This window comes from Arachis ipaensis, chromosome B2, assembly GCF_059453495.1.
Source record: "Arachis ipaensis isolate K30076 ecotype BB chromosome B2, ASM5945349v1, whole genome shotgun sequence".
Lineage (NCBI taxonomy): Eukaryota > Viridiplantae > Streptophyta > Magnoliopsida > Fabales > Fabaceae > Arachis > Arachis ipaensis.
Window position 1 is genome coordinate 102,036,567 of NC_142437.1, and position 144,179 is coordinate 102,180,745.

The following is a 144,179-nucleotide window of genomic DNA, read 5'->3' on the forward strand; positions in this document are numbered from 1 at the left end:
TATTTGCTAGTTGTTTTACTTGCTGTACATGTATATTACTTGTGTTTTACTTGCTTGTATTATTTGTGATTGTCTGGTATTGAGGAGGTTAGGTAGGCGGCGGTGATGGGATCGCGTGGAGGGTAGGTTGGTGATGGCTGTTGTATACAGCGGTGTGATTTGATATTAGTTAGAAATCTCGTAGGTTTAGATAACCCTATTTATGGTTTATGATTTAAGTTATTTATTTTTGTTAAGCTTGAAAATCAGCATTGATGTGAAGTTCTAGGATTGCCTTTGGCGTCCCAGAACCTTACATCTTACATATTGGGCACTATTACCATATTGAGAACCTCTGGTTCTCATACCATATGCCGTTGTTATTTTTCAGATGTAGGTCGTAATTCACCTTGGTAAAATTGCGGACATGGTGACAGAGCGGAGTATGGTTTCTTCCTGATTTATTTCTGTTTTATTCTGTTGTAGTGTTTTCTCTCACCTTTTCTGTTTTAGACTTTGTGGACTTAGATGCTTGATTTGAGAAATATGTTGTATAAGCTGTTTTAAACTTCAAAAACTCTTTGTATTTCAAAAACTCTTGTGTATCTTGGAGCTATCTACAAGGTTTATATGTATTATGTCTTGTCCTGTTCGTGCTTACGCATTTAGCTATCGTGTGTGAACGTTTCGCATTTTGCATTTCCATTTTACGCAATTTTGAGCTTTATTCCTTCATCGGGCTTCTAGTTATATATATTTTTGGACATATATTATATATTATAAGCTTTATAATCTGTCGTGGCACTTTGTTATTCTTTGCCTTACGGCTAGAGTTAAGGCTTAGGATAACGGGGTGTTACAGGGTAAGCTTTTAATTTTTTATTTTTTTATTCAGTTTTGTTTTTTAATTTCTTTCAAAATCCTAATTTTAGGTTAATATGTTAGTTTAGATTAGATTAATTTTGTTAGATCATGTTAAGTTTAGGGTTTAGGATATTAATATATTAATTTGTTACATTTGGTTGATTAGGGTTTAATTAGGGTTAAATAGGGTTTATTATTGAAATAATTTAGAGTGATTAACATAATGTTTAGTTAGGGTTTATTTAGGGTTTAGAGTAATTTAGATTAGTTAGAGTACTTAGGCTGCGTTTGTTTTTGTGGACATGACAGAATATTGACACTGAGATAGAGACAATAGAACAGAGACACTAAAAATTATCCTTTATGTATTGTGTTTGGATATAATATACAAGGCACTAATATAATGTCCTGTATTATGTTTTAATAGACATGGATAAGAATAAAATATTATGCGAAATGACTAAAATAGCCATGTGATTCTAAATTTTTTGCATCAAGTATAAACTAATTTAATAGAAAATGAGAGTTCGTGGGAGTATAGGGGATTACAAGAAGAATTGGTATATTAACCAATAAGGTAAAAATGGTACTGCAGTAACAAAATTAAGAATAAACAAAGTAACGTAAGTAGAAGAGTGAATTAAGCTTCCATTGAGTAAACTTGCAGCATGCCATAGAAAAGAGAATGAACAATAAGAAGGAAGAAATTATCAAGCCAACGAAAAAATTCTACAAGAAGAAGAGAGTACCTAGAAAAAGAGAGGAAGAAGAAGAATGCAGAGATAGAGAATTGAAAGGGTAGGAAAAAGAGAGTACCTTTCTGAGAACGACGATGCATAGAAGAAGCTCAAATTAGGGAAGATAAGAAGGGGGTAATAGTGGAATAATAAACAATGTCTATGGACAAAAAAAGAAAAAATTTCATAAAAAAAACTGTGTCCATCTTCTCAAATTCCATGTCCATCATTGTCCTTCATAAAAGAGTGGACACAAAAATAAAAAAAATTGTTCTGGAGACAATGTATCCAGTGTCTATGTCTCTGCTTCCAAATATTTTTTAAACATTCACTGTTCATATTTATGTGTCCTATCTCCAAAAACAAACGCAACCTTATTGTTTAGTTTAATTTGTGCATTAGGTAAATATAGTAGTTTAATATAGGTTAATTAAACTAGTATAGAGTAATTAGAGTTTATTTTTTTTTATCAAGGTCAGATATAGGATATTAATATCAGAATTTTGTTAGTTTTGGTTAAATTTTGATTGGGTTTAAGGTTTAAATTAGTTTAGAGTAATTAGTTTTGGTTAAAAAATTATAATTAAATTTGTTTATTAATTTTTAATTTTTACTAACTTCATTTTTATTTTAGGATTTCTTTAGCTTCATCGTGGGTTGTTCATGCTGCTTATATGCGTGGGTTGTTCGTGCAGTACTGGTATTGGTTCTTTATTTTCTAGGCATGTTAAATTATTTAAGTTTTATATCTGACTTATTTTTTTAGGATAGAGTTTTAGGACAAAAGTAAGAGAAGGTTGTCTAGTGGTGCCTTCTCCAAACCCTTATTTACTGAAAAATTATGGAATAATAAGTGGATGCACACTAGAACGACTAAAATTTCATGTTTGCTTGAATGTTTTTTTAATATATGGTTGCAATTGTTTAAACTTTGAAAACTGAAAATTAGAATTGGTAGGAATGATAATAGGGGAGAATTCTCGTCAAGTGGACCAAAATACATGATCTTTGTTTAGGAAAAAAATGCGCTGGGTGCGATAAGTGAACAATGGTTAGATCAGAAAGAAGTAGAGACCGCACATTTGCATGTATTGGTTAACTATGATCAGATTTCACCATATATGATATAAATTTACTAACTTATTAAAATAAATTGTTATATATTTCAAATATTAGAGTAACTCATTTAGAGAATTAATCAATGTGTGATGCTATTTTAACTTAGGTTATTTTAAGAAATGAATCCCGATTCTTCACTCGATAAGTTTTCACATTGGTTCAAGGAATACGTTCGATCGAATCTGTATGAAACAACGAATGCCAAATTTGTTGTACTTGGTTGGGGCCAAATGAATAAAGGAATGAGCTATCCAATTTATAATGTTAACAATTGTCAATTTCATTCTTTTCAATGGTCAGTGGGTAAAAAATAGATAACATTGGGATTTGGATTTTCAGAGACACAAGTAGCGGTCATTCGGATTAATTCAGTGTATTGCACAGCATAATTTAACTACAATATTTTGTTTAAATGTGAGTGGTTTGATCCAAGTCCGCGACACAGAATACAAAAGCATAAAGATTCTAATATTACTGAAGTGAATATGTCTAAGAAATATAGACATTATGACCTTTTCATTTTATCCCAAAATGCACGATAAGTATATTACTTGCTTTACCCAGAAAAGTGTAAGTCTAGTTGGATGGTTGTAGCCAAGACTAAACTAAGAAGTCGCATCGAGTTTGATGGGATGGAGGACTAACAACCTTATCAAGTTGATGAGGCAACTCCTTTTAAGTTAGCATTGACACTAGCAATCCTATCACCTTTAGGCCACCTCTTATGGATAATGAAATCATTGACCTTAGGGTTGATGATGACATTCATCCACCAGAAGAAGAAGGAAGGGTTGATGGGGACGAAGAAGAGAAATTTAATGATCAGGAAATAACATCTGAAGAGAATGATGAACAAGGAGTTGATGGGAACAAAGAAAAAGAGAAATCCAGATGAGGGTAAAGTTCTGTTGAATTATGTTATGTATATTGTATTTGGATTATGATGATTTCAATTTTTAACTATTTTATTTTATTTGTTTTAGGTAGACATGTCCAGCAAAACTAGTGTTGGGAGTCGTAGTAGGACCAGTAGTGATGTCATCAGGAAGAAGACGACGATGACGATTATGAAGACTCGTAGCGTTTAGTGTTTTCTTTTAATGAAATTACTTTATTAGACTTTTAGCGCATGATCTTTTCAGATTATGCTGTAGTTTTTTTTATTTTAATGTCATATTTAGTTTTTATTCATTTTTATTTAATTTTAATCAGGTTATAATTATGATAATCATAGCTAAAAGTATTAAATAAAATTATTTTTTTATTTTAAAATAAAAATATTACCATAAGATTTTGCATCGGATAATTCTTACAGTTTTTTATTTTTTAAAATTAAATTTTATTAAATAATATTACCATTAGAATTATTGAAAAAAATTTTTGATGGTAATAAAAGTGCGAAAAAAATAAAAAAAGCACTAACGATACCGTCGATTTTTTTTCGACAGTAATAACACACTAAAATGGCCATTTTGCAATGTGTATTGTCAAAATTTTTCTATGGTAATTAATGTCTAAATTTATGAATCCGCCAATAATAATTTACCGGGGATATTTCTATCATTAAATTTATCTGACAATAAATTCGCCGATAATAATATTATTGTCGAATTTTTCTAAAGAATCTGACAATAATTTCGATGATTTTAAACGGTTTTTTAGTGAAATTGAGTCATTTAAGAAGATGATTACGACAACAATAATGATGAAAATAAAGATGAACATACTGATTTTTAAAGAGTAAAGACCCAATCCGACCCTTATCTATTTTTACTGAAGGACAAGGCACCCCTTGTCTAAAAAAAAAAAAAACGGAGACTTCGACCCTCAACCTTTTCATTTGAGGACAATACGATCATTCTATTAAAAAATTTGTTAAATAATAACAAAAATTAGTTTTGTGGGGTGTTTTATTTATAATTTGTGGAGGTTTTAAACTCCCACAAATTACTAATAAGTTTATTTTTGAAAAATTCTTTTACTCGTGGTAGTTAAGTAGAAAAAGACTATTACTAAAAATGATGTTGTAGAAAAAAATGTAATTGCAGTACTAAAAACTTTTAAAGGAAAAAAAATAACACCGAACAAGAAATGAAATAAGATAATATTAAGGTTAATGATATTTGTATTGGTGATGATGATAGTAGAGGAGATAACGATGGTGATAAAGTATGGTTACACAATAGAGAATAGTAAAAGTAGAAGTGATAACGATAAAGATAAAGATGAGAAAAAAAATGATGGAATAGTAGTGATCATAGTTAGTTATATTGTTAAAAAGAATTTTATAAAAAATTTTAAACTCCACAAATTATAAATAAAATTCCCACAAAATAATTTTTATTATTATTTAACAGATTTTTTTAACAGAAAAATTATATTATCTTGAAATAAAAAAATAAAGACTAAAATCTCTTTTTTTTTAAATAAAAAATATCTTGTCTTTTATAAAGATGGACAATTACCGAATTGAACTTAAAATAAGCCTAATCAAACCTTTCTTTGCAAATAGTTCTTTCTCATTGGGCAAAGTAGAAACGCCTTTGAAGGTTGATAATTTATTAATTCCTGTTGTGATAAGAACGAACAACGTGGATGTCCATTCCCATGCAAAACTTACTTTTTTAAAGAAGGAATGACATTAAATGCATGTTGAAATTAAGCTCCCAATATATGTATAAATAGAGGCCTTTGCCTCCGAGAGAAACACAAGCAAATAATAAAATCACTTCTCTCTTTATGTTACAATCAAATACTCTTCTCTTTATATTTCTACTACAGTTCTTTCTCTTCTTTTATTTTATAAGTATTTTAAATTCTATTTTCTATTACTCTTTACATATAATATTATTATATATATATATAAATTATTATTGAGCTAATTATTTTAATACTAGAGTCTTCTATTTATACATCTCTATTATATATATCTTTTATTTCACAACACGTTATCAGCACGAGACTCTGATCAAATTTTGAGGAAGACTCAGGTAACAAATTTTCATTATGTCGAAGCTCTCTCATCTTGAATTCAATGCTCTTGATATATCTGGAAACAATTATTTATCATGGATACTAGATGTTGAAATCCATCTTGATTCAATGGATCTTGGAGATACCATTAAGGCTGAAAATAATGCATCCCAGAAGGATAAAGCTAAAGCCATGATTTTTCTCCGTCATCATCTTGACGAAGGATTGAAAAATGAATATCTTACATTAAAAGATCCTGCAGATCTTTGGAAAGACCTTGAAGAAAGGTATAATCATCAGAAAACGGTGATACTTCCTCAAGCCCGATATGAATGGACGCATTTGCGTTTACAAGATTTTAAATCTATAAATGAATATAATTCTGCAATGTTTCGAATCACCTCATGAATGAAATTGTGTGGGGAAAAAATAACTGATCATGATATGTTGGAGAAAACTTTCTCAACCTTCCATGCCTCGAATGTGCTCCTGCAGCAGCAGTATCGAGAGAAAGGGTTTAAGAAATATTCTGAGTTAATTTCTTGCCTTCTTGTTGCCGAACGCAACAATGAGTTGTTATTGAAAAATCATGAGTGCTTATTATCTTCTCGCAACCTGGCGTTTGCGAGATTACTGGCTCAAATTATTCGATTAAAAGCACAATTTCCAGAAAATCCAATTAAAGCAATTCGTCTTGATAATGCTGGTGAATTTACTTCCCAAGCTTTTGATGCTTATTGTATGGCTAATGGAATAAGTGTTGAACATCCAGTAGCTTATGTTCACACACAAAATGGGTTAGCAGAATCACTTATTAAGCGCCTCCAATTAATTGCTAGACCCTTGCTTATGAGAACAAATCTCCCAACCTCGGTTTGGGGGCATGCTATTTTACATACCGCAGCACTTATTCGTTTGAGGCCAATGAGTTATCATCAATTCTCTCCTATACAATTAGCTTTTGGCCAGCAGCCAAATGTTTCCCATTTAAGAATATTTGGGTGTGCGATATATGTTCCCATTACACCACCTAATCGCACCAAAATGGGACCCAAAAGAAAATTGGGGATATATGTTGGATATGATTCTCCCTCTATAGTGAGGTATCTTGAGATACAAACTGGTGATGTGTTTAAAGCCCGGTTTGCGGATTGTCATTTTGATGAATCAAAATTTCCAACATTAGGGGGAGAGAATAAGCTTCCTGAAAAGGAACTTAATTGGAATGCATCATCGTTGATGCATTTAGATCCTCGATCAGGGCAATGTGAACTAGAAGTTCAAAAGATTATACATTTGCAAAGAATAGCAAATGAATTGCCTGATGCATTTTCCGATACAAAGAGGATAACCAAATCTTACATACCAGCGGAAAATGCCTCAATTCGAATTGACGTCCCAGTAGGACAAGTAGCCACTGAAGCAAATTCACACCAGAAGCGTGACAGGGCGGAAAATGCCCCAATTCGAATTGATGTCCCAGTAGGGCAAATAGCCACGGAATCAAATACACGCCAGAAGCGTAGCAGGCCTGTCGGTTCCAAAGATAAAAATCCTCGAAAGAGAAAAGAGGTAAATACGATTCCTGTTGAAAAAGACATAGTAAAGACACCGGCAGTTGTCCAAAATTCTGATATAACGCTAGAAGACGTTCAGGTACCTGAAAATTGTGAAAATGACGAGATCTCGATAAATTATGTCTTTACAGGAGAGAAATGGGACCGAAATAAGACAATTGTCAATGAAATATTTGCATATAATGTGGCATTAGATATCATGCATGAAAGTAAGGATCTTGAGCCAAGATCAGTTGAAGAATGTCGACAAAGAAATGATTGGCCAAAATGGGAAGCAGCCATGAAGGCTGAATTAGACTCACTTGCAAAACGTGAAGTCTTTGGACCTGTAGTCCGTACACCAGAAGATGTAAAACCTGTTGGATACAAATGGGTATTTGTGAGAAAACGAAATGAGAAAAATGAAGTTGTGCGCTACAAAGCCCAACTTGTGGCACAAGGTTTTTCACAAAGGCCCGGTATAGATTATGAAGAAACGTATTCTCCCGTAGTAGATGCGATAACATTGCGTTATTTGGTCAGTTTATCTGCATATCATAAACTCCATATGCATTTAATGGATGTGGTAACAGCCTATTTATACGGCTCATTAGATCGTGATATCTATATGAAAGTCCCTGAAGGACTAAAGATATCCAAACCATCCAATGAATATTCGCAAGGGTTATACTCAGTCAAATTGTAAAGATCTTTATATGGTCTAAAGCAATCTAGACGAATGTGGTATAATCGTCTTACTGAGTATCTGGCCAAAAACGGATTCAAGAATGATGATATCTGTCCGTGTGTTTTTATAAAGAAATCTGCATCTGGATTCGTTATAATTGCTGTGTACGTTGATGATTTAAATATCATTGGGACTCCTGAAGAGATTCCAACAATTATAAAAATTCTAAAAGAAGAGTTTGAGATGAAAGATCTTGGAAGAACTAAATTTTGTCTCGGCCTGCAGATTGAGCATATAAAAAGTGGGATCTTTATTCATCAAACAACTTACATAGAAAAGATCTTGAAAAGATTTTATATGGATAAGTCACATCCATTAAGTACCCCAATGATCGTAAGATCTTTGGATGTGAAAAAAGATCAATTCCGTCCTAAAGAAGAAAATGAAGATATCCTTGGTCCTGAAGTACCATATCTTAGTGCCATTGGAGCGCTAATGTATCTTGCTAATAATACGCGACCCGATATATCATTTGCTGTGAATTTACTAGCAAGATATAGTTCCTCTCCAACCAGAAGACATTGGAGTGGAATCAAACAAATCTTTCGATATCTTCATGGGACGGTTGATATGGGATTGTTTTATCCCTATGGATCCAAGTCACAACTAGTTGGCTATGCAGATGCCGGATACCTGTCTGATCCACATAAAGGGAGGTCTCAAACAGGATACCTATTCACATATGGTGGTACAGCTATATCATGGAGGTCCACGAAACAGACGATAGCAGCAACCTCCTCTAATCATGCTGAAATACTGGCGATTCATGAAGCTAGTCGCGAGTGTTTTTGGCTGAGGAGTCTGATTCAATATATTCTGTCATCATGTGGACTAATTGATCATAAGATTGCTCCAACTGTCGTGTTTGAAGATAATACAGCATGCATTGCTCAACTTAAGGGTGGATACATCAAAGGTGATAGAACAAAGCATATTTCTCCCAAATTCTTCTTCACTCATGACCTTCAAAATCAAGGGACAATTGATGTCCAACAGATCCGTTCAAGTGACAATCTGGCAGATTTATTCACGAAGTCACTCCCAAAATCCTCCTTTGAAAGATTGGTACATGAGATTGGGATGCGCCGATTTCGAGACATCAACTGATGTCGACAAGAGGGGGAGACTGTACTCTTTTTCCCTTGGTCAGATTTTTTTTTCATTGGGTTTTTCTTGACAAGGTTTTTAATGAGGCAGTCCCCATCACAAAGGATATTGTACTCTTTTTCCTTCACTAAGGTTTTTCCCACAGGGTTTTCCTTTAGTAAGGTTTTAATGAGGCAATAATCCTAAATGGGCATCCAAGGGGGAGTGTTGTGATAAGAACGAACAACGTGGATGCCCATTCCCATGCAAAACTCACTTTTTCAAAGAAGGAATGACATTAAATGCATGTTGAAATTAAGCTCCCAATATGTGTATAAATAGAGGCCTTTGCCTCCGAGAGAAACACAAGCAAATAATAAAATCACTTCTCTCTTTATGTTACAATCAAATACTCTTCTCTTTATATTTCTACTACAATTCTTTCTCTTCTTTTATTTTATAAGTATTTTAAATTCTATTTTCTATTACTCTTTACATATAATATTATTATATATATATAAATTATTATTGAGCTAATTATTTTAATACTAGAGTCTTCTATTTATACATCTCTATTATATATATCTTTTATTTCACAACAATTCCTATGTTTTTTTTTTTTCATGTTCCTTTATTTAATTTATGCACTCTTTCTAAATTAAATGTTTATCGTAATATTTTTGGTTTATTGATGATTTTTTATAGTCTTTTTTATCCTCTTTTACAGTATATGAAAATACTTTTTCTTAAAAAAAATTTGGTCCTAAAAATTTATGGTAATTATCTATGTGAATCTAATTTTCGTATATTATCAGTAAAAAGAATTGTACATAAACAACTAATGGTATATTATTAATAAAAGTAATTAATTTTTAAATTTAATATTTAAAAAATTATCTAAATATATAAATCTAATTAAATAACATTATTAAATTAATATATCAAAATTAAATTATATTATTTTAATGTACTTTTGTTCTGTTTATGTCAATTTAATATTATTCCAAAGTTTAATTTATTTATTATTAAATTAATTATTAATATAAAATATATATTAAAATATAAAATATATATTAAAAATAAATTAACTAACATATAATAGATATATAATAATTAATTTGATGACTTATTTTGTAGGTACACATAATAGTTTTGGCTTACCTTTTAAGTTTTAACTTTGGACACATAATAACAAAGGATATCTTAATAATTAATAGAGAGTTACTGGATAATTTTTTTACATATGATTATTTTAATATTAAACATGAGAATATTTGACTTTTCAATAATTTATATTATTACGATAATAATATAAAATATCATTGATATTTTGTAAAAAATATTTTTTAATTATAAAATAAGAAAATATTATTGATATTTTGACAAATAAAAATATTATTTATATATCAAAATCAATCACTAATATATTTTTATACAAATATATATTATTTAATTATTTTTAATTTATATTTATATTTTAACACATATTTCATAACACCTGGCATAATTATTTGATAAAATATCATTGATATTTTATAAAAATCTACAATAGCATATAACACATCATTTGAGTTACTTTTAGAAACTCACTACTAATAACTCAATATAACAAAATTTTCTAGAGTTGCTTTCATGACTCATGAGACGAAAAAATATTACGACAACATAAATACTTTAAATCTTTTTAGTTTTTACTCTTTGTAAAATGTAAAATATATACCTTAAATATTAAATTGCTACTCAGAGTACCAGTAGTACTACTACCTCCTCCTAAAAAAAGTAACAATTGCATTAAAAAAAATTATGGCGTTCGGAAGAAAAAAAATGAAAGACAACTACAACTAAAACAATAACAAGGAGAAATAGAGGTGTATAAATAAACAAAAGAGGTGTGTGATGTGTGGATCCGAGAGGAAGGTGAAGACCGAGGAGAGAGAGAAGAGAGAAGAGAGAGAAAGAGTGTGGTGTGCTTTTGTGTGTGTTGTTGGTCATAATATTCCAACACACGGAGTAACGCCGTTTCCCTTTGGCCGTAAGAAAAAGATTCCAGACACAGACACAAACACACAGACAGCGCGTCGTTGAAGAAGCAACCATAACAACCTCCCAAACCGCTTTTTCCCCCTCTGTAACCGCCGTTCCTTCCTTCTTATTCATACTCTTACGATTGCACACTTTCTGGTCTTTTCAGCTCCAAAAAGTCGTTTCGTTTGCGTGTGGCTCGTGGGAACGGGATCTAACACATTAAAAACTCGTGCTCAACCATTTTATCATTTTGTTCTATATTCTTTTCTTTCCCTCCGTGGAAGGAAGAGAAGGATTCATACTGGTCACAATCTGAAGGAATAAAGAGGCAAAAACAAAAATTCTTCTACCGTTGTGTTTAGCTTTTGGGGAGCTTCTGAGCCTTCTTGTTGACTTGGTGTTGTTGAATTGAAATGATGTTGAATCGCGGGTCAAATGTTTCGGCCGAAGGTGAAGAATCGAATTTTTCTCAAACCTCTCTCTCTCTCTTTCTTTTTTTTTTTTTGTAATTTTTTTTGTAATTTGTTTTGGGGGGAGCAGGGGGTGGAGATGAGCTGTATTCGCAGCTATGGAAGGCATGTGCGGGACCACTGGTGGACGTTCCTCGTGTTGGAGAGAGGGTCTTCTACTTCCCTCAGGGGCACATGGAACAAGTGAGTCACTCGTTATTATTATTATTACTTCTACTTTCAATTATCATTATTATTGTTCTTCTTCTTCTTCTTCTTCTTCTTCTTCTTGTTTTTGTTCCCCCTTGCTTCCTTTCTTACCCTTTACTTTGCAAAATTCCCCCCTTTTTTTTGTAATTATTGTTAGTATTTATTTTTTGTGTGTTCTAGATCCCTTTTGCTTTTCTTAGCTGGAAATTAATACTGTCGGAAAATTAAATTTTTAGGTATGCCTTAGTTTGTTATGGCTTGTTATAATTATTGTTCCTGTTGTTTATTATTATTATTATTTTTTTTTATTTTTCATTTTTTTTAAATTTGTTTCTTGGATTTTGGTTGTGTAGCTAGAGACGAGAACGGAAAACTGTTACCTGGAAATGGAAAATAATCTTTCTTTTGTGCTTGATAATTATTAATATTATTATTATTATTATTTTGTGTTTAATCGTTTCTGTTGTTCTTGGTGTAGTTAGAGGCATCAACGAATCAGGAATTGAATCAGAGGATTCCGTTGTTCAAACTTCCCTCGAAGATCCTTTGTCGCGTCGTGAACATTCATTTACTGGTAATTTTGTCTCTAACACTCACTTTTTTTCTCCTTAATTTGTTGGACTTCATTCGAGTTTAGATATATACATGAAAGATTGAATCTAATGTAAAGGAAATAAACACTTTGGATTTTGACATGTTTTCATCAGGCTGAACAAGAAACTGATGAGGTTTATGCACAGATTACTTTGGTGCCGGAATCTAATGTAAGGATGTTGCTACTACTTTTGGAATTTCAACACTTTTCATGGTCAACCTTAGATTCTTTTTGTGCTTGTTTAGATTCTAACAGAACAAATTTTCAGCAAGCTGATGAGCCTACGAGCCCCGATCCGTCCCCTGCTGAACCAACAAGGCCCACAGTTCACTCGTTCTCCAAAGTTTTAACTGCTTCAGATACCAGCACCCATGGCGGCTTTTCTGTTCTCAGGAAACATGCCACAGAGTGCCTTCCTGCTTTGGTAAGACTACTACTTTCAACTATTGAACTTCTGTTTCAACTTATTTTGCCCGGAAATCACTTTTTTTAAGTTTTTTTTGCTGCTAACAAAGTTTTAGTTTAGTTTTTTTGGTAGGAGCAAAAATAGTAGCTTTTCAGAAAAATCAATTTTCAGTTTTTTCAATCGAATAATAGATGTTAGCTGTAGAACCACTTTTTACAGAAGTTGAAACAAACACATCTACAGTATTAGTGATTTTTGGAATAAATTTTCAGGAATTATATATTTATTTGTTTATTTATAATTAGGACATGTCCCAACCAACACCGACTCAGGAATTGGTTGCGAAGGATCTTCATGGTTATGAATGGCGCTTCAAGCATATATTTCGAGGTAAATGATGTGAGAGGTTTTCATTTTAGTCTTTGTGATTCAACCATGTAATTGCCTAGTGATTTTCCCTTGAACTGTTTTTCGGTTTGATCAGGTCAACCACGCAGACACTTGCTCACAACAGGGTGGAGTACTTTTGTGACTTCCAAAAGATTGGTTGCTGGAGACACCTTTGTATTCTTGAGGTTACAATACTTAAGTTTTTTGTGTATGGTTCAGCAACCTTCTACTGTATCTGTTATTATATAGAGGCCTTAATGAAAATAAGTTGTCTTGGACAGAGGGCAGAATGGGGAATTGCGCGTAGGAGTGCGCCGTCTTGCTCGTCAGCAGAGTAACATGCCATCATCTGTAATTTCCAGTCAGAGCATGCACCTCGGTGTGCTTGCTACTGCCTCTCATGCTGTTGCTACTCAGACACTTTTCGTAGTTTATTATAAGCCACGGTAAAAAATTTTACCATTTCAAGAACTATATAGTTTATAAATATTTAGTAGATGATTGTTGACATGGAATTTTCGGTTTCTTTAGCACGAGCCAGTTCATCATCAGCCTCAACAAGTATTTGGATGCTGTCAACAACAAATTTAGTGTTGGGATGAGGTTTAAGATGAGGTTCGAAGGGGATGATTCTACAGACACTGATAAAAGGTAGCAAAACTGATTTCTGTATCTTGTGTAAGTTTAAACTTTTCTTAGCATAGCTATTCTAATACATGGTTGATCAGATTTTCGGGTACCATTGTTGGATTGGAAGATATATCTCCTCATTGGGAAAATTCTAAATGGCGATCACTCAAGGTATTCTCATTTTTCGGTTGCAGTTGTTCATTTTATTTATGGTGGTTGTGTTTTTTTTTTTGTTCTCATTTTGTCAATCCACAGGTTCAATGGGATGAACCTGCAGCTGTTCCAAGACCTGATAGGGTTTCCCCATGGGAGATGGAACCCTACGTGGCTCCTGCTCTTACATCCTCAGTTCAACCTGCTGTTGTAAAGGCCAAAAGGCCTCGACCACCAAGTGAACATCCCGATCTCGGTGAGGAATTATTTCTAATGAGTGAAATATGAAAATTTATGCAAAATCATGTTGCTGGCGTTGGCAAAATCACCCATTGAAGAACAAAATTTCAAACCATAAACATAAAATATTTGGGTGAATTTTGTCTAGCAAATCAAGCCTTATGGGATATACTAGGAAAATTTTGTTCTTCCATGTATAATTTTGTTAGTGACATGACCTTTTGTGTGGGTATCTTGTGTACTTCACTCTTCTAAGAACTCTGTTTTTATTATTGAGTTGTATTTTGACCCTTTATATTTTGCTTTCAAACCAGACACCCAATCGGCTGCCTCAGTTTTCTGGGATTCAGGTCTTACACAGGCTGATATGACACAGCATAGTGTGATGGCCGAAAGTAAAAGGAGTGATACTACCAGCGTGTGGCATCATAAGCAGATCGATATGAATAGTAAAAGCAACAGCAATCTGATGTCAAGGAATCAGACAGAAGGAAGTTGGCTATCTTCCCCCCATTCTTCTTGTCCTTCGCAATTATTTCAGGACACAATGGATGACAGCAAGAGCGTCTCAGCTTGGCCTGCTCCAAATCCACACTCGTCTAGATTGAACAATGATCATGTGCATGATCAGGTTGACAAGGAAAACAAAGCTGAGACTGCTACGAGTTGTCGACTTTTTGGCATTGACCTTATTGATCATTCCCGGAACTCGTCTGCTGTAGAGAAGGCGGCTGCACAGGCGGTAAACGTTCACAGTTTCACCTCTGAAGGCTGTGTGAGCACAGTTTCCAAAACTGAGGCAGGTCAAAAGTCTGATGCCTCGAAGACTGGTAAGGAGAAGAAACAAGAGCAGCAGCAAGTATCGCCAAAAGAGAGTCAGAGCAAGCAGATATGTAGCAGAAGTCGCACCAAGGTATCGAACTTGAACATTGATTTGTTTGTTCGTTTTGTGTAATAAATTAAGATTTGAGTAAGCTTATTTTGTTTTTGGGTATATCGAACTCGAACTTTTTCTGAAGTAAGCTTTTCTTTGGTTTCCAAAACCTGTGGAAGGTTCAAATGCAGGGTGTCGCAGTAGGTCGTGCCGTGGATCTGACTATGTTGGATGGCTATGAGCATCTTATTGTTGAATTGGAGGAGTTGTTCGACATAAAAGGGCAGCTTCAAGACAGGAATAAGTGGGAAATTGTCTTCACTGATGATGAGGGAGATATGATGCTGGTGGGAGACGATCCATGGCCGTGAGTATTTTCTTAAATAACTAAAGTAGGGAGTGATGCAAGCACGAGAGAATAAGTTATAGGGACAATATTACCGGGAAAAAAATTTAAGGATTTGGAAGTGGGAGAAGAAAAATGCTAAAGTGCATATAGTATCAATAGTGTAACTATTTCTGAAAATTAGCACTTAACCATTTTGATTGTCACCATTATTTTCTTGCAGTGAATTCTGCCACATGGTTAGGAGAATTTTTATCTGTTCCAGTCAAGATGTGAAGAAGATGAGCACAGGAAGCAAACTACCAATCTCTTCAATTGAAGAAGGCACTGTAATAAGTTCAGAAACTGCTGAAACATGAGAAAGGAAAACAAAAAAAACTGACTTTCCTTTTCCTGTCTTCTTTTCCAATATGTGGATCCTTTGTTGCAATTATTGGTTCTTTGTGGGGGCTGGGTGGCAAAGAAGTTGGCCTATTTTGGGCTAGGCCAAAGTTTCATGTTATTATTTAGATATGAAACACTAGGTAATTGTAACTCCACTTTGTAGAGACTGCAGGTTATTTAATTGTGCTAGAGAAGAGACCCCAGAAAAAAGTAGATTTATTACCATAATAAAATTAGTGGGGGAGATGGAAAAAATTTATTAGGTGTGGTAGCATATGTGAATATGAAGTTTAAGTGGGAAAACAAATGTTGGGGAGGGTTGATGTTTAATAAAAACAATTGCCTTCTTTTGTTAAAAGGGGCTAATATTATTTGTGCTGAATTCTGCATTATAATGCATAGTGTGGTAGATTCCCTATTCTGAACTTCTAAATTCTGATCTTGGTGAGTCAAATGGTGTCATCACTGAACTTGAATTATTGCATTGAATTGCTGGAAGTTTTTTATTGCCATTGTTCATGTTCAGAGGGTACTGTGGTCCAATGGTGGCTTTTTATGGTGCCATCACTGCACCACTGAGGCACTGATTTTGCCCCCTGACAAATTGGGTTGTTTCTGGCAGGTGGTGGCACCACACAGGCCCATGATTTATTTTGAGGTCCTATGTCCAGAATATTTGCAGTTAATTTTCAATTGTAAAAAGTAGTGGTAGTAAATCCATATGGTAGAATGCTTTTGGTTACATTACTAATCAAATTGTACCCTATTATTTAATCCCAATGTTTTGTGAATTGAATTGCTTCTCAGTGCCTTGTGCATTGGACTCATTTGAAAAGTAAATCAAGAACTGTGTTATGCGTGCTTATGTTAAATCTTAAATGAGATATTATGTTTATTTAAAGTCTATTTATCTCTAGATGAGAATGTCATTGTATTTCATATTTAATATGAATAATATTTTTTCATTTAAATGCGAGTCTTTGGTGGATAGAAGTATTAAATGAAATTCTTATGTATTACAGAGTTGGTTAAACTCTAAATATATAATAACTATGCTCAATAATTGTTATCAACTCTGGTGTCTAAAGAGTTAAGACAGAGACTCACCTTCAGTTGTGTTTGATGTGACAATGTAAATAGGAGTAAAAGTTTCATCAATTAAATGTGGTACTTGTTTCTATTGATGGATGGTATCAAATGTTCTTTAAAAAGTTGCATACAACTATGCATAGTTAATTTTATATAATTTGATTAATGGATTTTTTTCCCCTCCCATGATATCTTTTGGAACCAAAACCCAAGAATTGTTTGGCCTGTGTCAGAAAAATGAAAGTTCATAATTAGGTTAGGCAGTGCCAAGGGTCAACTTGAATTGAATGCCAAGTATACTGTACCAACTTTAATCTCCAAATAGAACATCACACATGGTATAGCAGACTAGGTTGTTGGGTGAAATATGTATCCAAATTCAACATTTGAAAAGGTTTGATGTGGTCCAATTATTTTTTCTCTTCATAGAAAACTTAAGCCATATGACAGACATGCCATTATAGTAGTTGAATAGGTAGCTCATATGATTTAAATTTAGTCTTTAATGGACTAAATTTTATGATGTAGATGACTCAATTTAGAGTTATTTAGAGACCAAATTGAGTTACATATTTTAAGAACAATTGTTAACTGGTCATTAGGCTGCCACAATGATATTTTATTGTATATATAAGTATTTGAGTAAACACTAAAATTAGTCTCTAAAAAAATTTTAAATTAGACACTTTGGTTCTAGATAAATTTTTATTATTTTAAAAATTCTCTAAACAAATTGCTCTTTATGTAAGAAGGACTACTTTGTCTTATAATGATATTTGTTGAAGATTGAATTACTTTATAATAAAATTTGTTTGAAACTTATTTTTCTAATACACATATTAAATATATCAAAATGTCTTACAAAAATAATCTTCAAAAACTTTTAAAGTAATAAAACTTGGTTAGGAACCAAAATTTTTTATCTAAAACTCTATGCGGGAACCTTTTTTGTGTGGTTCATATGTGAAAGACCAATTTAAGTGTATAGTGTGAGTATTTTGTTTAAGATGACGAAATAAACAATTTGATAGTTATAAAACCGATGGATTTTTTTTAAATAAATAAAATAAATATTTTAATTATAAATATACGTTAATTTGAGAGTATTTACTGATTTTTATTAAGTGATTTATTTCGTTTACAGTGTAAACAAAATAAGTATAGCCATATAGTGTAAACAAGATAAGAAAGGAACACGTGACAATGTATCATATTTACAAACATGTTAGTAAACAAGATATGGTCATACTTATCTCGTTTACATAGTAAAGGAGATAAGGTTGGAGAGCGCCTATAAATGAAATTTGTTCATAGCGCCGCTAACCCTACTCTGCCCCCACATTTCTCTCTTTCTCGCACCGTTTTCTTGATATTTAATTATTTATTAGTTCTCCAGACGTTATGGCACGGAACACTGACATCAACCGCCTGAACGCTAGTTGGCACATTGCGGGAGCTATCGACTTTGAGGTTAGTGCTATCTTTATTGTTTAAATTAATAAGTGTATGCGATTTTGTTTATGAAACTTTTATAGAGTTAATGTTTTAACACGAGTAAACTGGATGATATTGAGGTAACATAAAGTAGATTATTTGGCAAGTTAGTAATATTTGTTAGGTGTATAATTCACTCATCGTGAAAGTTAAATAACTAATTACTTTGATTTGATTAGTCAATTAAATATTTTTGTTAGTTAATTAATTTACTCATAGTGAAAGTTAAATATCCTGTTTATTATGTTGTGATGTTTATCTGAGTTGCATTTTAGATTTGTTAGAATGGATTTGAACATGTTAGAGAAGTTAGTTTGAAATTGAATCTTTATAAAAGTTTTTTAAACAGAGGCCTCGCTTGTTATTACCTAGGTGGGTTAGTCACACACTTGCACCCCCAACGCCATCGTCCCTTACCTGAGGGAGGCTAGGTTTGGCAACACGGTGCAGCTCAAGGACTTTGTGTTTGACAACTCCCTGATCACTGCATTCATGGAGCGCTGGCGTCCGGAGACTCGCACTTTTCACCTGCCATGGGATGAGTGCACCATCACCCTGCAAGAAGTTGCGTACCACCTCGGGTTACGCATAGTCGGGGAGCCAATGGGTGGGTGCCTGCGTGACTTCCAAACTTGGTACCAGCGTCTGACATGGGAGTACGTGGAGGAGCTCCTGGGTGCCAGACCCCACACGGTCCGCAGCAGGGTTCCTAGAGGAAGGAGTCATTTAGTATCAAGATGACATGACTTCGGGATATAGTTCCACACATGTCTCTGAATACCACGGATCCAGCCACCCTTCGATAGTACACTAGGTGTTACATCATGCTGCTGATCGGTGGTTACCTGATGACTGACAAGTCCAACAATCAGGTGCATATCAGATGGTTGCCACTGTTGGCTGACTTCGGAAGGTGTAGCGGTCTGTCGTGGGGGTCCACTGTGCTTGCATAGACGTACCACTCCTTATGCCATGCAGCACATCGTAATACCACAGACATAGCCGGATGCACACCGTTGCTAGTCTCGCGGATATACCACAGGATTCCACTGTGGTGTCTGCCTGAGAGGCAGATTTTGAACTTTTCCCTAGCAGCGAGGTTATTGTTATCGTTTGATATTCTTGTCAATTTCTATTTATTCAATTCAAGTTTTACCTACATAGATCGACACAATTTGATTACTGTGTATGTTAACAGGTTGATCGGGATGACCCATCAGACTAGGGACCACCATGCACAGAGAGTCCTGCATTGGGGTATGGCGTTAGATTGACTGCATTTGGATGAGGTACATTATATTTTACTTACTTGAATATGAAACGTTTGAGTACGATTAAATTGCTTCTGATAAGTCTATTACACTTGGTTATGCAGTTTCGGTGGACGCCGTACGTCGACCCCAGACTACATGACATTACTCCGAACTGGGTGAGGTCCTACAGGGAGTGGGGGACTTGGTTGTCTGTCGTCCCCCTTGTATGCTTCAATTTGTGGAGTTTTACCAAGCCGATCGGGTGAAACATCAATTCGGAAGTGAGCAGCCAGTTCCTGACGACCCGGTTAATGTCAATAGATTTCTGACTACTACTGGACGGGAAGAGGATGTGTGGTGGCCTACTCGCCTTCATGAATGGTACGACTCATTCAGGTCCCGGTTTGAGGAAGGCAACATGAACTCCATTCAACCTACTGCCGACGACAAGCCGATACAGGAGTACTGGGTCTGGTACTAGCAGGCTTGTCGGGTTAGACATCTGTCTAGGGAGGATATGCTTGATGATCCCAAACTTTCGACCTTCCCTGACGATGTCTAGCTCATACCTAGTTAGCCTAAGGATGTCCTCCACCTTCCACAAGATGTCATAGATCATCGTAGTTATGCTAGGGAGATGCGACCAGACACTTAGAGACCTGCCCAGAGGGAGAGGGGTGCGAGGGACCTCGGAGGAGCTGTAGTGCTTCAACGAGAGTGCGTCACATTGGTTACTCCCACACCTCAGTATCCACCATCGCCACCACACTTCCAGACACAGGCGACTAATCAGGCACACCTGTACCTTTCACAGCCTCCTCCGCCACCGTCACATGTAGTGGCCCTTCCACCACCACAGGCTCCTCAAGACCCAAGAGGTCACAGACCACCTTGCCAGACACAGCCTCCCCCTTGTGGCACTGGGCATCACCTTCATTACCCTAGGGACCAGCATCCATGACTGGTAGTACGTGTTGTTAGATTAGTTAGTAGTTTATCTTGTACCATTCCATAGTACAGTGTTTTGTACCAAAATTTTACAATATAGTGATGATGTACTCCTTTATTTTCTGTCTTTGTTTTATGTACCTTGTTTAACAAATTTATTTAGTTACTATCCATGCTTTGATTAGGGTTATGTATGCAAATTATTGTTATACAATATAAAACATGGACAGTTCGATTGCTAAATAAAACAAAATAACAACGATATATAACGTAACCATAAATGAATAACACGCTTCTAATACATATGAAATGCAGCACAAGTTACGCAACTGCTAAGTATCCTCTGTGGGTTGATTCAGACAACCCCTCCGAGTACGACTAGTTTGCTAGCATAGACGACACCATTTCTCTTGGCACTCCACCTTGTCCATATCGCTATGAAACCTCGTAGAAACTCGTCTGCCGATTGCCTTTCTACGCATGGCCAGATTAGGGCGCAAATGTGCCCCGACCACTGGCCAAAGATTATCGACAGGAATTGGGGTAAACACTACCTCGTAAACCTTGAACACAGACTCCTGCAGGTAGACTAGATGAACATATGGCCCTACTCGACGATAGAAGCAGCACAAGTAGGAAGTGCATGACGACAGAGGAAATGAAGTGACTTGAGCAAACCCACAGTCACATGTCTCCGAGCTCAACCGCACACGGAATGAACTCTGGCTGCAACCCTCAAACGACTCTAATTTCTCTACCCAAAAAAATTGAAGCCCTCCTGTCGCAATGTGTAACCCCGCATCTTCTGGATACCCACTCTATTCTTTTCAACCGTAGCCTGTAGCCACTGTGAATATCGATTACCCGCTGTCATTTGAGCCTATGCCTCCCTACCCTTCTAAACGAACAACTACTGCAATTTCTCGTACGTGCATCTAACGATAGCTGGAATGGGTAGGTATCTTGTACCCTTCAGAACTGTGTTGATACACTCGGATAGGTTAGTTATCATGTGCCCAAACCCACATTCACCATCACAATGTTGCAGCCATATTTCCTTATTAAATCTACCGGCCCAGTCAGGCATCTCATGGGATGACGTCCTTAGAGCATCCATACCACTCGTATCCAGCATTAATGAGATATTGCTTGCCATTGGTTGACTTGAACCGAGACATGAAGTTCGCAGTCATGTGCCTGACACAATACGTATGGAGTGCCCTAGGAGGCTTCCAGAGGCTGTCATCAGCTCTATGTGCAACCTTGATTGCTTGGGATCTATCAGATATAATCAGTAACCCTTCTTGCGGTGTCACATGGCATCTCATATTGGTAAGGAAGAAGGACCATGACTCCGTACTCTTAGGCTCAACAATGACGAAGGCCACAAGGAGGATGTTACTGTTACTATCCTGTGCAACTGCAATGAGCAACACTCCACCATATTTGCCATAAAAGTGCATGCTATCTATGGATACGAATGACTTACAATTCTTGAAAGCTTCAATGCAGGGAGGGTATGACCCGAACACTTTGTCGAACTAACAGCAGTCGCGCACCATCAAGTGGCCATCATAGTACGACATTACAATGATGTCACATACCGTGCCAGGGAGACAATTCTATAATGCTTGGAGCAACTGCGGTACCTTATTGTATGACTCCTCCCAATCACCATATATCTGCGCAATTATCTTTTGTATTGCCATCCAAACCTTCCTGTAGGATGACTTAAAGTGATAGCTCTGTCTCACTGTACTCTGAAGAACAGGGATAGTAACTGATGGACTGGACTGTTTGAGTGACAAGATGATTCTGCATATGAGGTTGTTGTCCAACTGTCGATGATCCTGTGACATGGTGGGGGCCAGACACGTGTGTGGTCTGCCGAATTTATGCACTTCCCTAACCATTTCAAAAATAGTCGAATTAAAATATAACCAAAATAACAACAACAAAGAAGACAAGGAACTAAAATACTATAACTCACCAATATCCTATATTCTGTCAGAGAGCGACACTGAGACTCCAAGGACAACCATCCGTAAATTATCGGCAACATATGTGGTACTTTAACAGATCCTACTTGACAACTTCGACACTTCTCTGAATGCTGTAATTCTTCACGCCTTGCAGCACTGCCTCTTTGCTCTTGAATCTGTAACCAACCCAAAACTCCACACCATCGGTGGTGTTGTAATCATCGGCCCCCATACTCGAATACGGAGTTTCTTCGTGTATCACATCCAAATCTAATGTATGGTAGTGGCTGGGTACAGATAATAACTCTTGAATTGGATGCGGAGTAGACAAAAGGTATTGAACTGATCCACCAACAGGAGTTTCTGGTATGAACTCATTATTGTCGTCATCATCGTCATCCACTTTCTTGGCTATCGGCAACGTACTCTTCGTCGGATTCCTCATCCTCAACGTCTATGTCCTGCACGGGACTAGCACAGTGCAACAGTCGTGGTGCCAAAGGAGGGTCATTCGATACAAAGTTCGAGCCGCCAGAACCACCACCACTAACATCACGAACCTCCGCAAAAAGTTTCATCACTTGTTCAACCATAATTCTCCCGTCACGTCAAACATTAGGCGTACATGCTCATCGCCATCGAGCTAGAACAGACGAGACCGAAATACACTATTTTTCTATCGATGCTAGCATCCTATACCCAACTCTACCAACCTCTTTTCTCTCCCCCATTGCTGACGTGCGTCAATATCATACTCTTTAACTCGGACAACAAATTTGCTCTTCGAGTTCAGAACAGTGTAGGACTCTCACACTCAAATATATTCTCACTATCATTATTTTTCATCAGACAGTTGGAAGACACCATCACAACGAAGAAACCATTACCACTAGACAATTTTTTTAGAAGTTTTTTGAAGAAAACGAAAGAAAAGGAAGAATTGAGAGATTTGTGTGGAATACCATCGATTTCCTGATCTTTTTATAATAGGTTGATTTTGTCATATTATATCTCGTTTATTGTGTAAACATTTTACATTACCACGTATCTTGTTTACAGTGTAAACGAGATAAATATGACCATATTTCATTTACACTATGTCCATGCTTATCTCGTTTATAATGTAAAGTAGTCCCCGCGAAGCTTTCGGGAAGAGGGGTAGTCTTGTGCATAAGCATAGCATTTCTGGTCGAACCCGCTCAACCCAACTAAGACGAACCGAACCTGACAAACACATCCTTTTCCTTTTGGGAGGGTACTCCGAGTAGTGGTTACCTCGTAGGACCTCGACCCACCTACTTGGGTCTTGTATGGATATGCAGGAAGGGGAGCTCCTAGGTGTGTGTAGGGGCTGTGTTTGTTCGCGAGAATGGATTCCTCGTCAAGTCAGTTTGGGGGGTGTGGACACACTTGCGTGAATTCGAGTAACGGCTACAAGGGAGAAATCAAAAGGAAACTGTACCCAACTAGGGATGGACGTAAAGTCGTAAGCTACCGAGGGTACGGATAATCGTCCACGTCTTGTTGTGAAAAAAAAGCCGCCCCGCCACAGCGGGCGGGTTGGTTCCTCTGTCGTCGCCGGGGAGCTCTTGGTGAGGAGACCTTAAGCGAAGTTGCTATAACAAATGGGAGGATCAACCCGTTCAGTAGAATTATAAAGAAAGACTGTTGGCAGCAGGCAGAGACATTTCTTTGGCCCCCTTAAAAAAAAAAGGAAATGCGGGCATGGTTAAGCTCGGTAGAGGGTTCGAGATGAGAATAGGTCCTGTCTTTAAGATTCAAATAAGAAAAGGGTTCCAAACCTTTATGCATGCACCTTTGTATAAGTGCTGCATACAAGTTCTGGCCAGGATAAATTGGAAAAAAACCCATTTGAACCGCTCACATCACAGTAGTAGTAGCATAAAGCTGTAAGTCGGGAGGCAGCCATAAATAAAGGCTATTCACATCTCTCTAGATATCTAGAGAGAGAGATCCACTGTGTGAGCAACCCGCATAATAATAACAGGACGTTACGTGTGCTCTACAGGCCGCACTCCATCTTTCTTCCCAACGAGCCCTTTTTGTGATTTGGAAGACGGGCGTTGCGTTCGGTTCGAAGGGCATGGTTTTCAGTATGTCTCCAGATAAGGCCCCCACTAGTCCGGCTAGCTAGTGAGCGATTCTTTCGGGCGAGAAGTGGGCCGGGCCCCTATTCAATACAAAATGCGGGCCCGCAACGCAAGCTGCATTGTTTGCCACCACCCGAGAAGCAAAATGTTCGAGAGTCCAAGCTTAATATACATACATAGATAGTGGTCTAATGACAAAGGCCGGCGATGGAAGCTCGGGGCGGAGCCATATGATGCGGAAGTCTCACGTAAGGTTCCCTGAGAATGGAGTGGCTACCTACTGGAGCTTCGACCAACCACCATCGCTAAATTCCGCTTTGGGGCCACCCCTTACTCTATCATTATTATAGGGGTATGAGGCTCGAGATAAAGAAAGATCAAGGCAGCATATCCGTTTTTCCTTTATACTTTACTTGGATATGTTTTTATGCTATTAGCTATTCTGTTAATTCTTTTCCAAATAGGGACCGCCGATTTATAAATATCATTAACGACAGAATTTAGTGAGCGGCGTCAAATCTTTCTATGGATTGCTTCTTTCGTCGCTTTCGCCATCAAAGTACCTATGGTACCAGTTCATATTTGGTTACCCGAAGCTCATGTAGAGGCGCCTATGGGAGGATCCGTCATCTTGGCAGGAATTCCTTCAAAATTTGGAACCCACAGATTTTTAAGATTTTCAATACCCATGTTTCCCGAAGCAACACTTTGTTCCATTCCTTTCATTTATACTCCAAGCTTGATTGCGAGCAATGAATCTTATAAAAATTTCCTCGGGTCTCTATATATAAATTTATAAAAATGAAAAGCCCGGGTAGAAGCACAAGCAAAAGGAGAGAGGAAAAGTAGAAAAAGGAAGGGGGGGGGAAGGAGACTCGCCTCAATACTTCCCACTGGACGAGAGGTGCACCTAACCCACCTACCCACTCATCAATCACGGTGTTCAGCTGACTTGTACTGATAGACCCTTATAGTATTGGAATTAGGCGCCCATCTTTTTACTGTTGTTAACTAATCTCTTCAATGTTCGATTCTACTCTATGTTTGAACATTTCTGTGAATGCTATTCTGATCTAAGTGGTCCTATTCTGTGTCCCATGCTAGGAAGCATTATTCCTATTCTCATTTCAAATTCAAGAATACGACCGACACGATTGATTGGTTTGTGTGCCTCTCTTATTACTTTTTTGTATTTCCTTGTTCCTCGGATACAATTCGATCCTTCTATAGCCAAATTTCAATTTGTGGAAAGCCTTTGATGGCTTCCTTATGAAAACATCAATTTTTATTTGGGTATAGACGATCTCTCTTTTTTCTTTGTGATATTGACCACATTTCTGATCCCTATTTGTATTTTAGTGGGTTGGTCTGGTATGAGAAATTATGGTAAAGAGTATATTACAGTATCTCTAATTCGTGAATTTCTAATGATCGTCGTGTTCCGTATACTAGATCCTCTACTATTCTATGTTCTTTCCGAAAGCGTGCTAATCCTTATGTTGTGCGGAGTTGAGCTTACAATGTAAATAAGATAAGTCATTTAATAGAAATCAGTAAATACTCTCAAATTAACGTATATTCGTAATTAAAATATTTATTTTATTTATTAAAAATAATCCTAAAACTGATAGATGAAATTAGATATTTTTGAATTTTTTTTGGTATCTAGATGTTTTTGAAGATGCTATGAAAGAAACTGTCTTGACCAAAACATAATTATAATAGTAGAAAAATGGAAAAGAATTGTAGGCCGAAGCCCGAGTCTGAGCCATATAACAAAGGCCCATGGCCTAACAGTCTAATGCCGAAAACTCCAAGTTTGGAATACCAAAAAAAAAAAAAAAAAATCCAAGTTTCTATTCGGTACTTCTTCGTTGTTCACTTGTTCCTCTTTCCACTTTCCACCACTCTCCCGAATCCTTGAGACGCTTCCCGAATCATTCACGCGCTTGCCACACGAATAAGTACCCCCAACCCCTTCGCGTTCCCAAAACCCTCTTCTTCATTCTGTTCGTGAATTTTAAAACCCTATTCGAAGTTTTCCCTCTTTTCTTGTCTTCTACTCTTTCTTCAATCGAGCAACAATGGCAAAAGAAGGACCTAACTGGGATGGATTACTCAAATGGAGCATTGCTAACTCCGATGGAACTCGCCCCACTCGCAATTTAAGGTACTTTCAATCTCTTCTTTTCTCTCTAAGTATGTTCTTCTTGTTGAGTTAGCTCGTTATAGTAAGTTTTTCCCCCTTTGATGCAAAAAGGGAAGTCGATGTTTCAATATTATTAATTTATTTTTGCATTTTTTAATAGTATTGTTAATTTTTGCTTAATGGAGTAAAGTGGGGTTTTATGCTTTTAATCAATATGAAGTTATGAATGGAGAGCCTGAAGACTGAAGTTAAGAATCAATCAATCTATTCTGATTCTTTCATTGAATAATTTAGAAGCTTAGGTTGCCTTTCTTTAGGGTTTTTATTTTCTGTTTTTATTTTCAGTGTTTTCTGTTTTTAGAATTTTGCCAACACAAAAGAGTAAACAGGAGATGAAAACAGAAACAGAAAATGCTGAAAATGAAAACAGAAGATAAAAATGCATCACACCTTTATCTTTTCCCTGGCTTTTTTTTTTTCCTGCAAGGTCACGTTCTTTTATCAATGAAGAGATTGATATTGATATTCAGCTGATTAGGGTGCGAGTTTCTTGATGTTATGAATATGTTTCTGTTGTTGAGAGGTATCAAGGTTTCATGTTTTGTAGCTATGGTTTATACTTTATAACATGCATTGTTGCATAGTTGTATTGAAAATTCTAGTATAAATGAAAGGGATACATTTATCTTTTAGAAGTTGAATATGGATGGGGATGGGCCCAAATATTATGGTTTGCTATGTTGGTTTTGTAATTTTGAAATCAGAGGAATATTAGCATACGGTTGTAGACAAAGTTGTATACTCCTTTGTGAAAATTTAGTTAGTTTTGTATATTTTAAGAGGAAATTGTTGTTCTCTCCCACCCCTACAAAAAAAAAAAAAAAAAAAAGAAGCAACTTCTGCGATGGTTTAAAAGGGGTATATGGGTAATTTCACTCGAGATGATGATTGATCATTGAGATCTTAAATTAGGAATTATGACTTGGTGAGTTTATTTAGTATGGATTATGGAACTATTATGAAATATAGAACTTAAGATTTTGGATTATTACTATGATTCTTCATACATGGTTTATTTTTTCCCCTTCTTCAAAATAAAAATAAAATATATACAATAGGCATGCTATATATATCATAGGATTTCCCTCTACCGTTGTTCAAATGCCAGCCATCCCATGTCCTGGGATCCCAACCTCCCAGTTTAGGTGATGTCCGGGATGTGACAAGATCTGGGATTGGCTAGTATTACCAGGGTCTGATTTTGTTAATTTCTGTACTGTGTAGTGAAGAGGATCGGAGATGGTTTATGGAAGCGATGCAAGCACAGACCATTGATGTTGTAAAACGTATGAAAGAGATTACCCTTGTAATGCAGACTCCAGAGCAAGTCTTGGAATCTCAGGGTGTTACCCCTGCAGACATTGAAGGTATCTGACATGTGAAAGCTACATAAAAAATAAAATAAAATTTACATTTAATATTTTAGTGAGTCATTTTCTTTCTTTTTAAATCTTGTACTGACTTGGGGTTTATCTCTATTTTAACTTTTTTTTTTTGACAGATTTGTTAGATGAGTTGCAAGAGCATGTTGAGTCGATTGATATGGCCAATGGTGAGTCTTTAGGATGCTTATAAACTTGGTCTGTTGTGTTGAATAGGATAATGACACTGCTTAAGTGATTATTAATGTGTGAAGTACTTGACATGTGTCAGCTTACGCTTGATGTTCATATATCATCTTCTATGCATTATTCACTGTATGATGCTGTGTCTCTCTTAAAATTTGGGCAATGAAGGGTCAATGGTAATTGGTAATCCATTATTTGAGTTGTACCGGCTTTGCAAAAATAAATGTTATTCATGGTGTCATGACTCATGTTGTTTTCAGTTGATGTGGTTTTTGCTATGCTTCTGTAGAAAAATATTGTTTGTCCTCTTATTTTTCTATGTGATGGCACTGCCGAAGTACCATTCTTCTGTTGTTAACCTTAACATCATTCCTTTTCTATGATTTTTGGTGCCTGTCTTATCTGCGGCTGAATAATATGGCTCTATGCTTCTGATTGAAAGAAATGTATGTCTCACTTATTTTCCTGGTTTGTACATATTTCCCAGATCTCCATTCAATTGGTGGGTTGGTTCCGCTTCTTGGTTACCTCAAGAACTCCCATCCCAATATTCGTGCAAAGGCTGCTGATGTTGTAACCACAATAGTCCAGAATAATCCTCGTAGTCAGCAACTTGTTATGGAAGCAAATGGCTTTGAACCTCTTATTTCCAATTTCACTTCAGATCCTGATGTGAATGTTAGGACTCAGGCACTTGGAGCAATCTCTTGTATGTAGTATTTTTTCTTTTTAATTTTTTTTCCCCAGTTTTAGCATATTCCTTGTAATCTTCATGACGTGTTTTTGTGGACTACTTGACAGCACTGATTCGGCACAACAAATCTGGCATAGCTGCCTTTCGTCTTGCAAATGGTTATGCAGCCTTAAAAGATGCTCTAACTTCTGAAAATGTGAGGTTTCAAAGGTAATTAAGGTTTTTCCTGATGAGTTTGTTTGTATAGAAATTTGTAATTTACCATATGATATCCATATTATTGGTCTGTAATTACAAAATGGAATAAATCTACACTGAAGTGTGTGAAAGATTTTTGTTTCAACACTTCAGTACTTTAAATTCATACACTTCAATTTTTGGGAGATTTTCATTTTGAGACTCGAGTAAAAAGATTTAATGCATACATTTTAGTCCTTGAAAGATCAAATGCATGCAATTCGTCCTGAAAAGAGGTCTTTTTGTATGAGTATAAAGTGTATGTAATTTAATGTTAATGCTAGTTAAAATAGTTTTAGGGGTTAAGGTGTATCTATTTAATCTTTAAACAAAAACTCTTGGAACTACAGTGTTGATGTGCTCTTCTTTTACTTATTGACTATGCTTTTTTGATGCTCATTACTTGTGATGGAATCTAATACCTAATCTTGGTCAATTTTCAATTTTATAGGAAGGCTCTCAACTTGATCCATTACCTTTTGAATGAGAATACTTCAGATTGCAGCATTGCAAATGAGCTAGGATTTCCACGGATACTGATGCACCTTGCCTCTAGTGAAGATTCAGATGTCCGAGAAGCGGCCCTCCGCGGACTTCTTGAGCTTACTCGTGACAAAAAAGAAGTTAAAAATGAAGCTTCCACAGAAGACGATGAGAAAATGAAGCAACTTCTTCAAGAACGAATAAATGGAATCAGTTTAATGTCAGCTGAAGACCTTGGGGCGGCCAGGGAGGAGAGGCAGCTTGTGGACTCCCTCTGGAGCACTTGCTTCAACGAGCCGTCATCTCTTCGAGAAAAGGGTCTTCTAGTTTTGCCTGGAGAAGATAATGCAGCTGCCCCTCCTGATGTCGCCAGCAAATTTTTCGAGCCACCCCTTCGATCTTCGTCCGCAAACCCCAATTCCAAGAGAGAATCCAAAAGTGAAAAGAAGGAGGCTCCTTTGCTTATAGGGCCAGGGCCGCCTCCTCGGAACAGCGACAATCAAGGTAGTTAGAGTAATAGAAAATGCAAGTTTTTCAGAGGGATACTTGTAAATGAAGCTTTTGTCAACTCATTTTTCATTGTCTTCTACACATTCATAGGCTTAAGATTAAGTAGTGACTTCCCTTTTCTCACCCAGATTCTCCTTTCATGGGGTGTTCTAAGTTGATAAGTTATTATTCTCCCTCAATTTGATTTGTGAGTTGTTGCGCCATCTTGCTGTATGAGTATGACACATTCTGAAATTTTACTCGTCTTTCTCTTGTCGCGGTTTCACCTGATCCGAGGAAAAATACAAGAACCAATGGAATGAAAACTAAACTTTGTTATATACAAATATTTTTACATATTCTGTAAATCCAAAGTATTACATATTGGACCCATATTTTCTTTTTCAGATATTGATTTAGAAATAATTTCAATATATGAACTTGCCTGGATACTATACAAAAAGTTTCTTCTTTACATACTTAGCAAGGTTTATTTGTTTAAATTTTTTGGAGTTATTTTTGTTAATGTAAATTTTTAGATATTATTTTAATAGTTTAATTTATTTTTTTTTTGTTTTTATTTGTATAATATAATAGATAATGTAATAGATTTTATAAAATGAAATTTGCTTTTCAAATAGTACAGGTAATATTAGAATTTAGATTCTTAATATATGAATTAACATTATTTATAATATAATTTTTATATAATTGAAAACGTTAAGGTAAGAGATTAAGAAATTGATATTAGGTCGACTATAGAGGTGTTAGATTTTTTTACTGAAATGTCTCTATTTTAAAAATTATTTATGAAATTGCTACTGTGGCAACCGGTTTTTATTGTCAGCTATTGATTAGAATTTGAACAGGTTTAAGAAATCGAGTGAAGCGTGGCTATTATTAGGCTATGCTATTTCTTGTTATATATCATGCATTTTAAACATATTATATAATTATATATTATATTTTTTAATTAATATATATAGGTATTTTAAAATATTTACTTGCCAATGAGTAATAGCTCAAATGGCATAGTCTCTCCATACTCAATTAAGAGGTTGTGGGTTTGAGTCTCCTATTTTTGATAAAAAAAAAATTTAAAATATTTACTTAAATATTATTATTTTATTTGATTTTTATTTTTTTATATCCTTTCTTTTTTAAATAAATTAATTAATTTAATTTATAAAATTATTAAAAAATATTAAATAACTATTTTTATTTTATATTTTTAATATTTACTTTAATAATTTTATACAATTAAAAAAATAAATTTTAAAAAATGAATATAAAATAAAAATAAAATAAAATAATATAAAAAGTAATATTTAATTAAATATTATAGAATATATATTAATTAAAAAATATAATATATAATTATGTAATATATTTAATAAAATTTATAAGACCATTTTCAGTGAAAAATATATCTCAATTTTTATTTATGGTCTATTTATTATAAAAAATAATTACACATAAATTTTTATATGATAAATAATAAATAAGAATTTAAAATATCTCTTTTTTTTTTCATTAGAAAGAATTAAGTTTAGTTCTTATTAAGTTATTATAGTCAAACTTAATTAATTAATTAAAATAATTAAAATTAATATAATTATTAATTTTTTATAATATTATTATTAAAATTTGTAAATTAAAAATAATTTTTTATTATAAAAAAATTAATATTTAAAAAAAACTTAATAATTTTATAAACAACAATAATACACAATATATAATTCGAGCTTAAACTAATTTGTAATATTACTTAATATAAAAAATATAAAACTCTATAATTACAACATGCATCGTAAAATTACCATTAAGTAACTATTTATTAATTATTTTTTCACATGCAATTTCATAAAAAGGTCGTCGTTTTTCACTCATTGTAGATGTGTCAGTATTAAGTATTTATATATCAATTTTTTTCCTTTCTTTAGCTATTCTTTTTATTTCTCTTTCTTTTACATTTATCTCCATTTTTTTAACAGACCTTTAAATTTATAATTTTTGTTCCTTCATTGTTGTTTGAATTTGTAACTCCTTTTCTTTAATTGGCATAATCTTTTCTCTATGTACCCTCTTCTCTTTTCTTTTTTCTGTCCATTAATTCCTTTTTTCTAACCTTTTTAATATCTTTCATGAGAGAGAATTTTTTAACGATGAATGTTTTTTTTTCGCTAAGGTCTTCTGACATTTGTACTTTTTCTTTATCCTTTTTTTTTGTTCTTCTTTAGACTAGAATGTATTAGAGTCTGAGTGGATGGATTAGAAGAGCTACCAACACTAAATGAATCATGTGTTGATGCACCGAATTGAGTTAAAAATAGTAAGAATATTGGAGTAATATTTTCGATAAAAGTTAAATATGGATGAAAATGGATAATGTGGTCTTTATGAATTTTGATTATTTGGTTGAAAAATAGAAAATTGATTATTATAAAGAATTTGAAAATTGAAATTAGAAATATTTTGAGTTCGGACTTTAAAATATATTTGGTAGCGTCAAGTTTTGATTTTGAATTTGAGAGTCTAAAGTAAAGGTTAAGATTGTTGAGTATTTGAATTTTGAAAAAAAAATTGTAAGTAATTGAAATGAGTTGAATTAGTTTAAATTATTTTTTTGAATAAAAAATACTATTAAAATTTTAGTTTTATAAATTTAAAAAAATTAGAATAAATTATGAGAATATGAGTATATATAAATAATATATATAGAGTAATAAAATATAATTTATTAATAATAACAATAATATATTAACGATCGTATATTTTTATTAATATATATGTAACATATATGTAATGGTCATTGTTACGAATTTGACCTTCAGATTTCTCACTTGCGATAGCCTTCGAACCCGGATTTTCGGGTTCGAACCGCTTCTTTCTTCTAGAAGGCCCAAAATTGGCTTACTAGATTGTCTAACTAACATTCAAATTCGAATATCCCCTTTATATTGACTAAATAAGATAAGATAAGATAAATTACCTTCACCTATACAAAGGGGAGCCCCAGGCCCCCTCAGGTACGTCACTCACTCATTTCACACATCTTATACCTCTCAAATCTATTTTGACTTGGGCGTCAGAATGTCTTTGCAGGTACCACCCCCGTCGCTCCAAGAAGACGATCCAACAGCCGTTTCAACTCGTAAGCCTCTGATCCATCTCACAACACGAACCAGAGGCCTCCAGTACATTGGCGTCGTCTGTAAGGACTGCTAACTCGTGGCGGCATGACGGAGAACCTCGAGGAGCAACCCTCAAACTCACTCACTTGATTTCTTGCTTGTAACTGAGAGAAAAAGGAATAATGTTTCTTCAACTTGTAATCACCTTCTTAGTGATAACACTCTTTATATACCTTCGCCCTACTCCAACGGCAAAATTCCAAACCTTCCGAGCCCACAAAGTCCCGTCTCCCTTTAGTGGGACACCTCCACCTCTTGGACCCTCTCATCTACCACTTCCTCATCCATCTCTCCAAGTGCCATGGCCCCATCTTGTCCTCTACTTTGGCTCCATGCCCACCATGGTCACCTACGACAACTCTGTCGCCATGGTCCCCTTCGAATCTTACTGAAAGTTCATAAGGAAGCTCATCATGAACGACCTCCTCAACGCCACCTCTATGGCCAAGCTCAAACCCTTCAGGAGCCAAGAGATCAAGAAAGTTCTCAAGGTTTTTGCATAGATGCGGGAGACTGCCAAATCGTGGCAGCATGATGGAGAACCTCGAGGAGAAATCCTCCAGCCACCACCACAACTCAAACCTACGAAGCCCAACTCTTGAACTCCAAGATAACACTCCTCCCACCCAGCACCCACGGGAGGATAATAAGCGCAGTGTATCGCCAACCAACCCCGACCTAGTAACAACCAAGAGAGGACAACCGTCCTCCCACTGAAGCCCAGTCACCCGACGGCCTAGGAAAGAAGGCGGTCCAGATAATCCAAGAGCTGTACCTCAAGGTGCAAAACCTCGAAGGTCGAGTTACACCCAAAGAACAGTACCACCCGGAGCACACAAACCAAGCGACTTCTAGGATTTGATCTTACCGTGATACCAGGAACACCTAATGGCCTTCAAGGCTAGGATGAATCTAAAAGGAGCTACCGATACGGCTCGGTGCAGGGCCTTCCTGGTAACCTTAGCCGACCCCGCAATAAAATGGTTCAATGCCCTCCCGAACGGCTCCATAGCTAGCTTCCATAATATCTCCAGAAAGTTCATGGCCCAGTTCACCACCAAAATCACCAAAGCTAAACCCCCCATTAGCTTGTTCAAAATCACCAGAGACAAGACGAATCGACGAGGAAATACCTCGATAGGTTCAATGATGAGTGCCTAACGGTCGACAGACTCACGGATTCCGTCGCCAGTCTTTCTCTGACCAACGGCCTCATATACGAGGACTTCCGAAAATATCTCACCACCAAGGTAAGCCAAGTCGTGGCCTATGCACAAAAATTCAAAAAGTAGCAAGGGAATACAAAAACGACGAAGAGGTGAGTCAAGTCGTGGCCGCTAATAAATGGCAACACGGTACCTCGTAATAACCCGCCACCAAGAGAGACCCAGAAAGAATACCACAAACCCTTAAACACCAACCGACCACTCAGGATGGAAAAGTTCTCAAACTACACCCCCTTACTCGCTTCCATTATGGAGATCTACCACCAAATAGCGAAACGAGGCATCCTGCCAAAAGGATGACAACTGAAGGAATGGACAAGCGACAACAAGAGCCTGTACTGCGACTACCACCAAGGATACGGGTACAAAACCGAAGACTCCTTTGACCTAAAAGACGCCCTTGAACAAGCCATCCGAGACGGCAAACTCTCCGAGTTCGCCAAAATCATCCGAGAACCCAAAAGAATGGAAAAAGAAAGATCACCAGAACACGAAGGGCGCAACCTCAGGACATCACGACAACCATCCCAGGAAAAGCATGGAGGCCGACCCCTCCATAATCGTGAATGTCATCATTGGGAAGGACGCACCGGAAAAGTCAAAATAAGCACTGAAGAAAGATCTCAAAATCCTAGCCGTAAGAAACCAAGTACCAACCCCTCGGGTGCCAGAGGCGATCACAATCTCCCCTGACGATTGCCAACATGGCACCTCAGTGGAAAATGCCTCATTCGTCATCTCGGTGAAAGTCGGAACCGACATCGTGAAAAGAATACTAGTCGACACTGGAGTAGATTCCAACATCCTATTCAGAGGAGCCTTCGACAAGTTGGGACTCCGAAACCAAAATCTGCAAATCCACCGCAACGGAGCAACCGGACTCGGGGATAACTTTCTCAAACTGGACGGTTCCATAGTATTATCACTAACCATCGGAACCGGAAGCCAGAGAAAAACTATCCTTTCCGAGTTCATGGTCCTCAGAGACTCCACTACCTACAATATCATCCTCGAAAAGAAAACAATCAACGACCTATCCGCCGTTATCTTTACCAAATTCCTCATCATGAAGTTCCAAGCCGATAACGGCACCATCGAAACGATAGACGGGGACCGAAAAGCCGCAGTAGAGTGCGACAACACCAGCTTGGCCCTCCGCAAAAGATCTCGAGATGCAACGGGCATCTTCCTTGCCGACCTCGATGCACGCCAAGACCCGCGCAGAACCGTGGGAGGAAATGATGAAGAAGCAGAGCAGGCCCTTGCAGACGAAGTCAGGAGCATAGCACTCCTACATGAGCTAGCCCTAAAACAGAGAATAAGCCTAAGGTACAATCGCAGCACGATACGACGAGACTTCGGACCAGGAGACCTCGTCTTATGATGAAACGACATCGGTCCCTCCACTCCCGGAGAAGTGAAACTCACGCCCAACTGGGAGGGTCCCTACCGAATCAAGACAGTAATCGAAAAAGGAGCCTACAGGCTCAAAAGACTTGATGGGACCGAGCTCTTGAGATCCTTGAATGCCACCAACTTACGGCGCTACTATACGTAGAAACATCCTTCCGAAGCAACAAGATCGAGGTCATTTAAGACTATCTCTTTACCCTTTATTTTTTGCTTTTTTCGTTTTTATTTATTGCTTAAGTTGTCTAATCAAAACGGATATCCAAATAAGTAAACGACCACCCAGGAATCGATCAACCCGAAGCCAACAAAACGGATATCCAGATAACAGAACGAATATCTGAATAGCAGAACGGATATTCAAATAACAGAACGGATATCCAAAGAACAGAACAGAAATCCGAATAACAAAATGGATATCCAAATAACAAAACAGATATCCGAATAAGTAAACGGCTACCCCAGGATCGATCACCCCAAGGCCACACAAAACGGATATCCAAAAAACGGTGGCTCGGGGATCGATCACCCCGAGGTCAACAAAACATATATCAAAATAAGTAAATGGCTACCCGAGAATCGATCACCCTGAGGCCAACAAAACGAATATATAAAAAACAAAGTGGATATCTAAATAAGTTAAACGAATACCCCTAGAAATCGATCACTTCCGAGGCTAGTAGAATGGGTATCCAAATAAGCTAGATATGCAAAGTATTAAAATCAGCCTACCAAGAGGCCTAAAATAAGTTCATAATAACAGTCCAAAAATGCCACATAAAACAAGCATGAGCTGATGATCTTCCAACTCGCGGAAAGCCGAACTCACCAACATTCCGCCAATCGGCACAAGATGACATCACTTCCTTTTCAGGCCCTTCACGGCATCCCGATAATAGAAAACCAAACTCATCAACAAAAGTGGCGTTAAGGTCTAAGCTAATGACTTTCCAACTCACGGAAAGCAGAATCCACCAACATTCCGCCAATTAGCCAGGATGACGTCACGTCCTTTCCAGGCCCCTTACAGTCTCTAAAACTACAAAGAACCGAACTCCCCAACAACTCAACATTGGGACCAAGCAAACATGCTCTCATGCTCTGGGGACAACTGTTACGGATCCGACCTTCGGATCCCCCACCCGGGATAGCCTATGAACCCGGATTTCTGGGTTCGGACCGCTTCCTTCTTTTAGATGGCCCAAAATTGGCCTACTAGATCGTCTAACCAACATTCAAATTTGAATATCTCCCTTATCTTGGCCAAACAAGATAAGATAAGATAAACTACCTCCACCTATATAAAGGGGAGCCCCAGGCCCCCTCAGGTACCTCATTCACTTTATACCTCTCAGATCCATTCTGACTTGAGCGTCGGAGTGTCTTTGCAGGTACCACCCCCCATTGCTCCAGTCAAATAATCCGGCATCCGCTTCGACCTTTTCAATCCATCTCTCAACCCATACCGAAGCCCTCCAGTACAATCATATATTATTAATTTATTAACATATATGTAATATGTATTTTTATTTTTTTATTAACTTATCATATTACAAAATTTTATTTGATGTTCAAAGTTTCTCTTTATAGGGATTCCCTTCCTCGATCCAAGAGAAAGGACTCTCTTGGTCTTCCACTCTAACACACAAAATTTTACCAAAATTTTTATGTCAGAATATAGTAATCTCTTTAACGGATACATTGGAATTGCTCTAATATACAGATACATTGGACTTGCTCTAATATATCACAAGAAATAGTTAAACCTAGTGATAGTTAAACTGCTCCTCATCTTTCAAGCCAACTATTAAGACTTAAGAGTGATGGAAGGTTAAAAGAAAATGGTAAAAGTGTAGAGAAGGGTTGGACTAAGAGAAATTCAGAGTTTTACAAAAGAAAAAATAATTATTTGTGTTTATTAATTTTATGAACACTGATAAAAATATTCCTTAAAGAGAAAACTAATATTATACGCTTAAAATATGAATTTTATGTGACAAAAATATACAAATTTTAAATTTTTGTTGATTTTTTAATAAAATTTTTGAATTACCTTCGATCTTTATCCTTAACCTCAACTCCACTCCTATCCATTCTTTCTTAGATCTCAAATTTTCACAATCTTCCATTGACATTATATTAATTACCTTCTCTCTTCTTTTTTACTTTATCGCTGTCACTACTACTACCACCATGATAGCATCAACGTCAACTACTTCAACCCTTCTACCTAGCTATCAGCCCCACCTTTCTCTTTGTTCACTGTCACAACTATAATTACATTATCCTTTAAGAATAACAATCAATCAAATAACAAAAATATTTAGATTTTTATTTTTTTAAATCAAGAAAAGGTGGCGTCATTGACGACGTTGGCATTAATAGAGGAGAGACCGATGCCAATTGGGCTGCAAAGGACAAGGATAAAAATTAAGTCACAAAAATTGGAGGTGACGGGCCATCGCCACTGCCACCTCTCTCCCCCTCCTCCTTTGGCGCGTTTTTTCTCCCTCTCTGCTCTCCCTCCCAAACATACATTCCATGGTTGTTTCTCTTTTACACACACTTCATGATTTTTTTTTTTTTGCACACACATACACATATTCTATGGTTATTTCTCTTTTACATATACACACAACTTTCATGGTTTTAGTTTGTTTTTCTTTGTCTCGTTTTAATTTGTTTTTTCGTCTTTCTCATCTCTATTGTTATATGTTGTTAATGAAGGTATGTAGACGGTGACAATGGTGAAGTGACATAATGGATAATGAAGTACAATGCTAGAGTTGATATAGATTGCATGGTGTGGTGGAAAGAAAATAGAGTTTCGGTGGAGGAGTAAGATGATATTTGAGTGTTGAGTAGAATTGGAAAAGGAACATTTTATATGTTAGCTTGCAGGAACTCGAGTTGAGGAAGCCAAAATCGTTAGAAGAGAAGAGAACGATGTGTCTAGTAAGATTGGAAAATGTGACGGACCAAGATAAGAGTATTAGGATAAAGGACAGAATAATAGATAAGAGAAAAGATGATTAAAGTGGCGATAACGAAGAGATGTAAAAATTTAAAATATTGTGAATTTTATTAAAAAATCAACAAAATTTTTATGAGTATAACATTAATTTTTTTATAGATACTTTCGTCAGTGTTTACAAAATTCATGGATATAAATGATTGTTTTTTTTTTAAATTAATTTTAGAAGTCTGATATAAATGATAAAATAATGATAGCTGAAAAAAGTAGTGATCATTGAATTAAACTCAGCCTTAAAAATAAATAGAATACTATTTTTTTCTATAAATGACATATACTTTTAAAGTTTTCATGTATTAATTTTAAGAAATATATGGATAATACTATACATTTACATTCAAATAAGCATTTATTCGGCATATTAGATACTAATTTAAATTTAAAGAGCAAGAACATAAAATAGATGGAACATAGAAGTGAGGATTACAATTAAATTTAATGATAGTATTAGTAGACTAAGGCTCATTTTGAAGAGATATTATTTTTGAAAAGTATAAAATTCTTATTTTATCTTTGGTAAATTAAAAATATATATATTTGTCTTAATTTTGAAAATTAAGAATATTTTTGAGAAAATATATAAAAATGTTGTTAATTTATATTTTTTAAAATTAAAATATTTAATATAGCTTTATATATACTTATTGAAAAAATATTTTTGTTTTTATTTATCAAATGTATTTGTTATAATTTTTGAAAGATCATTTTTAAAAGACTAAAGTGATTTAGTAAAGTTTTTATTTTTTAAAAATAATTTATAAAAATTAGCTTTTAAAAGATAATTTTTTAAAATTTGTAATATCTATATTTAGTAAATTAAATTAAAAATAATTTTTAATAAACATAAGTAATAATAAATATATTTGATAAATAATTTTTAAAATTTAAAAATATTATAATAGACATTAATATAAAAATTAGATTTAGACGTTAATTAATACATGAAATTATATTAGATATTTTAATTTTAATAAACATAAATTATCTTTAAAAAATTTCGCTTTTAAAAATTTTAAAAGCAATTCTATTTTTTAAAAGATATAAACACACATATATAATTTTTTTGATTTATTAAACACAATTAAAAAATTTGTACCTTTTTTAAAATACAATCACCTCTTTTTCAGAAAGAGCTTAATTCACAAGAGTTATATTACCGAAGACTAAAGTTTGATTTGGTAAAGTTTTTCGAAAAGATACACATATTTTTTAAAAGTACAAATTTCTCATTTTATATTTGGTAAATAAAAATAATTATATACATTTTTTATAGTATTTTTAAATTTTAAAAACTATTTTATCAAATATAATTGTTATTATTTGTGTTTATTAAAAATTATTTTTAATTTAATTTATTAAATATAAATACTATATTTAAAAAAAAAATATTTTTTAAAAACTCTTTTATAACAGCACTGCACAGGTCCCAGGTGTAAGCGTGTCACCATACGTTTCTTCGTCTAGTCTCTAGTGTGCTGTTTGACAGTGACAAATGTGGCATCATCCATCACTTCAACACACTCACCCTAATTATCTATTAATCATAATATTTTTCTCAAACATGAATCAGAATCACCCTTGTTATAGTTTTTCTTTTTTTCTTTTTCAATATATACATTTTTGCAGCTTCTCCAGGGACGAACCATGGTGGTTCATTCTTCTCCCCTCTCTTTTCAAGTACTGTTTCTTGTTCTCACGATTTTGCTGCAGATAGAATCTCATCAGATTGAAGATGTTGCTGCAAAAGTTGAACACCTTCCTGGTTTTGATGGCCCACTCCCCTTTCACCTTGAAACTGGGTACGATCAGCATATATGTTCACGGTTCACCACTTTTGTGTATTTTTGATATCCACCATTGACTCTTATTCTTTTGTTTATTATTTTTTATGAAAAATAACTAGAAATTCTAATTCATTCTTTTAAGAATTTAACTTTATACATTCAATTAACTAACGTTATGAAAAAATAATTTTTTTTTATATTGATTATGTAAATGATCGTATAAAAAAAATGTGATTAGATAATTATGTAAATGAGTTGACATTATTAATATATTAAAATTAAATTCTTCTTTTAATTAAAATATTTTATTTTTATGTGTTAAAAATATATATTTTGAAATTTTTACTCATTTAAATATTGATAGAATTTTTTTTAAATCAAGGAACTCAACACAATATGATAGAGAAAAAAGAACATCAAAATATAAATAAAAAAAATTAATGATTAAATTAGTTCTTAAAAAATAAGTTTTTTTAAATTTGTGTTTGAATTATTTTATCAACCAAATTGGTTCTTTAAATATTACAAAATAATCACATTTGTCATTCCATCACTCTATTAATAATTTCTATCAATGATTGGTGATGTAAAATGTTAACTAATAGCATACATGACATCTAGTATGTCCAATTAGACGCCGATAAAATATGTTTATGAAAATTTATCTATAATTACTACATTATATTAGAATTAGGATTTATGTAATTGAAAAAATAGACTAAATCGATAAATTTTTATAAACATATTTTGTTAGTGTCTAATTAGACATGTCAAGTATTATGTATGTTGTTTCACATTATCAACAATTAGCAAAAATTGTTAACAAAGTGAGAGAAAAACAAAATGTGGTGAATTTATAATCTTTGGATGAATAATTTGATTGATAAAATTTTTCATAAATGAATTTTAAAAAAATCCCATTTTTCAATAACTAATTTAATTATTAACACTAATTTAATACAAATTCAACTTTCAATACGAGGTTTATGTCTTTTACTACAGGTACGTGGGATTGGGGGACACAGATGATGACTTGCAAGTATTTTACTATTTTATTAAGTCAGAAAATGATCCTAAAAATGATCCTCTTATGCTATGGCTGACTGGTGGTCCTGGTTGTTCTTCATTTTCTGGCCTTGCCTACCAAATTGGTAATACCACTCTTCATTCTAATATCTTTTCTTAAACTTTACACATTTATGCATGTCTTCTTTAATCTCTATTTAGCCGAAATTTATCTGTAACGGTTTTATACTCAACACAAAATGTGCTAATTCAAACAAGATATTCACTGTCCATATACTTAAAGCTAAGCAAAAATCTAGTGTGGATGATGCTGCATTTGAGATATGTGTCACTTGATCAAATTCAATCATATAAATATATAATAATAGTCCATTTACCGATGTTTGGTTAGTGCAAATAGTTTAGGTACTAATTTCTCATAAACAAAGTTTTGGGTTTTAGATCTTGTGAATGGAAAAATAGTTTTGTGATTTCATTGTTTTACCCTGTTTGCTACAGGTCCGATAAAATTTAAAATTGAGGAATACAATGGGAGCTTACCTAATTTGGTCTTGAGGCCACAGTCATGGACAAAGGTACTGCAATTTATCCTCAAGAGTTATTGCATTTGTTTCTTGAACTATATCCAAATTTTGCAATGGTAATTTCTGTTCATTATTTAAGCATGTTGTTGTAAAATCTATGTATTAATTAATGTTGGTAGTAGATATAATATTTAGACAACTCCTAAAAGTTGTCTCTTTTATTTGGTAACTAATTCAAATAGTTTATAACTTTAGTTTGAAAGGTTTAACCAACCAAAGAAGATTTATAACATTTTCGAGAGAATTCGTCTATAGACTTCACAGTTCACACCCCAGTTGCTCACAAACAAAGTTGTCCAACAAATAGTACAACCCCAAATAGTTGTTCACATCCTTTTTTATGTGATTTTTTCTTTTACAAAAGAAAATGTTATTGGAAAGTGTTATTTTGCTAATCATTTCAATGTTTTTTCAGGTCTCTAGCATTATTTTTGCTGATTTGCCAATTGGAACAGGCTTCTCTTATGCCAAGAATGTCACCGCACATCGCAGTCATTCGAAATTAATTAACCATACCCATCAATTTATTAGGAAGGTAAAGTCTCTTTGCTTGTGTTCATGTCTCTGCTAGCCACTAGAAATTTTATAAAAAGGAGCCAAATTAAATACAAAATAAATTAAAATATAATAAAATAAAAAATCAATAAAATATAATTTATAATATATAAGTCAATATTAATAATTATATTATATAAAAATTAACATTTAACTACAAACTTTAGAATTTTTATATTTTTAAATTTGTTCTGTGATATTTCATATAACTAAAATTATAAATTTATCATCTGAAATAAATTTTGAAGCATTCTCTTCTTCAACATATACAATCATATAATCTGCTAAAAATTCATCTTTTATCTTATTTTAAAGTCTTGTTTTAATAATTTTTATTGTTTAAAAAATCTATTTAATTGTTTCTATTGTCATAGAAAGAATCAAAATAAAAAATTTTTTTATAGTTGTTACTTTTTTACATTAATATAAATCTATATTTTTTAATAACTTTTTAATTATTTATATATTTATACGTTTTTATTTTTTTAACCTATTTGTTAATTGCTACTAATATATTATAATATACATTATAATTTATACCTATTAAGTTACTAATATGTAAATTTTCTTAGTGTAATATACTAAAATATATTTAATCTATAATAATAATAATAATAATAATAATAATAATAATAATAATAATAATAATAATAATAATAATAATAATAATAATAATAAACTAATAGTATTATTTTTTTTAAAAAAAATGGGGGACTATGACCACTTTAGGCCCCGTAAATCCGCCGTTGCTGCTACCATATTTCTTGCTAATTAACATCTTAATGTTTCTTTTTTTCTTTTTGAGTAAAGTATTATTTTTATGGGATAAGTTTTATTTGTATTTCTAATGTTTAAATTGTTCTATTTGTATAAGTAATTCAATATTATCCTGCTATCAATTATACTAATAGATCAGATTGTATTTTTCAATTATTCTCACTTGGATGTATTCATTCTCAATTAAGTCTCACTTGGATGTGTTCAATTTTAATATTGTACCCAAAATTTGTGTCCATATTTAATTATATCCCTAAAACAGTGAATTATATAAATATTGCAAGGATTAGTTTCAATTTTAATGAATTATTATCTGGAGTGGATAATTAGTTCTGACCTAAATATTTTTGTATTCTAATTTTAACAAGAGATTTTTAAAGCTCCAACTAAAGTTCATAATGTGTAATTGACGGCAGGATAGCATTAAATCACTTTTACAAACGTTAGCGATACAAATAGGATGATTTAAACATTAAGAACACAAATATGACTTATCCTAAACGTTGAAAATAAAAACGATACTTTACTCATTCTTTTTTTGATTGTTCATAATGTAGTGTACTTTGAGCTTTATTTGGGAGAATCTTTATTATTAAGTTGTCATTACTTATGATGCTGCCCTTCTTAAATCTTAATGGTTGTAGTGGCTTCTGGAACACCCGGAATTTCTTTCAAATAAATTTTACATGGGAGCTGATTCATACTCCGGTATTGCTGCACCGGGTGTTGTTCAAGAAATTTTAAATGGTATAAATTTTTTATTGGCTCAAGTAATTACTATAAGAAATGGCTAATATCTTAATAATTTATTATAATCATCATGCTGAAAATGTTTCTTAATCATTTTAATTATCACTAATATTACTAATTATCGGTTGTTTTTCTTTTCCAAGTCATGATTGGTGTGTTTTTCTTTTGGACATTATAAACTGGTTTGCACTTCACACCCCTCAAGTTTTGCAAAACATGAGTCCTTTTACCTTATCTTTCATATAGGATAGCTTCATTGGTTCTATATAATTATTACCAAAATAATATAATAATTCATAATAATCTTCTCTTAGAAGGTTTTATGAAATATCTTTTAGATAAGCTTAATTTTTTTTACCATTCATACACATATAAAGCTTTATTAACTCACATGATTTTGATTAAACAACTGTTATTCAATTTCCTTGATTAACAGGAAATGATCAAGGTCTTCAACCCTGGATAAATCTCCAGGTTTGTCATCAGTTTGTTTGACCATTTTTTTATTAATGTTTTTTGTTATTGATAAATTAATATAAAAAGATTGCCTAACATATAATCAAAATCTTTCGCCTTTTTACCTTAGTCTTTTAACATGGATCGAACATCCTCCAATTTTAAGCATTACAAACTCACCCGCACCATATTCACACATACGGTACGAGCCTGGTATACTTGTTGCAAGGCATATATAATGACCACTAGACTAATTCCTTGTGTCCGGTTAAGTGAGTTCTTAATGATAATCCTGATGCAAGTGGTTCAATTGAGTCCAAAAAAGGAAAAAAAAATCCATTTTGAATGCGGTGTGTTTGACAATAGTTCTATTGGATTTGGTTAGTGTCCTTGAAACACAGACACATAAACAAATACACAAAGATACATAAATATAAAGATACACAAATTTTATAATGTGTTTGGTAATAATGTACAAGACACGCATGTATAAATCAAATGTTAATTTTATCCTCTGCATCTTATGTATTGATAATTTCAAAAATAATTAGGGATGAAAAAGTCAAATTTTGTGTCATATGCATAGTGTCTCCTGTCTCAACTTTAAGGAGGAACACTAAATATATGTATTTTGTGTGTATATATGTATTACCGTATCTATCTAAATCCTTGTCTCACCAAACAAACGCTGGACGTATACTGGCATGTCTAACAATTAGTGTCCATGTCTCAACAAATAAACACAACCTTATATAAACTATGAAGACTAATTAATTGGCTTAATTTTTCACAGGGTTATCTATTAGGAAACCCGATTACCACTGGAAAAGAGTCAAATGATCAGATGCAATATGCTCATGGAATGGCACTTATTTCCGATGAACTCTATTTGGTAATATAGTTTAATTATTAAGTATTCAATTTCATTATTTATTCAATGTTGATATACTTATTTTTGTAATGTCCATTTAACAAAAATGTTCCAAGGAAACTCCAATGATCTCTAATTTTCTGTAATCTATGGACAGTCTTTGCAGAGAAATTGTAAAGGGGAGTATATTGATATAGATGCCAAAAATGAATTGTGTTTAAGAGACATGCAATACTATCAAGAGGCAAGTATTAATAATTATCCAAACTTTTATTATTTTATTCACTTTTTCCCTTTTTTGTTTTAAAATAATTGTCGTTTTTACTTTCTATGTCAAAATACATTGATTTTCCAATGATATAAAAAAATGAAAACGAAAAATTAATTTAAAAGTTAAAACAAAGGAATACAACACGATTTTTGTTAAAATTGATAAACATTTTTTTTCTTATGTTCAGTGCCTTTCGGGGATTGATCCATCGTACATTTTGGATAGCGATTGCAAGGTTGATTTTCCTATGGATGATCAAGGGACACATGGGAGACTTTTGATTCAGAAGTTGGAGGGTCCTCTTAGTTCATATCTAACTGTGCCAACAGTGACCTGCCAAGTACTTTTGTCAATCATGTATATAGCTAATTATTTTGAAAAATTTTTAAGTATATCGGTGTTTTATATTAAATTTTAACCATCGATTTTAGTTATATATATTATATATATTTTTTATAGTTAAGATGAATGGTTAAAAATTATGACATCGGTATACTTGAAAATTTTTTTTTATACTGGTGTAGATTTAAAAAATCCAAGGCATGGGTTTTTTTATATTGTTTAACTTTTTTAGCAAAAAAATAACAAACTGGTTGGTCCGATTTATAATTTTAAAAATTAAAATTTTTTTAACATTAAAATCGGATCCAATTTTTGTTTTCAAAAATAAAAAATTAAAATTGAACTACAAATCGGACTGTTGGATTCGATTAATATCAATTTTAAAAAAATTTTATATGAAAAAAAATTTAAATTTTCAATAACAATATACTACACATATTTATTTATTTATTTTTTTTTTGGTTTACCCAAACGGTATCCCCCAACCTGACTTGGTTGGTCGAGTGGTCAGCTCACTCGTCCGCTTAAGCAAGTGTCGGGAGTTCGAACCCCGCCTTGTGCATGCAGCAACCTATTGGCCAGCGGCAGACCCTTAAATGGAGCTCAGATCCGCGACGGATTAGTCCTTAACATATTTATTTTTTTGATTGTCTATGATATCCATCAACCTAACAGGCCAAATCCATATAAAAAAATTCATCCACACACGTTTTGAGTCCATTTTGATTTCAATCTGATTTTTCTGTGTTTTCTTTCGTAGGCTTATTGTTCTTTCCTTACCACCCAATGGGCCAACTCCCAGAGTGTTCGCAAGGCATTGCATGTGAGAGAGGTATGTCATGTGTAGTGTTTGATCCAATAATAAATCTGCAATAACTTCCTTTGATATTATTGGATCAAACACTACTAAGGTAACTTCATTTCACAATTAACTAGTATAAAACCGTAGTGTACATAATTTATTTTATTGTATTTTTTATAGTCTATTTTTAAAAAGATTAATATATATCATTGATTGTTGAAAAAAACTGTTAACGAAGTAATAGAAAGACAAAAATAATAAATTCATAATTTCTAAAAAATTAATTTAATTGATAAAATTTTTTAAAAATAAATTTGAAAAATAATTTAAAGTTCAATATTTTTCACATCGAATTAGTAGATTTTAATAATAATAAATTAAGAATGACATATTAATATAGAGACGAAGTAGCTTAGATATTGCAAAGATGAAATTAGACATTTTTAAATACTTTTCGATAAACTACGTTATTTGTTTTAGTAGAATTATTTAAATTGTCATGAGAAATGATAATTTTAAGTCCATGTTTGTTGATGACTCTTGAGCCTGCCACATAATGTTGGCAATAAATAAAAATCGGTTACTTAAAAAGTAAGTCTACATGATTCAAAAATTGTATTTGATTTTTATTAATTGTCATATTATAAGAGAACATCAAATTGAGATAAATAAGATAAATTGAGATATTATAAATTTTTTATCTAATTCCTTATATAATTACTGAAAGTATTTGTATAAAATCTTTATCGAAGACATCTGTTATTACTTTGAAAAGTTAATTATTAAACTGTCAATTTTTTTTTTCAAATGTCAGTTTAATTTTACAATGATTCATTGACCTTTTCTATCAACTTTGGAGTGAAAGTAGATTTTTTTTTTTTTTTTTAACTTTTATAATCGTACGAAATCAGACTCATGCAAAATCGCAAGTAAGATTGTTAATAATTGAACTTATTTGATAAAATTAACTATTTTATATAGTAAAGATAATTTTATAGATTACATAGTAGGCAAGCCATAGAAATGTATATTGCTAGCATAATACTTTTCTTTTTATTCATCTTCAACAGTAATCATTTCTTCCCGTGTAATATCTTCATTCTTTAACATGCTTCTTGTAATGGTTTTTAAAGAATGTTAGGGACTAACAATTTTTGTAATTTATAGTCATCAAGTAGTCATTAATAATGTTTTTAATGGTGTGAGATTACTCACTTTTCTTTTGCTGATTATATGCTGGCCAAAATTTAATAAAGTTGTTAGTCTTCTAGACTTTTCCATAGTTTTTACATTGCTTTATTATCACAATCTTCCATCCAAAATCTGAAACAGAAATATTAAATACTTAAACTGAAACTCAAATTATAGGGAAAAAAAAACTAATGATTATTATAATCATCATTTTTCACGGCAAATGATATGACAAAACAATAGATTATATAAACCTCAATCATTCACCTATCTACCATTCATATGTCGAGACACCAAATATAATATCAAAAATAATAATAATTATCTCTTTAAATATTATTTTCCTTAATTATTAAATTAAGAATTAACCTGTTCTTCAAATGTGAGCATTATGCTATATAATATATATAAAGAACTACTCTTACCCTTATCAGTTATCAAGGTAAATGTTAGCATCAAATACCATTTATACCGCAGAAAAAAAAAATATAATTTCAAACTCATCAATTCTGGTTAACATTAGCAAAGGAAATGTCTTAATTAGACAAAAAAAGTATTGTAGACTTACTCCTCTATATTCTTCTAAAGCAAAAGTGTTATACTCCTTAGAAAGAGAAGTCATTTGTTTAAGTCCAATTCCAAAGTCATGAAATGGATGTGCAGGTTTCAGTGTTGTTGTTATTGAATAATTCAAAATATAAATTCAAAGTTTCGGTTCTCCAAAAATTACACAAAAACAGAAACTCATTGCAAAATTATAAATTATAATTCAAGAACTCAAGGAGATTCATTGTGTGTGGGGTGCAAGAGGGCACATTAATTTATGTGGTTTGCATAGAATGAATTTTACATAACATGTCTTCTCATAACGAGTAGAATAACTATTTTCAACTTTATAAAAACCAGACTCAATACGACTGGATATTAATTTGTGGAATGAGCACACTCAAAGAGTCCATAATTCACTGAGCTCTACATACCTCTATAGACTATAGTAATCCATAAATAATATTTTCACTTAAAGTGAAAGCAACAACGGTACCAAGTATTATCTCACTAAGATTATTATATAAATAAAAATAAATCTAGAGAAAAGCAAGCTTATTATCTTCATGCTACTCTTCTTCATTATGGGTGAATTCATTAATTTCTTGTTTTGTAATAATAAAAGTTACGGTTCTCAAGGGACGTACCTCTTTTCCCCAAAGCTAATACTATCTTCATGCTACTCTTTTTCATCACCATGCATATCATCCTTACCACTTCTAAACTTTGCACGTAAATATTTTCTTTGTCTAATCACCGATGAAAAATCACACATCATTAATTAGCACAACTCGTGAATAAAATGCATTTTAAAAACTTGCAAAAACAATAGAGTGCGCTAAGCAATAATTTTAACTTCTAATGTTAAATGAATATATATATTTGTACTTTATCATGTGTTCAATTTGACGTCTCATTGTAAGGACAAATGGAGAACTCCTGCAATAGAGTAAGATAGGCTAGAAGAAAGGGGCATCAAATATGGAAAAGAAAATCATCACAAATACTATGCAAAAAACCTTGGTGAAAGAATGCCTGCAGCCATATTCACATATCAAATCATCAATATCATCTATCAAAACAGATTCACCCAAACTATCTACATAGAAATAGTTATAGTTTAGCTAGACAATCTGCAAATTATATTATTTGTTGAACAAGTATAACACAATATTTCAATGAAACCAAGTGCTTTCAAGAAAACTAAACTAAAAGATCAACTGATTCCACCAAAGTCATATAGTGATTCTCATATATGATGCCATTCTAGCAGTGACACATATTCTCGATTCAAAAACATGTTTTCAATAGATTTCCCTTATTTACTGCTCTATAATAATGGATAATTGCATAATTAAACTACATATCACAAATTAGTAGTCACAATAATAAAATGGAGTCATGATTTGAGTAACTTATTTTTGGTAAAATAGAGTTTTGAAGCTCAAACAATATCATAGTGGAAAAATAATGGGAGAAAGTAAACAATAAACTTAAGAAATTTCAGCAACATATTATCTAGTTTAAGTCATGACTAATTTTGTGGTGTACACAAAGCCTTTTCATCAAATATAATACACTAAAATTTATAAAAGATACAAACAAAAAAGAAAGGACCAACCTCTCTTACTTCATTCATCAAAGCAATAAAAACTAAACAAAAGTAGATTGTTTGAGTATGTAAATTTGTCATGAGAATAACAATAGCTATATGGCCAACGGCAACATAAAAGTTGTTAACCCTACTCTTTTAATTTGGTCAAAGTGATTAAAATATCTAACATAGGAAATAAGAATGAATTGATAATGTGACATAAGTGATGGTGGATTTAATATGTCAAGAATAAGAATATGCTTTAAAAAAGATTATTTGAATTTTTAATTGCAACAGCAAACAAAATATACATTTAATCAAATAATTAGATGCTTTCTAAAAAATATAACAAAATATAATAAAATATTATAGAATTTGATGGAAAGAACAATTTAAAAAAAATAACAAAATATTATAAAATGAGCAATTTTCAAAAGCTTTTTCTACTTAAAATGTGAGTACATGAAATACATTTATTTTAGTCCTTTTGAAACAATCTCCATCATGTAGTGTAATGAAAATGAAAAGAACAACTTCATCTTCAATTATTACACATAATTATTGTAACTAACTAAAAATTATGTAATAACAACATAGATTATCTACCTTACTCCAAATGAGTACACTTTTTAAGTATTTGCAACTAAAAATTACAGCTAATTATGAATATAAAGTTTGGTCAATATATAGTATATGAAGAAGAAATCACTTAATAAACTTAATAATAATGTTTAGTTACTTTGCCATCAGCTTCAATTTTATAATATCTATTAAAAAATGAAAGCAAAACTATTGTGAAATAATTTCCTTTCAAAAATTCATTGTAATTTTATTCAGATAAACATTTTAAAAATTAGCAAGAGAAAACAACGTACCGCCTATGAAAATCCATTTTATATCCTACACCTGATCATTTTAAATGTCTCTTTTATTTGCCAAATTCATTATTTTCACATATTATTTATCTTGCAATGATCTAACAAATTCGTATGAAAGAGTACAAATATCATACTATAATATTTAAAATAGATTTCTTTTATTTTACTTTTTTAGTAACTCATAATTTAAAGTAGATTATTTATGAAGTACTATTTATAAAAGAAAAAAAAAATGAAAATTGACCTGTTCATCATTGATCTTGAACTCCCTAGCCTTCAGAAACTTGAGAAGAACCATATTCCTGCCTTCATCTCCTTTGCTTAGCAGAAGAGGTATCCCACAAAGAGACACATCTTTCTCTACTCCAACACTTTTCTTCTCTGATTCTATTTTTTTTCCTCTTGTTCCTTCACTGGTTCCACACCCTCCTTATCAGCACCTTCTTTTTTAACTTCTTCTTCGTTATTATTACCTTCAGTTGCTTCATTGATCTTCTTTGGCTCTTCTATTTTTTAATCAAACAGGTTGTGTCCCAAGATAGCTTCTTAAAGCTTAGCCTTTAGATAGATAGCATGTGAAGACTTCAAAAATTTCAATCACTTTACTGATAGTTCTTCCTGAAAGCATGTATAATGTGATTAAAGAGTTGAAAACAGTAAAAATAAAAAAAGTAAGCACCAACTTCTCTGAGAATCAATGAAACAATGAAAGGGCCATCAAAGATTGCTTATCTCAAATTAGAAAAATGAAAATTTTTTAAATTTTTTCACAGTGTTAAAGCTAAATAATAATTTTCAAAAGAACCCAAAGGATAAAAGAGATTGATGTGGTTGAGGAAGCTAACCCATTCTACACAACGTAGGAGGGTCCTTCTGCAAATCTTTGAGCTCCTTCAAGATGCGCTCCGACGCCGTATTTGAACATTACATATATTAAAGTAATAGATCAAGAATCATTCAAGCTCTAAAATTGAATCTGAGATCCATTCTAAGTTCATTAACTGTGCTAAAGAAACACTTTCTCAGTTTCATTGAATTTGCATAAACACAACGATTTGTGTAAATATTCTAACTCTTAAAACATAAATTACCTCAGCAACACCGACAATGACAGCCATCCATGATGAGTAACTGTGCGAATGGATGGAGCTTCAGTTTTCGCGAACAGATAAGAAGTCTCTACTGACGGTTCCACTGTTCGCATCGTGAGCAAAGTTTTTGTGTTTGCTCCGGTAATAGTACAGAGCTTCGGTACTGGCAGTTGGAGAGACGGATGGAGAGAGATCTGATGAGGGAGGAGTGTTTTTGAATTTTTAAATACAGTGGTCGGTAACAAATGTTCAGATTTGGGTTTTGTCATTCAATTTATATGTACACAACACAGTTTAAATTTGACATCTAAACAACCGTTATTTACTTTGATGCCCTTATCCTTTCACTACGCCACATGTCGATTATAAAGCCTTCTTCAAACAGGTTGTGTCCAGGGATAGCTTCTTAAAGCTTAGCCTTTAGATAGATAGCATGTGGAGACTCCAAATATTCCAATCACTTTACTGATAGTTCTTTCTGAGAGCATGTATAATGTGATTAAAGAGATGAAAACTGTAAAAATGAAAAAGTAAGCACCAACTTCTCCGAGAATCACTGAAACAATGAAAGGGCCATCAAAAATTACTTATCTCAGATTAGAAAAATGAAATTTTTTAAATTTTCCAACAGTGTTAAAGCTAAATAATAATTTTTAAGATAACCGAAATGATAAAAAAGATGGATGTGGTTGAGGTAGCTAACCCATTCAATACAACGTAGGAGGGTCCTTCTGCAAATCTTTGAGCTCCTTCAAGATGCGCTCCGACGCCATATTTGAACATTACATGCATTAAAGTAATAGATCAAGAATCATTCAAGCTCTAAAACTGAATCTGAGGTCCATCCTGAGTTTATTAACTGTGCTAAAGAAATACTTTCTCAGTTTCATTGATTTTGCATAAACACAACGATTTGTGTAACTATTCTAACTCTTAAAAAATAAATTACCTCTACAATACCGCCAACGACAGCCATCCATGATGAGTAACTGTGCGAACGAATGGAACTTTGGTTTTCGCAAACAGATGAAAAGCCTCTACCGATGGTTCCTCTGTCTGCATCGCAAGCAAAGTTTCTGTGTTTGCTCCATTGATTGTGCAGAGCTTCGGTATTGGCAGATGGAGTGACGGATCGAGAGAGATCAGATGAGGGAGGAGTGTTTTTGAATTTTGAAATACAGTGGTCGCTAACAAATGTTTAGATTAGGGTTTTGTCATTAAATTTATATGTACACAACACAGTTTAAATTTGACATCTAAACAAATATTATTTACTTTGATGCCCTTATCCTTTCATTGCACCACATGTCGATTATAAGTCTTCTTCAAATAGGTTGTGTCCCAAGATAGCTTCTTCAAGCTTAGCCTTTAGATAGATAGCATGTGGGGACTCTAAAAATTCCAATCACTTTACTGATAGTTCTTCCTGAAATCATGTATAATGTGATTAAAGAGATGAAAATAGTAAAAATGAAAAAGTAAGCACCAACTTCTCTCAGAATCAATGAAACATTGAAAGGGCCATCAAAGATTGCTTATCTCAAATTGGAAAAATGAAATTTTTTTGAATTTTTCCACGGTGATAAAGCTAAATAATAATTTTCAAAATAACCCAAAGGATAAAAAAGATGGATGTGGTTGAGGAAGCTAACCCATTCTACACAATGTAGGAGGGTCCTTCTGAAAATATTTGAGCTCTTTCAAGATGCGCTCCGACGTCGTATCTGAACATTACATACATTAAAGTAATAGATCAAGAATCATTCAAGCTCTAAAACTGAATCTGAGATCAATTCTGAGTTCATTAACTGTACTAAAGAAACACTTTCTCAGTTTCATTGATTTTGCATAAACACAACGATTTTTGTAACTATTCTAATTCTTCAAAAATAAATTACCTCTGCAACACTGCCAACGACAAGCATCCATGATGAGTAACTGTGCGAACGGATGGAGCTTCGGTTTTCGTGAACAGATGAAAAGTCTCTACTAACGGTTCCTATGTTTGCATCGCGAGCAAAGTTTTTTTGTTTGCTCCGGTGATAGTGCAGAGCTTCGGTACTGGCAGATGGAGAGACGAGTGGAGAGAGATCTGATGAGGGAGGAGTGTTTTTGAATTTTAAAATACAATGGCCGCTAACAAATGTTCAAATTAGGGTTTTGTCATTTAATTTATATGTACACAACACAGTTTAAATTTGACACCTAAACAACTATTATTTACTTTGATGCCCTTATCCTTTCATTGTGCCACATGTCGATTATAAAGGCCTCTTCAAACAGGTTGTGTCCAGAGATAGCTTCTTCAAGCTTAGCCTTTAGATAGATAGCATGTGGAGACTCCAAAAATTCCAATCACTTTATTGATGGGGTTGAGGAAGCTAACCCATTCTACACAACGTAGGAGGGTCCTTCTGCAAATCTTTGAACTCCTTCAAGATGCGTTCCGATGCCGTATCCAAATATTACATACATTAAAGTAATAGATCAAGAATCATTCAAGCTCTAAAACTTAATCTGAGATCCATCTGAGTTCATTAACTGTGCTAAAGAAACACTTTCTCGGTTTCATTGATTTTGCATAAACACAGTTTGTGTAACTATTATAACTCTTAAAAAATAAATTACCTCTGCAACATCGCCAACGACAGCCGTCCATGATGAGTAACTGTGCGAACGGATGGAGCTTCAGTTTTCGCGAACAGATAAAAAGTCTCTACCGACGGTTCCTATGTTTGCATTGCGAGCAAAGTTTCTGTGTTTTCTCCGGTGATAGTGCAGAGCTTCGATACTGGCAGATGGATAGACAGAAGGAGAGAGATCTGATGATGGAGGAATATTTTTTAATTTTAAAATACAGTGGCCGCTAACAAAAGTTCAGATTTGGGTTTTGTCATTCAATTTATATCTACACAACACAGTTTAAATTTGACATCTAAACAAGTGTTGTTTACTTTGATGCCCTTAACCTGTCACTGCGCCACATGTCGATTATAAAGGCTTCTTCAAACAGGTTGTGTCCCAAGATAGCTTCTTCAAGCTTATCCTTTAGATAGATAGCATGTGTGGACTCCAAAAATTCCAATCACTTTACTGATAGTTCTTCCTGAAAGCATGTATAATATGATTAAAGAGATGAAAACAATAAAAATGAAAAAGTAAGCACCAACTTCTCTGAGAATCAATGAAACAATGATAGGGCCATCAAAGATTGCTTATCTCAAATTAGAAGAATGAAAACTTTTTAAATTTTTCCACAGTGTTAAAGCTTAATAATAATATTCAAAATAACCCAAAGGATAAAAAAGAAGGATGTGGTTGAGGAAGCTAACCCATTCTACACAATGTTGGAGAGTCCTTTTACAAATCTTTGAGCTTCATCAAAATGCGCTCTGACGCTGTATCTGAACAATACATATATTAAAGTAATAGATCAAGAGTCATTCAAGCTCCAAAACTTAATTTGAGATCCATTCTGAGTTCATTAACTGTGCTAAAGAAACACTTTCTCAGTTTCATTGATTTTGCATAAACACAACGATTTGTGTAACTATTCTAACTCTTAATAAATAAATTACCTCTGCAACACCGCCAACGACAGCCATCCATGATGAGTAACTATGCGAACGGATAGAGCTACGTTTTTTGCAAACAGATGAAAAGTCTCTACGGAGCTTTCCTCAGTTTGGATCGCGAGCAAAGTTTCTGTATTTTCTCCGGTGATAGTGCAGAGCTTTGGTACTGGCAGATAAGGAGACGGATGGAGAGAGATCTGATGAGGGAGGAGTGTTTTTGAATTTTGAAATACAGTGGCCGCTAACAAATGTTCATATTAGGGTTTTGTCATTCAATTTATATGTACACAACACAGTTTAAATTTGACATCTAAATAAGTGTTATTATCTTTGATGCCCTTATCCTTTCACTGCGCCAGATGTCGATTATAAAGGCTTCTTCAAACAGGTTGTGTCCCAAGATAGCTTCTTCAAGCTTATCCTTTAGATAGATAGCATGTGGGGACTCCAAAAATTTCAATCACTTTACTGATAGTCCTTCCTGAAAGCATGTATAATGTGATTAAAGAGATGAAAATAGTAAAAATGAAAAAGTAAGCACAAACTTCTCTGAGAATCAATGAAACAATGATAGGGCCATCAAAGATTGCTTATCTCAAATTAGAAGAATGAAAATTTTTTAAATTTTCCCACAGTGTTAAAGCTAAATAATAATTTTCAAAATAACCCAAATGATAAAAAAGATGGATGTGATTGAGGAAGCTAACCCATTCTACACAACGGCGGAGGGTCCTTCTGCAAATCTTTGAGCTCCTTCAAGATGCGCTCCGACGCCGTATCTGAACATTACATACATTAAAGTAATAGATCAAGAGTCATTCAAGCTCTAAAACTGAATCTGAGATCCATTCTGAGTTCATTAATTGTGCTAAAGAAACACTTTCTCAGTTTCATTGATTTTGTATAAACACAACGATTTGTGTAACTATTCTAACTCTTAAAAAATAAAGTACCTCTGAAACACCGCCAACGACAACCATCCATGATGAGTAACTGTGCGAATTTGCAAACAAATAAAAAGTCTCTACTGACGGTTCCTCAGTTTGCATCGTGAGCAAAGTTTCTGTATTTGCTTCGGGGATAGTGCAGAGCTTCGGTACTAGGAGATGGAGAGAGATCTGATGAGGGAGGAGTGTTTTTGAATTTTGAAATACAGTGGCCGCTAAATATTGTATAGATTAGGGTTTTTACAGTCAATTTATATGTACACAAAATAGTTCAAATTTGACATCTAAACAACTGTTATTTACTTTGATGCCCTTATCCTTTCACTGCGCCACATGTCGATTACAAAGGCTTCTTCAAACAGGTTGTGTTTCAAGATAGCTTCTTCAAGCTTAGCCTTTAGATAGATAGCATGTGGGGAATCCAAAAATTCCAATTACTTTACTTACAGTTCTTCCTGAAAGCATGTATAATGTGATTAAAGAGATGAAAACAGTAAAACACCAACTTCTCTGAGAATCAATGAAACAATGATAGGGTCATCAAAGATTGCTTATCTCAAATTAGAAAAATGAAAATTTTTTAAATTTTCACACAGTGTTAAAGCTAAATAATAATTTTTAAAATAACCCAAAGGATAAAAAAGATGGATGTGATTGAGGAAGCTAACCCATTCTACACAACGTAGGAGGGTCCTTCTGCAAATCTCTGAGCTCCTTCAAGATGCGCTCCGACACCGTATCTGAACATTACACACATTAAAGTAATGGATCAAGAGTCATTCAAGATATAAAACTGAATCTGAGATCCATTCTGAGTTCAATAACTGTGATAAAGAAACACTTTCTCAGTTTCATTGATTTTGCATAAACACAATAATTTGTGTAACCATTCTAACTCTTAAAAAATAAATTACCTCTGCAACACCGCCAATGACAGCCATTCATGATGAGTAACTGTGCGAACGGATGGAGCTTTGGTTTTCGCGAACAGATGAAAAATGGCTATCGACAGTTCCTCCGTTTGCATCGCGAGCAAAGTTTCTGTGTTTGCTCCGGTGATAGTGCAGAGCTTCGGTACTGGCATATGGAGAGATAAATGGAGAAAGATCTGATGAGGGAGGAGTGTTTTTGAATTTTGAAATACAGTGGCCGCTAAATATTGTATAGATTAGGGTTTTTTCAGTCAATTTATATGTACACAACACATTTCAAATTTGACAACTAAACAACTGTTATTTACTTTGATGCCCTTATCCTTTCACTGCGCCACATGTCGATTATAAAGGCTTCTTCAAACAGGTTGTGTTTCAAGATAGCTTCTTCAAGATTAGCCTTTAGATAGATAGCATGTGGGGACTCCAAAAATTCCAATCACTTTACTGATAGTTCTTCCTGAAAGCATGTATAACGTGATTAATGAGATGAAAACAATAAAAATGAAAAAGTAAGCACCAGCTTCTCTGAGAGTCAGTGAAACAATGAAATGGCCATAAAATATTGCTTATCTCATATTAGAAAAATGAAAATTTTTTAAATTTTTCCACAGTGTTAAAGCTAAATAATAATTTTCAAAATAACCCAAAGGATAAAAAAGATGGATGTGATTGAGGAAGCTAACCCATTCTACACAACGTAGGAGGGACCTTCTGCAAATCTTTGAGCTCCTTCAAGATGGGCTCCGACGCCATATCTGAATATTACATACATTAAAGTAATAGATCAAGAATCATTCAAGCTCTAAAACTAAATCTGAGATCCATTCTGAGTTCATTAACTTTGCTAAAGAAACACTTTCTCAGTTTCATTGATTTTGCATAAACACAACGATTTGTGTAACTATTCTAACTCTTAAAAAATAAATTACCTCTGCAACACTGCCAACGACAGCCATCCATAACGAGTAGCTGTGCGAAGGGATGGAGCTTCGATTTTTGCGAATAGATGAAAAGTCTCTACCGACGGTTCCTCTGTTTGCATCGCGAGCAAAGTTTCTGTGTTTGCTCTGGTGATAATGCAGAGCTTTGGTACTGGCAGATGGAGAGACTGATGGAGAGATATCTGACGAGGGAGGAGTGTTTTTGAATTTTGAAATACAGTGGCCGCAAACAAATGTTCAGATTAGGGTTTTGTCATTCAATTTATATGTACACAACACAGTTTAAATTTGACATCTAAACAAATGTTATTTACTTTGATGTCCTTATCCTTTCACTGCGCCACATGTCGATTATAAAGGCTTTTTCAAACAGGTTGTGTCCTAAGATAGCTTCTTCAAACTTAGCCTTTAGATAGATAGCATGTGGGGACTCCAAAAATTCTAATCACTTTACTGATAGTTCTTCCTAAAAGCATGTATAATGTGATTAAAGAGATGAAAACAATAAAAATGAAAAAGTAAGCACCAACTTCTCTAAGAATCAATGAAACAATGATAGGGCCATCAAAGATTGCTTATCTCAGATTAGAAAAATGAAAATTTTTAAAATTTTTCCACAGTGTTAAAGCCAATTAATAATTTTCAAAATAACCCAAAAGATAAAAAAGATGGATGTGGTTGAGGAAGCTAACCCATTCTACACAACGTAGGAGGGTCCTTCTGCAAATCTTTGAGCTCCTTCAAGATGCGCTCTGACGCCGTATCTGAACATTACATACGTTAAAATAATAGATCAAGAATCATTTAAGCTCTAAAACTGAATCTGAGATCCATTCTGAGTTCATTAACTATGCTAAAGAAACACTTTCTCAGTTTCATTGATTTTGCATAAACACAACAATTTGTGTAACTATTCTAACTCTTAAAAAATAAATTACCTCTGCAACACCGCCAACGACAGCCATCCATGATGAGTAACTGTGCGAACTGAGGGAGCTTCGGTTTTCACGAACAGATGAAGAATCTCTATCGACGGTTCTTCTGTTTGCATCGCGAACAAAGTTTCTGTGTTTGCTCCGGTGATAGTGCAGAGATTTGGTACTAGTAGATGGAGAGACAGATGGAGAGAGATCCATTGAGGGAGAAGTGTTTTTGAATTTTGAAATACAGTGGCCGCTAACAAATGTTCAGATTAGGGTTTTATCATTCAATTTATATGTACACAACACAGTTTAAATTTGACATCTAAACAACTGTTATTTACTTTGATGCCCTTATCCTTTCACTGCGCCACATGTCGATTATAAAGGCTTCTTCAAACAGGTTGTGTTTCAAGATAGGTTCTTCAAGCTTAGCCTTTAGATAGATAGCATGTGGGGACTCCAAAAATTTTAATCATTTTACTGATAGTTCTTCCTAAAAGCATGTATAATGTGATTAAAGAGATGAAAACAGTAAAAATGAAAAAGTAAGCACCAACTTTTCTGAAAATCAATGAAACAATGAAAGGGCCATCAAAGATTGCTTATCTCAAATTTGGAAAATGAAAATTTTTTAGATTTTCCCACAGTGTTAAAGCTAAATAATAATTTTCAAAATAATCCGAAGGATAAAAATGATGGATGTGATTGAGGAAGCTAACCCATTCTACACAACATAGGAGGGTCCTTCTGCAAATCTTTGAGCTCCTTCAAGATGCTCTCCGACGCCGTATCTGAACATTACATACATTAAAGTAATAGATCAAGAGTCATTCAAGATATAAAACTGAATCTGAGATCCATTCTGAGTTCATTAACTGTGATAAAGAAACACTTTCTCAGTTTAATTGATTTTGCATAAACACAACGATTTGTGTAACCATTCTAACTCTTAAAAAATAAATTACCTCTGCAACACCGCCAATGACAGCCATTCATGATGAGTAACTGTGCGAACGGATGGAGCTTCGATTTTCGCGAACAGATGAAAAATGGCTATCGACAGTTCCTCCGTTTGCATCGCGAGCAAAGTTTCTGTGTTTGCTCCGGTGATAGTGCAGAGCTTCGGTACTAGCAGATGGAGAGAGATTTGATGAGGTAGGAGTGTTTTTGAATTTTGAAATACAGTGGTCGTTAAATATTGTATAGATTAGGGTTTTTTTCAGAAAATTTATATGTACACAACACAGTTCAAATTTGACATCTAAACAACTGTTATTTACTTTGATGCCCTTATCCTTTCACTGCGCCACATGTCGATTATAAAGGCTTCTTCAAACAGGTTGTGTCTCAAGATAGCTTCTTCAAGCTTAGCCTTTAGATAGATAGCATGTGGGAACTCCAAAAATTCCAATCACTTTACTGATAGTTCTTCCGGAAAGCATGTATAACGTGATTAATGAGATGAAAACAATAAAAATGAAAAAGTAAGCACCAACTTCTCTGAGAATCAGTGAAACAATGAAATGGCAATCAAAGATTGCTTATCTCAGATTAGAAAAATGAAAATTTTTAAAATTTTCCCACAGTGTATGTTAAAGCTAAATAATAATTTTTAAAATAACCCAAAGGATAAAAAAGATGGATGTGGTTGAGGAAGCTAATCCATTCTACAGAACGTAGGAGGGTCCTTCTGCAAATCTTTGAGCTCCTTCAAGATGGGCTCCGACGCCGTATCTGAATATTACATACATTAAAGTAATAGATCAAGAATCATTCAAGCTCTAAAACTGAATCTGAGATCCATTCTGAGTCCATTAACTTTGCTAAAGAAACACTTTCTGAGTTTCATTGATTTTGCATAAACACAACGATTTGTGTAACTATTCTAACTCTTAAAAAATAAATTACCTCTGCAACACTGCCAACGACAGCCATCCATGATGAGTAGCTATATGCGAACGGATGGAGCTTTGGTTTGTGCGAACAGGTGAAAAGTCTCTACCGACGGTTCCTCTGTTTGCATCGCGAGCAAAGTTTCTGTGTTTACTCTAGTGATACTGCAGAGCTTCGGTACTAGCAGATGGAGAGGCGGATGGAGAGATATCTGACGAGGGAGGAGTGTTTTTGAATTTTGAAATACAGTGGCCGCTAACAAATGTTCAGATTAGGGTTTTGTCATTCAATTTATATGTACACAACACAGTTTAAATTTGACATCTAAACAAATGTTATTTACTTTGATGTCCTTATCCTTTCACTGCCCCACATGTCGATTATAAAGGCTTTTTCAAATAGGTTGTGTCCTAGGATAGCTTCTTCAAACTTTGCCTTTAGATAGATAGCATGTGGGGACTCCAAAAATTCTAATCACTTTATTGATAGTTCTTCCTGAAAGCATGTATAATGTGATTAAAGAGATGAAAACAATAAAAATGAAAAAGTAAGCACCAACTTCTCTGAGAATCAGAAAAACAATGAAAGGGCCATCAAAGATTGCTTATCTCAGATTAGAAAAATAAAATTTTTTTTAAATTTTTCCACAGTGTTAAAGCTAAATAATAATTTTCACAATAACTGAAAAGATAAAAATGATGGATGTGGTTGAGGAAGCTAACCCATTCTACACAACATAGGAGGGTCCTTCTGCAAATCCTTAAGCTCCTTCAAGATGTGCTCTGACGCCGTATCTGAACATTACATACGTTAAAAATAATAGATCAAGAATCATTTAAGCTCTAAAACTGAATCTGAGATCCATTATGAGTTTATTAACTATGCTAAAGAAACACTTTCTCAGTTTCATTGATTTTGCATAAACACAACAATTTGTGTAACTATTCTAACTCTTAAAAAATAAATTACCTCTGCAACACCGCCAACGACAACCATCCATGATGAGTAACTGTGCGAACTGATGGAGCTTCGATTTTCGCGAACAAATGAAGAATCTCTATCGACGGTTCTTTTGTTTGCATCGCGAGCAAAGTTTCTGTGTTTGCTCCGGTGATAGTGCATAGATTTGGTACTGGCAGATGGAGAGACTGATGGAGAGAGATCCAATGAGGGAGGAGTATTTTTGAATTTTGAAATACAGTGGCCACTAACAAATGTTCAGATTAGGATTTTGTCATTCAATTTATATGTACACAACACAGTTTAAATTTGACATCTAAACAACTGTTATTTACTTTTATGCCCTTATCCTTTCACTGCGCCACATGTCGATTATAAAGGCTTCTTCAAACAGGTTGTGTCCCAAGATAGGTTCTTCAAGCTTAGCCTTTAGATAGATAGCATGTGGGGACTCCAAAAATTTTAATCATTTTACTGATAGTTCTTCCTGAAAGCATGTATAATGTGATTAAAGAGATGAAAACAGTAAAAATGAAAATGTAAGCACCAACTTCTCTGAGAATCAATGAAACAATGAAAGGGCCATCAAAGATTGCTTATCTCAAATTTGGAAAATGAAAAATTTTTTAAATTTTCCCACAGTGTTAAAGCTAAATAATAATTTTCAAAATAACCCAAAGGATAAAAAGGATGGATGTTGTTGAGGAAGCTAACCTAATCTACACAACGTAGGAGGGTCCTTCTGCAAATCTTTGAGCTCCTTCAAGATGAGCTCTGACGCCATATTTGAACATTACATACATTAAAGTAATAGATCAAGAATCATTCAAGCTCTAAAACTGAATCTGAGATCCATTCTGAGTCCATTAACTGTGCTAAAGAAACACTTTCTCAGTTTTATTGATTTTGCATAAATACAACGATTTGTATAACTATTCTAACTCTTAAAAAATAAATTACCTCTGCAACACTGCCAACGACAGCTATCCATGATGAGTAACCGTGCGAACGGATGGAGCTTCGGTTTTCGCGAACAAATGAAAAGTTTCTACCAACGGTTCCTCTGTTTGCATCGCGAGCAAAGTTTTTGTGTTTGCTCCGGTGATAGTACAGAGCTTTGGTACTGGATGATGGAGAGACAGATGGAGAGAGATTTGATGAGGGAGGAGTGTTTTTGAATTTTGAAATACAGTGGACGCTAACAATTGTTCATATTAGGGTTTTGTCATTCAATTTATATGTACACAACACAGTTCAAATTTGACATCTAAACAACTGTTATTTACTTTGATGCCCTTATCCTTTCACTACGCCACATGTCAATTATAAAGGCTGGACACTTGTCGAACAATGAATCATGTACTGCTCTTCTATTATATATAGTGAGATAGTTCAATCCAGCTGCTGAGTATATCTGTTAGTATTTTTTGACAATCAACACATTTTTTTAAAAGAAATGTTAGGAGGTCAATATTTTTTGTCAATATTATTGGTCAATATTTTAGATCAATATTTTGTTTTTATACTATTTGAATTTTGGATTTAGAATTTACTATATATATACTTTTGTTGGCTAAATAATGTTGGCCAAAACTAATACATTTTGTTAATTATTTAGCATTGTTCTTTTCTTTAACATTATTCAATCTAGCTTTCTTTACATTAGTATTTCTTAACAACAAACACGTATTTTCTTGGTTTTTATAATTAAAAATTAACCTAAATATATAATTAATTCATAATAACCTAGATCACCAAAGAAGCCTAAGCACTAAGCATTTAATGGATATATCATGCACATGAATTTACCAAAGCTAAATGAATGCTTCACAGGAAATAGGAAAATGGAAACGGTGTTACACTACTGATTTTGACTTCGACATCACTAGCAGCTTCGAATTTCATGTAAATCTCAGTGCAAAAGGCTACCGTTCCTTGATATTCAGGTAAGGTTTCTAGACGCTTCGAGTTTGAAATAACAATTTGAGTATCTTTCTTTTGGCTTTAATTTCTTGGGATATTGGCAACCAAGCTGATTTCATGGGGAAATAATTATTGTTTTGACAGCGGCGATCACGACTTAGTTGTTCCTTTCTTATCGACTCAAGCATGGATAAGAGCTCTAAACTACTCCATTTTCGATGATTGGAGGCCATGGCTTGTAAATGGCCAAGTTGCAGGGTATGCATGAACCTTTTAGCCTTTATATTATATAAGAGAAGAAAGTAACAAATAAACTTTTGAATATTTATATTTCAAATAAATTAATCCTGAAAATAAAAAAAATACCAATAAAGTCTTTTATAATAGCAAATGTAGACAAGTTAATTTAAATTAAGACTTTCTATTTTAGTTATAGAGGTTAATTTAAAAGTAATGTGTCCACATCTACTATTATAGAGGATTTTATCGGTATTTTTTTTTTTCAAAGACTAATATATTTAAAGTATAAATCTTTAGAAACTTATTTGTTACTTTACTCTTTATAATATGATATATATTGAAGCTAGTTTTATAGTGCCTATGTTTGTGGTTACTATGGTAGTAACCATTCTATGTAAATTATGAGTTAATAATCATTTTAATTAAAGCCTATGACTATAACGATGTGAAGTTTACTGTGAGGGTATAATGAGTTATTTTACCTATGATGATCAGTGATATATGCAATATAGGTTTATAAAAAGTACTAGATGCACATAAAAAAATTAGTTACCAAAGTCGTTATATATTTATGTATAAATATATGTATTATTTAACTTATTTTTAATGTATATTTTATATTTAAATAAATATTTTAAATTAATAACTGATTTTATGGCTAACTTTTGGTGTACATGTAGCATGACTGATATATATATTTACTAGTATTTTTACCCGTAATAATATTACGGGATATATATTTTTTAAAATTACGGTTCACTTTATTCTAACAGTATAGATTATGTATGGCACAAAAAATTTATAAAATCAAACTACTTTTATAAAAAAAAGTCGTAGATTGACAAAAGTCTCTGGCTAAGAAGATCAAGGTATCTATAGATAAAAAATTAAATAATAAGATTTTTAGTTATTATTTTTATATGAAAAAGTCTAATTTTTTATTAATAATTAATCTTAACATTCGTTATCTAAAATTTGAAACAATTTAACGTGTATACTTTTACATTTAATTAGGTGTTAAGTCTGTTGCACAAATAGAAATAATTAATTTTTATACTTGTTATTTAAAAATAATATTTTTTTCTTTATATATATAAAAAAATAATTAGATATTAGCATAAAAAATTAAACTGATAGTTATAAAATTAACTCAAAACTTTTTTTTTGAAATAATTGAATCTTGATTCTAACTTTTAATTATAACATTAGTATTCTCTCTAAATTATATATAATAAATATTTGAAAGAAAAGAAATGAAAATATAGATTAAAAAGATAAGCGGTGAAATTTTAAAACTAAATAAAAAACTAAAAAATATGTATATAATAATAATAATATTTTTTATTTGAATTATATTATTTTGTTAATTTTATTTTTTGTAGAATAGAAAGGTAGAAAAAATAGAGAATGAGAGAAAAGAGAGAGAACGATAAAGATGAAGAATGAGAGTGAGAGTTTGTTAATTTTGGAAGAAAAAATTTTATTTTAATTGTAATAAAAAAATATCAGATGACATATTTTGATTTGTCAAATTACTAATATAAAATATAAATTATATATAGAGTAAAAATGGTAGAAAGAAATAGAAAAATAGAGAGAGATAGATGAGAGAATTTAGAAAGAGAGTTTATTAATTTTGAAAAAAAATATTTTCGCTCAATTTTAATAAGAGATTGTCATGTGACACATTTGATTATTAAATTAGATAGTAATATATGATACATAATATAGGTATATTTCAATTTCAGTTTTAATATTTTAATTTTAATTTTAATGCAATTAAAGAATGTCAGGTTGTACATTTTGATTGTCAAATTAGTAATTAGTCATTGATATTAATAATGATATATAAAATAGATAAAATGGTTGAAGGAATGAGAGAGATAGAGAAAAGAAGATGGAGGAGTGGAGAACTCTTTAATTTTGGAGGGAAAGATTTGATTTCAATTGTAATGAGGGAGTGACATGTGGCACATTTTGGTTGTAAAATTAGTATGGAGGAGGGAAGAATTCTTTAATTTTGGAGGGAAAGATTTAATTTCAATTACAATGAGGTAGTGACATGTGACATATTTTAGTTGTAAAATTAATAAGGAAGAGAGGAAAATTCTTTAATTTTGGAGGAAAAGATTTGATTTCAATTATAATAAAAAAGTGACATATGGCACATTTTAGTTGTAAAATAAAAAATATATAATAGAATAGATTCTTCCAACAGTATATTAGTACCTTGTATCTTATTTTTGCGTATTTGCTTTGTATAATCGTCGAAAGGAATTGTTTACATAACATTATTATTTCTTAAAACACTCCAAGACATTGAGCATGTATAAATAATTTGTCTCTTGAGCAGGTTTACAAGGACTTACTCAAATCAAATGACGTTTGCAACTGTGAAGGTAAAGAAAAAAACATTAATTCTTTAATTTAGATAAAAAAAAAGTCCTTTTTTTTTCTTGTGGTGTCTCTCTATTTTGGAAATTTTTCCATTTCTTTTTTTCTTCATATGTAATAATAGGGTGGAGGGCATACAGCTGCTGAGTACAAACCAGATGAATGTTTAGCCATGTTCTCTAGGTGGCTCTCTAATGCCCCTTTATGACTTTAATAACTAAAATGTTACAAAACTAGTTACACATGAGATGATGCTCATTCATCTATGATTACTTGTAAAAAATCAAATAATATAATGTGTAACTATTCTGTGTACTAAGTGTTCAACTATATTCTATACTAATAGAGAAATTTTATCCCTATTGTGGAGAATTATTGTCTCCCGAATCCTGAGGAACAAAATAATTGCTACCTTATTAGAAGAATTTCAACAGATGGGATTATAGGATTGCTAATATGAAACTGAGCTGCAGAATTATGCAGCAAAGAAGATTGAAAGAAACAGAGAAAACTAAGATGATTTTGTATTGGTAAGAGTTGTAATTCACACTAGTATTTGAGTATATCTCAATCTATCTAGTATCTATTACTAAAAAGTCAAAACATAAGGGTATTATAGTTATCTAGAGATCACAGACTAACAAATTACTTGTTCCTTAAGTCACCAGTCTGTTAAATCAGTGACAACCATATTAACTTATTTGACCCTCATTATGAAAGCAACTCAGATTCTTGGGTTGCAAGAAACAAGAATGAAAGAAAAACCGCAAGAAGTTTATCAAGGAAAACTAGAGAATCTATCTGTCTATATCTATTCTTATTATATAAAAGTTGATACCTAAGTTTTTTTATATCATATTTAAATCATTTTTTTTTAACAATGCTATGTCAACAATTTTGCTTATTTGACAAAACTTGAAAATCAACTAATCATCTTTTTGTAAAAAATTAAAAAAAAATTCTTATTTATTATTATTCAATTAAAACATAAAATACTAATTAAATGCAATAAATATACATTAAAAGTATAATAATAATAATAATAATAATAATAATAACTATAAAAAAATTTTAGTTACAAATATTGAAATTCTACAATTTATACATGTTAATACTCTTACTACTACATTATTTGATCTATTTATGCATATTACATACGAGTAATGCTAGGTAGCCAAAGAATAATTACAATATAGAAATATCACGTAAAAATTTTCATTCTCTTGATAAGTAAGTGACATATACCTTCTCATCACTTATTCTTCTTATCACCTACCATTTTGCTGCATGCTTGAAGTCATTAATGTTCTTTCCAAAATCAATTTCAGTTTCTCCCAAATCAAATCCCTAATATCTCTCAATCACATTATTATCCATTAAAATGCAATAATTCTCTCCAAAAATTATAGAAGTTAAATTAAAAATTTTTAACAACTTTTACTATACAACTTATATTTTACATATAGTCTATTAAAAAATAAAATATAAAATATAAAATATAAATAAAAATTAAAAAATAAATTTTTAAAAATAATTATTAACTCATCATATTAAAATCAATAAATAAGCATACATATGAATATTAAATAAAAATATTAAAATAATTAAAATCATGACCTCTTAATGTACATATGAGATAATTTGAAGAATACAATAAGACGTATAGTTTAAAATTTGATAATATTAATTATAAAATTTAATAATTATGGACATCATAGGTATGAAATTAAGAATATTATGAGTACAAAATTATGGATATTATTAATATGAAATTATAGATGTTATGGATAAATTTATCAATTCAATAAATTAATTTAAGAATTTGACATTTTTTTAAATTCAATTATGATAAAATTTAAAAATATCTGTTTTAACTTTATAGTTACTTATATAATAACTAAAAAATAATAAGTGTATGGATGTAATATCTAATAAATATGAATTTAATTTTTAGATGTTAGTTGTATGTAATTATGGATGTTATTTATATGAACGTATGAATGTTATGTGTATGAACTTAGCTAGTACAATATAATTATAAATACACATAAAAACACAAAAAAATTAAATCAGTTTATTACCATACCTCATCAAAGCTACTGTAATTTTTCATATTCTCAAAAATTGGTTAACTGACAACAACCTCGACGGATAAGTCCGTCTGTTCAAATTCTTCAGCACCTTCTACCATATGTACCATATTAAGGTTGAATTCAAATGACATACTATTTGCAATGATAAAGAAGCCTTCTTGTAAAATTCCTTAGCCTATTCTAATTGTGCTTGCAATGGTATTAGAGTTGTGAATTTTGAATAAAAATAATTGAATTAACGAAAACAAAATCATATTAGGGTAGCTTTCAGATTTTGTATCTCCATTAAATGATGATAAATGACTTAACAAAAATAAAAAATCAATTACAATTAATTCATTTAATACAAATTATCGTTACCATTCTTTATAATTATTATTAGTCTTTATTGTATTCTTAAATATAAAAATCAAATTATAAAAGGTAATTCGATTTACACACGGTTTAGGCAGCCCAAAGTAATTCGAATGGCACTCATTCGAATTACAAAGCCTTCCCTATAAATAGAGTTCGAATTGAGCTAATTCGAACTGCAATCCCAAACCCCTGTCCTACCAAATTCCAGAGAAAACTCTTTTCCTACGAATCCAATAAAGTGTTCAACATGATATTATGCTGATGGGAGATAACTCGGACCGACTTTATTGTTTGAATGGAGTTGCCCATATAACTAGTGTCATTAATGAAGAGGTTGGTGCGCACTTTTTCTTTTAAAATAGAATTTAATGTGTTGCTTTTTTTTTTTTTTGCTTTTTGTTTGTTATAATGGTAGTCATTATTTACCGTTGTTAAGTTAGATAGAGTGGTTATATTAGTGGCTTATTAGTGCGTAAACGTTCGACGGATCAATTTCTAATTTGGATAGTGATTACAAATTATAAATAGAAAAGTATAAGTAGTAAAGATAACAGAGGGTGAAACTTATTTAGAGTAAATTTTTTTTTTGTTAACAAGAATAGTAATCATTGAAGTAAATTTTTTATGTTAATGTTATACTAGTTTTAAGAAAATATTTTTTTATTAGGCCTAGTTTGATGTATATATGATGTTATTTTTCATCATAATGCGTAACATTATTTGGTAGAGACAAGTTGTATTATTTGGATTAAGATATGCATTAGTGAATGATGTTGTATAAATATGTTCCGAGTTGAGAGACAATCTGATACGTTCTTTATACAGCCCCACCGATATATCACGAGCATACGATGGCAGCAGGGTATGCGCCTGGATGAGAGGATCGTTCCGTACTTGCAGATGGCCGGTTTATACCATCTTACGAGGCTGAACGAGAGCTGATTTATGTTAGATGAGCCCCTGGTTAGTGCATTTGTGAAGCGATGGCGTCCGGAAACGCACACGTTTCATATGCCGTTCGAGGAGTGCACGATTACATCACAGGACGTGGCATACCTGTTAGGGCTGTCGATCAATGGACATTATGTTAGTGGTTTCCTGACAGATTTTCAGACGTACATCGAGGGTAGTCGCCCAGCTTGGGCATGGTTCGAGGAGCTACTGGGTGTATTGCCTCCTGCGAACTGCATCCAGAAGTTCGCAGTGAACTGCAGCTGGTTCCACGAGACATTCGGAGAGCTTTCTGATGGAGCCGATGAGCCCACTATTAGGAGGTATGCCTGGGCCTATATCATGATGTTGTTGGGGACTCAACTATTTGGTGATAAGTCTGGTACTCGCACAGGAATGCCTCAATACACGGTGCCCATCCACTCGCACATAAGAATTAGATAAACATTGGGTTGCCTCCCAACAAGCGCTTCTTTAATGTCAATAGCTTGACAGTGGGCTCTCATGGAGCCTCACAGATGTGCAGAGCTTTGTTGAGACTCTCCAACACCAAACTTAGAGTTTGGATATGGGAGTTCAACACCAAACATAGAGTTTGGTTGTGGCCTCCCAACACCAAACTTAGAGTTTGACTGTGGGGGCTCTGGTTGACTCTGCTTTGAGAGAAGCTTTTCATGCTTCCACTCCATAGTTGCAGAGGGAGATCCTTGGGTTTTGAATACAAGGGAGTTCTCATTCCATTGAAGGACTATTTCACCTCTGTCAACATCAATCACAGCTCTTGTTGTGGCCAGGAAAGGTCTTCCTAGGATGATGGATTCATCCTCTTCCTTTCCAGTATCCAGGACTATGAAATCAGCAGGGATGTAAAGGCCCTCAACTTTTACCAATACATCTTCTACGTGTCCATAAGCCTGTCTTCTTGAGCTGTCTGCCATCTCTAGTGAGATTTTAGCAGCTTGCACCCCATAGATTCCCAGTTTCTCTATTACAGAGAGGGGCATGAGGTTTATTCCTGAACCAAGGTCACACAGAGCCTTAAAGATCATGGTGCCTATGGTACAGGGTATTATGAACTTTCCAGGATCCTGTCTCTTCTGAGGTAATGTCAGTTGATCCAGATCACTTAGTTCATTGATGAACAAGGGAGGTTCAACTTCCCAAGCATCAATGCCAAACAATTTGGCATTCAGCTTCATGATTGCACCAAGAAACTTGGCAGTTTGCTCTTCAGTGACATCCTCATTCTCTTCAGAAGAGGAATACTCATCAGAGCTCATGAAGGGCATAAGGAGGTTCAATGGAATCTCTATGGTCTCTAGATGAGCCTCAGAGTCCTTTGGTTCCTCAGAGGGAAGCTCCTTATTGGTCACTGGACGTCCCAGGAGGTCTTCCTCCTTGGGATTCACGTCCTCTCCTCTCCTCACAGGTTCGGCCAGGGCACTTATGTCAATGGCCTTGCACTCTCCTTTTGGGTTCTCTTCTGTATTGCTTGGGAGAGTACTAGGAGGGATATCAGTGATCCTTTTACTCAGCTGGCCCACTTGTGCTTCCAAATTTCTAATGGAAGATCTGGTTTCATTCATGAAACTTACAGTGGCCTTAGATAGATCAGAGACTAGATTTGCTAAATTAGAAGCATTTTGTTCAGAGTTCTCTGTCTGTTGCTGAGTTGATGATGGAAAAGGTTTGCTATTGCTAAACCTGTTTCTTCCACCATTATTAAAGCCTTGTTGGGGCTTTTGATCCTTCCATGAGAAATTTGGATGATTTCTCCATGTTGAGTTATAGGTGTTTCCATAAGGTTCACCTAAGTAATTTACCTCTGCTATTGCAGGGTTCTCAGGATCATAGGCTTCTTCTTCAGAAGATGCCTCTTGAGTACTGTTGGATGCAGCTTGCATTCCATGCAGACTCTGAGAGATCATATTGACTTGCTGAGTCAATATTTTATTCTGAGCCAATATGGCATTCAGAGTATCAACCTCAAGAACTCCCTTCTTCATAGGCGTCCTATTACTCACAGGATTCCTTTCAGAAGTGTATATGAACTGGTTATTAGCAACCATGTCAATGAGTTCTTGAGCTTCTGCAGGCGTTTTCTTTAGGTGAATGGATCCACCTGCAGAAGTGTCCAGTGACATCTTTGATAGCTCAGATAAACCATCATAGAATATATCCAGGATGGTCCATTCTGAAAGCATGTCAGAAGGACACTTTTTGGTCAACTGTTTGTATCTTTCCCAAGCTTCATAGAGGGATTCACCTTCTTTCTGTCTGAAGGTTTGAACATCAGCTCTAAGCTTGCTCAGCTTTTGAGGAGGAAAGTACTTGGCTAAGAAAGCCGTGACCAGCTTATCCCAAGAGTTCAGGCTGTCTTTAGGTTGAGAATCCAACCATAATCTAGCTCTGTCTCTTATAGCAAAAGGGAAAAGCATGAGCCTGTAGACTTCAGGATTTATTCCATTAGTCTTAACAGTATCACATATCTGCAAGAATTCAGTCAAGAACTGAAAAGGATCTTCAGATGGAAGTCCATGAAACTTGCAGTTCTGCTGCATCAGAGAAACTAATTGAGGTTTCAGCTCAAAGTTGTTTGCTCCAATGGCAGGAATGGAGATGCTTCTTCCATGTAAATTGGAATTAGGTGCAGTAAAGTCACCAAGCATCTTTCTTACATTATTATTATTTTCGGCTGCCATCTCCTCTGCCTGTTTGAAAATTTCTGAAAGGTTATCTCTGGATTGTTGTATTTTAGCTTCTCTTAATTTTCTCTTCAGAGTCCTTTCAGGTTCTGGATCTGCTTCCACAAGAATGTTCTTATCCTTGCTCCTGCTCATATACAAGGAAGAATGGACAGAAAAATAATAATAATAATAGAGATCCTTTATACCACAGTATAGGGATCCCTTTGTAAGTAGAAGAAGAGGGGGAGATAAAGGATGTGATGTAAAGGAAGAAACACAACTGTGAGGATTGGAATGTGAGATGAGATGTTAGGACATGAATGAATAAATAGAATGAGATGGGGGAGGAATAATTTTCGAAAATTATTTTGAAAAAGAGTTAGTGATTTTTGAAAATAGTTTTTGAAAAATATTTAGTAATTTTCGAAAATTAAGTTTTTTTTTTAAATTAAAATAATTAATAAATTAAAAAGAATTTTTGAAAAAGGGGAGAGATATTTTCGAAAAATGAGAGAGAGAGAGTTAGTTAGGTAGTTTTGAAAAAGTTAAGAAACAAACAAAAAGTTAGTTAGTTGGTTGAAACAAATTTTGAAAAGATAAGAAGTTAGGAAGTTAGAAAAGATATTTTTGAAAAAGATAAGATAAGAAGATATTTTTGAAAAGATATGATAGGAATTAGTTTTTGAAAAAGATTTGATTTTTAAAATCACAATTAATGACTTGATTCATAAGAAATCACAAGATATGATTCTAGAACTTAAAGTTTGAATCTTTCTTAACAAGCAAGTAACAAACTTCAAATTTTTGAATCAAAACATTAATTATTTATGTTATTTTAGAAAATTATGATATAAGATAAGAAAAAGATTTTTGAAAAATATTTTTGGAATTTTCGAAAATAACTAATAATTTTGAAAAAGATTTGATTTTTGAAAAAGAGATTGAAAAAGATAAGATTTTCAAATTGAAAATTTGATTTGACTCATAAGAACAACTAGATTTTAAAATTTTTTTTTTTTTGAAAAAGTCCATCCAAATTTTCGAATTTGATGAGAGAAAAAGGGAAAGATATTTTTTTGATTTTTGAATTTTTATGATGCAAGAGAAAAACACTAAAATGATGCAATGCATGAAATTTTTGAATTAAAATATGTGATGCATGCATGAATGCTATGAATGTCAAGATGAACACCAAGAACACTTTGAATGTCATGATGAACATCAAGAACATATTTTTGAAAAATTTTTAATGCAAGGAAAACATGCAAGACACCAAACTTAGAATTCTTTAATGCTTAGACACTAAGAATTCAAGAATGCATATGATAAACATGAAAGGACACAAAACAAAAAATCATCAAGATCAAACAAGAAGACTTACCAAGAACAACTTGAAGATCATGAAGAACACTATGAATGCATGATATTTTCGAAAAATGCAAGATGCATATGCAAGTGACACCAAACTTATAATATGACTCAAGACTCAAACAAGAAACACAAAATATTTTTTATTTTTATGATTTTCTAATTTTTTTTTGGATTTTTTTTTTCGAAAATTATTGTGAGAAGTAAGAATAAGGATTTCAAAGTTTTTAATATGAATTCCAGGAATCTTGCCATGTTAGTCTTAAAGCTCCAATCAAAGGGTCAGGCATGGCTTAATAGCCAGCCAAGCTTTAATAAAAATATGAGTGTAATTCAGACATGACAAGCCTAACATACCCTATCCAAAAGGATTGGGCATGACTCCACTGAAGTGATTAGCCAATCCCAAAGCAGTTTGGGTATGGCTTTACAGCCAGATAGGCTTTAGCATGCTTCATGAAACACTAGAATTCATTCTTAAAAATTTTGAAGCCATAGAATAATTTATTTTTGAAAACATTATTTTTAGTAAAAATTTTTTTTTTTCGAAAACAAAGGAAAATATTTTTGAAAGATTTTTGAAAACAAAACAAAAAGAAAATTACCTAATCTGAGCAACAGGATGAACCGTCAGTTGTCCACACACGAACAATCCCCGGCAACGGCGCCAAAAACTTGGTGCACGAAATTGTGACAGACTGTAAAACTAGATCAGAGTATCTGGCCTAAGAAGCCATTACCAGAGATCACAATTTCGTGCACCACTCGTCCAAAAAAGTCGGTGAAAATAGGCTTGCAAATCGTCCACCTACCCACCCACTCGCACAGGACTCGTCTTCAACACTGCAACACTACCAGGTATCGTCATCTGCACACCTAGGACCCATCGCAACAACTCATTGTATGACTCATCCCAATCTCCGTAAATCTGAGCCACGACCTTCTGCTTAGCCAACCAAACCCTCTTATAAGTCGGCCTAAATCCGAAATGTGCCTCTGTCGCACTCAGCAGTACCTTGATATAGACGGCTGCATCAACTCTAACCATTGGCAGTATGAAGGCCGAGATCACATGATAATCAAGACTCCTGTGATCGCTTGAGATCGACATGGATAGACAAGTATGAGGTCCATTGTACAGTTTTACCTTCCAAATACCTCTGTGCTAGCAGAGACTGATCCTAATCAACCATGTGCACCCGTTGCCTAATTCCATACACTTCCCGAGGTACTTGCGATAATCGGACTCTACCACTTTGTACTGTATCCTGCGTCGAATGCTATATGTCTTCACGTTTAACACGACCTCCTCTTTGTCCTGAAACTGTTGACCAACCTAAAACTCTGATAGACCTCCGGTACTTTGAGTATCTCTGGCACCAAATCCAATAGGTTCTCCAGGAAGCCCCTTCTGTATCATGGCATCCAAGTCCAAAGATGAAAAGTGCGGGGGTACTGCTGAGTCCCTGAGCTGGACGCTCCGCCAGCCCCAAGTGGATTACTCGCTGCTATGTCATCACCGCTATTCGGCAATGATGTCTGGCTCCACATCATCAGCGTCATCATCATTCGACAATGCATTGTCTATACCATCCGGTGTCCCACACTATGATAAGTCTGTCGCCCTATCAATAATACCAACTTCTCCGTCACTATTGCGGTTGAGATCAACTGCGAACGGGGAGGCAACCACCATTTCCTGAAGTGCAATCATAGGCACGGATGAAGATGCACCAACAGGCCTCGAACTAGAACAGGCTGCCGTTGCTGGAGTTTGGGCATTCCGGTTCGAACCACTTGAGCTAGAAACCACATCTACAAGATTTGCCAACAGCTTAGGTGTCCTGACCTCGGGAAACTGCCGATGACAATGGAACAGAACCTCCAAATCCTCGTCACTCCGATCCCTATGACAAATGAATCGTATTTCACATCATCTCGCAGAACTGAAATCGGAATGTGATAGAATAACTTCTCAACCCATTTCACGCCTTGCAACCCTAGTTTCTGTATTATAGAATTCAGGAAGTAAGCGAAACTCGTTGTAGGTTTCAGAAAAATACTGGGGGAATTCTTATCAGTAAACTTAATACCAGAACATGTTATTTCTTAATCGACCCTCTATAGTGCACCAACACTAAAAAACTCTCTTCACTAGCCATTGTGTTTCACTCTAATAGGAGGAATTCACGTTACACCATATTTATACACGTCGGGGCTTGATAATTCGAAGCAGTCAATTTCGAATTATATACATATAATTCAAAACAGACCCATTCAAATTACTAGGGACGTCCTTGCATGCATAATTCGAATCACCCTGATTCAAACTACCTTAAGACTACATGCATGCATAATTCGAATTGGCCAAATTCGAATTACCAGCATCACTACTAATTCGATTTGGACTAATTCGAATTAGTGTTGGTTTGTCTAATTCGAATGGGACTCATTCGAATTACATAAGAATGTGTCTTTGGGAGATTCAAATAACGTTTTTCAATTTGGTAGAATTGTATAATTTGGGCCTCCATTTGATTTTTTTTTTGTGACTCCTCTATTTGGTTTAATTGTGCATTTTGTCCTTTTCTTTACATATTATTTTATTTTTGATGAATCACTTAAATATTAACTGATATGGTGTTTAACAAACTTTTAGAGGTGTATGTGTACAAACAATGTGCCAAGGGCAAATTGTAGGAAAAATATAGTCCATAAAACATGTTATCGACAAAACAATCCTTAAAAAATTTGAAAATATAACAAAAATAACTAATAAATATTATATTTTTTATAAGTAACAAAAAAACTTTCGTATTTACCAAACGACTTATTTATTTGATTTGAACTGTGTCAATATTTGAATAAATATTTATAAAATACATAAAAAAAATAAAAACTAAATTTGATCTCTAGATTTTATTTTTTATTTTTTAAAAAATTTGGTCATTCACAATAAAAAATAAAAAAATAAGTTGACATAAAAAATTACCAAATTTTAAGAATGAAAAGGTTTTATTTTTTTGGTGATGCTTGCAAAAAATTGTATCAAAATCTTATTTCTAAATTTTTTTAAAAAAATATATATTTAATATCTAATTCTTTTTATCATAATTTTAAATTTTTTAAGCACTTATTTATCGTTAGCATCTTTTAGATTTTTTTTTTTGGTTAACCATGTGAGTTTTTTTAGTACTATTTTAACAATTTATTCTTTTTATTTGTAAAAGTATAATCCGTCGAGAATGTATTATCAATCCATCGGAAGCATATTTTATGGATAACTATTTTTGCATTTGTAAAAAATACAATGTACAGAGAGTAGCATATCAAACATTGTTCTGTCGAATATTATGTGGAGAAAGAAAAAAAATTAACTGCTCCGAACAATTATTCTAAAAGATAACGAGACTTTTAATAAAAAAAAAATTTTATTCTGGCCCTTAAACTTTATTTCATTGAGATTAATTAGTCCTTCTGATAATATAATATTTTTAAGTAATTATTTAAATTAGTCCTTAAGAATTTTAAAAATAAATATTTTAGTTCTTAAAAAAAATTAATACACAATTTAATTTTTAAGGTTTTATTCCGACAGAAAAATCAGTTTACAGTTTATTTTCCGGCAAAGTAATTACCCAGATCAGTCCCTAAGAATTTTAAAAACGAACACTTTAGTCTCAAAAAAAATTAATACACAGATCAATTTTCAATGTTTTTCTCTCTTAGACATAACAGTCTTCAATCCAAAAAAATAAAATAAAATAATAATAATAATAATAATAATAATATTATTATTATTATTATTATTATTATTATTATTATTATTATTATTAATTGCATAATAATATTGTACCATAATTTTTTATATTTTTTGAACAAAAGTAATAATAAATTTATTCATTAGATTATTATGTATGCATTTTATAATATTTATTGTCACTAAATAATAATAATAATAATAATAATAATAATAATAATAATAATAATAATAATAATAATAATAATAAATAAATAAATAAATAAATAAATAAATAAATAAATAAAATTATTAGAGATTATTCTACAAAAAATTTAAAGTTAAAATTATTTGATATTTTTGTATTTAATATAATCAAAAGATGTCCTATTTTAAAAATTATGTTTGTATTAAAAGAAAATATTTTAATTTAAATTTCAAAGCATTATTATTCACCTTACTTGTTTCTAATAAAAAAGAATGTATTAATATTATTATCATTATTATTATAATTGCATAATATTATTATTATTATTTTTTATATTTTTTGGACAAAAGTAATAATAAATTTATTCGTTAGATATATATATATATATATATATATATATATATTATAAATACATACATAAAAATCTAATGAATAAATTTATTATTATTTTTGTCTAAAAAATATAAAAAATTATGGTACAATATTATTATGTAATTGATAATAATAATAATAATAATAATAATTTTATTTTATTTTTTTCAGACAGAGGACTGCTAGAGCATCTCTAATGGTGAGTTCCTCTTTGTCTCTTTTCTGACATATAGGAACTCTAACCATTGGAGGAGAGAAGGAGTGAGTTCTCGCACAAGGATCAAAGTAAGGGAGTCCCTCTAAGCAGGGACTCAAATTAACCAATAATAACTTGCCATTTGGTAAGTTATTATAAAAAAATAATAATATAAAATCTGAAATAATTAAATAATTAAATAATAATTAAATTAGTAATAATTATAATAAAAATTATATTAAATAATTATATTTTTATTTAATTAATAATTTATATTAATTATTTAAATAATAATTAATTAGATTAAATAATTAAGTTTTTATTTAATTAATAATTTATATTAATTATTTATATTATAATTAATATTGAATATTATTTATATTATTATATTAAATTATAATTAATTAAATTTACTTACATTAAAAAATAAATTTAATTTTTATACCTTATAAAATAATTTTTAGTTGAGTTGGTTATTTTTATTTTTAAAATTTAAAATGCTAATGATATTATTAAAATTAGCAGTTGTAAACACAAAACTATAAATTAGTATAATCTCGAATTATATATTGTGTATTATTATTATATATGAATTTATTTAATATTAATATTTTTTAATAATGAATTATTTTTAAATTTATAAATTTAAATAATATTATTAAAAAAAATTAATTATATTAATTTTAAGTATTTTAATTAATTAATTAAGTGGGACCACAATAGGGACTAAAGTTAGTTCCTCCTAACGGAGAAGAGAGAGATGCTTTGAGTTCCTATTTATTGTTTATGACGCAAAAGCTGATGTGGAGTTACTTTTTATGACAGGTGAGCCATAAACAGGAACTGGGATGAGTTCCCTACTGGAGATGGTCTTATGTCTAATGAAGAAAAATATTGGAAATTGATCTGTGTATTAACTTTTTTTGGGAGCTAAAATGTCCGTTTTTAAAATTCTTGAGGACTAATCTGGGTAATTACTCTGCTGAAAAATAAATTGGGGACTGATTTGTCTGTAAGACCTTGGGAATTGATTTGTGTATTAATTTTTCTTGGAAACTAAAATGTCCGCTTTTAAAACTCTTGAAAACTGATTTGGGTAATTACTCAATATTTTTTTATTAACAAAACATACTTCTGTAACACGTTAAACTATTTATTTATTCCAATTATTCGTTAACTGTTAATTAGGATTAACAAATTTTTTTTATTGGAGACTCGTTATCTTTTGGGAGTAATTGTCTGGGACTGTTTAAGATTTTATTTATTTTTTTATTATCTTTATTTATATACATTGACTAAATTTATTATGTAACATTTAAGAAATATTAGTATTTTTAATTTTTTTACTTATAAAATTAAACGGATGATATATTTTTTAAATCTTTTTAATTTTGTTTAGAAAAATTGTTAAGATATTATATTGAGTATATACCCATTTTGGTCCTCAAAGAATTTCAGACTAGACACTTTAGTCCCCAACTAAAATTAATTATCGATTGGTCCCTAACAATTAACTCCGTCAGTCACTTAGGTCCTTTACTCCATTAATTCTAACGGAGGACAAAATAGTCCATGACAACTCTAACAGGGGACAAAATGGTCTCTGATCTCCTCTGTTCGAAAACGACACTGTTCTCTCCCAATTTTCATCATATCTCATATAACACTAACAGTCTAACACTGTAACTTCAAACTACACAATGCACACTATAAATTTAATGTTCACAAAAAAAAAAAATCTCAACTTGTTCTCAACCAATTCATACTCAGGAAACTAATGCCTATGTCTCTCAACTAGTTGTCGTCTTCGATGGATCCCATGAATATAGATAGCAAGTCTGATTTGTTAAGACTCATCGTCGTCGTTGCCATCTCCCTCCTCCTCTGCCCTAACATCTCCATGACCACATTGTCCACCACTCCGATCGCTTCCTTCAACTTCTTCTCCGAATCAATGTTCAGTAATCGCTTCAGTTTCCATATGAGCAGCAACGGTGACATTGCTCGTTGTAATAGCTTGGATGCGAGGTCGAAGCTGTCTACCAACTTGGACTCCGGGAAAGAAGGAATGAAACACTCAGTGTCTATTTCAAATGAGAATTTTCATATGATGTCAAAGGAGAATCTTCTCATGATGTCATAATATCCAATAATCTATATTGCTTGTCGGAGAGTGGAGAAAGGCGTGCCCTTGGAGTAGTTGTAGAACTTGGTCTTGAGGATGTCGTGGACGTTGTCGGCGTTGGAGATGATGTTATCAAAGACGTGGAAGTGGATGCTTTAGGTGGGTGAAGTGCAGAGGAGGTGGATGTACCAGTCACAAAGATTTAGGAAGTGTGTGGTCCATGACATGTTAAGGTAGGTGCGACACATGTGACAATTACACCATGCCTTAATCTTGAAGCTAAAGAGGAGGAAGAAAAAGATGGAAAAGAAGATTGTGGAGGTGAAGAAGGAGAATATGAATGTTAGGGTTATGCGAGATATGATAAAAATTGGGGAAGAACAGTGTCGTTTTCGAATAAAGGGGTCAGGGATCATTTTGTCCCTTGTTAGAGTTGTCAGGGATCATTTTGTCCCATGTTAGAGTTTTCAGGGACCATTTTGTCTTCCGTTAGAGTTGACGGAGCCAAGGACCTAAGTGACTGACGAAATTAATTGTTAGAGACCAATCGAGTAATTAATTTTTATTGGGGACTAAAATGTCTGGTTTAAAATTCTTTGAGGACCAAAATGGGTATATACTCTATTATATTATTATGATTATGTTAAATTTTAGCTATACTTAATTTAAATTAACTATCCTAGTTCATATAAACTCATTTTTATTTGAAAAAGTGCATATTTTATTTTATAATAAATAATAAAAATTTAACACAATATTTTATCTAAAATAGATATAACAAATGAGAATATTTATGTTAACTATTTACTTATATATAATATAAAGGATTTAAATTTTAATATTTTAGAATAATTAGCAATAAATGGGTAAAACTGATAATAATAATTAATAACATTGTTATTAATATGTATATTTTTTATTCAATTTTTATAAATAAAAAATTTAAAATTACTAATATTTTTAAATTTTTATCGAATAAGTTTAGCTAATATATATAAAAACTGTAATAAAAATAGAAAAAAAATTATAAACAGTTTCTGATGATTATTCTAAAAGATAAAAAGATCCCAACAAAAAAATTTTATCAATTTTAATTGCATTTAACAGATAGAATAACTGATTAATATATTACGTAGATATGTTTTATTAACTCAAAAAAGAGATTATTACTATATATCTGGCCCAAATAGAACAAAAAACACCTGCAATTAATATTAACTATTTCACTAAATTCTTTGACAAAAAGAGCATCTCAATTCTCAACAAAAAAAAACACGGGCAGTGCTACAGTGATGAAATGAAGAATTTTCATTACATGTTGAAACAAGGTGGAGTGCATGGATATTGGACGCGTGTAAAGATGTTTCCCAAGACAAAACAAATCTGACGGAAGCAGAGGAACAACAGGCTTTAACTTGTCAAAGTGATTAATAAGTTAGGTAGTAGATTATGTTAATTAATGTAGTTAAATGTTTGGGCCAATTTGATTTGAAGCCCAAAAATTTTTTTTGAAGCTGTGTTATTCGTTGAAGCTGTGTTATTCGTTGAACACCGAGTAAAATTGCGTATGTCAGTCGCCCAACCCAGTTCTCGTCACCCACAGAAAAACGTCTATAAATAATTAATATTTTCGGTCAAGATAAAATCGGACGCTATTTACTAATTTTCTTCTTTAACCGTAGATATTTTCCAATATTAGCATCTTATACAATATTTTTTTTTTCTTCGCATTGTAAAATTAATTATTATAATTCTTGGTCATTGTTTATTATTCTAATTTGTTATAATATGTATTATTGTTTCTAATGAAATTGATAAATTAAGTCAAAAATTAACCCTAAATAATAATAAAAACCTAATTAGTAAAAACCTGGAATCCAAAACAGTAAACAATTTAGGATTATTGATAGTATTCATAGAAACTGCAAAAATATATTATTTTATATATTACTTTTAATTTAATAAATAAATATTAATTTTTATTAAAAAAATTATAACAAACTAAAATATATTTTTATAAAAAATATCATATAAAATAAATACTAAAAGAAGTATTAAAAATGATTAAATATACTTAAAAATAATATTATAATTTTTTAGTAATTTACTAATTATCTATCTAAAAGTGATTTTAACCAATATTATCCAAACAATTTCATTTTATCAAAATTAATTTTAATATAGAATTGCCAAACATAGATTATGTTGGCACAAAATCACTTATCTTCGAAATCAGTTTTACAAAATCACTTTCTTTCAAATTTCAGTTTAACCAACTCTAATCCAAACACACACTTTGTCGTTCGGTTTATTCGTTAGAAGATTCGACAAGTTTGACTAAGTTATCGTTTAATAGTTCTTAACTGTTAATTTCACATAAACACAACTTCTTTAAACTGTTCCTGTGTAATAAATATATTATCACTACTTAGAATTTTGATCAGAGTCACTATCATTTCCATAATTTTAGCGGGTCCATAAGTGTTTATGATTATATAGTTTCGAGTAGGGCAATGCTACGGCGGTGATGAAGTTATTCTTCATCAGCTGCTGAAGCGATGTCGATGAGCTATCTGGCTGAGGCGTGTGACGTTGTTGTATATGATTTTAGGTTAAGAGTTAGGAATATTGTAAATGATTTAGGATTTCAGAACTAGAATTCAGGATTTACAATTTATAGATTATCGTATATATCGAGTTTAGACTTTATTAGATTATGATTTATCATTTATGGTGTTAGGGTTTCGATTTTAGGTTAAAAGGTTAAGGATTTTATATTTAAACTTAAGAGTTTAATGAAACTGATTGAATGTTTAGGATTTAGGATTCAAGATTTAGAGAAATTACTGTTAAGAGAGAGTTTAGAATTTATACTTTAGGATTTAAGTTTGATAGTGAGATTCAGAGTTTAGTGTTTAAGGTCAAAATTTAAAAATTGACAAGATTTAAGATTGTAAATAGTTAAAAAAATATGACATTGATTTAAAGAAATAATTCTTTCAATTAAAATGTACGTAGGTTCATTAAACTGATACATCTAATGATTATCATATATCTTACAGATATTTTTTAAATAGCTAGAATTCTTATTATAACTATAAAAAATACTTTCTAATTCGCTTATAAAAGAAGGATCATTAAAAATCTTCAAAAATTAATTTTGAATATTAAAATATATGGATTTACAATTTTTTTAGCTATTGTTGTCCTAACTATAAGAATTTTATTAGATACAAAATTTCTAATATTTTTAACACCGACTAATAAATAATCAACATTTTATATTATATTATATATATATATATATATATATAATGTGAATAAATTATTTTTATTACTAAATTTAATTATTATTTTTTTTAGGTTTCTCATAAATTATTAGATTAATTTAGTTGAACTTATTTACTAATTAAAATTATTCAACTTTCAAAATAAAAAAAAGAAAACTTTTTCCATATGTTAATTTTAATTCGAAATAATTTTTAGTTTAATTTTGCTTCACACATTTCATTTTTGAATTATATAATTCTCTTTCTATAAATAAAACCAAATATCATTTTATTAAAAAAGTGTTTCCATATATATGTTCATTTATTTTGTTTTCGGTTTTTTTACTCATCACGTGTCCTAAAAAATCCTCTTCATGCACAAAAATTTTAACATATCAGATATACCATACAAACAAAAAAATATTACAATATTCATTTCTTACTCTATAACCCAACAAAAAGCCCAATCAAAACAAAAATTTCACCAACAAAATGCCAAAAAGCTTAATAACTAACACACCTTCATTAACCAATAATTAAACTCTCCTAATTACCTCACTCTAGACAAAACTCCTGCCTAGTCAGTCACCGCTAGCAGACACTGTCTGCGCGTGTAGTCACGCAAACCCATGTGTCACACAATGGGCTACACCACGCAGTTTCCTTTCCTGAGGAAAAAAAATCACTTCTTCATGCTAGCATTGGCCAAAAAACACCGCATGTGAATGCAGGCCTCTCTGCAAGTTTCAGACATGTGGATGTTTTTCTCTACCTATATAATAGACGGATTAAGATTCTTTAAATTAAAAAAATTAATACGGTGATAAAATAAAAAAAATTAACTATTTTTAAATTAAAATAATAAAATACACCTTTTATGAGAATTATAAATTCTCACTTTATTACTTTTTTTTAACTTTTTTTTTTTTTTTACTTTAAAGAATCTAAACTCATGATTGATCTTGAAAAAAGTGAAGTCCTTCCGTGCGGTTGACACTTGACAGAGACACCTTCAATTGTTCAACAAACTCCCGTACCCATTTCATTAATTAATATTTTTTTCTAAAACGTGAATTCACACATTCTTGATTCTGCAACAACTACCAGCAGCAGAAGTTGACTTTCTTTTACATCATTGAAGCTTCTCCAGTGTTGAACAATGGTGGCTCCTTCTTCTCTGCGCACTTTTGAAGTACTGCTTCTTGTTCTCACAATTTTGCTGCAGATAGCATTTCATCAGATTGAAGCTGCTTCTGCAAAAGTTGAATACCTTCCTGGTTTTGATGGCCCACTCCCCTTTTATCTTGAAACTGGGTACGCTCAGCATATATGTTCACCATTTCAGTTCTAGATTCTTCTTTTCTTTCTTTTTTTTTGTTTGAGTTATTTTAGTTTATGGGTAATAATTGATCAAAGTGGTAATTAGATTTTAGAGAAAATGATAAATAGGTTTTTGACTTTTGATCCGTAGACATTTAAGTTCTTGAAGATTTAAAAATATCTTTCACTTTTTCAAAATCTAGATATATCGATTCCTCATGTCATTCTGTTCAGATTCAACGAAAAAAATCAAATTACAGATATAAATGTACACATGAGAGAGTTTTTAAAATTAGACAAATTAAACTCAGAAATCAATATATACACTCAAATTTTAAAAAAGTTAAAATCATAAATATATTTTTAAATTCTAAAAAATTTAAATGTTTACGAACAAAAATAATCAGAGATCAATTTATTATTTTCTCTATATTTTATTCAGGTGCGTGGTACTAATTTGGCTAGTTTTGTAGTAGTATCATTCGGATGCTGCTCTAGAGAAGATTTTTGAGCTATTTATGTTTTTTTTTTTTTCGAAACAAGTTTTCTACTACTTAGAATTTAGTAAAGAGTTTAATTTTAATACACTTATAAAACATTTTACACGATTGTGTAATTACATTCATTCTTTTAAATTAATATTAATTAATTTTTTTATCATTCATTAACATTAGCTAATTTTTAGTATTAAACTTACTTTTAAATTTTTACCGGAAAATTTAGACTTTAGATTTAAAGTTTAACCTATAATTTATGATTCAAAATTTAAAATTTAGCAGCAAAAAGAAAAAGAGAAATGCTAAAATATTTTGTCAGCAGTTAGTCATTAATATTTAAAAATATGAACTAAAAGTACGTTATTGAATTATTAAACTAAAAAAATTAGATTGATGACTAAAAATAATAAATTCTACCAGTTCTCTAACATTTCTTAAAGAAAAATCATAAATATAAAGATAAAAAAGTAATTTAAAAATTCCAAATGACAAATAAAAAGTGACTATTTATGATGACTAAAGTTTAACATGTCTGAATAAACCATTTGATATAACAGGAGTACAGGACACAGGTTATGTGCTCATATTTTAGCGATTAATCTTTCAATGAAGATATTTTAACGTGCGTAACCACCCATATAACTTAATACAGATTCAACTTTCAATACGAGGTTTATGTCTTTTACTACAGGTACGTGGGATTGGGGGAGACAGATGATGACTTGCAAGTATTTTACTATTTTATTAAGTCAGAAAATGATCCTAAAAATGATCCTCTTATGCTATGGCTAACTGGTGGTCCTGGTTGTTCTTCATTTTCTGGCCTTGCCTACCAAATTGGTAATATATATCAACTCTTCCTTCATATTTTTCTTTCCTTAAATATTACACGTATATGCATGTATTCTTTATTTATCCAAAATCTCTGTTTACCCATGACCAAAAAAAAAAAAAAATCTCTGTTTACCAATAAGACCTTTGCTTCCATCTGTCTCCTGAGAAGTGAGAACATTAAACCATTTGTTAGAGTTATAACTATTAATGTTATTTTTTTCTATTAGCTTATGTTAGAGAATCATTAGCATCAATTAGGATCAATTAGTATCGTCTATATTTATGTAGTATATCTGTATATTAATTATAGGATTCTATGCCTTTATTACTCTGATTCATTTAGCAGCTATAAATACCTCTTGTATATTGTACTTTCCAATACAACTCAATAATACACTTTTCATATTATTCTCTCAGTCTCTTGTTTCTAACATGGTATCAAGAGCTTAGGCCTTTTTTTTCCGATGAATATTAGTTCATAGCCCCTTTGTTTTTCCTTGTCGGCAGTGTTCTTTGGCCTCCTTTTTCGTTCTCTTTTTGACGTTTTGGTTCGTCACCCTCATAACCATCTTGTTCGTCTTGTCGCCGTGATTCCAACGCAACCAGAACCGTCGCCATCCGCCTCCGGACGCGCCCCCACGCGCCGCCGAAAGTCGCTGCCACAACCAGTTTGATCTTCCCTCCCGCTGCCACTCGTGCCTCTTTGATCGCAATTTTCGAGCTGTTTCCGACGCTTTGGTTCGTCACCTCCAGCATCATTGTGTTCTTCTCTTCGTCAGCTTCCCAACGCCGCCGAGATCGCCGCCAAAGACCACCGCACGCGCCCCCACGCGCCGTCAGAACATCGCTGTCCACCACCATCTTTTCTCATCCAGAAGCTTCAGTAGCCGTTGGATCTCGTTCAGATCGGACGGCCCAGGCGCGTCCACGTGTCACCCGGTAAGCTGGTTGGCAACCCTGACCCGCGACGACCCGACCCGACCCGACCCTCGACCCGCGTGCCACCTGTGCGCCAGCGTGTCCCCTTCCGCCTATCCGGTGCTGCCACGTGTCGTCGCTCGCTGACGTGGCGCTGACGCATCGCTGACGTGGCGCTGACGTGGCAGACAAGTGGGACCCTTCCTAAGGTTTTTTGGTGAGCTCTTTCCGATTTTGCCATCCGTTTTCTCATTTTCTGCTCCGAAATTGCAGTTTTTTTCTCCTCTCCTTGTTCTCTATGACTCCTTTTATGGAAAAATCAGATGTTTTTGCTACCACAGACAGAAAGGGGGCCTTCTGTCGCAACTGTAACCGTTTCGGGCACCCGTTCTCTAGCTGTCCCTCTGTTGAATGTCGCACATGCCACCAGAAAGGGCATATTAGCTACCATTGTTCACGGTTGTTCTGCCGTTATTGCAAGCTCTCGGGACATTTGCTTACTACCTGTCCTACTCGTCCACCACGTCCTGCGCCTGCTTCTGCTGTTGCTGCTACTACTGAACCTACCACTGTCTCTCTATCTGATATTGCATCTCTTCTACAGCGTCTTCTCTCTGTTTCTGGTAATACCCCTGCTGCTTTATCGAGCCCTCCAGGTACTTCTAAATGGTACTTTGACTCGGGTTGCTTTAATCACATGTCTCCGTTGCGTAATATTTTCTCGTCCATGTCTGCAACTACAAATGGACCTTCTGTCAATACTGCAAATGGCTCCCTCTTGCATGCAACACACAAGGGTTCTATATCTCAGTCATCTCTTAATCTTCCTGATACTTACTACATTCCCAAATTAAACTTCAATCTTATTTCTGTTGGTCAACTTGTTGATCTGGGTTTTGACGTCACCTTTTCTGTTTCTGGTTGCCGTGTACAGGATCCTCGGACGGGACAGATTATCGGGACTGGACGTAAGGTCGGAAGGTTGTTTGAACTAGAAAGTCTTCATATTCCTCCTGTACCAAATCTCTGTGCTGCTTCTTCTCCCTCTACCCTTCACTTATGGCATCAACGTCTTGCCCACACCTCCTTAGGAAAACTGCGTCCTCTTGTATCTCAGGGTGTTTTAGGTCAGGTTCCGAATGAATCTTTTGACTGCATTTCTTGCCAAACTGCCAAACAACCTGCTTTATCTTTTCACAATAATTCATCTCTTGCTTGCTCTCCTTTTGATCTCATTCACTCTGATGTTTGGGGCCCCGCTCCCACTGCCTCTATGGGCGGAGCTCGATACTTTGTTGTTTTCATTGATGATTATTCCCGTTTTACTTGGGTTTATTTGATGACTAATCGCCATGAGTTACCTCAGATCTATATCAACTTTGCTACTATGATTAAAACTCAGTTTTCCAAAGCCATTAAGGTTTTTCGACGTGATAATGCTATGGAATACCGTGATTCCAAACTCTTAGCCTTTCTTGCAGAACAGGGTACTCTGTCTGAATTTTCTTGTCCTGGTACGTCTCAACAAAATGGTAGAGCTGAACGCAAACACCGTCACATTCTTGACTCCGTCCGTGCAATGCTCCTTTCCTCTTCGTGTCCTGAGCGTACTTGGGGTGAAGCTGTTCTTACTGCTGCTCATGTTATCAATAGACTCCCTTCTTCTGTTCTTGGTAATGTTACTCCCTTTGAGCGTCTTTTTCATACCCCCCCAGATTACAGTTCTCTTCGAGTTTTCGGTTGTGTATGTTTTGTTCTTCTTCAGCCTCATGAACATAGTAAACTTGAACCTCGGGCTCGTATGTGTTGTTTTCTTGGTTATGGCACTGAACACAAGGGTTATCGTTGTTGGGATCCTCTTTCTAAACGTATTCGTATATCTCGTCATGTTGTCTTTTGGGAGCACCACATGTTTTCTCGGTTCTCATCCTTTGAGTCGATTCCTACTACTCAGTCACCTTTGTTTACTAACCCCAATGTTGATCTTTTTCCTAGTGATGATTCTACAGGTTCTATCTCGAGTGACCCTCCACAGCCTCCTGTTCCTCCGCCTTCTCCATCTCCCGATGTTTCCAGACCGGACGATGATCCTGCTCCTACCGTCATGCCTCCTCCTCCTGCTCGTTCTTCTAGGGTAAGGAATCCACCTCCTCATCTTCTTGATTACCATTGCTTTTCTACTATTCTTCATCAACATGAACCTAAGACATTCAGAGAAGCCTCCTCAAACCCAAATTGGCAACAAGCAATGCAAGAAGAATTACAGGCACTTGAAAAAGCACACACTTGGGATCTGGTTGATCCTCCTTCTGATCAGGAAGTTGTGGGCAGTAGATGGGTATACAAGATCAAGACTCGCTCTGATGGCTCTATTGACCGTTATAAGGCCCGCTTGGTTGCTCAAGGTTGTACGCAGGAGTATGGTATTGATTATGAAGAGACTTTTGCCCCTGTCGCTCGCCTTACGTCTGTTCGAGCTCTTCTTGCCATTGCCGCAGTTAAAAAATGGTCTCTCAGTCAGATGGATGTGAAGAATGCATTTCTTAATGGGGATTTGAAAGAGACAGTCTATATGAAACCACCTCCGGGATATTCTTGTCCTTCTGATAAGGTTTGTCTCCTTCGCAAGGCACTTTATGGACTTAAGCAAGCTCCTCGTGAATGGTTTGACAAGTTCAGCACTACCATATGCAGTCTTGGTTTTACTTCTAGCCCTCATGAGAATGCGCTCTTCATTCGTAAAAGCGAACGTGGAGTTGTTCTTCTACTTTTGTATGTTGATGACATGATAATCACTGGGGATGATGTTGATGGTATCTCTGCTCTCAAGGCCTCACTTCACCGTACCTTTGAGATGAAAGATCTTGGTTCTCTCAGGTATTTTCTTGGTCTTGAGGTCATCTCCACCGATGATGGCATCTATCTCTCTCAGGCTAAGTATGCTTCAGATCTTCTTGCTCGCGCTGGGATTACAGATAGTCGCACTGAGTCTACTCCTCTTGAGCCTAATGTTCGATTTACCTCTATGGATGGCACTGTTTTGGATAATCCGACACTTTATCGCCAGTTAGTTGGAGGTCTCGTCTACTTGACTGTCACCCGACCAGACATTGCCTATCCGGTTCATATCCTCAGCCAGTTCTTGTCAGCTCCTCGTACTACTCACTATGCGGCAGTTCTTCGCATTCTTCGGTATGTCAAAGGCACTCTATTTCATGGCCTTCATTTTTCTGCCCATTCCTCTTTGACCCTTCAGGCATACTCTGATGCTGATTGGGCTGGTGATCCCACTGATCGTCGTTCTACTACTGGTTACTGTTTGTTTCTTGGCGACGCTCTCATCTCTTGGCGTGCTAAGAAGCAAACATTCACTGCTCGCTCAAGCACAGAAGCTGAGTACCGTGCCCTCGCTGACACCACTGCTGAGGTTATCTCGGTTCGTTGGCTTCTCGAAGATCTGGGTGCTCCTCAGTCGTCTCCTACTGATGTTTTTTGTGATAACCGCAGTGCTATTCAGATTGCCCATAATGATGTGTTTCATGAACGCACCAAACACATTGAGATTGATTGTCACTTTGTTCGACAACGTATCCTTATTGATGCTGTTCGTCTCATTGCCGTTGGAACACTGGATCAGACTGCTGATATCTTCACGAAAGCTCATCACCCGACTCGCTTTCGGACTTTGTTATCCAAACTCAAGTTGGTATCCTTAGCTCCCATTTGAGTTTGAGGGGGGATGTTAGAGAATCATTAGCATCAATTAGGATCAATTAGTATCGTCTATATTTATGTAGTATATCTGTATATTAATTATAGGATTCTATGCCTTTATTACTCTGATTCATTTAGCAGCTATAAATACCTCTTGTATATTGTACTTTCCAATACAACTCAATAATACACTTTTCATATTATTCTCTCAGTCTCTTGTTTCTAACAGCTTAAACTTTTAGGATAACTAGTTTCATATCTGAAAAATCAAGAATTCGATTTTTGGTACACTTCAAAGGTAAAAAAAAAAAATAGTATAAGATAAATAAAAAAAATAAAGCCTTTACAAAGTTGCTCAAAAGTTTGTTTGTACTTTTCAACCAAATTGTATTAAGTTGAAACATATTTTTTAAATTATTTGATTTTCTTTTCTTCTTTCTTAGTGTACATGTTGCTGCATTTGAAATCTAAGTCACTCAATAAAAAAAATACACAAATATCATTAGTTTAATTCGCACAATAATTTTGTGATTTTAGTATTTTGCTGTGTTTAGTTTAGTTTTTTCTGTTCTCACTAACAATTTTCCTACTGAAATTGTTCCTACCAACATCTATAAAATTACTTTGGCCATCAACTGCAAATTATAGGTCCAATAAAGTTTAAAATTGAAGAATACAATGGGAGCTTACCTAATTTGGTTTTGAGGCCACAGTCATGGACAAAGGTAATGCATTCCATCCTCAAGAAATTTGTATTTTGTTTCTTGAACTCTATTCAAATTTAGTAATGGTAATTACTATTCGTTTAAGGAATGTACAGCTAATTAACTAACATTGAAATCATAATAATAGGTTTAAAAATGCTATTTTTGACAACTACTACTAAAAGGGAAACTTTTAATTGATAACTAATAGAAATTTTAACTTTAGTTTAAAATGTATATAATAAATTTTTGAAAAAAAAAACTACAACTTTTCGAGGGTGTGTAGAAATTAGAAACACACCTTTATTGTTCACTATCAATTAAGTGCTAACATATATAGCTAAATAGTTATGCAACAATCCTTTTTACATGATTCTGTTTTATATCTTGTTTTTAGAAAGTTTTATATTGCTAATCATTTTAATGGTGTTTTTCTTAATTTTTTCAGGTATCTAATATTATTTTTGTAGATTTGCCATTTGGAACAGGCTTCTCATATGCAAAAGATGTCATTTCCCATCGAAGTGATTGGAAACTTATTCACCACACCCATCAATTTATTAGGAAGGTAAAGTTACTAAGACCCACTTTGGATAAACAATTTAATTAAGCTATTTTTGAAAAAATAATTTAAATAATAAATATTTATATTAAAAGTAATTTATAAATAAGTTATTTTGTATTTATTTTTTTAATTTTAAAAGTATTTATTTTAAAATAAATGTATAAAATGTTTTTTTATTATCAGAGAAGTCATTTTTTTTAACTTCTCTAAAAACACTTAAATAACTTTTTAGAAAGTTACAATTTTAAAAATTGTACCAGACATTAATACTACTACTTTTTATAAGTGAAAAGCTCAAAAATGTAACTTTTGAAGCTTCCATCGTATTTCATGCTAATTATATCTTTTTTTTTTATTTCTTTCTATCTTTCGTTTGTTTATAATATAGTTTATTTTACTTTGAGGTATTCAACCTATTCACAATAGCTCAAAACATGTTATCTACCTTCTTCTATGTATGATTTATTATTAATCTGTCACACTTATGCCTTAATGATTGCAGTGGTTTATTGAACATCCGGAATTTCTTTCAAATAAATTTTATATGGGAGCTGATTCTTACTCTGGAATTCCTGCTCCAGCTATTGTTCAGGAAATTTCAAATGGTAATAAGTTTTTTTTTTTCGATGATAAAATCTGATTCATACTTCATACTAATCACTTTGCAAACTTTGAGTCCTTTTAAATAGGTCGGTTGTATCATTGTTTTTCCTTTTTTATTAATTTTATGGATATGATTTGCATAAAAAATTTGAAAATTAACTTAACCTTGTAAGTTGGCTAATGAGGTTAGAAATGTCTCACTTAAACTCTTTAAAGACCTTACCCTTGATAGATGTTGGACTTGTAATAAGAATGAATCTTTTCAGTTTTTGTCTTAATTAATGTTGTCAAATGTGATCTTCTATCTTATAACATCTTTTGTGAAAAAAATTGAGAGGATCCATGGGACTAATTCGGTAGTTGCTAAAGGAATTTTGATAATTCTTTTAACACAATAAAGGTGTCATCCTTTTTTTTTAAACAAAAAGCTCAACACAACAAGGTGAAAACACAACAAGGTGGAGTATAAAAAAAAGTACTAGACAGATAAAATAAACTAATTTCTAATCATTTTTGGCAATGTCATCAACAACCCAAAAGTTTAAATATAACTCCACTCTTTGTAATTCCTAATTGACCTGTTGACTACTTTCGCAACACTTGTTTCTTGATTCTTGAAAATTTTGTATTTCTTTCTAACCAAGTGCTCCAAATGATAACAATAAAACCAAACTCACCAATATTCTATCAATTAGACTGCACGATTGATTCTTGAATCAGGTAAACTTACGGTCATTCGGTTCTATATCCACCAGTTCCATATCCTGTATCCATGTTTTAAAGTCTTCCGCTGTTGCTGTAACGCCTTTACTTTCTTCCAAGTGCACAATCTCATTGAAGCCACCCATGTAGCAAAGAGGAACTTGACATATTTTCGATAGAAAACTCAACTCTTTCCACACAACAAGTTTCTCCTATGCGCACCATACACCAAGCAAACCGCACAATGAAAATCATTGTTTGTCAATTCCCTTTCTATACACAACTATCTTTCCCATTTGTAACAATTACTTAACCTAAACATCATATCATCCCACATTATAATAAACCTCCGAAAGTACCTTCTGATCCCACAAAATACTCTAAAACTGATTTTTCCTCCATTAACCAATTCTCATAATGATTGATTTGGATCATAATTAATATTTTATTTATCATTAGAAGCTGAAAAGTTTAATTGTTCTAGCCATAACTAACATATATAAAGCTTTGATTCACAGATGATTATGATTAAACTAGCTATTACTAAATTTCCTTGATTAACAGGAAATGATAAAGGTCTCCATCCCTGGATAAATCTACAGGTTTGTTAAATTTCTTTGATTCTGTTACCAACACATTAGTACATAAAAAAGAAAAAAAATGTTTTCATTATTAAAAGACTGCAATGCAAAATAATCATAATAATAATTTACCTTCTGTAAAGTGTGGTTTTTAACTATGAACTATGAAGCCTAAATTGGTCTTAATTTTTCACAGGGATATCTATTAGGAAACCCAGTTACCACAAAGAAAGAGTCAAATGATCAGATACCATATGTTCATGGAATGGGACTTATTTCCGATGAACTCTATTTGGTAATATTGTTTCGTGTTTAAGTATTCAGTTTCAGTGACAATTAAATTTCCGTTGAATTATTTCAATAGCATTATATTTTTAATGACTCATATAGCAATCTATGTAATGTGCATTTAAGAAAAAATCGAAAAATGTTACAAGGAAATCCCAATGATCCTTATTTTCTGTAATTCATAACAGTCACTGCAGAGAAATTGCAAAGGAGAGTATATGGATATAGATTCAGAAAATGAATTGTGTTTAAGAGACATGAAGTATTTTCAAAAGGTAAGTAATAATTAATAATCATCCAAATCTTTTTATGATGTTCCCAATCGTCCCTTTCACTACTTTGATATATTGAAAAATTTAATGTATTACAGAAGTGAAAGCGACAAATACTTTTAAACGAAGGTAGTATGATTCTTGTAAATCTCAATGGAATTTTTTTTTGTTGACCATATTGGTATCTCCAGTGTCTTTCGAGAATTAATATGTTCGACATTTTGGATATCTATTGCGAAGATGATTCTCTTAAGAACAATGAAGCGATGCAAAGGAGATTTTTGACTGAAATGCCTGAGGCCTCTCTTAGTTCTTATCTAACAGTGCCAGCAATGAGCTGCCAAGTAATTTAGCAAATCTTGTAAATAGGTTCTCACACATTTTGAATACAACCTGTTTTGAATTTGATTTCCTGCATTTTCTTTGTAGATTTATGGTTTCTTCCTCGGCACTCAATGGGCGAATGATGCAAGTGTTCGCAAGGCACTGCATGTTAGAGGGGTATGATATGATAAATCCACATTAACACTGTCTCATATTATTGGATCAAGAGCGAAATCTACCACGGTTATCTGTGTAAATTAACACTATATTGTTGGTTAAGAGCTTCTATTTTTTTTATTTGAATGAATTTTTTGCATAGACTTTCTTTTTTATTTTTTATTTGCTGTATGCTAAAATTCATTTTTTTTATCACCAATGATTGAACTCAAGACCTTTAGGTTATAGAAGATAATACCATGTCATGAAACTACTTCTTCCAAGAGCTTAAGCTGATAAGAGGAGACACATGAACGATTATATTTCTAATAAGCCCTTTACACAAGAGCTTCTATTTTGAAGGATTTGCGTACATTTTTTGTATAGGCTTTCTTTTCACTTTTTATTTACCTTATACTGAAATTCTTTTATTTTTGAAATCATCTTTGAATTACAGAAGTTCTGATGTCATGTCATGAAACTATTTTTCAAAAATTTTAAGTTGATAAGGCGAGGCATATAACTGGTGATATCTCTAACAGAATTTCAATTAGTTTGTTAGCTATTTGTTAGTTATTTTTAATTTGTTAGTTAAGTGACAGCAGGCATAGTTTGTTAGCTAGAGTTAAATTAATTACCATGGTTAGTTGGACTTTGTTAGCTGTAGTTATATGTCGTTAAATGATATTTAGCATTTGTAACTTGCGGTTTTCATTATCAAAAGCTTATCTTTGGATTCTTCAACTTCGCTTGTTTCTTCTCTGCTCGAACACCGAATTCTGCATCTGCTCAATGCTCTGCAGGAAATAGGGAAATGGGAACGGTGTTACACTACTGATTTTGACCATGAAATCACTAGTAGCTTCGAATTTCATGTAAATCTCAGCGCAAAAGGCTATCGATCTTTGATATACAGGTAAGTTTTCTTGTACCTTTGAGTTTTATGTAAATATCAATGTTCACATGTAAATATCACTATAAAATATTTTTGTATACGGCCATTGATATGATGTTTTCTTGACAGTGGCGATCATGATGTAGAGGTTCCTTTCTCGTCGACTCAAGCGTGGATAAGGGCTCTAAACTACTCCATTGTAGATGATTGGAGGCCATGGCTTTTGAATGGTCAAGTTGCAGGGTAAGCAAGAATCTTTTTTAGCCTTTATAATATAGTAGAGTAGATATGTCTAATTTACAATTCGGTGATACTACATAACCAAGTTATTTTAGTAATCAAGTTCAATCAAGTGGCTCCAATAGTTTATTGATACAATAAAAATCAATTGAAGAAAAAAGAGGAGATGCATAAGAAAAAGGATTTGGTTAAACTTGGTTACAAAATGATTTGTTCATCCAAGTATTTCTCTTTACCGGTATATCTATTCTTTAGTTTATGATAATGACTTATTTATTTTTGATATTTTCTATTCAATGAACACCCTAAGGCGTGTAATGTTTATGCAAGCAAATCTTGTTGAATGATTTGTCTTTTGAACAGATTCACAAGAACTTACGCAAATCAAATGACATTTGCAACAGTGAAAGTAAGAAAATGTTAAATTTTTTAATTACAAGTCTTATTTTATTTTCTTTCTTTTTTTTTCAATGAAAATTTTAAAGCATGACGAAAAATTTTGAGTCTCTTTTCAATACTTAATTGCAGGGTGCAGGGCATACAGCTCCTGAGTACAAGCCTGATGAAGGTTTTGCCATGTTCTCTAGGTGGCTCTCTAATGTCCCTTTGTAGTTGCTCATTCATCTATCGTTTGTTTTTAATTATTAATTATGTAATGTGTAAATATTTGCAACAAAAACTTACTTTCAAAATTTAAAATAATTTTTATATGTTGTCATTAAACTATTGTATTACATGGGATACAGTGCCAGGAATAAAAAGTGAATATTAAGCCCATTAATATGACCAAGATGAGGACACCTTAGTGGATGACAATTGACAAACTATATTTAAATGGACAGAATAAAAGAAAAAAAAGTTGAAGGAAAAAAAATAGTGAAATTATTAATTTTTTTTTATAGTTAAAAGAAAGAATTTAATTTTGATATTTTGTCTGTATAAAGTAATTTTATACATACATTTAATTACGTAATGTCATATTGATAAAAATATTCATTTTTTTATTGATTTTATAAATGGTTATTCAAAAAGATTAATATAATTATTGATCTTGTAAATAATTATTTAAAAGGATAAATATAACTACAGGACTATGTAAAACTTTTTATATTATTAATATATCAAAATTAAACTCTTAAATAAATTAAAAAAAAAGATTAATTAGGCATTTGGCTCATATAAGAGAAAATTCAGTGTTAGAGACACAAAAAAAATCTAAAAAAATTAAAAGTTGAAGTGGTCAAAAGAGATATAAGTAACACATGCAATTCATACAGCTTATTTAGGATAATCTTATTTGATACATGACAAAATATTTATAATAAATTTAATCCGTCTTACTCTCTTACATTATCGGATTGTTACAAAACTCCTAACGGTTTATTAACAACTATTAATACATTAATGTATGAATATTACTAGTATTTTCAGTATTTTCTTTTTTATTGAGTATTGTGTGACATTAGTAGATCACAACTGTATAATAAAATATGAAGAGATAAAGAATTTTTTAATAAAATTGTGTTACAAATATAGATCTAAACCTACAATTAAACCTCAATCAACGTTTAATTTGTTTATCACTCAAGCAAACCCAATAAAATTAACCGAAGTATTTAAACTTCGGATCGTCTCTCAAAGAAATTGTAGGGAAGTGTAGTTTATTATTGGCTATGAGGTATATTTTGGGGTTTTTGTAATAAGAAACAAAAAGAAAAATGGCAAGAAAATAAACTAATAACTAAGAAAGCTCTTAGTAAGGAAAGAGAATTAGAAGTCATATCCTCATTATCGTCGTCAATTGTGATGGTAAATGTAAATTGCCTTCACTTAGTTAACCTCTAACCAATGAAGGAAAGTCAAGTACATACAATCAACTTGAGTTCACAAGTCCTAGTCAACTTATAGTGAGATACTAGATTTAGTAAAGTTCAAACTAACCGGCAATCTTTAATTACCAATCAACAAGAGACTTTGACAATTCAAGAGTCTCCAAATCATCAACCCAAGCCAAGAACACAAAAATCTATTTTAAAATCTGACCAAACATTTCATCAAATACTTGGAAGACACAAAATAAAAATATGAAAAACTAACAAGAAATAGTAAAACTCAAGACTAACAATTGCAAGAAAATAATAACGCAAATTACAGAAAGCATTAATAACATGAAAATATAAATTGCATTAATAAAGATCAAGAGTAGCAAGAGTGCATAACATAAAGGCAACAAAGTGAAGAAAATAACAAGTAGAATTAAAAGACAAAGGTGCAGGAACAATAGGTTGCAAGAAAATGTAAATGAAAACAAGAATTAAATCTAAATCTAAGAAGAGATTGAAAGAAGAAACCCTAAAACCTAGAGAGAGGAGAGAGCCTCTCTCTCTAGAATTCTAAATCTAAAACCTAAAGTGTGTAAAAGTGAATGAATGATTCGAATGATGCCTTCTAGCTTCACTCTGCAGCCTCTTGTCTTCATTTTCGAGCCTGAAACTGGGTCAAAAGCAGCTCAGAAATGGCCCCCAACGTATTCTCTTTATTGAGGCACGTGACAATCACCACGCGTACGCGTTGTTTGAACTCTGCACTGGCGTCATTTGGACTATGGCTTGGTCACGCGTACGCGTCAGTCATGTGTACACGTCGGGACCAGCTTCTCAAAACATCAATTTCTTGTGTTCCTTCCACTTTTGCATGCTTCCTTTCCATCTTTTAAGCCATTCCTGCCCTATAAACTCTGAAAATACTTAACACACATATCACGGCATCGAATGGTAATAAGAGAGGATTAAAAATTAGCGATTTTAAGCCCTAAGAAGCATGTTTTCAATCATAGCACAAAATTAGGAAGGAAACTTAAAAACATGCAATTTACATGAATAAGTGGGAGAATAATTGACAAAATCCACTTAATTCAATCCAAAATATACCATAAAATAGTGGTTTATCAAGCTAGTATAATTTTTATTTTTTATTTTTTCTTTCTTTTTGGCTATATATAGCTGTACTTCTTGTCTCTATAAAGGTGTGATTTCTACTAATACAATAGACACATTTCTCTCTTCTTTAACTTGCTTTTCACTAAGAAATTTGCAGCTCAGAACAAATTTTATCATGGTGCGGTGAGCGTGGAAGAGCTGCAAATATTGTTAAGCAAGAATTGTGAACTTTACCCCTTCCTTCTGCAACATCCATGGCAAATCGGGAAGCTGGAGTGGATAATCCAGAAAATTTGTAACTGCAAACATTTTCAGTGAGTGATTTACAAAATCTCACAAGATTGATGAATCAACTTGCTAGCCTTCAAACGCAAGTAGGGAGATCAACATTGAACCCGATTCAAGACTAGACAAGTCCCTTCTACCTTCATCCAAATGAAAGCCCAGGTTTATCACTAACTCAAACTCCTCTTACAACTCGAAATTATCACTCATGGGCGAGATCGGTTTGGCTATCCATCAAATCGAAGAACAAGTTGGGATTCATTGATGGAAGCATTATGAAACCTGAAAAAACTGACTCAACCTATGAAGCTTGGGACAGATGCAACACCTTTGTACTATCGTGGTTGCATTCTTCCCTAAGTACAAAGATTCATTAGAGTGTTCTTTGGTGTAACGTGGCCTCAGAACTCTGGAATGATCTCAAGCACATATTCTATGAAGGTGATTTGTTTCGGATAGCTGATCTTCAAGAAGAGATATTTGCGATGAAGCAGGAAGATCTATCCATCACCGCATATTTCACTAAACTTAAGGAAATTTGGGAAGAACTTGATATGTTCAAACCAATTCCATCCTATGCCTATGGAGCATCATACTCATGTGGACCGAAGATCATCAGAGAATATAGAGACCAAGAACATGCTGTTAGAATTTTTAGAGGGTTAAATGAGCAGTACACAACAGTAAAATTATAGATTATGTTAATGGTGCCACTGCCCAGTGTGAATTCCATCTATTCTTTACTTTTACAACAAGAAAGACAATTAAGTAACTCAGATCAAAGTTAAGAAAGGATGCTAGTTAATGCTGTCAATATTGGAGGAATTGGTAATGAAAACAACAGAGGATTTGGTATGACCTTGAATGCAAATTTTGGTATCACAAATCGAGGTGGTAGAGGCGGATGTGGCGAGGCCGAGGCCGAGTTAGTAGTGGAAGAGGAATGATGAGAATTTGTTCTCATTGCGGGAAGGCTGGACACACTATAGAGACCTGCTACCATAAGCATGGATTTCCTCCTCATTTGCAAAAGAAATTTGGAGTAGCAAATGTGAACAATATGATTGTTGCTGAGAAAACATGTGAAGATGGCAACGTACCTGATGTGCGTTCAACTCAAGAGGAGAATAGTAAAAGTCTAGACAACTTGTTTTCCGAAGATAAAAAACAAGCATTGATTTCTCTATTCCAACAATATAAAGGTGATCCTGCTCATAGTTCTCTTCAAACACAAGCCATAAACACATTGATAGCTCCTTCAACAGGTATACACTATATTTTATCAGTTTCTCACATTTCTTTGCACACACATAACTGGATAATTGACACTGATACCACTGCACATGTTACTTTTTCTCTTGATACTTTTCACTCTCATCACACAATAGATCATGTGTTAATCAAATGTTCAAATGAAACTGAGACCACAGCAATAATTAGTGAAACTATAATTTTAATCCGTGATTTTTACCTTACAAATGTGTTATATGTGCCCTCTTTCAATTTTAATCTCATATCTTTAACAATGCACACTGTGAGATACAGGATAACCTTTCCTTGAAGATGATTGGTCATGCTAGACAAAGAGGTGGCTTGTATATCTTCAATACAAATGCAACTTATGTCAACTTAGAAGCAAAGAATAGAGAACTTGTAAACACTAGCAATTCAATTAGTGTCGCTACTACCACAGAGACTATAAATCATGAAACTTGGCATTGTAGATTAGGACATGTCTCAATTGATAGGTTACAAGAAATGAAAAAGAGTTATCCTTTTATTGTATGTCCATTAAAAGATGAACCTTGTGAACCATGTTATTATGCAAAACAAAGAAGATTGTCTTTTCATTTGAGTCAAACAAAATCTGTCAATTTATTTGATTTAGTACACATGGATATTCGGAGACCTATTTCTACTCCATCTTTTGCTGGTCATAAATATTTTTAACAATAGTAGAAGATAAAAGCAGGTTCACTTGGCTATTTTTTATGAAAAATAAAAGTAAAACTTCTTTTTTTATTCAACAATTTGTGCAACTAATTGAAACCCAATTTTAAACAAAAATAAAAAATATCAAAACTGATAATGGAGCTGAATTCATCATGAATTCATTTTATAAAAAACAGGAAATAATTCATCAGACTTCAAGTGTTGAGACACCTCAACAAAATGGAGTTGTAGAACGAAAACATCAAGATATTTTAAATATTGTTAGAGCACTCATTTTTAAGGCTCATCTTCCTAAAATTTTTTGGAGACATGCTGCATCTCATGCTATACATATTCTCAACAAAGTACCTAGTTCATCTATTAATAATAAAAGTCCTTATCAGATTCTTTTTAGTAAAATACCAAACATTCAACATTTCAAAATCTTTGGATGTCTTGCATTTGCTTCAACTTTATTTGCAAATAGAAAGAAATTGGATAAAAGAGGAAGAAAATGCATTTTTCTTGACTTTAAAACAGGAACAAAAGGATATTTTTTGATGGACATTAATAATAAATAATTTTTCATATCTAGAAATATAATTTTTTATGAAAATTTCTTTCCATATAAGAATAATCAAGTTTTTCATCAATTTGAATAGGTTTCCAATTCTAATCAAGATACTAAACCTACATTACATAATCATGATCCTATAGATGTCTTTGATAGCAGCACATTATCTTCCCATACCTTAGATTTACATCCCATTCAAGATACATTGCCAAATTCTCCTTCCAACACAATTGATGTTCAACCACAGCCAACCTTACCCATGTCTTTGAGTTTACCAGTAGCACCAGCATCATGTACTACACCATCATATGATGAAAATCCATATAATTCCTAGCCCACTGATATTAATCCACCTCCTTCACTAAGAAGATCTCTTAGAGAAAGACACAAGCCAAGATACCTTGATGATTATGAATGTATACAAATCACTGTCTCTGATAGCATGATCCAATAATCAATCACAAAAAGGTATCCTCTTTCCAATTACTTGAGTTACAATTCTCTGTCACAATCACACAAAACACTTTTCATTACAATTTTCACAAATCCGGAGCCAAAGAACTATGAGCAGGCTATTCTGAGTGATTGTTGGCAGAAAGCAATCAAAGTTGAGCTTGAAGCATTGGAGGAAAGCAAGACCTGGAAACTTACTACTCTACCGAAAGGGAAGCATGCAATCGGATGTAAATGGGTTTTTAAAACCAAGTATAACTCTAATGGGACTATAGAGAGACACAAAGCAAGGCTTGTGGCCAAGGGCTTCACTCAAATACAAGGGTATGACTATTTTGATACCTTTAGTCTTGTAATCAAAATGACTACCCTTCATGTACTCTTAGCAATTGTAGCTAGTAAGAACTAGTTTATTCATCAATTAGATGTGACCACTGCTTTTCTTCATGGTGATCTACTTGAAGAAGTCTATATGAAGTTGTCCCCTGGTTTAAATGCATAGCCAGGAATGGTTTGCAAGCTGGAACGATCTTTATATGGCCTTAAGCAAGCAAGTCGCCAGTGGAACTCTAAGTTATGCTCTGTCTTGATTGCTTCATGTTACTCACAATCAAAGGCAGATCATTCTCTTTTCACCAAATCTTCTCCAACAGGTTTCACTTCTATTCTTGTTTATGTGGATGATTTGGTTCTAGTGGGGGATGACATAGAAGAGATCCAACATGTGAAGATAAAATTTGACACTTTGTTCAAAATCAAAGATTTAGGCGAACTAAATTTTTCTTGGGCATGGAAGTTGCAAGGAGCAAAAGGAGAATAGCTTTATATCAAAAGAAGTATACTCTTGATCTCCTAAAAGAGTATGGATTATTAGATTCAAAACCAGCCATCACACCTATGAATTATTTAATTCATCTCTCAAAGTCATCAGGAACATTGTTGAATGATGCTAAGCCATATAGAAGACTCATTGGAAGGTTGATATACCTCACTAATACCAAGCCTGACATAAGCTTTGCTGTTAGCAAATTAAGTCAATTTCTAGATTGTTCCAAAGATGAGCACTTTAAAGCAACCTTACATGTGTTGAAGTACTTGAAAGGAGCTCCTGGAAAAGGATTACTTTTTGAGTCTGTTTGTGACTTTTCCCTCCGTGATTTTTCAGATTCTGATTGGGGTACATGTCCGGATATCCGAAGATCAGTGTCCGGATATTGCTTCTTTCTTGGAAGATCTTTGGTGTCCTGGAAAAGTAAAAAAAATAGAAAATAGTTGCTCGATCATCTTCGGAGGCAGAGTATCGAGTAATGGCTCTTGCAACTTGTAAAGGAATTTGGTTGATGTACATCTTGAATGACTTCAAAATCAAGTTACCAAGTCCTATGACATTATTTTGTGACAACCAATCTGCTAGATATATTGTAGCTAACCCAGTGTTTCATGAAAGGACAAAACACATTGAGATTGATTGTCACAAAGTTAGAGAAAAAGTTCAAGACGGTTCTTTAAAGCTCATGCCAATTCCATCAAGAAAAAAACTTGCTGATGTCCTTACAAAGGCACTTCCACTAGGTCCTTTTGAAGAGATATGTAGTAAGCTTTGGAATGTATAATTTGTACACTCGCAGGTTAAGGGAAGCTATTAATGTATGAATATTACTAGTACTCCCAGTACTCTTTTTTTTATTGGGTATTGTGTGACATTAGTAGATCACAGCTGTATAATAGAAAATGAAGAGGTAGCTAGTATAATTTTTATTTTTTCTTTTTTCTTTCTTTTTGGCTATATATAGCTATACTTCTTGTCTCTGTAAAGGTGTGATTTTCCACTAATGTAATAGACATATTTCTCTATTCTTTAACTTGCTTTTCACTAAGAAATCTGCAGCTTAGAACAGATTTCATCAACAACCTCTTATTTTTCTTGGTTCCAATTACACATGGCTTCTTTGGAGTATGAAGTCAATGAAAATGCATACTCCTTTGCCATGTGCATGATGATGTGCTTTTGCCACAAAGCATAATTCCCAAATTACACTCTTGTAATCTTGTTTTGGTAGGTTTCGGTCAATTTCAAATATGGTATTCAGAAAATAGATTCATTTGCCCCATCAATATAGTTACGCCTCGGAGATGATGCCAATCTGTAGCAAAGTTTTGATTTCCCAACAGATATTCTGTCATTGATGCATTGACGGATCTAACGTTTTGATAGTAGAAATAATATATATGTAATATGATAATAAAATAATTTTCATAATCAGTTTCTCAGTAATTAATTTAGTAATGGAGTAAAAAATGGTGATATTTAACTATATTGGACTATTGGTGTATGGTGTGTTATCTATATATGTGAATTTTCATGTTCGGTGACATGCAAAATGTAAGTCACGTTTTACATGAAACAAAAAAAAAAGAGAAAAAAGGAAACTACAAAACGCAAGCTGCGTTTGGCATGGGGGACAACTACATATCAAAACGTGTCCCATGTCCCCTGCATACAAACAAGTCTAGCTGGTTGACCATCTTAGAACTACCCAAACGCAGGTTGCGATTGGCATGGTGCATGACTGCATGTCCGACACATGTTGGAGGAGAAAGGTAAAGGGGTTTTTATAACGCAAAACGCAAGTGGCCGGGGAGGTAGTGAGCTTGTTTCACTTGGTGAGGGTTTGTGGCTTTTGACTTCTAAGAAGGTTTTTTTTAGCGTTTTGGGTTGTAAGCCTACAAGGGAGGGATTTGGTTGCAAGGGAGAGAGGAAGAAGAACATTTTAGTTTCAGTGAATGAAGAGTGAAATTTATAGAAAACAGGTTTAATTACTCTGCTGGTCCTATAGTTTTGTAAAATTTTCAATTAGGTCCCTATACTTTTTTTTAATTGAGTCCTTGCATCAAATTTTTTTTAATTGGGTCCCTACACTTTTTTTTTCTTTTATTTAGGTCCCTGTACTAATTCCTTTTTTTTAGTTGGGTCCCTATAAAATTAAGCCAATTACTACTAAGAGGAACTATTGAAAAAAAAAATTTGGTGTAGGGACCCAATTAAAAAGAAAAGAAGTATAGGGACCTAATTGAAAATTTCACGAAACTATAGAGACCACCAGAGTAGTTAAACCTAGAAAAAAATGGTTCATAATTTTACATTACTTTAAGAACATATTATTGAATATCTGGATCATTTTTAATGGGTAAGTTTTTTTTTTAATTTTTATGATGAATATATTTATTTATGGGGTAAGTATGATTTTGGTCCCTAACGTTGAGGGCCAGAATCGAAACCGTCCCTCATCTAATTTTCGACTTAGAATCGTCCTTAACGTTTTTTTTTTTGTATTAAAATCGTCCTTTTAATTTTTTTTGGACAAAAATACCCTCACCACTACCAACACAATTACCTCCTCCACCACCACCACCATCAACACCAACACCACCACCAGCACCACCACCACCACCAACACCACCACCAACGCCGTCGCCGTCCCCCTCCACCCTTTCCCCTTCCCCCTCCCCCTCCTCGCCTCCCCTTCCCCCCACCCCCACCCCCACGCGTCCCCTCCCCCTCCCCGTCTCCCCTTCCCCCCAACCCCACCACCACCGTCCCCTCCCCCTCTCCGTCTCCCCTTCCCCTCACCCCCACGCGTCCCCTCCCCCTCCCCTTCCCCCCTTCCCCCCACCCCCACGCGTCCCCTCCCCCTCCCCGTCTCCCCTTCCCCCCCACCCCCAAACAAAAACAGAAACAGAGAAACAGAGAAATAAAAATTCAAGTAACAAATTAACAAATTCAAGTACAAAGCCAAATCAACAGAGAAACACAAAGTCAAATCAGAAATTTAAAGCACAAAGAAGAGATCTGGTTCAAAGAAATTCAAATCAACAGAGGAGCATGCATGAACGGCGGTGGTGAGCTCTGGTTCGAGGATGGTGAGCTCTGGTTCAGTGAGCTCAGGAGAGAGGCAGCGGCTGCAGCGACGGGACGGCGAGACTGCGAGACTGCGGCGGCGGGACGGCGGCTTCCCTTCCCCCTTCATCGTCATCATCATCAGAGTTCTGGAGGAGGTGGCGGCGACGACGACGGAGGCTCCCCGGCGCCGTCCCCCTCCCCCCTTCCCCCTCCCTCCTCCCTCCCCTCCCCTCCCCTCCCCCTTCGTATACCCTTTTCTTTCCCCACCCCCCAACGCGTTTTCTTCCCCTCCCCCCAACACTGCGTTTTCGTTTTTTTTTATTTTATAATTTTTATTATTAAAATAGGAATAGGGGTAGTTTAGGAATAAAACAAAAAATTTTATTAAAAAGGACGATTTTAATACGAAAAAAAACGTTAAGGACGATTTTATATCGAAAATTAGATGAAGGACGGTTTCGATTCTGGCCCTCACGTTAGAGATCAAAACCATACTTACTCCTTTATTTATTTGCATTTTAGTTAATTATTATTATTATTATTGTTGTTGTTGTTGTTGTTGTTGTTATTGTTATGTATGAGTAATTATTATTATGATCAGTATGTTATTAATTTTTTATAATATTGCATGTTGATGATGATAATAATAATAATTTATTATTATTAATATAAAAAATATTTTAAGTAGTATAAAAATATTTTTTATAAAACTGTTTAAATAACAATAATAATTTATTATTATTAATTATTATCATTATTTTGTTCTTCTTATTATTTTTTAATATATTATTAACTGTTATTATTAATATATTAATGTTAATAACAGATTATCATTTTTAATAATAAAAAAATAGTATGACTGTTAATATTTTTGTTATGATCATAAATAGTATTATGATTAAGAATAATGAAATTATTATTATTGTTGTTGTTTTTTTGTTGTTAGTGTTTTCGTAGGACTATGAGTAATTATCATTATGATTAATATATTATTAATTTTTTATAATACTGTTTGTGATAACAATAATAATTTATTATTATTAATATATTAATAAAAATATTTTAAGTATTATTATTATTATTATTATTATTATTATTATTGTTTTGTTTATGGTTGATTAATTATTATTATTATTATTATTATTATTATTATTAATTTTGTATAATACTGTTTATTATGACAATAATAATTTATTATTATTAACATGTTAATAATAATATTTATTATTCCGAAGAGTTCTTTAATAATGATATATTATTATTATTATTATTATTATTATTATTATTATTATTATTATTGTTGTGATAGTTATTGTTGTGGCTAATTATTAATATTTTTTATTAATGTTATTGTTAAGAACAAGGTTCTGAAAATCGAATCGGTAATTGAACCGTTCTAGCTACTGGTTTATTGGTTTACAGGTTTAACCGGTTCAACCGTAGTTGAATCAAAAAAATTGTTTTATAATAAAATAATAAATGAAATATAAATACACACTAAAACTATATGATCTTATCAATTTACAAACTCAAAAGTTTTTTTAAAACACTCTTAAAATATATGTTTCCAAGCACTTTTGTCATCATCATCTTCAGCTTTACACTTATCACTCAATTAAAAAATCCACAACCCTAATCCTTTATGATTTCTTTTGGAAAAATAATATCTCATTCAAGAAGGAAACCATAGCTGTAAGTAATTGAGAATATTTGTGAGACTCAGCACCAAGAACATAGAACAATTATACATATAGAGAAGTACCAACAATCCAATTCTCAATTTCCTGAATCACCCTAAACTCTGAAATCAATAAGTCTATCAACAAAAATTCAAAAATAGCATACTCATAAATTTAAAAACAACAGCAGCAGGGTTTAGAATAAATATTTAATCACTAACAATACAGAACCTTGTATATTATTAGTTGATATAATGCAGGGTGCTTTTCTGGATTTTTATTCTCCCCTCAGAAAATGACAGTTTTTCATACGAAATTGCCCCTAACAATACATAACCTTGTGTAGAATTTCTGCACAAATATTACAAACAGGATTATATATTATCACTGGCAATATCCAAAAGGTTAACCAAAGGAGAATATACCTTGGAAAGCTTATTTTTTGGTGGTGGACCGAGATAAAATCCTTCTTTTATACTATCAATAAACAAAAGTCAACATGACAACAAAAGAAAACATACAAATGTAGGTAGTTATGAAGGAATAGAAACCCATTCATACCTTGTAAATAAGAATGACAATTTAAAGGAGCCATTTCTAATCACTGGGGCATCAGGTTGAGAGAAAAAGGATAGCTAAATGATTTCCTAAAAACAGAGACAAGAAAAAAAAAATAAATCTATCAACAATTAATCATGCTTCACCCTTCAAGCAATCAGCTTCAACAATTAATCATGCTTTAAGCAATAAAAAACAAGGTTTAGAACAAACAATTAATCACTATTGATGTGAAGAACATTTCAAACAGTGTCTGAAAAATATTCTAATAACCGGCAATCAACTTCAACAATTATTCACGCTTCAAGGCTCAAGCAATCAACAACAAAATTTAGAACCAACAAGTAATCACTTTTGATGTTAAGAACATTACAAACAGTTTCTGAAAAATATTCTAATAACTAGCAATCAGCTTCAACAATTATTATTACAATCAACAGAGTGTAATCTTAGGGTTAGAAGCTAGAAACCTAGAAAAATGCAGAGCTGGCGGGGACAGTGGCGCGACGGAAATTGTCAAACAAAGATGACACCGGCGGGAGGACACTGCGCGACGGAAACTGGCACTGGCGGTGGTTGCGATTTTTGAAGGCTGACTTCACGACGGTTCGTGGCTGCGCGAACGGAGCTGGCTAACGTTGGCTCAACGGATGTTGCGACGGCGGCGGTGGTTGGACGGAAGTGGCGTTGGCTCAACGGAGAGTGAGAATGGAGGCTGGAAACATGAGAGGTGAGAGTGGAGGCTCGAGAGAGGAGAGGGGTGAGGTCTGTGTGCCTCTGTAAGACTGTGACTACTGAATAGGGTTTCCTTTGGCCCTCAGTATGCAAAACGCGGCGTTTGGGGCAAATTTAAAAAACTGGCCGGGTCACGGTTCGGTTCGACCAGTTTGACCGGCCAATTTTGTCATATGTTCGAATTGTATTTGCTAACGGTTTTCAATTTGACCGGTCTGACCGGCCGGTTCGAACTGGTTTTCTGAACATTGGTTAAGACTAATTATTGTTATTAAGTAATATTAATAATAATTATTTTTTTTGTAGGCGATCAGGATTTTGCACCGTTGGATTGTTTGCCAGATCTCTGTCTTCATTTTTGTCATCCACTTCGTAGTTAGCTTCGAACTCCTCTTTATTGTCGTTGTTATCTTATTCATAATCTATATCTTCGAGCTCATTAACATTGACCTCCTCGTCAATCGCGCCCAGCCCCGTATGCTGTTCAAACTCAACGTACAGCTCTATCACTACAAGAAATAGCGTATTTTTCGACGCAAAAAATCGACGGTTATCTCTGCCGTCGATCATTTTCGACGGCTTGCTGTCGATATTTTAAAAAAAAGAAATTTAAAAATAAAATAATAAAATCGACAGCCTAGTCGTCGATTTTTTTATGCTGTGTTAAACCTTTCTTACCTATCGTACAAACTAAGTGTTGAAAATACCTTTATTTTAAAATCGACGGAGATGTCGTCTATTTTTATATTTAAAATATCGACAACCTTTTTGCCGATAAATTTGAACGGTTTAGATTGCTTTCCAAAACTAAATAAATGGTGTGGATTTAATGTATAAAATAGACGCCGACGACGTTGCTTTTTTTTTTTCAAATTAAAATCGACAATGATACCGTCCATTTTTATTGATAAAAACAACAACCCCGCATCCACTTCCTGCCTCCAAATTCAGAAACACAATTTTATCCTTTTTACAAATGAATTTTAAACCTTAATCCAATTGAATCGTTTAATTAGAATCTTTATGCAATCTGCCTCAAATTAGAACCCACCGTCCTAATCAGTGACAACAATATAATGGCATTGATAGTAAAGTTTTAATAAGTTCAATGTTCAAGTTCTAAGTGTTGTCTTGTTTCTCTGTCCTTTCTGTGCTTGGTTTTGATGGAGTTTTTTTTTCCTTTTTGGGTCAAAGGGAGCAACAATTACTCAATTACTCTCTCCCTCTCTAGCGATCCCGCAGCCGAGTTGAACAAAGCCTCCCCCTGTCGCTCCGCTGCTGCCACACCGCCGTCGCTCCTTCTCTCTGTTGCCGCCGTCGCTCCTCCTACTTTGGTCCTTCTCCGCTCTCTCTCAATCAAGCTCACAAGAACCAGGTATTGTTTTCTGATTGATACTGAACTCTTTCCAAAGCCAACTTCAGTTTCTGGTTGTTGCGAAATCGATAATTTAGGTTAGCTCAAGAGAGACCATAGCTTTTGCATCTCCTGAATTATTGAGTCCTTTACAATTGAGCCTGAAGTAAGGAGAATCAAATCTCATTCGTCACACAAAATCTAGGACGAAGATCAAGTATAGCTCTTCTCTAATCCTACTTTCTAGTTTCAATAGGATTCTTTTTTTTTTTTTTATAGATCCTAGTTTCAATAGGACTGATTCTTATTATTTGAACACATTAATTTGAATCACCTAATTAATAATATTATGGATAAATTATATTCCCTAAATTATTTCTAAATTATTACACTCATCTCTTCTCTAATTGTCTAATTTATACTAACCATCCCTAACTTATGATTTTTATTTTTGAAGTGATTTTGAATTTTTGATATACTTGCTGCTTTGGTACAAGGAACAAGAAAATGGGAGTTCAAAAGGTAAGTGAATTGCAGTTCCAATTAAGGATCCAGCTTCTAGATTGAAGAAAATTTAAATACTTTTTACTGTTGTATCTTGGTTCTTGAGTATAGTTCTTTTCTTTTTTTTTTTTTGTCTTGCTGTGCAGTGAATAAAGCAGTGCTAGTTGTTCCAATAGTCAGTTCAGTAGTTGTTCTGGTGGTTAGAATTGTTATTGGGATTTATATATGGAAACACAGATACATTCAAAAGAAAAGAAGAGGTAAGTGACTTATTAGTACCTTACTCTACTTACTTAGGAGACAATTATGTTTAAGAATGTTTACTCATCTCGATCATCATTCTGGCTTCAAGGTTCATATGATGCACATTTTGCATTTTGATAGGCTTGTATAGATATATAAATATATAATATAATATAAAGTCTCTATGTATACTTAAATTTGTGTCTCTCCATGTTCTATTTCTCTACAGCCTGCTCTGCTGTAATTCTGAAATTTTGGTAATTAAAGCCATTTTCAACAAACACATTATTCTGTTTTCCTCGTTCATCTCTCTATCCTCTTCTCTTACACTCTTGATTTCTGTTTTCACTACACTCTAGAGACCATTACAGAAAAGTGCAAACTTGATTTTGTACTCTTTAATAGTTTAGATGTGCAAGTTTTGAATTACAAGTTATTAGTTGATTGTCGAATAAAAATATTACTTATTAGACAACATAATTAATAAAAAAATTTAAAAAGGAAAAAGAAAAACTAAAAGTGTTCCTTTCACTTCCTTCACGTGATCGCATGCCGTATATACTTGGCAAGTACCAGTATGCATATATTATATTATATATTTATATATAATATAAATACAATGGTTTCAACTTTCACGTGAGTATTACCTAAATTGCAGTTGTAACCAATGTATGTTCTTCGAAAAATAGAGTTAAATTATGTGTTCTTATTTTTAACTGTTGGATACATAAGTAATCCTTGATAGTTTGACTTATCAAAATTGATACCGTTCATGCTTCTGTTATTTCCCCTGTAATTTCTAAATTTAGTATTCTAAGTTTGTAATGTTGTTATTATTTTAATTTTGTTTTAGGGTGTTGAACTTGAGCTGATGAAACTTGAGGGAGCAGTGCAAGCTATCCAACAACAACAACAATAACAACAAAGCCTTGTCCCACTAAGTAGGGTCGGCTACATAAATCAAACGACGCCATTGTGTTCTGTCATGTATCATGTCTACAGAGAGACCGTTTACATGTAGATCTCGTTTGACCACCTCATGGATGGTCTTCTTAGGTCTTCCTCTGCCTTTCGCCCTTTGTCCATCTTCCATCTCATCCACACTTCTGACTGGATGTTCTATCGGTCTTCTTCTCACATGTCCAAACCACCTGAGACGCGATTCAACCATCTTTTCCACAATGGGTGCTACTCCAACTCTCTCCCTTATATCTTCATTTCTTATTTTATCCAATCGCGTATGACCACTCATCCATCTCAACATCTTCATCTCTGCCACACTCAGCTTATGTTCGTGCTCCCCTTTAGTCGCCCAACACTCCGTACCATACAGCATAGCTGGTCTTATAGCGGTGCGATAGAATTTACCTTTAAGTTTTAAAGGCACTTTTTTGTCGCATATAAAACCAGATGCACTCCGCCATTTTGACCAACCTGCTTGGATCCTATGATTTACATCCTGTTCAATCTCTCCATTATCCTGTATGATGCACCCAAGATACTTAAAACTTTTAACTTTTCGTAGGATGTTTTCTCCAATCTTCACCTCTATATTGGGGTTTTCCCTTCTCAGACTGAACTTACATTTCATATATTCCGTCTTGCTACGGCTTATGCGCAGACATACACTTCTAGAGCTTCTCTCCATTACTCTAACTTCTTATTTAGGTCTTTCCTTGACTCTCCCATAAGGACGATATCATCGGCAAAAAGCATGCACCATGGCACAGTCTCTTGGATGTGCTCTGTGAGTACTTCCAAGACTAATGTGAAAAGGTATGGACTTAAGGATGATCCCTTGTGTAATCCTATACCAATAGGGAATTCCTCTGTCACACCACCTTGAGTCTTCACATTAGTTGTAGCCCCATCATACATGTCTTTAATTGCTTGAATATATGCGATCTTTACTCTCCTCTTTTCTAAAACCTTCCATAAGACCTCCCTTGGTACCCTATCATACGCTTTTTCCAAATCAATAAACACCATATGTAGATCCCTTTTATTACTATGATACCTCTTCATCATCCTTCTTAATAGATATATCGCTTCAGTGGTAGATCTGCCTGGCATAAATCCAAATTGGTTCTCTGTTACTTGTGTCTCTTTTCTCAACCTCCGTTCTATCACCCTTTCCCATAACTTCATAGTATGACTCATAAGCTTAATCCCTCTATAGTTTTCGCAACTTTGTATATCCCCCTTATTCTTGTAGATAGGTACCAAGGTGCTCTTTCTCCACTCATCAGTGCAAGCTATCCATGAGTATCTAATTTATTTGAAGGATAAGTAAGTCTCTTCCTCTTAAATCTTAATAGTGAATGATAGCCTCTATGTTAGGTTAGAGTTTGATTTAACCAGTTAATTTCGGCATGCATTATTCTAGGTGGGGGCATGAGGTAGGAAAACTATGTCTCCTCTATAATATTAATACCTTTGAAACTAAGTTGATCAATGGTATATTTAAGTAAGCATATTGCTCATAGAAACTAACATTGTAATGCGGAAATGCAATTTTGACAATAGCACTCTATAACTCACCAAATTCATGAACCACTTTGAGGTATCTAATATTTCAAAGACCAAATTGACGTATGTATGAGCATGGCGTTTCAATGACCATTTTGGACAGTAATTCTTACAATTTATTATTAGTAGACTTTTGACCTTTTTAGAAATTTGAATTTCGTGGTGGCTATTATTTTTGTTGATATGATTACTATGAAATTTTGACAATATTTAAAATGTCTAGCTAAAATTGAAGTCACCCTTTCTTCCCATTTCGCAACAGTTTATATATCAATGTTTACATAAATAATAGATCAACAAAGTAGCTCTGTTCTTGTAACTAAGCTATCAATGAGAATTTTGTTCTTGTAAAGGAGAAATAGGTTCCCTTTGATGCCCTTTTTCAATACCATGCTAATGCTGATATCAGATGATTAAGACATCAATTTATTTTACTGAGGGAGCCAGTCCTTTACACTATTTCGCTATGTTTCTTTCTCGTTTCCAATTTAGTAGTCATGCAGTTGGGAAATAACTAGTTTCAGAACCAAATATTATGTGCTATATTAGTGTATTTTGTTCTTTCTTTCTAGTTTCATTATTTATGTGTTTCTTGTAAAAGGTTTGAGAAAGTGGAAGAACTTGTACTGGTACCTATACTTTTTGTACCTCATATAAATTGTTCATGGCATCTAATGCTTTTCTATAAATTTTTGTTTTACCTTTTAATACAGTATTGAGAAGCAGCCCCCACATCAAAAAACTTGAAAAGCTGGAATAAATATGGTTGGTAGAGACAAAGATCGCGGCCGAGGCCGAGGCCGAGGCCAAAAGGGGAGGCCTAGGCTTTCTACCGGTCACCCCCTTGACTTGCATGCGGATCCATACACTCTTGTTAGGTCATCATCAGGCAGGACTGCTCAGATACACATCATGCCTACTTCGTGTGTGCCAAGATCATGCACTCAACAAGCCAATGAACCTTCCAACACTGCCTCACATGGTGTGCAGAGTGATCCAACTATTGTAGCTCCCAGTCGAGCAGGATCTTGTGGGGAAAGACAAACCACATCTAATGGTACCGAAGATACTCAGGGTCAAGGAACTTCTGCTGCTACTGGTCACTCTAGCACAAGTGTTCCCAAGCTTAGATATGATGGTGCCAAATGGTTTGTTATTTGATTTAAATTTTATGAATAGCGTGTCTCATTTTTACTAAGTAATATGTCTATCATTTTTTTGGTTTTTGATATAGTTGGCACCCACCTAAGCCTGGCTTGAAGCGTATTTCTCTGGTTTTTAAGGAAAACTACAACAAGTCTTGGCTGAGTTTTGATGAGGCAGATGATGATACTCGAAAAATATGGTGGACAGAGTGGAGGGTAAATTTTAATTACTATATTACAGTAATTAACTCAATAAAATTATATGGCTGAGTTCTTAAGGACCTGCATGTTTTCACTACACGTGCTAATCTCATTAATTAATTACTAAAGTATATGTCATAATCTGTTTAATTTAGACGTGATGCAGGGCTAATTTGTTGTTGATACATGCTAATCTCATTAATTAATTACTGCTGTTTAATTTGTTGTTGTTTAGAATTTCAATGCCATATTATATACTATACCATCTAATATATATATATATATATATACTTGCTGGCTGCTTTAGTTAACATGTATGAGAGATTTATTTATAATTATTTATTTAGTCCTCACCATCATTCTTAACCAAATCATTGCACCTAAAAATTAGCTAACATAGTTGATGTAATTGGTCAAAGAAAAGAGAGGTGGACTACACGAGGATTCAATTTAAGCCACCTGGGTGTTGGGTTCCACTTCCATGTTTTTTTCCCCCAAAAATAATGTCATTTATATTATGCAATCTATTGAACAACATTTTAATAAAATTTCAGTAAGATAGACTCACTTTATTTGAATGTCAAATAATAACATCTCAAATACTATTATATATAAGAATTGGAATCTCTTGGTTACTTGACTTGCAAGATTTTTCAGTAATTCAGACTACTACTATCTAATATTTTTAGATAAATTAAGATTAGAAAAGATATGGTGGACATAGTAGAGGATAAATATGTATCATAGTATGTTATATAATAACAAGATGTTATTTCTTTTTTTAAAATAGAAATGCTTTGACATTCTTGACACGGAAGAGGATGATATCTATCAAGCTTGGAGGCTTAGGGCTACCAAGCGCTTGCGAGGTATGCTCCATGCCATTCGCAAAAAAGGTGCCCGTCCATATTGGATCCCACCAGAAGTTCTTGGTGAATTGATGAGACGTTGGGATACTAATGACTATATACAATTACAAGCGAGAAATACAGCTGCCAAGAAATCGACTCGAGGTACCTCCCTTCACACTGCAGGAGGCACCACCTTTCCCGAAGCGAGGTTACACTTGGTAAGTTGTTTATAGAACCCTCTTTTTTACTTTATACTATCAGTTGCCATCATAATTTATACTATCAAAATTTACCTATTCATTGAGCTATATATGCTGCTATGCTGTTTCAAAACATGTTAACACATTCAAGTCCTGCTCTCTTAACAATTTAGGCTTTAGAAGTGTCTGGTAAATAGTCATGATGAGATTCTGTGACTAAACCTGCGCTAGTCTCCATGTTTCTCTGCTTCAAATTGCATGAGTATCTGTCTCTTGTGGCTACTTGCCATCATCAGAATATGTCACATGAAGGTTTATTATATATAAGAAAAGAAATTGGGAGTAAAATCTGCTTCCATCCCTTCTAATCCTAGTTTTATGTCAGTTGTCACTGCTTTGCTTGATAGAGCACAAAACGCTGCCAAACATGCATATGGTGGCTGAGTCTATAATCATATTCTACCCAAGCCTACCTGCAAAAGGGGTTTTGCCAAATTAAAAGTACCGGTAGTGCTGCTGTTTAATTTTCACTATTGCAGGTTTTGATCTGCGTCTGCTTTTCTCTTGTGTCGTCCACTTTGGCTTTGGCTTTGGCTTGTAAAGCCTATCCTGCTAGGAGAGGGCAACTATAGCTTTTTAATACTATAGCTTCATTTTTCATGGGACAATGCGCTGACTCATCCATTCTTTACCATTGAATGAGGTCTAAGTGGGTCCCATAATGGAAGATATCCCATAATGAATGAGTTCACCAAAGGTTTCTCTACTAATTAAGACAAACATGATAACAAGGATTAAGATGATAATTGTTGAAAATGGTCGATGAAACTTTGCTTCTATGTTGGTAGCCAGATGGTCCAAAATCTTAAGGCTTGGGAATGGTTCTTATTAATCTCTCTAACTGGTTTAATATCACCTCTAACATGTCACTTGTTGCATCCTTTAATAATTTAGAAATGTTACTATCTTAAATGTCAGCTTGTTCTCAAATGTAACTTTTCTCTTTATACTTTGTAAGCCTCGGCCACCCGTTTTTATTCTTATATGTCAAATCAGCACTTATTGCTTTTTGAATACTTATTGATATATATGTCATATATGCCAATACTTGCTACATTTAAGTCTGTTCCAATTATTAGGGGGATGTTGTTTCTATTGGTATTTCCAAGCCTTGTCCAAATTGTGCTTGAAATGTGTCTTAGTTCAGTACATCATCAATTGTACACACATATTTGTTGATAATTTGGTTACATTATGTAGAATCATTCACTTGGAAGACCATCACGTATGGATGAGTTTTTTGAGCACACTCATACTCGCAAAGAGGATAGGACTCAATGGGTTGATGAACACTCCTGAAAGACAAAGGTAACTTGTTTTCATTGTAATGTTGGACTTATTTTTTTTCACATATCCCCTTAATTTTTGCATTATTGATACTTATAGTAGTTTATCAATTATTTCTCCTCATTGTAGGATATATTTCAAGAGCGCATGTTTCAAGCTGAGCAAGAACGGCAGGTTGCTATAGAGGCTGGTGTAACTGATCCACCGCCTGTCTCTGAGGAAAGCATATGGATTGAGACAGTGGGTGGAAAGCGAAGAGGTAGGGTATATGGCATGGGTGAGGTAAGAGATTCTTCCATGGTGCGACCTCGAGTTGATGGGCCAACCACGACCAGCAGCACTGATGTTTTGGATCTTAGAGAACAAATCGTAATACTCAATAGGGAAGTTGAACAACATGCCGCTAAATATAGAGAGCTTGAAGACCGCTACCAAAGGGAGAAAAGAGAGTGGCAACAGACTGTTGAATCCTTGCATGAGGATCTCAACACCAGTAACTCACAGATGGATCATTTTAGTCATCAATTGAGCAGCTTGACTGAGTATGTGAGGGCCATGGGTCCTAGTAGTTCTAGATCACGTGTTCCCCCGCCTCCTCCTTTTACTTTTCCAAGCTCTCAGAAAAGCACAGCTCCAGCCCTAGCCCCAGGTAGAAACTCCCACCTATTCTGCAGCGACCAGGACAACCATAGAGTTTTCAAAGGGAGGATGATTCTGACGATTTTGATGACTCAGATGATTATTTAGACGAGTATGAGTAGGTTATTTAATTACATTACTTTGAATATTTTGTATTATTAGTAGATTGCAATTTAAATGAATATAAGTCTAAGTTTAGTTATTTATCTTGTCTTGAGTCTTTATGTTAGATGATTATTTATTATTTTGAAAAGTTTGTAAATTCACTATCTAATATTTAGTACAAATTTTATTTTTATATTTAAAAGTTTATTTGTCTTGTTATCTAATACTCTGTATAAATTTTATTTCTAAATTTAAAAGTTTATTTGTATTAATTGTTTTCTATTTTTCAAATAGAAAAAATAATTAAAACATATGACTATTAAAATCGATGGTAAAGCTGTCGCTTTTTAAAAGTAAATAGACAAAAAAAAAAACAAAATATGGACGAAGGGTTCGTTGACATCTAAATAATTAAATCGACGGCAGTTCTGTCAATTTTATTGAACCAAATATCGACGGCAAAGTTGTCGATTTTATTTATCAAATTATGAACAAAAATATTGTCGATTTTAGTAACAATGTAAAATTCCCAAACTCATATTATAGGCAAAAGTACCGTCGATTTTATTAAATTATTATCGACGGCCAGACGACTCGTCGATTTAATTAGAATTTTGAAAAATCGACAAGTTTAATAGCGACCACCTTCACCGTCCATTTTGCCGTCGAATTTTAATATTATCGACGGCTTAGCCGTCGATTTTAACGATGTTTCTTATAGTGTATTATCGGCACGTGAAATCGGATTTGTTGATAAATATATAACATTTGCTGCATACATACGTCGTCAGTGATGGGCATTATTTGAAACTGTATCAACCTACCAAATACTTGTACAAGATTCCTGAATAAAATATTGCTCACCCTTTTCAAAATGTGACTTTGTATGTTTTCACAAAGACCACTTTGTAACTCTACAAAACTCATGGTGCATGGAATAACAAATGAAAACGGACATTCACAAACAAAAGTCACTCTTTCGTGTGTGTTTTGTATAATCTCATCGTTATAATACACTTGCAAATTTGCAATACCTTCCATAACCTCAACTTCACCTAACCCGACTTTTTTTATAACTAATTGCCAAAAAAAAACTCACAAGTTTGAAATATATAAAAGAAAGAGGAATGGGAATAGAAGTGAGGTACAAGTCCGGATGAACTAAGTTTCGCATTTATAGGCAAGACTCTCGATTAAAATATTTTTTCTGTACAAAATGCAAGCTTTCGATAACAATTTTCTGCATATTTAAAACGCAACCTGCGTTTTAGTATTTAAAAAAATAAAAAAATCCCAATCCAAAACGCAACATGCATTTGGCTTATTTGAGAAATAGAGAAAAAAAAAGAAAAATCTGACACACCTAAAACGCAACCTATGTTTCATTTGTTTCATAAACAAAAAAAAGTGAAAAAGCAAAACATAGAGTGCGATTTTGACTGATACCATAGCAGTGCAAATATTTTTTACACGTCCATTTAGTTGAGTTACACCATAATTATTTTCATATGAAAAAAATGAGCCTAAGTTTGTATAATAGGGTTAATTGGTTAAATTTAATAACATAATAGAATAAATAAATAAATATTATTATTATATACTTGTTCATATCTTAGTCCATAACTTAACCAAACCCAAAATGAATGAAATTTAATTAACACTCTACAAATATCAATGTTCGGATCTACATTACTACCTACCCGACCTCACAGAGGTCAGATACGATGACTGTAATACCCGGTCTAAGCGAAATTAATTAAATAATAAGTTAAATAGGAGCGAATATGGTTGAAAGATTTAGCAATTGGAATTTGATGATTTAAATATGATATTTGGATTCAGTGAATTTTTCCGAGTCGGAAAACATAGTTTTCTGCGTAAAAGCGCGCAATGGAATTTTGACCGGCAATACCGGCTGAGACCTGTCTGGTACTGCAACTGAGAAAATTGATTATGAGTAAATAGGATTAAGAAATGAGGAATTATAATTAGGGGAGGTAGAAATATTTGAAGTGCGATTTAGAGCGCTAATCTTAAAGGTTTTGGTCCAAAATTGGGCCAACGGACAAAAATAAGTGAACCGGGTCTAAGTGGGCTCAAGACCCAACATATATAAACATTAGTTATGAGCATTTCAGCTCATCTTGCCCTAAAGAAGGGGTGTTGGGCGCTGAAATTGGGAAGAGAGAAGAGAAGAGAGAAAACCTAACTCTCTTTGATCTTCAAACCACCATAACTTGAGCTACGGAGCTCCGATTGACGAGCCGTTTGCGGCTACGCGTCGCTCTTCTCATCCTCTACAATTCTATCTAAGTTTTGTGGTGAGTATTCTATTCATCTCTGCCCAGTTTTCGAAATTCTCTACTGTTACACGTTTTTGGGTAGTTAGTGTTGAAATCTTGTGATTTTGGGTGTTTAGGGATACTCCAACATGGATTCTAAGTGGGTTCTATCCCTACTTCATATGGACTGAGGTAAGATATGCTCAAACCCTTGTGATTTGTCATTTTTATGAGCCCTAGGTTGATGTATGTATGTGATATTGGTTATGTTAGTGTATTTGGTGATGTTGGTGCACAATTGGGAGATTGGTATTGCTTGAGGAGCTTTGGTGAGGCTTGGGGCTAAGGTTGGTGAAGACTTCCAAAGAAGAGGCTCAATTGGTTTGGCTACAAGAGGTACGGTTTAAGTTTCATTTAAGTACCGTGTGTTGTGATGAGAATTCCTAGGCTAGATGCCCCTAGGATTAAGTTTGGATTGTGTAAATGGTTGGTGCTAATATGCATAGTTGGTATGTAATGTGAATTAATGATTGGGTTGAGAATTGTGTAGCCTTGTATGTTTGGTGTATTGAGAATTTGATGTACTGGGTAATGAGTATTGGTTTGTGGTTTATGCATTTAAATTGTGAAATTGGGCCGGAGGCCGGAAGAAGGTAAGAAAGGTAAGTGTTGTGTGCATTGTATGATGACACAAGTGATTGAATGAATTTCCGATAATGAATATATGAATGATTGAGTTGGTTATTGAATAATAAGGTTTGAGGAGTTGAAGTGTGGAATTTGGTGAATTGGGTGAAATTATATAGATGAGGTATGTTTGGTTTTGGTTGAGACATATTATGTGATCATACATGTGATTATGACTATTGATGCCTTGATGGTATGATGATGCATTAGATATATGTATGTTGTGATATATGCTTGAGGAATGATTAAGATTGATTTGTGGGTGAAACCACGTGATAGTGAGTATGATATTGATTATGTATAATGATGGTTGATTGGAAATAGTGTTGTTGAAATTTGGCATGAGGAAGAGTATATGATATGTAAATGTGTTTGAGTTTGAGAAAGTGTCAATGTGTGAGTTGAGGAGGCTTGATGTTGATTTTGGTATATTTTGATTGATTTCAAAGAAAGGGTTGAAATTGGCATGTTTTGGTTGATTTTGCAAATAGTTGAGAATTGCTTGTTTTGAAAATGGCACCTTGTGGTTTTGTATGAAAATATGGTTTTTGGGCATATTTTGACGGGACATAACTTGGACTACGGATCTCTGTTTTGTGCCAAATTTGTTTAGAAATGAAATTGGATCCGGGATGTCCATGCCGTTCGAAGAACGGGTGAAAAATGATTTAAAATGAGGGAGTTGTGACCGTCGGAAGATTGGGGGTTGAATCTGTAAATTCTGCAGCTTTTAACTTAGAAAATTTTAGCAGAACGACCCTCCGCGCGTAGGCGCACTTGGCGCGTACGCGCCGTTCTTCCAGAAAGCACCATCCACGCGTGCGCGTGGTGTGCGCAGGCGCGTCGATGTGCTGCACCAAATGCCCAGCTATTTTTCCAGAGAGTTGTGCCAGGGTTGTGCCAGTTTTGTGCCTGGGCGTAAGAGCACCCACGCGTACGCGTGGCTGACGCTTGCGCGCCATTTGGATATTTTTCAACCCGCGCGTTCGCGCGTATGACGCTTGCGTGTCGATGAGTTTTTGGCCATCCGCGCGTGCGCGTGGAGTGCGCGTACGCGTGGCCCTGCTTTCATGCCAAAGTTGATTTTTGAGTTTTAAAAGCCAAATCTCATACTTCTAAGCCTCCGATCTCACCCCTTATGTATTAAATCATTATGATATGCCTAGCAATGAGAAAGGAGCTAGGGGATGTGGTAACTTGCGAGTGAAGTAAGGGAAAAGGGTAAGATCAATGATGATCAAATATGATTATATGAGATATGGAGGATGGCGGTGGAAGTACCGTGTATGCCATGAGCCGAAGGGCTATATTTATTGATAAATGGTTAGTTCTTGATTGGACCATGAGCCGGATGGCTGAGTTATTGCCGGATACGGCGGAGCCATGTTGATAAATTGGCTAGTTCTGGATTGAACTGTGAGCCGGATGGCTGAGTTATTGCCGAGTTACGGCAAAGCCATTATGGATTATGGCTGAGTATAAAGGCATATGATAAATGAATAATGATGGAAAATGTTGAATGTAAGCATGTTTGTGTTTTCTCTCTGGTTGTAAGGGCGACAGGGCACAGATACCCTCTAATGGCGACAGGGCGCAAATACCCTCTATTGGCGACAGGGCGCAAATACCCTCTATTGGCGACAGGGCGCAGATACCCTCTAATGGCGATAGGGCGCAGATACCCTCTAATGGTGACAGGGCACATATTCCCTCTAATGATATTAATACGCAACAGAGAGACTGTGTCCGGGTTAGCTACCGGACATGTCGGGTTGGCTTGATAACCGACATATGATATCATCAGCCATAGGGCAGGCATTCATCATTTGCATATGTTTGAATTGTTTGGGTTTGCCATTTGTTTTGGATTTCTACATCATATATGCCATGTTACCTGACTATATGCTACTTGTTCTACTTGTACCATATTTGTGTATTACTTGCCTGTATTGCTTGTGTTTGTACAACTGAGAGGCCCCTCATGCTGGTGTCGGTGGGTGTGAGGGCTGTTCTTGATGGGATGAATTGATGATGCGATTGCATGATAATGATGATTATTGAATGAGATAACTGGAGCTCCCTGGGTAGACGCGGTGATGTGGTTTCACTAGCTCCAGGCGAGTGTATGATGTATTGATATAGAATTGCTGAGGCAGAACAACTGGTGATGGTTTTGCTTATAATTCTGAGTCTGATTCGTGGAAGAGTCAGCGAGTTGGGAAACATGTGAAACATGAATTAAATTTAGCACTCCCTTATGACAGTTGCCTATTCATGGATTAGTGAGAATCTAGGCTGGATATTTGGTGAAGAAGTTTAGGATGCTTAGTGAGTTTTTATTGCAGTACATTGTATTTATTTGGCACTTTTACCGTATTGGGAACCCATGGGCCCGGGGTTCTCATTCCGTATATATCTCTTGTTTTTCAGATACAGGTCCAGGTGCTCAGAAGTGAGTTGTGGGTCGTCTGAGAGACGGCGAAGGTCTTTATTTCCTCTACCTTATGTTTTGATTAGAATCTCTCCACCTTTGTTTTGGAAAGGTTATATTGTGTATTAAACTCTTTGAATTTGCCTATAGAGGTTCTCATGTTTTCTTCGGGAGAGATTAGGACATACTGTTGTCAACTATTTTCATACTGTACCCTAGCCGGCCTAAACTTTGCGGGTCGCGACTAGTAGCTATTTACTTATATTATATATATATATCTGTTATCTATCTCTTAATCTCCTTTATGCCTTGTCCGTATATCGCGTTTGGCTTAGCAGTTTAACTTTTCGTTGTCGAAACGTGAGTGATACGTCTTCGCGATTTTATTTCTACTCTTTTCAGGCTTCTCGATTAATACTCCTTTCGAAAATTACCTATATCTATATATTAAAAATTCACCTGAGAGTCGAGCATAAGAATGCGAATATTAGGGTGTTACAATGACATGGGATTAGCCCCACTTATTTCAATAAGTAAGTAATTCCTACAACATCTCCTATTGATCTAAAATGGAGATCTCAAGAAACCCTCTAATAAAAGGAAACAATTATCCACCATCAAAGGTGGAACCACTTTATAAAGTAGTTATTGACTCACCACCTACAACTATAAATATCATGATACCCCCAAGTATTCTTCGAACTCTAATCTACGAAAAAACTGCCTAAAACCCTTGCTAACTTAAGCATCGGAGTCCCTTGTAGGTACCACCCCCTCCTTCACCAATACGTCGGAAGGTAGCTCCTAAGCTTCAAAAAACATTAGACACAACCCCAAAAGGAACTTGGATCTCATGTTCAGGCCCAAATTATTGTTTTAGGTAACCCTCAGAATATTAGCGCCGCTACCGGAGACCTGGTGATAAACACCGTACGATGGCAGACACTCTAGATGACGGATGCACAACTTTTGATTCAGAGGCCTATGAAGAAGAACAACCCAACGACGATCGTGCACTTGTCATACCTTCCCGACCTAACAAGGGAAAATATGTTGCTAGAGATATATATCCTACAAATCAAGGAGGACGAAAAATAAGCTTATAAGTTCATTAATTGGGAGGATTAGGTGAAATAGATCCTACAAAGCTCATAGGATTGGTTCACAGACATCAAGGTCGGCTAGAGCAGCTTGAGAATGAATTAGAAGGACAATGTGAGTCAGAACGAGCCCTGGGAAGGGAGGTATGAGGACGAAGAGAACTGGAAGAAAAACTCGAGAAGCTGGAATCCGACCTTAAGGGTAGGGGATCCTGAGCTGATCGAGAAGAAACACCTCTAGGAGGCGAAGATCTATTCAAAGAAGAAATCATATGAGCTGAAATTCCCAGAAACTTTAATAGCCCAGATATGGACCTCTATGATGGAACAACTGATCCGAGACACCATATAAGCAATTCAAGAATCACATGTACTTGGTTAGCGCGTTAGATGCAACTCATTGCAAGGCTTTTTTGACTATGTTAACCAAGGCGGCAATGAAGTGGTTCGACAGCCTACAACCAAGGTCGGTCACTTGCTTTAACGACTTGGCAATGAATTTTCTTACCCGATTCTCCATCCAAAAAGATAAGACTAAGCATGTTTCAAGCCTTATGGGGGTAAAATAAGAGGTTGGGGAATCTCTGCAAGCCTATAAAAGGTTAGGGCACAAAAGTAAAAATCAAATCAAAGGTTAAATCAGAACAACGTTTTCATCTTTGTGCTTCATTGTAGCTTGTTGAAGTTGTCTTCCTCCTGCATGCATCATTCGGGTAAGATGAAAAAATGGAGGTTGTATATCATTACTACAAATCAAAGGTCAAAAATAAAACTTGAAACCAAAGAACGGATGAATAATTCAGATCCATGAAGCTAAAAGAAAAAAGAAGAAAGAGAAGCAGCTAGATAAAGATGTATGCCAACTCTAATCACTATTGTTGTCCCATCTCTTCTCTGCATTACTGCTCTGATTTTAGGGAAGAAGAACAAGTCAAAGATGTTCAACCAAGTTCAAGTTTTGAAAGCTCTACTCTTCTTTTAAAAGGATAAATGGCTACAAATTGAAGCAAAGAGAGTGAGCACACTGTTTGGGTCTTCATAGCTTTCAAGCCATCCCTTGTTCTCCTTCATGGCTTTACAATGAATATTCTATTCTTCAGTTTTTATCTTTCTTTGTTTCTTATCAATGACAAAAGGCATTATGTGAGATATCAGTAAAAGCCATTGAGAGGAAAGGCAAAGAGTATTTTTGGAAAAAAGCCATAAAATTATTTTAAACTCTTTTGTTTGTATTTTTGTTTTGTGTTCATGATCTTGAGGGGATTCCCTTGCTAAGTTGGGTGAGCACTTAGTAGTTGAAAGTATAAGGAGTGAACCTAACTAAATCAAGCTTGGGTAGAAGCTTAGTTTGTCCCAGATATGATTAGGTAGAATCCTAGAGAATTGGTGATGGTAATCTTTATAAAAGATAGTAAAAATTCTATCACAATTGTGGTAGAGATTAGATGTAGGTCACATTGCACATGGTGGTTGAACCAAGATATATGGTTGTACCATTTTCTCTTCTCTGTTCTATTTCTAGTTTTATTTGGTAAGAGATAAAATAAAATTATTTCCTGCATAATCAATCCAGCAAAAGTCACAGCATCTCAGTATACTCAAAAGTAACGTGTTTGCTCTGTTCTTGTTTAATTATTAAGAGACAAAACAAAATTGTCTCATGTATAATCAATATTGCAAACTCAACAACAACACTGAGATTATCCAAGATTAAAGTTAAAGTGAAAAAGTTAAAAAGAGGCCATAGATTCAACCTTCTTTCTCTAGGCCATAGAGAACCTTCAAGCCCTTATTTACCCTTTCTTTTTCCTCATGTAATGAAAGGTTTCAAAAACAGCTAACCCATTGTCAGTGATCAATTTTCTCAGCACAAAAGCGCTTTGGTATTCTCCCAATATATCCAGTAGGATGATCTTTAATTTGTTTGCAATTGTCTTAGTTACAATCTTGAATAGTACTTTGCAAAGAGATATGGGTCTGAATTTCCTAGTATGGTTTGGATCTTTGAACTTTGAAATTAGGCATATGAAAGTTTTATTGTGTTTGGTTGGATCCCCACTGTTGTTAAGGATATTTAGGGCCCACTCTATTGTCTTGTCCCCACTGTATTCCATGTACTATGGTAAAATAAGGCTAGCATTCCATCTAGCCATGGTGTCTTTGTTTCGTGTATCTGGTTAAGAATTGTCTTCACTTCCTCCTTAGTAAAATTTACTGTGATTGTATCCATTCTCTCATTATTAGCCTCTTCATTCTCAGTGCCTTCCGATCTCAATAAATCCTCAAAAAGGTTTAATACATCTTCAATCTTCTCTTCTTCTTTGTGGATCACATCGGCGTTGTTCATAATCTTTGAAATATTATTTCTTTTCTTTCTTTACATCACTTCTTTTGATAAAAAAAACTTTGTATTATGATCTTCCGCTCTAAGCTAGTTAATTCTCGATCTTTAGACCAACCAAATCTTCTCTTACTTCAAAATCTCGTCCAATTCTACTTGAATTTTCCTAGTTTTTATCATAATTTCTTCGATTTGAAAGGAGAAATGTAGGTTGTCTAATTTTTTCTGCTTATCTTGGACAATTTTGGGTATGTTGCCAACTTCAATTTTATCCCATTCTCTAAAAACTTTACTGCAGTTTTCAATGCTTCCTTTAATCCCCTGGTTTCTATAGCCACATCATTTTCACAATGTCCTTGCACTTTTCATTTCTAAGCCATGCTTCTTCAAATTTGAATACGTGTTTCCTCCTCTTCCTTGAGTTTTTGAGTCCGTCTGTATCCAGAAAAATGAGATAGTGATTTGACCTATATCTTTGGAGGTGTTAAATAACCACATCTGAGAAGGATTCTCTCCAATTAATGTTTGCCATTGTCCTATCGAGTCTCTCTTAAATATTTGCATCCCTAGTTTGGTTATTTGACCAAGTAAATTTATGCCCCACAAAATCCAAATCCAGCAACTTGTTTTGTTGTATAGACTCTCTATGTAAAACTCTGATGAAACAAACATTAAACAAATAATAATTTAAATAGGGGCTAATGAGGGTGAAAAAAATTAGAATTATAATTTGGAAATTTAAATGTGATATTTGGATTTGGAGGATTTTTCTGAGTGGAAAAATGTACTTTTCTATGGAAAAATGAGTAAAGACGCGTATTGAAAAATTAACCAGCAGTACCGGCTTAGAATGTCCGATACTGTAAGTGAGAAAATAAATTATAAACTAGAGAAATTAAGGAAGTAGAACTGATGATTTGGAAAAGTAATAATCATTAAAATACGAATTAAAATACTAATCTTAAAGGTTTTGGCTCAAAATTGAGCCAGCGGGCCAAATCAAGTGAATCGGGCCTAAGTCCACATATAAGTACCCACACTTAAGCCACAACTCAGCATTTCCTTACCCCATTTTGATGAGCAACGTGAATGAGAAGAGAGAAAGGAGGAACACCAAAAACCCTAACTCCCCACCAACTTCAATCCACCATAACTCTCTCTGGAGCTCCGATTGATGAGCCGTTTGTGGCCATGTGTCACTCTTCTTATCCTCTTTGATTCTATTTAGGTATTGTGGTGAGTATCTTAAAGTTCCCTGCCCAGTTTTTTTTCCTTTTAATTTTTATTTTGGTTTGGGTTTTTAGAAAATCTTGTAATTTTGGTTGTTTAGGAGTGATTTAGTATGAGCTATTGATGAGTTTCATCAACAAATTCTATGGGTTAAGATAAGAAATCCGCAAATCCTTGTGATTTATCATATCTCATGAGACTCTAGATTAATGTATATGTGAAATTAGTTATATTAGTGTTGTTGGGTGAATTTGGCACACTTTAAGGGCTTAAATCTGCTTGTGGAACATTTGAGGTGAGACTTGGAATGGAGAATTCAAGTGTTGGGTGTGAACCATCATCATTAAATGTACAGTTTAAGTTTTATTTAAGTACCGTATGGTGTAATGAGAATTCCTAGGATAGATTCCCAAGGAATAAGCTTGAATGGTTTGATTGAATGTATTAGTATGTATAGTGAATGTATGAATGAAATTGATATTAGATAATGATTATTCATATATGAATTTGTATTGAATTGATAAATGTTGGGCTAGAGACAGTGAAATTGGGCCGGAGGTCATGAAGGTAAGCCCAGTAAGTTGTTGAATGGTTATGATTGTGGTTGAATTGTGAAATTGATGGTTTTAGGTTGAAATTGAGATTTGAGTTGTGAATTTGAATGGTTTAGGGTTGGAACGTGTGAATTGCATAGGGTTGAGTATAGATGATGGTGAATGAGTGATTTAGATTGGTTAGAGGTCATAATGTTGAGTTGAGATTGATGAAGCTTGTGAATCTTTGGAAATTTGGTAAACTCAATTTTTTGGTAAAAACCGATTTTTGACCAACTTCGGCGGATTGTAACACGGTCCTCAGAATCAGAAAATTTGTAAAACTAGATTTTTATAAAAATTTATTTATCAATCTTTCCAACGGTAAGAATGGTTAAAAAGAGAATTTTGTGAAAAAATATATGAAGGTTTGATAAAATTCCTTGAAGATGTAAAATTCCTTATAAGGGTCCTCCTTGAAGATGTAAAATTCCTTCTTGTCTTGACTTGCCTATTTTTATATAATTAAATGTCTATATGATATGTGTTGTACTTGAATTTAATTGTGTATTATTTTTTTCTGTTTTGCTTGTGCTTGAACACCTGAGAGGTCCCTCATGTTGGTGTCGATTGAGACTGAGAGATAGTTCTATTCTAAATTGGAAGTTGAAAAGTTTGAAAGGTTGGAAAAGATGAGAAATTAAATTAGACTTAGTATCCCCTAGAACAGTTACCTAATTCATGGATTAGTAAGAACCTAGGGTAAATAATTGATTAAAGGAAGCTTAAGATGCTTAGTGAGTTCCTATTATAGTGCATTGTATTTATTTGGCATTTTTACCATACTGGTAACCCATGGGTCGAGAGTTTTTATTCCGTATATATCTCTTGTTTTTTAGATGCAGGTTTAGGTGCTCAGCAGTGAGCTGTGATTCACGGTTTTTTTTCTAAAATAAAATAAAAAATTTTATTATTTCCTCAAACACGATTTTTGGACTTTAATTCCCTGAATACGATTTTTTTTTTGCATTTGGGTAAGTTCGCCGGATCCCCGGCGAACTCTATAAAAAATAGCAAGTTCGCCTTATTCCCAGCGAACTCTATAATTTTTATAGAGTTCGCCTTACCCTCCCCCGAACTCCCCTTAAAGTTTTCAAAACGTACGTTTTTTAATCCATATCATCGTCCCTAAAAGAGTATATAGATCTACAAAAAGTATATATGAGTACACAAAAATACACCGAAAACAAGCATAGCTTCTTCAAGAATTTTTTTTAATTATAAATTAAGAAAAACAAGCCATATTTAACAATGGCAACCATTATTATCATCTCCAAAGATACACAGGTACACTAGAATAAGCCATATTTAACAAGAATTTTTTAATTAATAATAAAAAAACTATTTCCATAAAATAAAATACGACTTATTCCTATGTACTATTGTGTATACTCTTGTGTATTTTACTTTTTTGGAAAATAGTTTTTTTGGGAAATAAGTCGTATAGACCATCCAAAAAATAAGTCGTATTTTATTTTTGGAAAATAGTTTTTTTTTTAATTTTTAATTAAAAAAATTCTTGTTAAATATGGCTTATTCCACTGTACTCGTGTATTTTTGGAGATGATAATAATGGTTGCTATTGTTAAATATGGCTTGTTTTTCTTAATTTATAATTAAAAAAAATCTTGAAGAAGCCATACTTGTTGTCTGTGTATTTTTGTGTACTCCTATATACTGTTTGTAGATCTAGATACTCTTTTAGAGACGATGATATGGATTAAAAAACATGTGTTTTGAAAACTTTAAGGGAAGTTCGGGGAAGGGTAAGGCGAACTCTATAAAAATTATAAAGTTCGCCGGGTAAGGCGTACTTGCTATTTTTTATAGAGTTCGCCGGGGTCCGGCGAACTTGCCCAAATGCAAAAAAAAAAAATCGTATTTAGGGAATTAAAGTCCAAAAATCGTGTTTGAGGAAATAATAAAATTTTTTATTTTATTTCAGAAAAAAAACCGTGATTCACTTGAGAGATGGCAAAGATCATTGCACCCTATTTATATTTGTTTAGAATCTCTCCGTATTTATTTTGAAAAACTTATATGTATTTATTTATTTATTTCTTTTGAAATTTTCTTATAGAGGTCATGATGTATATTTTGGAAAATATAGGAAAATACTGTTGTCAAACTGATTTTATTGCTTATCGCTTTCTGAACGCACTTTACCTTTCGTTTTCATCAATACGTGAGTGTTCACGATTCACGATTTTATTTTACTCATTTTCAGTCTTCTTGTTTAATAATTCCATTCAAATATATATATATATATATATATATATATATATATATATATATATATATATATATATATATATATATATTGTACCATCTTATTATCATTGACTTATGATTCGAGTATAAGAATTTGAATATTAGGGTGTTAGATTAATAGTATCAGAGTAGTTCATCATCGTGAGCCTAAGAGATGGACTGCTTATGCTTTAATGTATACTTTGAGTCTGTGCATGTGCTATTTAGGATATCTAAGTGATATGTTTAGCGTGAAGTTTATGAGTATACTTTTGGGAATTTGAAGCACTTGACTTGAGATTTTTGAGACTAATCACCTTGATATCGCTTGTTCGGTGTGGACAGGACTTGAATGACGACTCGTAGGTGTGGTCAAACCTGTGCGCAGGGAGAAAATGAGGAAGGCACACCGGGAAATAACCAAGTTATGCTCTTGGCTGCTATGACTACCCTTGTGAACGCGATACACGCAAATAATGCAGCTACGAACCAAGCTATAGAGAAGATGAACGAGAATGGTAACGGATTTGGAGGAAACCAAGCTGGAGAAGGTCTGATGACCTTGGCTACTTTTCTAAAGGTCAATCCCCCAATCTTCAAAAGCTCAAATGACCTGGCGGAGGCCGATAATTGGTTTCAAGAAATAGAAAGGGCCCTGCAAGCACAGCACCTAAGGGTTAGCTGATTGAATTTGCTGCTTACCAGCTGGCTGGAAAAGCGCAACACTAGTGGCAAGGGGCTCACCATTTGTTGCAGCTGACGGAGGAAAATTGTCGGTAAAGATTTTCACAAAAAAATATCGCGTTGCAAGTATAGTTCTAAACCAACAAATTATCCTCGATCAACGTTTAATTTGTTTGTCACTTAAGCAAACCCAGTAAAAATAACCGAAGTATTTAAACCTCGAGTCGTCTCTCAAGAAATTGCAGGAAAGTGTATTTAATATTAGTTATGGGAAAGTATATTTTTAGGATTTTGTAATAAGAAACGAGAAAGTAAAATGGTAAGAAAATAAACTAATAACTAAGAAAGCTCTTAGCAAGCAAAGGGAATTAAAAGTCCTATCCTCATTATCATCGTCAATTGTGATGGTAAATGTAAATTGCCTTGACTTAGTTAACCGCTAACCAATGAAGGAAAGTCAAGTGCATACAATCAACTTGAGTTCACAAGTCCTAGTTAACTCATAGTGAGAGACTAGATTTAGTGAAGTTCAAGCTAACCGACAATCTTCAATTACCAATCAACAAGTGACTTTGACAATTCAAGAGTTTCCAAATCATCAACCCAAGCTAAGAACACAAAAATCTAATTTAAAATCCAACTAAGCATTTTATCAAACACTTGGAAGGCACAAAACAAAAGCATGAAAAAGTAACAAGAAATAGTAAAATCTAAGATTAACAAATGCAAGTAATCAATAACTAACAATTAAAGAGAGAAGCAATAAATATGAAATACCTCAAATTGCATTAAAAGGGAATTGAATCTAACAAGAAGAGTTCATGAACTAAATTGAAAAAATAAAAAAATCAACAAGAGAAGATAAACTAAGATACTAGAACAATAAAAGGTAGAAGAAAACTTAATTAAAGCAAGATAGAATTCTGAAGCTAAGAAAAAATAAGACTAAAATTCCTAAAACCTAGATCTAAAACCTAAAGTGTGAATAAATGAAAAGTGTGAATAAATGAAAAGTGAATGATATGAATGATGCCTCCCAGCTCCACTCTACAACCTCTTGTCTTTATTTTCGGGCCTGAAACTGGGTCAAAAAAAGCCCAGAAATTGCCCCCAGCGAATTCGCTTTAGTGCAGCACGTGACACTCGTCACGCGTACGTGTAAAACCCGGTCAAACCGTAATTAATTAAATAATAAATTAAATAGGAACAGACATGGTTAGAAAATTTAGAAATCGGAATTTGATAATTTAAATATGATATTTGGACTCAGTGAATTTTTCTGAGTCGGAAAACATAGTTTTCTGCGTAAAAATGTGCACTGAAAATTTGACCGGCAATACCGGCTGAGATCTATCCAGTACTACAGCTGAATAAATTAATTATAAGTGAATAAAGTTAGGAAATGAGAAATTATAATTTGGGTAGCTAGAAATATTTAAAATACGATTTAAAACTCTAATCTTAAAGGTTTTGGCCCAAAATTGGGCCAACAAACTAAAACAAGTGAACCGAGCCTAAGTGGGCCCAAGACCCAACATATATAAACATTAGTTATGAGCATTTTAGCTCATTTACCCTAGGGAATGAGAGAGGGGGTGTATAGAGAGAAGAGAGAAAGAAAACCTAGCTTTCCAAACTTCAAATCACCATAACTTTCTCTCGAGAACTCCGATTGACGAGCCGTTTCTGGCCACGCGTCACTCTTCTCATCCTCTACAATTCTATCTAAGTTTTTTAGTGAGTATTTCATTGTCCTCAGCCCATTTTTCCTTTTCCCCCTTAAATTTGGGTTTGGTTATGGGTGTTGAGTAATTTTATGATTTTGGTTATTTAGGAGTGCTCTAGTATGAGCCATGGGTGATATTCATCACAAACTTCAGTGGGTTAAGTAAGAAACCCTCCAACCCTTCTGATTTATCATTTTCATGAATCTTAGGTTTAGGGATGGCAAAATTCCCCGAGACGCGGGGATCCTTGTGAGGACTGCCCCGAATGGGGATCCGATTGTGGGGAATTTTCTCCGCGGGGGTGGGGATGGGGGACAAAATTCCCCCGAAACAGGTGCGGGGACCCAAGCGGGGATTCCCGCCCCGTCCCCGCTATTCCTCGAAATTTATGAATTCCTTGAATTATCCTTAATAGTTTATTTCTCATATATGTTTTTTAGTCATTTCTCATACACACACACACACACACACACATATATATATATATATATATATATATATATATATATATATATAGAAACCCAAAACTCCTAATATTTATTTGCATAACCCTTCTTCAATTCAGAGATCCCTAAGGCTGTTCATACCCCATCCAACCTCTCTGCGGCCACCCCCTCGTCACCCTTCTCACCGCATCGTCACACCTCACCGTGCCATCACCCTTACCGCGTCGTAATTTCTATTTGCGGCGTTCCTTTTCGTAACTCTACCATCGTGTCCATTCTTTTCTCTGTTGTCGCGTCTCCCACCTCGTCCACTGCTTTTTCCTTTGGCTCGTCGTTGCGTCCCTCCATTGCGTTATTTCGAAAGAAGTCACCATCGTGTCATTTAGACTTTTTGTATAAAATCTTGCAGTTTTTGTATAAGATAGATACTTGCAGCTCTATTTATATGGAAATTAATAATTAGTTAGAACTATTATGTAAATGGAAAATGGGGATGGGGAGCAATATTCCCCCACGGTGGGGAATGACGGCGGGGATGGGGAGCAAATCTGAGGGCGGGGATGGGGAGTAGGGAGACATCCCCTGCCCCCGCCCTGCCCTATTGACATCCCTAATTAGGTTGATTGTAAGTGTTAAATTGGTTATGTTAGAGTATTGGTTGATTTCGGTACACAATTGGGAGGTTGATTTTGCTTGTGGAGCTTTGGTGAGGCTTGGAGCTAAGGTTGGTGGAGACTTCCAAAGAAGAGGCTCAATTAGTTTGGCTCTAAGAGGTATGGTTTAAGTTTCATTTAAGTACCGTATGGTGTGATGAGATTTTCTAGGCTAGATGTCTCTAGGATTAGGTTTGGATTGTGTAAATGGTTGGTACTAATATGTATATTTGATATGTAACGTGAATTAATGTTTGGGTTGAGAATTGTGTAAATTTGTATGTTTGGTGTGTTGAGAATTTGATGAATTGGATAATGAATATTAGTTTGTGGAATATTCATTTAAATTGTGAATTTGGGCCGGAAGCCGTGAATCTTGGGCCAGAGGACGAAAAGAGTTAAGGAAGGTAAGTGATGTGTGTATTGTGTGATGTCATATGAAATTGAATGGAATGGTGATTGTTGTTATTTGGTTACAATGGATTGTATAGATTATGTGGTTATTGATTTTGAGGGAGGAATTGATGTCTTTGTTGATAATGCATGTGGGTTGTATATAATGATATGGATTTATATGTATTGGGGGTTGATGAAATTGGTATTGTTGGAACTTGAGATGTGGAATGAAATATATGATATGGTATTTTGTTTGAAATTGAGTTATTTGATTGAGATTGGTCAAAATAGTGGATTGGTGGATTGTGAATTTAATGAGAATGTTGAAAATATAGTTGAGGAGGCTTGAGGTTAATTTTGGTAAGTTTTGGTTGGTTTTGAAAAGGTTTGAAATTGGTTTGTGTTGAAAAATTAGTTTTTGTTGGTTTTTATGAAAGTTGTGTTTTGGTCTACTTTGACGGAGCATAACTTAGTCTCTAGATCCCCGATTTGTATCAAACTTGTTAAGAAATAAAATTGGATCCGAGACATTTATGCCGTTTGAAGAACGGGTGGGAAATGATTTGAAACAAAAAAGTTATGCCCGTCGGAAGTTTGGGGTTTGAAAATGTAATTCTGCAGCTTTTTAAACTTAGTAAAATTTTTGGTAAAACATACTCCGACGCGCACGCATGGCCAATGCGCACGCGACACCCTACCTCTCTACCTCCCACGCATGCGCATGGGCGACGCTTACGCGTCACCCACTTTTCTTCGCTTCCCTCGCGTGCGCGCGGGCAACGCGTACGTGTGACCATGTTTTCAGCAAGAATTGATTTTTGAGTTTTTAAAGCCGAATTTTAGACTTCTAAGCCTCTATTTTCATCCTTTAAGTCCTAAATCTTTATAGTATGCCTAGTAATGAAAAGAGGCTAGGAAATGTGATAACTTGTTGATGAAGAAAGGCTTGGAGTAATGAATTGTGATTGAGGAAGTGCAGAAATGATGGTCTGAAAATGAATGTGACGTGTGACCCCGGGTAGTACGCAGTGGCGTTGTCCACTTGCTTTGGGTATGAGATGCGGAAGGAGAATTATGATTAATGAGTTTAATGATGGAGTTTTGAATGAATGTATGTCTGTGATACCTGGGTAGTAGCAAGGGTCGTGGTTCGTCCTGCTTGCTCCGGGTCATTGTTTGAGAATTGGTAATAATGAAGAGTAATTATGAATGAATGTGGAAAATGAATAATGATGGAAAATGTTGAATGTGAGTACGCTTGTGTTTTCTCTCTAGTTGTAAGGGTGACAGGGCACTGATACCCTCTAATGATGACAGGGCACAAATACCCTCTAATGGTGACAGGGCACAGATACCCTCTAATGGAAATAAGGCGCAATAGAGAGACTGTTCCTGGTTAGCTACTAGACACGTCGGGTTGGCTTGATAACCGACATATGATATCATCAGCCATAGGACAGGCATTCATCATTTGCATATGCTTGAATTGTTTGGGTTTGCCTATTTGTTTTGAATTGCTATATCATATATGCTATGTTACTTGATTATGTGCTACTTGTTCTACTTGTACCTTATTGTGTATTACTTGCCTGTATTACTTGTGTTTGTACAACTGAGAGGTCCCTTATGCTGGTGTCGGTTGACGCTGAGGGCTGTTCTTGTTGAAATAGAATGATGATATGATTAATTTAAAATGATGATTATTGAATGAGATAATTTGAGCTCCCTGGGTAGACGCAGTGAAGTGATTTCACTTGCTCCAGGTGAGGATATAAAGTATTGATATAGAATTGCTGAGACAGAATAACTGGTGATGGGTTTGGCTTATGATTTTGATTCTGATTTGTTGGTGAGTTAAAAAGTTGGAAAGTATGAGGAATATGAATCAGATTTAGCATTTCCTTATGACAGTTGCCTATTTATGGATTAGCGAGAACATATGATGAATATTTGGTGAAAGGAAGTTTAGTATGCTTAGTGAGTTTTTATTACAATGCATTGTATTTATTTGGCACTTTTACCGTACTGGGAACCCATGGGTCGGGGGTTCTCATTCCGTATATATCTCTTGTTTTTCAGATACAGGTCCAGGTGCTCAGAAGTGAGCTGTAGTTCATCTGAGAGATGGCGAAGATCTTTATACTCTCTACTTTATATTTTGCTTTGAATCTCTCCACCTTTATTTTGAAAAGCCTATATTATGTATTGAACTCTTTTGAACTTGCCTATAGAGGCCCTTATGTATCATTTGGGAGAGGTTAGGAGTTATTGATGTCAACTAGTTAATCCTGTACCCTAGCCGGCCTAAACTTCGCGGGTCGCGTCTAGTGGCTATCTACTTATGTCTACTTGTGCTATATATATATATATACCTTCTGTCATTTTCTTAGTCTCCTTTATGACTTTATCCTTATACCACTTTTGACTTCACGCTTTATCTTTTAGTTGTCAACACATGAGTGCTACGAATTCACGATTTTATTTTTACTCCTTTTCAGGCTTCTCGATTAATACTCCTTTCAATTATACTTATAAACTATGTATTAAAAATCCCCCTTGAGAGTCGTACCACCTTATTATCATTGACTTATGACTCGAGCATAAGGATTTGAATATTAGGGTGTTACAGAGCGGTTCGTCCTCATGAGCCTAAGGGATGGAACTGCTTATGCTTCGATGCATTCTCTGAGTCTGTGCTTGTGCTAGTTAGGGTATCCAACTGATACATCTAGCATGAAGTTCATCAGTGTACCTTTGGTAATTTGAAGCACTTGACTTGAGATATTGAGTCTGATCACCTTGATATCGATTGTTTGGTGTGTATAGGAACCAGATGGCGCCTCGTGGACACGGTCGAGGTCGTGAGAGAGGTCGAACTAGTACTAGGGACCGGAAACCAACCCGAATAACCCGGTAAACTTTATTGTAGCGTTGGAGAACATGGCTGCTGCTATGCAGGCCACTGCGGAGGCTCTTGGGCAACATATAAACAATAATGGCAATGGCGGAAGTGGTGCTCAGGGCCCGACGACACTGGCAACCTTCTTATAGGTTAATCCACCTATGTTCAAGGGAACCACCAATTCGAATGAAGCTGATACCTGGTTTCAGGCTATGGAGCGAGCACTGCAAGCACAGTTGGTACCTGAAGAGCAGTGTGTTGAATTTGCTACCTATCTGCTCACTGGGGAAGCATCGCATTGGTGGCAGCGAGCCTGACATCTCCTGTAGCATGATGATGATCCTATTTCCTGGAATGCCTTCCAAGTGAAATTTTATAAGAAGTACTTTTCAAATTCTGTAAGGACGGCAAAGGAACTTGAGTTACTGTAGCTGAAGGTGCTATGTCCGTGTCGGAATATACAAATAAGTTTGAGGAACTGTGCCAGTTTTCCCATATCTATCAAGGTGCTCCTGGAGACTTCGAGGATTGGAAGTGTATTAAGTACGAGGGAGGACCTTGCAGTGACACTCTGAGCTCCGTTGGACCGATGGAGATTAGGGTCTTTTTCGAAATTGTGAACAAGAGCCGTGTCGCTGAAGAATGTGTGAGGAAGGCTGCCGAGGCAGAGAATGACCGTCGAGAGTCCCACCGCAGGGAGCACAACCAAGGATACGCAATAAGGGGTCAAGAGTTTAAGAGAAGAGGATACCCACGACATTTTTCCCAAGGACAAAATAACTTTGCGACGAATGAGGATTCCAAAGGAAACGGTAAGGGTAAACAGATAGCGGCTGCTTTAGATGTTTTGAGCTGTCAGAGATGTGGAGGTCATCACCCAAATAGGCCGTGTCGTTATGGTTCGGGGTTGTGTTACAATTGCGGGAAGACAGGACATTTGGTCAGAGATTGCCCACACAGGAGAGACCGGGGTACTGCCGGATCCGATCCTCATATCTGAGGTAATAAGAAAACTGATAACTTAATTCTCTACCACTTTAGACAATACTGAAGACTGGTATTCACTCATAACACATGGTTGAATGAAAAATCATGATCTATTCTAGACGACCCTAAGTTATCTTAATAGAAGGTTTAGCTAGCATAAACGATTAGGTAGGTCTTTAATAAAAAGCAATCAGAGTGACGCAGCGGAAGCAGTAACACAGGATAGTTACATATAGGAGGTGTAAAGTTGACTAGAATGTCTTAAGCTTGAAATGCTCGAAGGGTCTAGTGGGTTAATGTGAGTAATGATTCTCAGGTACTTGAATTGATTGTGGCTGTAAACTTTGACTGATTTCGGAGCGGATATGAAAATGATTGTTGGTGTGTAATTAGATTTAGGTGATAAGTGAGTACCAATCATCGTGTTTGAGAGATAAGCATTACGATTTGATCATGATGACCTTGGATTTAGATTGAAATGTATAATGATTGGATTCAAAGACGAATTTTGTAAACATTAAATTGAAATGCTGATGTTGTACTGAGATTGGATTTAGGGAGACCGTAAAGGGTGGTGAACCCAAATTTATAGGGGAGGTTCTGCCGGAATTCTGAAAGAACCTGAAGAGTTTAGAAACCTTAAGTTATGATATCAATCGGTAGTTTTAACTTAGAAAGTTTTATGAAGGGTGAGATGAACATAACATTTGGTTAGTTATTGAGAGAAACATATAAGAAGCTAAGAGTATAACGGATAAATATAGCTTTAGCTGGAATCGGGAATAGGGTGTTAGAATTGATGTTAAGGAATGGTAAAAGAATGGTAAGAGGTCGGTTGAATATGAGAGAACTTATACGAAGATTTGATAGCGAATTTTCGAGGGCGAAAATTTCTGTTAGGTGGGTAGAATGTAAAACCCTGTCAAACCGTAATTAATTAAATAATAAATTAAATAGGAGCGAACATGGTTAGAAAATTTAGCAATCGGAATTCGATAATTTAAATATGATATTTGGACTTAGTGGATTTTTCTGAGTCAGAAAACATAGTTTTCTGCATAAAAATGTGCACTGGAAATTTGACCAGCAATACCGGCTGAGATCTATCCGGTACTGTAGCTGAATAAATTAATTATAAGTGAATAAAGTTAGAAAATGAGAAATTATAAATTAGGTAGTTAGAAATATTTAAAATACGATTTAAAACTCTAATTTTAAAGGTTTTGGCCCAAAATTTTTGCCAATGGACTAAAACAAGTGAACCGAGCCCAAGTGGGCCCAAGACCCAACATATATAAATATTAGTTATGAGAATTTTAGCTCATTTACCCTAGGGAATGAGAGAGGGGGCGGATAGAGAGAAGAGAGAAAGAAAACCTACCTTTCCAAACTTCAAATCACCATAACTTTCTCTCGAGATAGAACTCCGATTGACGAGCCGTTTGCGGCCACGCGTCACTCTTCTCATCCTCTACAATTTTATCTAAGTTTTGTAGTGAGTATTCCACTGTCCTCAGCCCAGTTTTAGTTTTTCCCCTTAAATTCGAGTTTGGTTATGGGTGTTGAGTAATTTATGATTTTGGTTATGTAGGAGTGCTCTAGTATGAGCCATGGGTAATATTCATCACAAACTTCAATGGGTTAAGGTAAGAAACCCTCCAACCCTTCTGATTTATCATTTTCATGAATCCTAGGTTGATTGTAAGTGTGAAATTGGTTATATTAAGTATTGGTTGATTTTGGTACACAATTGGGAGGTTGGTTTTGTTTGTGGAGCTTTGGTGAGGCTTGGAGCTAAGGTTGGTGGAGACTTCCAAAGAAGAGGCTCAATTAGTTTGGCTCCAAGAGGTACGGTTTAAGTTTCATTTAAGTACCGTGTGGTGTGATGAGAATTCCTAGGCTAGATGTCCCTAGGATTAGGTTTGGATCGTGTAAATGGTTGGTACTAATATGTATAGTTGATATATAATGTGAATTAATATTTGGGTTGAGAATTGTGTAAATTTGTATGTTTGGTGTGTTGAAAATTTGATGAATTAGATAATGAATATTAGTTTGTGGAATATGCATTTAAATTTTGAATTTGGGCCGGAGGCAGTGAATCTTGGGCCGGAGGACGGAAAGAGTTAAGGAAGGTAAGTGATGTGTGTATTGTGTGATGTCATATGAAATTGAATGGAATGGTGATTATTGTTATTTGGTTACAATGGATTGTATGGATTATGTGGTTATTGGTTTTGAGGGAGGAATTGATGTCTTTGTTGATAATGCATGTGGGTTGTATATAATGATATGGATTTATATGTATTGGGGGTTGATGGAATTGGTATTGTTGGAACTTGAGATGTGGAATGAAATATATGATATGGTATTTTGTTTGAAATTGAGTTATTTGATTGAGATTGGTCAAAATGGTGGATTGGTGGATTGTGAATTTAATGAGAATGTTGAAAATATAGTTGAGGAGGCTTGAGGTTGATTTTGGTAAGTTTTGGTTGGTTTTGAAAAGGTTTGAAATTGGTTTGTGTTGAAAATTCAGTTTTTGTTGGTTTTTATGAATGTTGTGATTTTGGTCTACTTTGACGGAGCATAACTTAGTCTCCAAATCCCCGATTTGTATCAAACTTATTTAGAAATAAAATTGGATCCGAGATGTTTATGCCATTTGAAGAACGGGTGGGAAATAATTTGAAACAAAAAAGTTATGCCCGTCGGAAGTTTGGGGTTTGAAAATGTAATTCTGCAGCTTTTTAAACTTAGTAAAATTTTTGGTAAAACATACTCCGACGCGCACGCATGGCCAATGCGCACGCGACACCCTACCTCTCTACCTCCCACGCATGCGCATGGGCGATGCTTACGCGTCACCCGCTTTTCTTCGCTTCCCTCGCGTGCGCGCGAGCAATGCGCACGCGTGACCACGTTTTCAGCAAGAATTGATTTTTGAGTTTTTAAAGCCGAATTTTAGACTTCTAAGCCTCCATTTTCATCATTTAAGTCCTAAATCTTTATAGTATGCCTAGTAATGAAAAGAGGCTAGGAAATGTGATAACTTGTTGATCGGGCAGATCTTTACTCAGAGTAGAACAGAAACCTAAAAGAAAAGAATTGAAGAAGCCCATTCAGAAACAAGAAAATTACATTGTGATTTAATTTTATTTAGATTCGATCTCGATGAAAACAATACATCAATGAGGAGTTAGTTCAAAAAGTTAAATACATTCTATATGTATGGATAAAAGAAGGGCTCAAAAGTCCTCTTTATTGAAAAAAAATTGTAAGAAAAAGACCTTTCCTTTCGTTAGAAATTCTAAAAAGTCTATTCTGGAAAAGAGTCATAAATTAATAAAAAAGGGGTTGAAATCTACACATTAATTTATTTTTGCGATCTTTTGTGAACCGTATGCATCATGAAGAAAGGCTTGGAGTAATGAATTGTGATTGAGGAAGCGTAGAAATTATGGTTTGAAAATGAATGTGACGTGTGACCCCGGGTAGTACGCAGTGGCGTTGTCCACTTGCTTTGGGTATGAGATGGGAAAGGAGAATTATGATTAATGAGTTTAATGATGGAGTTTTGAATGAATGTATGTCTGTGATACCTGGGTAGTAGTAAGGGTCGTGGTTCGTCCCGCTTGCTCCGGGTCATTGTTTGAGAATTGGTAATAATGAAGAGTAATTATGAATGAATGTGGTAAATGAATAATGATTGAAAATGTTGAATGTGAGTACGCTTGTGTTTTCTCTCTGGTTGTAAGGGTGACAGGGCACCGATACCCTCTAATGATGACAGGGCACAGATATCCTCTAATGGTGATAGGGCACAGATATCCTCTAATGGTGACAGGACACAGATTCCCTCTAATGGTAATAAGGCACAATAG

The 144,179-nt window shown here is 34.0% G+C and overlaps 4 protein-coding genes and 2 non-coding genes across 6 annotated transcripts; all 6 read left to right on the forward strand.

Annotated features, from left to right (window-relative positions):
- Window positions 1–10,813: 10,813 nt before the first annotated feature.
- LOC107625587 (auxin response factor 9) lies at window positions 10,814–16,197 on the forward strand. Its single transcript, XM_088503624.1, has 14 exons — window positions 10,814–11,537; window positions 11,628–11,740; window positions 12,225–12,320; window positions 12,454–12,510; window positions 12,610–12,765; window positions 13,053–13,137; window positions 13,232–13,322; window positions 13,419–13,583; window positions 13,669–13,788; window positions 13,866–13,938; window positions 14,023–14,176; window positions 14,475–15,073; window positions 15,214–15,401; window positions 15,604–16,197. Exons 1-14 carry the CDS (start codon window positions 11,501–11,503, stop codon window positions 15,737–15,739), a joined length of 2,070 nt encoding a protein of 689 aa, XP_088359750.1. The 5' UTR covers window positions 10,814–11,500; the 3' UTR covers window positions 15,740–16,197.
- A 10,244-nt stretch (window positions 16,198–26,441) lies between these two features.
- FES1A (Fes1A) lies at window positions 26,442–30,689 on the forward strand. The gene is made up of 6 exons (XM_016328267.3): window positions 26,442–26,811; window positions 28,075–28,217; window positions 28,352–28,402; window positions 28,906–29,127; window positions 29,220–29,322; window positions 29,801–30,689. The coding sequence occupies exons 1-6, from the start codon at window positions 26,726–26,728 to the stop codon at window positions 30,342–30,344; spliced, it is 1,149 nt and encodes a 382-aa protein (XP_016183753.1). The 5' UTR covers window positions 26,442–26,725; the 3' UTR covers window positions 30,345–30,689.
- A 10,040-nt stretch (window positions 30,690–40,729) lies between these two features.
- Window positions 40,730–67,794, forward strand: LOC107625589 (serine carboxypeptidase-like 2). The gene is made up of 14 exons (XM_016328268.3): window positions 40,730–40,984; window positions 41,972–42,120; window positions 42,494–42,570; window positions 42,995–43,114; window positions 44,556–44,658; window positions 45,098–45,135; window positions 45,911–46,009; window positions 46,146–46,232; window positions 46,447–46,599; window positions 47,362–47,433; window positions 64,711–64,823; window positions 64,945–65,058; window positions 67,394–67,439; window positions 67,559–67,794. Exons 1-14 carry the CDS (start codon window positions 40,830–40,832, stop codon window positions 67,640–67,642), a joined length of 1,410 nt encoding a protein of 469 aa, XP_016183754.1. The 5' UTR covers window positions 40,730–40,829; the 3' UTR covers window positions 67,643–67,794.
- Window positions 67,795–73,033: 5,239 nt separating this feature from the next.
- On the forward strand, window positions 73,034–73,141 carry LOC148575044 (small nucleolar RNA R71). Its single transcript, XR_015905735.1, has one exon. It is a non-coding gene; the product is annotated as a small nucleolar RNA R71 (small nucleolar RNA).
- Window positions 73,142–85,796: 12,655 nt separating this feature from the next.
- Window positions 85,797–98,189, forward strand: LOC107625590 (serine carboxypeptidase-like 2). Its single transcript, XM_016328271.3, has 14 exons — window positions 85,797–86,113; window positions 87,308–87,456; window positions 92,731–92,807; window positions 93,235–93,354; window positions 93,854–93,956; window positions 95,221–95,258; window positions 95,434–95,532; window positions 95,714–95,800; window positions 95,989–96,141; window positions 96,227–96,298; window positions 97,081–97,193; window positions 97,302–97,415; window positions 97,776–97,821; window positions 97,941–98,189. Exons 1-14 carry the CDS (start codon window positions 85,959–85,961, stop codon window positions 98,022–98,024), a joined length of 1,410 nt encoding a protein of 469 aa, XP_016183757.1. The 5' UTR covers window positions 85,797–85,958; the 3' UTR covers window positions 98,025–98,189.
- A 17,271-nt stretch (window positions 98,190–115,460) lies between these two features.
- Window positions 115,461–115,543, forward strand: LOC148575045 (small nucleolar RNA snoR53Y). Its single transcript, XR_015906516.1, has one exon. It is a non-coding gene; the product is annotated as a small nucleolar RNA snoR53Y (small nucleolar RNA).
- Window positions 115,544–144,179: the final 28,636 nt, after the last annotated feature.

Excerpts from the sequence above, each read along its gene's own strand:
- LOC107625587 (XM_088503624.1), top strand. The coding sequence starts at position 11,501 with ATGATGTTGAATCGCGGGTCAAATGTTTCGGCCGAAG. Across the intron at positions 13,584-13,668 it reads GTAGTTTATTATAAGCCACG|CACGAGCCAGTTCATCATCA; the intron begins GTAAAAAATTTT and ends CGGTTTCTTTAG. Across the intron at positions 15,402-15,603 it reads GTGGGAGACGATCCATGGCC|TGAATTCTGCCACATGGTTA; the intron begins GTGAGTATTTTC and ends ATTTTCTTGCAG.
- FES1A (XM_016328267.3), top strand. The coding sequence starts at position 26,726 with ATGGCAAAAGAAGGACCTAACTGGGATGGATTACTCAAATGGAGCATT. Across the intron at positions 29,128-29,219 it reads GGCACTTGGAGCAATCTCTT|CACTGATTCGGCACAACAAA; the intron begins GTATGTAGTATT and ends ACTACTTGACAG. Across the intron at positions 29,323-29,800 it reads GAAAATGTGAGGTTTCAAAG|GAAGGCTCTCAACTTGATCC; the intron begins GTAATTAAGGTT and ends TCAATTTTATAG.
- LOC107625589 (XM_016328268.3), top strand. The coding sequence starts at position 40,830 with ATGGTGGTTCATTCTTCTCCCCTCTCTTTTCAAGTACTGTTTCTTGTT. Across the intron at positions 42,571-42,994 it reads GGCCACAGTCATGGACAAAG|GTCTCTAGCATTATTTTTGC; the intron begins GTACTGCAATTT and ends ATGTTTTTTCAG. Across the intron at positions 44,659-45,097 it reads TGTTCAAGAAATTTTAAATG|GAAATGATCAAGGTCTTCAA; the intron begins GTATAAATTTTT and ends CTTGATTAACAG.
- LOC107625590 (XM_016328271.3), top strand. The coding sequence starts at position 85,959 with ATGGTGGCTCCTTCTTCTCTGCGCACTTTTGAAGTACTGCTTCTTGTT. Across the intron at positions 87,457-92,730 it reads TGGCCTTGCCTACCAAATTG|GTCCAATAAAGTTTAAAATT; the intron begins GTAATATATATC and ends TGCAAATTATAG. Across the intron at positions 96,142-96,226 it reads TGCCAGCAATGAGCTGCCAA|ATTTATGGTTTCTTCCTCGG; the intron begins GTAATTTAGCAA and ends TTTTCTTTGTAG.